This window comes from Trachemys scripta, chromosome 4 (genome assembly GCF_013100865.1).
Source record: "Trachemys scripta elegans isolate TJP31775 chromosome 4, CAS_Tse_1.0, whole genome shotgun sequence".
Lineage (NCBI taxonomy): Eukaryota > Metazoa > Chordata > Testudines > Emydidae > Trachemys > Trachemys scripta.
The window spans coordinates 129,346,350-129,488,074 of NC_048301.1; the positions used below are offsets into that span (position 1 = coordinate 129,346,350).

The window sequence follows — 141,725 nt, forward strand, 5'->3', positions numbered from 1 at the left end:
GGAGTGTGTGTGTGCCTGAGCCAGTGATGGGGCTTGAAGGTGTGTTTGCACGAGCAAGGAGCATGTGAATGGGTGCAGGGGAGGGATGTTTAACAGCCAGGCTGCAGCCCCACCAGGACAGAAAGAGGAGGGCTTTTTAAAAAAGATAATCGATCTTGACCCATGTCCTGTATAGCACTTTTCAGCTGAAGATCTTGGGGGACATTGCAAAGATGGATCGGTTTCTTTACCCCCATTGTACAGATGGGAGACTGAGGCACTGGGCGACTAAGTGACATGCCCAATTAACACCTTTCCTTTGGGGATTTTGCCATGGCATCTTTAAGGTTTTCAATCTCTCCGCCAGGTTTTGGCATTTACAGTCGCTTCAGCCTGGGTGCTGGAGCTCATAGTTGGAGCAGGGCTCTCACCCATTCCAAATCCTGAGGGACAGTCTTGATTCCCATAGGTTTGTCCTGCATCTTGCAAACCAAAAGACTGAGAGTGAATTTATACTGGGCTATGCACGAGACGCCACCGGATCTCATGGTGTCCTTAAAACGTCATGATGCGCTGGGCCGTTACAATGCAAGAGCAGGAGGTGAGGGTACCGACGCCATGGATAGAAGCAGAGAGGGTTTTGCCAGAATCCTAAGACTCACTTGCTAGCAGGGCCCTAAAGATGAAGGTGGCCATGGCCATTGTTGTTGTCATGGTGTGTCAGGCAAGCACGGTGTTTTTTCTGTTTATGGAAGACCGCTAAGCTATGGAGGTTCAACACTTGCTACCACCCACAGTCCTCTTCGTCCAGTCGGTCTCGGAATCGCCCTCAGCTCGAGACCTGGAAGGATCCACACCTAGGGTGAGGTCAATCTCAAGGGTGAGTTCTGTCCTGGGCCTCTCTGCTGAGTGTCAACCAGGGGTGGAGATTAGTGGTGTGTTGGAGAGGTGCCTCACCCCAATTTGGGCTTCGCTCTGCACCTCTCCTGTCATCTCTCCCATAGACACGCTCTCTCCCCTGCCGCCCTACAGGCCACTGCTGCCAAAGGGAGGGAGACTTTAGACTGAGCCTGGTTTGTGAGCTGTGTCCCCAGGCAGTAGACCAGGGAGCCTGGTAAAGCAGGCTGATCCCTAGTGTGTTCTGCATGGGGCTGATGATGTTGCTGGGGGGATTAAATGAAATGCGGGGCTGGCACCAGGAGGGGACAAACCCAAAGGTTATAGTGATGGCTGACAGATGAGCCAGCCTCCTCCCTTCAGATGGGGAGTCCAACTCAGCTTGCTCTGTCCCCACTCATGATTCAACCCTCCACTTCCTGCTTTTCTTTCTTCTTGACGCATTCAAAGGGGTGACGCTCCAGCTCTCTCCCCATGGGCCTGTATGTAGTGTAACATTGGACACGTGCTCAGAATGCATCCAGCTTCCCTTCTAGTGAGGGGGCAACGGCGCGAGGGCCACCCCTGCTCCCTCGGGCTCCAGTCCTTGCCATGGGCTTAGCTTGGCAGCAGCACTTCATATGCTATCTCACCGGGAGTTTCACTTCTGTGGAAGGCCGGGCTGCTGCCTCCTCGCCAGGCTGGAACAGAAAAGGAGACGTGGATGATGCATGCAACAAGTGTCTTTCCTTCATCACAGTCCCAGCATTAAGTCAGACCGGGCTCCCTCTAGCCCCAGAGAGTGCAGGGCGGCTAATGAAAGCCAACAGCATTGGATTACTTGCAAGGTCCTGGGAAAGATCCTTCTCCCGATTCCACCAGAACAGACCACCAGCCCCAAAAGAATCTGCCGCAGGTTTGGGCCCTTTGCCTGTGCCTGAGTGGGAATGTGGGGCCTTTACTTCGGGCGGTGTCGGGCACTACCGAGTGGACATGTTCACTAGCACTGAGGTACTTTAATATCAAGCATCGAGGGCCTGATCCCATTGCTTTCACTTGGCTTAGGATCCAGCCCTAGTTCAAGAAGCTCCCAGTAGCTGGGGTGTTACTAAATATATGGCTCTGGGAGCACAGAACAGTGGCAGGTACTATGCCAAACCATTCTGTATTGCTGCTGTATCAGAAACAAATTGGTGTATCGGGGAAAGCTTAGCCTAGCTAATAAATGCCAGAAAAACGTTTTCCCCCGCAACTGCTATGCAGCTGGCATAAGGAGCCAGTCTATAGGATGTACTGTCCCTATTGCCAATGAATCTCTCTCCCGAGGGCCCCTTTGCTTGCTCTGGGCTCCCCGCCCCATGCCCTTATGTGGGTGTTATTTGCACAGTTTCCTGTCCAGGGAAGTTCAGGAGTCTGACATTCCCGGGTTGGTTTCCGTTCTCCTGCTGTGTTCTCATCAGGAGCTTTTACACAGAGCAAGCCGGGCGTCCCCTCCGTCCAGGTGGATGGACTGAGTAGAACCCCTGCCTGTGCCGACAGCCAGGGCGGGGGCACCCAGCTGGCCTTGGGAATGCTGTGTTACCTCTTTAAGTTTAGCAGATTCAAGCTCAGTCACATATAACAAGTTAGAAAGCTTAGGACCTGATCCGTTTCTCTGCTGCTGCTGGGCTGGATGGGCCGTTCCCTCCCCAGCGTCAGGAAGCAAGCATGCAGCAGTACATCTCTGCGGAGCTTTGATTCCTGTCTAATTTATACTCCCCCCACCCCCACCCCTCACCCTCCTGGTGTGCGCCTCCCCTCCCTTCCCTTCTCCCTCCCATTCCGGAGCAAACAAAATGGCTGCTGCCGGGCCATTTTGTTTGCTGTCTGGAAGGGGGAAGCGAGGATGCTGGGACTTGGCTCTTGTCGGAGACGGCGGCCATGTTCGAGCCTAACGCTTCTGTCTCTACGTGGCACCGGCTGTAACGGAAAAAAAAGGGACCTGTTTGGAAGGAGACCAAAGTCGGAGACAGAGAGTGGGTAGTTTTGGCGTATGCTGAGCATTGAAAATGCCTAGGTTTGCCAAACTGAGCTATTGTGTTATCAATATAGCGCTACTTGGTGCATGCAGAAATGTGTAGCTGCACAGTATAGCCGGATGGAAAGGTTTGTTCGGTATATTCAATAAAGCAACCCTCCTTTCTTGTGTGTTTATAAAATACCAGCGAGTGCTATTGTCTAATTTGTTTTTGGACGGGCAGGCAGTATTACACATGGGCTCGGTATGATTAGAACCGATCAATGCCTTTAACCTGTTTTGTGTCCTCTTGCTGTAGATGAAAATAGGATTTGACCTTTTCTCGGATCCAACAACACATGGATTTAGCTAAAGTGATCTCTCTGGTTTGGTTTGGTTTGTTTTAAATGCCTCCCCTTAAAAATTTTCATCTCAGCATTATAATAGGTGAATTTATTTTAAAAATATGTCTTTCTTGCTTTTTTGAGTGCTAATAGTTTAGTTATTTATCGTGCTACTGGTGCGGTACTATAATAACAAGATATTTCCTGTACCAAGATGTGACCTTTAAGGTGTGATATACGGTGGAGACTCCATGAAAAGTGGTATGCTGTGAAAGTTGAGGGGAACTTGGTGCTGTTCCCATACGTTTCTGTGCAGTATCATGGCAAAGGTACCAGGATGTTAGGGTGACCAGACAGCAAATGTGAAAAATCGGGACGGGACGGGGGGGGGGGGGTAATAGCAGCCTATATAAGAAAAAGACCCAAAAATCAGGACTGTCCCTATAATATCGGGACATCTGGTCACCCTACAGGATGTGCACCCCAAAAAAGTAGGTTTATTTTAAGTATGTCTGCATTTTCCCCCCAAGTAGCATGATTGTGTTTATCAGCTAACAATCACATTGCTCAGCTGGTCCGTGGACGTTCAGAACAACATATCTCAGTCCAGCAGCAATCAGATTTCGCTAAGACAGGCGGTTCATTGGTTTTGGTGATAGTATCACCTTTCTTTGGGGGAGTACGTTACAGCACCAGATACTTTGAAAAAGCAGCCTGGGTCAAGGGCAGCACGAAGAGACTTTTATTTTTTGAAAAGAGATTTGCCTCCATATGTAAATAGTTTTGTCATAAAAGGATGAGGTGGACGGTTGCGACGGAAATGGCGATCACGCAGCTGGTACTGTATCTGCAGGCTTGGGATGTTTGGTTCTGATTTTAAATGAAAATACTTTGGACTGTATACAATTGGCGCTGTGCATTATTTGATACCGTGTGTGAGTAATGTCTGAATTCTAACAATATCTGAATGAAACCCCTATCGAAAAGCTCTATAGAATTTAATAGAAAGCAATCTTCTTTCTGTATAGGGTAACCAGAGGTCCCGATTTTATAGGGACAGTCTCGATTTTGGGGTCTTTTTCTTATATAGGCTCCTATTACCCCTGACCTCCTGTCCTGATTTTTCACATTTGCTGTCTGATCACCCTATTTCTGTAGGATTTTCAAACCAGCCTATGGACTTTAATAGAGAATTCTATCCCTCCTATCAAAATCTATAGAATTGTTAAAATAGAACAATCCATAGGGTCCCAGTCTCTATTAAAATTACTCTATTTTAGAACAAATGTCTCTAGACTTCTATTAAATGTCAACAGAACTTTGCTGGTTTCATTCTAATAAATTCTATAGAACTTTTTTGCAAGGAAGGGCAGAATATATGGTAAAGATACTGATTGGAAGTCTAGCTAATGTGTTATCTTTGTGGTCACTCTTTATATTTAGGGCACATTTGTAAAGGGTTTCTAAAAGGTTAATAAAGGATGAGTAGATGTAATAAGCATGTTACAGATATGAATAGTACATCCATAGAAAATGGTATAGATTCTTATTAACAACCTATTGGCGTCCAGAGCAATCTCTAACATTGATTAGCCGTTTATAGAAACATCTGTTAATCGTGTATTAGCCCTTTATAAATGTAACCTCATTATAACGTGTGACCTGTTTCATTAATAAAACATGGAGGAGAAAAATTAACACAGATGCACCAAGACGGTTATAAGAATGAATTTTAAGAATCTCTGCTTGCATTTCTCTCTTTGCCTGTATACCGCACTTCTGATTAACTCTTGAAAGTGTATTATTTTAAGTCACACCTTAAGTGCGGAGTGTGAAATGAAGTTAGGTTCAGTTGCTTTTCTACACGAAGTTAAACTTCCCTTAAAAATACTTAAGGGAGACCTGTTGCTCTCTTTAGCTAGTTTGGAAATGATATTTTTATCTTCAAGTGGGGACAACTCCAGGTGAATGCTAGACCACGGGCTGCTTTTCTGTAGTCAGGTTTCTCACTCTGCTGGCATGTACAATTGAGCCTGATCTAAATGGTGCCATTCCCAGATGCGCAAAACCAATACCATATTTTCACAGGCAGCATGGCGAATCAAAACACGTAAACAGCTGCCGTGAGTCAAGGAAATGAACTCTGATAGGGACTACAGACAGCAGAAGGGGCTTATACAGACAAATGATGTTACTGCAACAACAAGAACTTCTCGGGCCGTTGAAAAGTTTGGGACTGTCATTTTTTTTCCACCTTAGCAAAACAGTGAGGCGAATGCAATGTTAAGGGGCTGCGTGCTTCCATATAGGTAAGTGTAAGGAAACAAAATGGCTGACGGGCAGCCATTTTGTGTCAATTCAGACAGCTGACTTAATGCAGATTTTTTTTTTTTAAAGCTGGGGCTGGTTCTGTCCCAGTTCAGCTGTTGCTTGAGGAGATTGAAAAGGTTGTAAGAGAAGCAAGGCCCTGATTTCTTGCTGGGAAACTCCACCTGTCCCCAGATCATTTTGGCACCGTCTCGCAAGGCCTGTGACTAAACAAAAGCTGAAAGCAGTGTCTGCTTTTAAAGCAGCTAATTTGTTGTTTTGTGGCTCTCCCTTCCACCCTCCCCCCTTCACTCAGGACTCTTTAATAAACCAGATCAGCACCTCAAACCTTCAGAGCCTTTCCTGATATTTTTAGAGCCTTTGAGGTGATCTCAGTATCTCGCCGTGCTTCCAATGTTTTCAGATCAGACCGTTGACTCATGCTCAAAGTTGCCTCATATGCTGATGTTTAAAAACTCTGAGGCCACCATTATGGGGCTTCTCTTAGGGAGTCTGAAGTGCTGATCATGGTCAGTGCTGTATTGATCCCAAACAAAGGAAGAGCAGCCATTTCCCCCAGAAATTAGTATGCACCAAATTCTTTGATACCCTGAGGAACTTTCTGTTACTATGGGCTTTGGGGGAACCTATTAGTATTTCATCTGCCCAAGCCCTCATCCCCAAATTAATTTAGATTCCCATGTATAGTGCTACAGATTCCTCGCTAGGTAATAGTGTGAGTATTGGAATCTTGGGGTTGTTTCTCTCAGAAACTGTTAGACACGAAGACGGAGAACCAAACTTTTAAAAACTCATGTTGGTTTTCAGTTTGGGCTGATTCTGGTGCATTTGTATGTGCATCTGGAAGGGAAGAAGCTGGTGTCACTTCCTCTGAACTCTCTGTTCAGAGGGTAATGTTTTCAAAACAGTCAGTGGGACCAGATTTTAAAAGCTATTTAGGTGCCTAACTCTCGCTGAAATCAATGGGAGGTAGGCGTCAAAATACCTTTGAGGATCTGGACCTTACTGTCCTGAGATACCCTGGGGGACCATCCAGTTTGTAGCCATTCAGCATTCGGAATCTAGACTTGGTATTTCCTAAAATGTTCAGGCTTAGCTGATAGCGATGAATGGGTCTAAGCTACGGAGATGTTTGCATTGAGGATGCAGAGACGGAAAATGTTTATCAGAGCTCTGATCAGTCCAACTGTTAGCTGGGAGATACGAGGAAACTAGGAAATTTCAACCCAATTTCCCCAGAACAAGTGATTGCTGGAATAGATGTGAGTTGGACAGAAGATTCTGAAGGTATCTGGGCATCTCGGTGCTTGCCCACTTTTCCAGAGTATACTTTCTCTCTTCCTCTGCACCTTCCCCACTATTGCTTTGAATTAACTTAACTACTACAGTAACTTACTAGAGTTGGTTGAAAAATTTTCATCAAACCTTTCGGGGGGAGGGTGAAAAATATCTTTTTGACCAAAGCATTTTTTCCCTCTGATTTGGTTGAAATTTTCTTTCTTTCTTTCTTTTTTTTTTTTTTTGGTAATAAAATGCTGAAAATTTCAGGGAAGAGGGCTTTGGTAAAAATGTTTGGCTTTGGGTTTTATTTTTTTTTAAAAAAGGGAAATTTTATACTGGAAACAGTTTTCAAAAAGTGATTTTTTTCAGGTTTTATTTTTCAATTGAAAAAATGAAATGTTCACAGGAAATTTAAAAAACCCACAACCCTCCACATTATTTTGAAAGTTTTCCACCAAAATAACTGGGATTTTTTAACCAGCACTATAACCTACACTGAGGGTCAGATTTTCAAGGGCTCAGCTGTCATTGGACCACATTACGGACATATTTTCAGAAGAGCCCAGCACCCAATGTGCATCCAACATACTGAGCAATTCTGAAAATCTGGCCACTTTTTTTTAAGTGCCTAAATAAGAGGTGAGGCCCAAATCCTCAGACATATTTAGGCACCTAATTCCTATTGAAATCAATGGGAATTAGGTGCTGAAATACCTTTGAGGATTTGCACCTGATCTCTTTAGAAAAAATGGTCTACATGCTCACCTCATCTGTTGTGCTAAAATGAGTGGTCTTTTGCTTATGCCCCAGATGTTCTTTGCCCTTCCAGAGAATTTTAGTTTGTTTGCAGCTGGCTATTGTTACTACACCCAGATTCGTTAATTTTCTTTAAATCAAATGCACCTCCCAGCCGGTTTGCATCAGTATTTGGGCGGCTGGGGAATAAAAATGGTACTGATTGTATGCTAAGTGGAAGAGAAATACATCAAGCACTTGGGATTGGATGAAAGCCAGCATGTTTTCATCCCTTGTTAAACTTTGCCCTCCTGTGCTGCTGCCCTCTGTTATAACATTGAAGGAACATTGTAGCTCGCATTGGTGCATTCACTAGCTCTGCAAATGAGCTCTACCTAGATGTACCTAGCACCAGGTACATTGGGAAGCTGTATTGTACCTGCTTATATCTAGTCTATTCATCTAACTGGTACGCTCAGTCCCTCAGCAGATGTGTTCTGCCTTGTCTGACCTGCTCCATTTCTGTGGCCCTGCAGGTGTGTTCTAAACTCACCTGGTCCATTCCGAAGTTGCATTCTAACTGGATAGATGGTACCTGGTAGACTTGCTATTGCAGCAGGGACATTCTACCTGCATGGATCTCCCTATATTCAACAGTCGCGCTGATACAGTTTACAGCGGGTCCCTAGGTGCCAATGGTACGTTCAGAAGCACTCAGATAGTTCAAGTGGCTGAAGTTTGCAGGCAACTTAATTGCTGTCTGGGGTTCATTTGGCCTGTGCAAATCAAAGCACATTTAAGGAAGGAGAGGGGGCCCGAGTGAGGGGCGATGGGGGTAGGACTAATGCTTTACTCTCGCTGTTGCCTCAGTCACCACGAAGGCTGACCCTGCTTGTTCTTTTCTCTTTGCAGAACCCACATGGCCCACCTCCTCCTCCCAGAGCTGTCACCGCCAGGATGGGCCATCACGGCCCTATGCTGTCCTTGAGGCTGAGGTAGTAGATTGAATAGTTGTGGAGTCCTACCCTCCCTTTGAGCTAACTATACAATCTACTGTCTTTCCTAAGGAGACAGTCAGGTCATCACACAACCATCTCAGTGCTGCCGGTGGAGTCGCAGCCGAGCTCGAGCGCACCCCTGTGCCAGGTTGGGGCTGTGGCGCTCAGCAGGCCTCTGTACTGCTCTGTGGAGGTGAGGTAGTAGGTTGTATAGTTTGGTGGGAGGGATTTCATCCCATTTCAGGTGATAACTATACAGTCTATTGCCTTCCTTAAAGAGCAGCAAAACGGCTTGAGGAACGGCCCAGCCACAGAGCTCCAGGGGCATCCCCTCTTTCCAATGAGGGCTTCAAACCAGGATGTGAACAACCTCTCAACGTTCTTCTCCTGCGGTGTCCAGAGTCTTGTCATTCTGGGCCTATCACTGATCTCAGGCACGGGAATAGAAAGCCGTCCGCTTCAATTAATGCCCATTCATCCATTTTAAAAGTGTAAGGTACCAGGGCAGCGAAAGCATAGGTTAGGTCATGGGTCGGCAACCTCTGGCATGCGGCTCGCCAGGGTAAGCACCTGGCGGGCCGGGCCAGTTTGTTTACCTGACGCGTCAGCAGGTTTGGCCAATTGCGGCCCCCACTGGCCGCGGTTCACTGTCCCAGGCCAATGGGGGCGATGGGAAGCTATGGCCAGCACATCCCTCGGCCTGCGCCATTTCTCGCAGCCCCCATTGGCCTGGGACGGCGAACCGCAGCCAGAGGGGGCCATGATTGGCTGAACCTGCCGATGCGGCAGGTAAACAAACTGGCCCGGTCCACCAGAGTGCTTACCCTGGCGAGCCGTGTGCCAGAGGTTGCAGACCCCTGGGTTAGGTGGTGCGTTACTATTCGACGGAGTCATCAGATGCCTGTGTTTAGAGCTCACTCTTTTCCAGGAGATGAGACCAAGCTCAGAAGGATTTGGACCCCGACTCCAGTCCACTCTTCCCCAGAATTCTGGGGTATTTGGATACACTGTTCGGCTCTGGGTCTGCTATAGAAAGTTGAGGACTGGACCCAAAGTTAGGGTGTGGATCTGGGCATCTAATTTAAGCCTTTTATACAACAGGGCCCAGCTGTGAATGTTGGGTCTGGATCTGGATCCAGTTCCAAACTTAGCGAGTGGTTTGAGGGCACTGGGGACTGTTCTGGTTTGGCCTGCAGGCCCCAACTTGCAGAGTTCGGAGCTGGATTTGGATCCAAGGCTGTGCCTTGACTGGGGTTTAATTTGCTGTGTCCCATCTCCAGTGAATATAGGATGCATTTTGTCCTGTATTTCAGCACTATTAATGCAAGAGAATCCTATACACTGAGACTGTATGATTTTGTGCCATGAATATAATGCTGTGAAGGGAACTGCCCCTTGTCTGGTATTTGTTTTTTGTAGTTTATTTTTATTGCCTTGAAACAGAGGTGGTAGGAGAAGTAGGACCTTCTACGCATAAAGCAACGTGTTTCAACCTATTCATAATCTTAGCAGCATAGGAATTGCCAGACTGGATGAGACCCAAGGGCCATCCAGTCCAGTATTCCATCTCCAACACCAGCCAACACCAGATGCTTGAGACAAAGGTGTAAGAACGCAGAGTAGTAAACATGGAATAATCTGCTCCCCCTGAAGGTCTCATCCTGGTCTCTAATAGTTAGAAACTGAATTAAGATCTGAAACACAAGGTTTAGTATTCCTTCCAAAAAAATTGTAATTAATTATGATGATTCTCAATATCCATATAATTGTCCAATCCCATTTTGAATCTTGGTAAGTTCTTGGCTTCAGTGACATTAGGCTGGTGTTCAGAGCTAAATGGACTCTAATAACATGTAGTAGAGTTGAGCAAATAACTGATTTTTTTTGTTTGTTGGACAAAACAAAGAAAAATTGTTCTGGGTCATATGAAATGCTACGTTCAACACAGAACTATTTCCCCCGATTTCTGATTTTGTTACGTTTTCGGGTGTTTTTTACCCTTTGGTTTAAAAAAAATTAATCTAGCTAAATTTCAACACGAAACCTTTCCAAATGAAAAGTTGAAACATTGCAGTTAAAAAACAGTCAAAATGAACCACTTTGACTTTTCAGAAAAATGTTTGTCATCGTTTTTTAATCAGCTAAAACTGTTTGCTGAACTGAACCCGAATTCATTGATAGCTTTGGTTGTCTCAAAACTGAATTTCTCAGTGAATAAACTGTTTGAGTGAAACATTTCACCCAGCTCCAGTTCAGGTGGATAGCTAGCTGACATAGGAGATAAATGACAACACAGATAATAAGCTGGGCACCTGCTGTATTTTCAGGTGGTGTCATAAAAGCTGACTAGGAAACAAAGGTTATAATGAGGGAATCAGAATGTAAATAGAAGGAACCATCATATAAAACCCAAGCTAAGAGCTGTGAAGGGAGCTCCAGCTGTTTGGTTTGAATCCCTGCTCCACACACCTAGGATCTTGGTTGGGGAACAGATGCTGTTCAAAGCCACAAGGATATTCACTAGCTCACAAGAAAACTTGCTGTTCATTATTTGTAGTGATGTTTGACATTTGGTTTTGAATTAGTTGGAGAATTTCACTGAAATTTTGAATTCTAATAAAATATGAAAAATAGGGATGCAGATTTTTCCCTCCTCTCTTTCCCTTCTTTTGTGTTTTTCAACTTGCTCCAGTTATTTGGTCTTTATTATTGGTGTGTTTACAAATCAGTCCTCCAATCATAGAGCAGAAACAATACCGTGTGACTTCGGTGACCACTCACTCACTGTGAATAATCCCTGTGAACGGACCCATAGGCTGGGATGGGTTTGTTTCAATCTAGCCACCAAATCCTTATGAATAAAGCTCATTGGTGGAAAACAGGAACAGGACACAATTGGTCACCATGTTTATTTGCAATTGCTCAGCTCTACCAGGAGGTAAATGGCTGGGGAGAGTGAAGCACAAAGGAGTTGAAGCAGCATCTAGGCCATATCCCCACGAGGGGATTTGCTCTGAGTGCAAAAAAGGGCTGTTGGGCAAACTCCTAGGGGCTATTTGCACTGATAGCATTCACCTGTGCTACACTGCACCAGACGATATCACAGCTTACAGCGATTTAACCTGTCTACTCAAGGGGTTTCCCTGAGCGACTAGCCCCTGATGGCTGCAGTCGGGGCCAACTGGAGTCTTGTGTCCAAGGGAAGGGATGAAAAAAGCATGAGCCTCAAGGGGAGCCAAAAATGGGCCTCCATGAATCCAACATTTCCTGGGCTCCTACGTGAGTTGTCCTTGGCTGCCGGAGCTGACCCTATTCTCCATGCTGGGTGCGCTTGGGGATGTGCCCTTCACCTGCCTCGGGCTCCCTGCGGGTGCCACCTGCCAGTCCTTTGGGCCAGCTCGCAGTGGCAGGGCACTACCACCTTGGCCTCTCTGGCGCACAGGGGTCCTGCCTGATGAATGCCCCGAAGGCCACTTCACCAGTGCCCTGCTGCAGGCAGACCCTCTCCGCCTGGTGGTCACCATAGCAAGCGCTGTCTCCCCAGAAACCCACCGTGCCCTGCCTTGGAGCCGCTCGCTCCGTGAAGAGCCTGGAACGTTAGGCAGGGACTTGCCGAGCCCCAGAGCACGGAGGGGGGGGGGGGAGCGGGAGGGAGAGCGGAGCTGCTGGCCGTTAACAAAAGGGGTTGTGTTCGAAGGCTCCAGCTGCCATAGCAACATGGCTGAGGAGAAAGAGGCCGAGCTGCCCCATTCTGCAGCCTGCAGCGCAACTTGGGGAACTGAACGCAGCCGACGAGAAGTGGTTAGTCTCCAGGAGCAGGGGAGCATGAGGCAGCCTGTCCAGCAGGCTCCCCGCTGCCCGCAAGGCTTGGCTGTACTGGGGCGTCGGACTCAGACGGTCGGTACGTTGGCTTCTCCCAGCCTGGCGTGGGACCCTGCTCCTGACGGATTATCTCTGCCTCACCCCAGCTCAGCAGGGTGGGGCCTGAGTGCAGTATTCTTCAGCATCTTCCCTCTGCACCCCTATGCCATTTCCCTGCCTCAGGGATGAAGCTGTGAGCTTCCCCTGCAGTGTCCCTCGTCACCCTCCCGTAACCTCCCTCCTCTGGGAATTGTGACCTGCAAACCTGTCCTTCACACTATCCCACTGCCTTTGGGACTGACCTGGGGCCTTTAAACCACACACACACACACCCTCACACACACGCTACCCCATGGAATTACCTGGGGCTTTACATCCTAGCTGCTTTGTGCCTTGCTCTGCTTGTTCCCCTGGGAATTGACCTGTGATAGGACATCCAAGTAATGTGCATCCCTGTAACTATCTGGCTACCCTTAAGAATCGCTTGTCATTCTGAGTACCTCAACCTAGTCCAGCCCCTTCTTCATTCCCTAGAAATTAATCTGTGCAAGCCAGTGTTTGGGGTGGTTGGTGGCATAAGAGCCGCATGGAGTTGCAGCCTGCTCCCCGTGCAATGATCTTACTTATTAACCTGTCAGAAGCTGGTGCATTGCCTTTGCCAATTGACCATCTTCAAAGTCTCAGCTAGGATTCCAGATAAATTTGGAATTAAAGAAAGAAACAAACAAACAAGCACCACTTTATCTTCAGTATTGCCAAGCATTCAAAAATTGAGCTAGTCCCTTCTCCCTGCGAAAACCATCAGATTACCTTTTAAATCATGAGATTAAAAGTAAGCAAATTTAGGGGAAGGGGGGGGGGTTGTTTTCTAGTTTCTGAGCCTTTGAGGTTCACTTTTCCAAGCTTGTCCAACAGCCAGGAGGGCTATAAACTTGATAGATTAGATTAGATTAGATATATATGAAAGCCCAGATTATCGTGTACTCACATTCCTCCGGGCACTGGTGCTTTAAAGAAAAACCAACACTCACAAGTGTTAGCAACGCTGAATCATGTTAAAAAAAAATTAAGACCCTAGAATTATACAGAGAGGTTCGGGATACACTTGGAAGAGTTAGCAATGCTGTGGCTCTCTGGTCAGTGGATAGCCATGTAATCTGATGCCTTGGTCTAGGTTGTTTTATTTGGTTCTTTTGCTGATTTGCAGGGGTTTTATACCATGTCTTTAGCCTTGGCCTATGCACAAATTAAAGGTTATAGGCCTGAAAGGCTCTTCCTGGTTTACCCCTCTAGTAGCATCTGAGCAACACCCTGGTACTTTTACGGTAAGCAAATTGCAATAGCTAAATCTGCATTTTGAGGGAGGACTCACTGCAGATAGGCCAAGGCTAGATTTTGTATTGAACATGCCTCAGCAGCTGCTTTATGGGCACTTAGCCTGCACTGAGGCCACCTACAAACCAGGTCACTTGGGCACCAGTTTATTTTTAGCTGATACTTAAATACCGCTGATATTTCTGATTAAATAAAGTACTCAAGTCTCTGGAGGTTTGTTCAGCAATTTACTTCAAAGTGGCCCAGTTTTCGCTTGTATCTGAACCACTGCCATCTGCTGGCCACAAGGTAGAACAGCTGGTGCCCATGAGTGACCTGAAAAACCCCCTCAGGCTTCTTCCTGTTATGTAACTGGAGTTTTTGATATAGGCTAGTTTTCTCTTTCTTTAATATCTAGCTCAGTGCAGCATGAAGAGAGCAAAGCAGGGCTCAGAAGGATCAGAAAAAGCAAAAGCCACGGTCTAAATAACAACATTGACTTACCCATATTACGCACATCATCTAGGATATTATACATTTAACAGCTTTAAGCTTCACACCATAAAGCGCAATGAAGCTGTTTGCAAAGCTGCTCTGGTTTAAATTTGGAGTCAAACTGCTGCCGGGGGAGGGTGGAATTTGCATGTAACAGCTTTGTTTATTTTAAACACACACACACCCAAAAAAAAACCACCCTGGAGAAAACTTTGGCTGTAGCACTCCGGAGTTGTGTAATTCTGTCGCTGCTGGACCACTCCCTAGGTCTTAAAGTGCTGCCATAAACAGGTCGTGGGAGCAATACAAAGTCCTCCACTGCGGGAGTCTAGAGCTCCATAGTACCATGCGCAATAATGTAATGAAGGCCCTGATTCTGCAATTCAGGACAAAGGGCTGATCCAAAGTGCTACTGTTTTTTAAAGCCCCATTTTAAAATTAATTTTAACTTCTAAACCAATGAACCGTTTTACTTGTAAATTCTCTGAAAATCCATTCTGTACTCCAAGAGTGAGTACTCTGTGATGCTGAGTAAGGTACAGAGTGTTCTTTGTACGTAGCAAAGCAGCTGCATCCCTGCTTGTGGTGCAAAACTCAGCTCACCTTTAACTATGGACTGGTGAGCAGCACGGCCATAAGACACGACAGATGTACACACAGTTGTGACTATACTGAGAGGAGGATGGGCCAAGGATTAGGTTGCTAGGCTGGGATGTGGGAGACCTGGAGTCAATTCCTTGCTCTACCACAGATGCCCTGGATGACCTTGGGCACGTCACTTAGGTCCTCAAAGGAATTTAAGCACCTAACTCCCAATTGATTTCAATATCTAGGGGAGTGAGGCACCTAAATATCTTTGAGGATCCGGGCCTTTGTCTCTCTGTACCTCAGTTCCCCTCCAGGGACGGGGGATAATAGCACTGCCCTACTTCATAGGGATGGAGCTGTGTGGAGAAATACATTAAAGATTGTGAGGTGCTCAGAAATGGTGGGAACAGAGGCCTTAGAAAGGGATAGACAGAAGGTCAGTTACATCAGTGGGTCTCAACCAGGGGTACGTAGAAGTCTTCTGAGGGGTACATCAACTCGTCTAGATATTTGCCTAGATATTTGTTTACAACAGGCTACATAAAAAGCACTAGCGAAGTCAGTACAAACTAAAATTTCATAGACAATTATTTGTTTATATGGCTCTGTACACTATACACTGAAATGTAAGTACAATATTTATATTCCAATTGATTTATTTATAATTATATGGTAAAAATGAGAAAGTCAGCAATTTTCCAGTAAGAATGTGCTTTGACACTTTTGCATGTTTATGTTTGATTTTGTAAGTAAGCAAGTAGTTTTTAAGTGAGGTGAAACTTGGGGGGTACGCAAGAAAAATCAGACCCCTGAAGGGGTACAGTTGTCCGGAAAGGTTGAGAGCTACTGAGTTACATGGTGTACACACCCCCACCCTCATAATGCTTGGGGATCCTGAAGGAAATGAATAAGGGACTTTGCTTCATTTCTAGCACTACCGCAAAGAAGGGAGGGACCACAGAAGCCATTTCTCTCTCCGCTAAGAAAACAGCCAAGAGAGTCTTTCACATGCAAGTTACCAAGCTTCCAGCCGCAGGACTCCACCCGCCACTCAGTGAAACATGGTACGCTCCAGCATGATGGTTTCAGAACACTGTTTATTGGGAGCAGGACCTCATGGGGTATTGGAAACAGTGTCCCTCGTAGCTAAGGGGCTACGGGATTCACGTCAGTCCCCACCTCATCAGGTAGCAAAACCAAGGGACGCTATGGTTGCTAAAAGGTTCATATCAAGTGGCACCTTCCACTGGATCTTAACTGGACCACCTGAGGCTTGTCGTGTAGTTAATACACCTTTCTTGGAAACGTAAGATACATGGAGCAGACACGCAGAGGGGAAACAAACATGAATGCCACATACAGTGAAAGCTGCTCTATGGTAAGTCATGCTTCCAGTGGATAACCCCTAGCAGAATTTGCTTTGAACTCCACCACGCCACCTGATTTTTGCTGGATCAGGTTCCACTGTGTGTATAAGATACATACAACATAGGCCAAGATCTGTATCTAACTTGAAATACGTCGTACGCTTCAGGTACTCAAGAGAAGCTAGTCTAAAGTCATGACACACAATATAGAGGATGCCAACAGGAGTTTTATAATGAGCCACCGCCTCCTCTCTAGTGCAGAAATATTTTTCCCCGTGCACAAAAAAATAAGAACCATGCCACATGGAGTAACTCTGGAATGGGATGCATGCAATGGACCGAGCAAAACTGATGAGCAGGGTTCAATTCCTGGCTCTCCTGAAGGGGCATGTGCACTGCAGACACATTTGGTGGAGGAAGCGAGGAGTTTAGATAGGGTTGTACCATCCATGTCTCTGCACTGCCTTTCATATAGGATTTGTGGGGAAGGACCTTACAGTCCCACAAAGACAGTAGATCATTCATTGGTTCCGGTTAGGGGGAGGGCCTCCAGACTGGTGGGGATCCAGGATCTTCAGTATTAAGGAGTCCCATCTCTGACTCAGACTGGAGTAGGAATTATGGAACTTCAGGTTAGAGTTAGAGCTCGGGGAGGAAGAGGGACCAAGGAATTTCCCCTCTCTTCGCCCAGCTGCTCCTGCCCCTTTGACAGATGAGCTGGACACTTAAAATTTAGCTACCCCCCTTTTATTGGTAACCAGGGATATGGGGTCTCAGCAGTACTAGCGTAACAGAATGGCCAGTGTGGTTTGCCAGGCACTGCTGAGTATAACTGGATTGGAGTGGACGTAGCCAGTGGCAAGAAGGCCCAGTAGGGGGTCCTTCACCTGATTGATATGCCCCACGCCCAGCAGGGCAGCGGGACAATCAGTACTGGAGGAGAGTTTGAGGATAAGAGCACAGACGGTCGAGGCAGACCCTTCAGAGCAGAAGGCCTGTCAGCAGGGGAGCGGCCACTAGGAAGAGAGAGAACTCCAGAAGGTTGCTGGTGGCTGAACCATTTTGCTGGTCCAAGTCTTTCTTTGTGGGGCCCGTCATCAGCTCTTCCGTCTCTCTGGCACCTGTGTGCAGAAAGGAAGGAAACCTGGAGTCAAAGCTGAAGCCACAGGCAAAGGGACCGTTTCACCCTGCTCCCTCTGTTACATGCTGCCACATGGGCAAGGATAATGCATAGTGCAGGACAGCAGCACAGAGCTCCTCAGAAGGCAAAAGACAGCTTGTGACTCTGCTCGTGAGTTAGTAGGGAACCGGCCAAATCCATGCTCATGCTTCATGAACCAGGCAGCTCAGACAGTCCCTGATAATGTTAGGGGACACAGTGCAGGAGAAGGTGTGGGGAAGGGGGTCGGTGCTGTGTGGGGAAGGAGTTTGAGGGCCAGTTTGCTATTGTTTCCTAAGTGCATTTATGTTTCTTAGGGGTTGCCTATGTCCTTTACGTCCAAGACTCACTCCACAGCTGCCTTACCTGACAGGGAGGACTGGACAGCAAGGCGGTGCCGCGCTGCGGCCTTGGAAGGTGGTAATAAGTGCAGGAGGGAGATCACCTTAGCAGTGGCAGGTGCTGGCTTTAGGGCAGGTGGGGGCTGCTTGGTATCTTCCAAGCTTAGATCGGTTTCTGGAGTTGTAAGGCTGAAGGATGGAGGTGGCTCTGAGGAGAGGGCTGCCTCAGCTCTCACAGAGGCTGCATCGTACTCCTTCAAGTCTCCCTCCATTTCTGGGGAGGCAGTCAGGCTGAGGGTCGACTCCGGGTCTAGAAAGAGCACAGCCTCCGTGGTCACCAATGGGGCACCAGTCTCCTCCGAGTCCACTTGCATTTCTGGAGATGTTTTAAGGTTTAGGTCTGAGGTGGGCTCTAAGGAGGATGTTGGCCCAGTGGCCGTGGTGGGGTTGGGCCTTGCTGTTTGGGTGGGTGACGGGCTTGTGGTGGTGGTGGGTGGTGGCCTTGTGGTCGTGGTGGGGTTCGGCCTTGTTGTGGCGGTGGTGGGTGCTGGCCCTAAAGTAGTGGTGGTGGGTGCGCTTGTGGCAGTGGGTGCAGGCCTCGTGGTGGTGGGTGTCAGCCTTTTTTTCACGGTGGTGGGTGCTGGCCTTATCGTAGTGGTAGTGGTCGGGTTCGTGGTAGTGGTGGCTGTTGCGAGAGCTGGCCTAGTGGTGAGGTTTGGCCTTGTTGTCCTAGAGGATGGAAAGGCCTCTTCTGAGTCTATACTGGGTTCTGATGAGAGACAAAGAGGGCTGTGGGTTACCACCAGCTTCACTCGGAGCCCAACGGAGCCCCAGCCCCCGAGCAGTGCCAATGAAAACCAGCAAAGGAGAGCTGGAGAACGCAGGGACAGGCACTTTCACTGGGCTCTTGGGGAAACCCCCACTTCTCTCTGCCCCTTGGTGAGAATTGAGCTTAGCAGGTAGCCCACCAGATGCAGGGACATCCTTTTTTCTGGGCAGGTCCCAAGATTTAATTTATTTTCAGACCTGATGTGGGAAAATGCCACCCCTCTGGAATGGTATTTCCTGGCAGCAGGGGCCCAGGTGGTTGCTAATGGGATAGGAAGCCTTTCCCATCTGTCACCAGCACGAACATGGACCAGGTTGGAGGACAGTGAGTCTTTCCTGTCTTCTGGTGGCTGAACAGTGGAACGAGCTGGGGAAGCTCCCAGTGGACAGAGCTACCACCACGCATTGGTGTCTGCAGCAGAGATGCCAAGGACTACATGGGCTGCAGAATGTGAAAATGACCTACCCCAGCAGAGGGTAGGGGGGGACCCGTCAGATCAGGATGAGGCCCATTGGCAAGGCAGCATGTGTGAGGTAAGTTTGCTTTGCTGCTGCCTAGGCTATGCCTGCTCGGTAGATAAACACAGTACTCCAGTCCCAGGTCTGCCAATCCAGCTCCTTTTTGACAGTACTAATATATACTTACAAAAAGGTTATTCACCTCCGGGGAAAGTCCTAGAATCCTGATCCTGAGACCTGGGAGAACTTTGCCGGCAGGGCTGAGGAAGTGCTGGGATCTCCACATACAGCCAGATTCTGCCCCCTTACTCCTGGAGTAGCACCTCATTCAGAATCTAACCCCACTGCTTTCAGGGGGATTGTCCCATGGGTGGAACCTGCCCCTCCCCCAGTTCTCTGGCCCATCCATGGAGACACTGGCTCCTCCAGTTTCCTTCACGTACCGCAGATTGAATTCCTACACGTATAGCCCTCGGGGCACTTGGAGCATGGAGGTCCTTCCTTGTACGGCTTGCGACCCCTCACGTTGCCGCTGGAAGCAGAACATGCAGATGAAAAGAGAACAGCCCATGACAACAGAGGGGACGAATCCCCTCCCCATCTCAAAAAGGAGGGAGATTTTTCATTCAAGTCAGATCTTGCTAAGATATAAATCAAGGGTCACTTGACAAGTGGGGGGAGCTTTGACTGTGCTACTAATGGCACCTGGGCTTATGAACACTGTCTAGAGGCCTGAGTGCCTTTCCATTCACTTCAGCAGCGGTTTGGATCAGGCCCTTAATGTTACAGCTGCTCAAAATAGGACCCCTCAGTTTCCTGAACGTTCATCGTTTTATTTTGCCTTCTTCCGTTAAAATTTCCATGCATATTTCCATAGAGGTCACCAGACTGGGAACACTCTGACCAGCTCTGATAGTTAGCCCTTGCGTTTATACAGCCCCATCAACAGAGGACCTCAAAGCCCGCTATACACATCTGTGAAGTACACTGATGTAAATCATCACAAGGAACTCCATGGAGTCAGTAGCATAACACCAGCCTGAGAGCAGAATCAAGCTCATTTTCTCCATATCACAGCTGGGGAAAATGAGGCACAGAGAAATTAACAGCCAAATTCTCCTCCTAGTGACACTGGTGTAAACCCAGGGTGCTTCCATTGACCTATGTGGAGCAAGTCTAGATTTACAGCCCTGTAACTATGTGGCTTTTCATGACACACCCAAGGACACGTGGTCCATGGCAGCACCGCAGATAAAACCAAGGACTCCTCTGTCCCAGACTTGGGCTCGATTTACAAGACCTGCCTCTCTTTGTTGCCACAGGAAAATGACAACAAAAAGCTTTATTGGGATTGGCTTCCACTCGCTACCTGAAAGCAAGGTAAGCAGAGCCTTGGGGAGGACATTCCCTCTCAGCCTGGGGATGAAGGTTACTGTAAGTAGATGTGACAGGGCCAAGATGGAATCAAAGCAGCCCTTGGGAAGCCTGCACTCACGGGGGATCGTAGTTGCAGACCAGCAGGTAGAGGTCAGGTTCCTCGACACCATGCAGGGTTTTACAGAATTGCATCCCACAGCCAACGCGTTCGCTGTTTGCCCAGACCACCTAAAGCAAGGGAGGAAGAGAGAAGGGTTACGTCTGTCAGCACAAGGCAGGAAGAGCACAGCTGGGAGACCATGAGACACCCTGCCTGTGAGAAGAGGTTTAGAAGAATGAGCGTGTATGTCATCTGCAACCAGCATCAGCTCAGTCGTCACCAGGATTTTCTTCCCTGACCTCCAAAGCTAAAGCATGAGCCACTACAGCTTGGGCTAAAGGACCAACTCCCCAAACTAGGAGCTGTAGCAGACTCATGGACTCTGTGCATGAAGGGCACACCATTTCAGAGTTACATCTAAGCAGAGTCAGGCCTGGTTAGTGCTTGGATGAGAGAACACTCACCCCCCCATCAACAATTCTGTCTATCTGGACACAACCCACGTACCCGAATTATGGTGCTGTTCATAATCCAGATCTGAATTTTGGAAGAGGCCCCTGTCTTTATACTAAGACAGATGAAAAGTCCAGATCCAAATACCCTGGAGTAGTGGAGAGTTCAAAACATAGAGCTTGCCCTGGATCCTAGTTCTGAGGCCAGAACCCATCTGCTACAGGGACTTGAAAGCCACACCAGGCTTCCTGAGTGACCAAACGGTGCAGCATTAAAATACACAGATGACTTTAAAGACTTTTTTTTCCCTGAAGGGAAACTGTTCAGCAGGCCTGTAATGATCACAGCAGCTCATGATGCCCACACAGGTGAGCCATCCATGCCAAATAAGAATCAATTCTATCCTGTCCAACTGAGATTCTTATACTGGGCCCATCACCATGGTATCGCAGCCCCTAAACAATATTTCTACGATGGGTCAAGTCCCAAGCACAACTCCCTCCCAGGAATCCAGCCCCTCATGCCCTGTAGCCAGGTACCTGGGTGTAGTGGCCACACATCTGTCCGACGGTGCACTTGGACGTGGTCAGGTTGTAATGCTCATGCTCGTTGTACCACTGCTCCAAGGCCACCTCCACGTCCATCTCGTCGCTAATGGCAAAGAGGTTCTCACCCCGCCGGCCCCGCTCCTTGTTGTGGCCCCAGATGCACTTTGCTGCATAGGCTTTGGCAAAGACTTCCAGGTCGGGGGACCAGCTCTGAAACAAACACAAAGCTGCCACCATCATAAAGCATGAGGCCGGGGTGAGGATTGTCCATCAGGATCAAGTCCCTCATCACATGGATGAAACCCTCTGACATGCTGAGAGACACACAACCTGTCCCCTATCCAGTGGGCCCAGAGGTTAGAACCTAGACTCCTGGGTTCTGTTCCCAAGCACTGGCGAAGTCTATGGCTCTCCCCAAAGTGACATTTCTGATTCTTATCATGTTTGTCGGCAGGTCCATATTACATAGCAGGACAAGATCAGAAATGAGGATATTCAAAGCTGAACCCTGCACCCACCAGCACTGGCTCACTTTCAGCAGCTTTCGTGGTGGGTATGTATTATTACAACGGAAGACCAGAGAATTCTGAAATGTGTTTACCACAGAACGCCGCCACAAGAGATCACATGGGCATCAAAAGCTTTGGTGGTGCCATAAGATTGCCAGTAATAGGCACAGACTGAATATCCAGCCAGACCACCTTGAGGATCTAGCCAGAGATTGATCCAGGTGGCGCTTGATCTGCAAGGAGGCCATGTTACTGGGATTTGCCATGATGATGATGGAGTCCCCCTTAGGGGTGCAATTGCTGGATTGGAGCCTTAAACTGTTTTAGAATGGGGTTTTCAAAGGAACTCAAGAGCATTAGCTGCTCAAATTCCAGTGGAATTCATTGGAGCTCAGTATCTAACCCCTTTAGGTTCCTTTGAATATACCAGCCTCAGGCAAATGTGAATATAAAATGCTGGTTGTCAATGGGCAGTTCTACAGCAGCTTCCGTCCCTGGATCTCAAAGCACCCCTACACCCAGTTAGGAATTATCCCTGTTTTACCAATGGGGAAACTGAGGCAATGAGCAGCATGGTGACTCATTCAATATCACCTGGCAACAAGCTGGGAATGGAACCCAGAAGACCTGAGTCCCTTGTTGGAACCACTGACCACAATGAACAGGACAAACTGTGGGACTGCCTGGAGAGAGGGACCTGCCCAGTTCAACAGCTGTTTAAGACCAGAGTGCAGGAGCCAGCACACACATCTGGTAACCCCATCATTTAAACTCGACCGGAGACTCAGTCTGACAGCTGCCTCCCAAGTGATCCCTCCAGTGCCCGGACTGACAACAACTCCTTGTCCAGCTGAGCTCCCCTGGGCTCCATATCTTACCTAGCGGCGGTTGCTAGGTAAGAGAGGGAGAAGTTTTTGCACAAGAGAAGCATTAAAGGGAACACTATGAAGCAACTGCTTGGACTTTCATTACATTATTTAAAGGAGGCAGCAGCTTCTCTGAAATCCAACCAGCAGAGATAGCAGGGCAGGTGGGAGGAGAGCCCAGATATACAAGCCCACTGAAATATCACAAAAATCAAAAGGGACGGAGCAGCGGGTGAGGAAGGTGGGTTTAGCAGCTGATGAGGGCAGGAGTAGGATGTGATCCAATGGGGAAACCCTCAGTATTTTGCAGGGAAGGTGATTATCTTAGTTGGTGTGAGGATGATTCCTGGTTCACTGATTCCTACATGTCAAAGCCCAAGGGTAGGTGGCAAGGATCAGAGAAGATGCAGTCACTGTTCTATCAAGTTGCTCTCTGCTTACTTATAAGAGGGGCGATGGCCAGGGGAAGGGGGGGGGTCTGATGTGGCTTTGGAAAGAGGGTTGGCTGCAGGTCTTGGTGTGGGGGCTCATTATCCCCTCCCTGTGGCAGAGAGCCGGGTTCCATAAGCAGAGAACTAACCTCTGTGTTATTTGCTTCATTAAAAAAAAAAATAAGGCTTTGGCCTGCGTATGCCCATTGTATAACCATTTCCATGGTAACCAGCTCTGCCGTCCCAAACACAAGCACAGGGTGACTGCAGATGGGCAGTTAGCCACGGGAGTAGGTGAACTCAGAAGCTGAGATCTGGTTCTTCCAAAAGAAAAATGTCCTTGGAAATCCAGATGAGCAATGCAGACACCAGGAGTTTAATCAGAGACTCACGGGATTGTTTTTAAGCTGAACCATTTACAAAAGTTTACCATGCCGGGGAAAAACTGCTGCTGCTGGCCATCAGGTCTTTTCAATTCTATAATAGTAAATGTAGCCTGGGTGTATGCATTTCACATCTATTCATGGTAAATTCAGGACAAATGCAAGACTCAGAGTAAACCACAATCAAGATCAATATGTTTTTCAGGACAGGATCTGAGTCAAGGCGGAAAGTGCAACAAAGCAGTCAAATCTGCCTTCAAGCTTTTATTTCAAACAAATAGGATTGAATGTTCTTATTTGTCATATGCCTAAGTCATCATCCCATTTTTACAATAAGCAGCAGCATACTTCATTAAGCCATTTTCAAAATTGCTTCAATGAGTTAAGAGCCTAAGGGCTTGTCCACACGGTGGGTCTGATTTCTAAAGCGCACTGATGTGTTGAGTATTAATTGGTCTGTATATAGGCTCCGCTGGTGTGTGCTAAAGGTTCCCTCATGCACTTTAGTGTTTCAGACAGCACTATATGGCTGGCTGGCGTATCCGACGATGACATCACAGCATCACATGTTCTCATGTGGCTGTACAGTCCAATCCACGAGGAGCAAGATTGCTAACAGATGTCACATAAGAATATGCAGGGTCCCACTGAGGACTTGGCAGGATGCTTGCCCCCTTTTTTGATCCGTTTTTCATGTATGTCTTCCTCAAAGTGTTTACTACCTTCATTGGTAGTTGCTCTCTATTCAGATCTGGCCTTTGCTTTGTGTTTGAAATTATCAATATTTATGTCAATTAAGGTCAGATTCTACTTAATAATGTCTTTGAAGCATTTTCATTGACCACCCTTCTTGTGCTTTCCAAGTTTCAGCTCACCCTAGAAAACTTTTTTGGGGATTCTATCATTACCCAAAACAGCACTACATTAAAGTGCACCAGCAGGGTCAATTCATGTGCAACACACTAATGTGTTTTAGAAATCACACCCCAGTAGAGCACATTACCTCACTGTGTAGACAAGCCCTAAGCCTCATTTTAAAAAAAATGAATTAAGCACTTAGGAGGCTAAGTCCCTTTGACTTTCAGTGAGATTTAGACTCCTAAGTCCCTTTTGAAAATGGGATCTAGGTGCTTTTTAAAAATTTCACCCCTGAACTAAAATAGTGTCAAATTAACTTGGGTTTTGTCTGCACAAACGAGTTTAGTTAAATCAGAGCAAATTGTGTGTGCTGGCAAGGCCTAAAATAATCAGGTCATGATTAGAGCTGGGGGCAGAAGGGGATGGTTTTCTTGTCCTGAGATATTGAAAATGTTTCCCATCCTGAAAATAGGATGAAAAATCAAAATCTCAACAATTTTCACATACCAAAAATCCTCCCAAAAAAATTGGTTTGGGTCAATCGAACCATTTCGTTTTTATAATTTTGAAACATTTTGTTTCAATTTTGACTTTTTAAAAATTTTCTTTTAACTTGAAATTGACTAAAATTTCAAAATGAAAATTTGAAAAAAATGAAAACTCCTCCTCCCGCCCCCTCCAAATATTTTGGCATCACGAGAGTCATCAAAATTGACCCTATTTTGTGAACAGTTCTGGTTTTGACAAATTGACATTTTTCAGTGCTCATCAAAAAATCCCCGACCGACTGTAGTCATGATAAAGAACTAGCTGCAAATTTGTCTTTAGCCAAAGGGGTAATGCAGTCCAAATATCAACACCTTGCACTTTCTGTAGCACTTTCCCTCTTCAAAACACTTTACAAATATAGTAATTCATCAGATGTGGAGAAACATCTTACTCAAATCAAGGGCTCTAATACAAGAAGCAGCATTCTCTTATGGTTAGAGCAGGGACCGAAAGAATGAGCCTCTATTTGTAGCTTAGACTGACACACTATATGACCTTGGGCATATTGCTTCTTCATGCATCAGATTTTCCCATCTATAAAATGGGGATATTACTGTTTCGCCAGACCTACTCTGCAGGGGTGTTGTGAGAAGGAACATACACGAGCACCTTGGATGAAAGATGGCTAGTATTAAGATACCTATACAGCCAAAATCAATGGTTGAGGTTCAATTTATATTCCATTCTATAGACAAAAGAATCTATCAGTAATCACAAGTGCAACACTAAGAATTGTTCTCCGAGTTCAGCTGGGATTTCATCACTCTGGCTGGTGAATTTAAGTTTTGGTTATTTGTTCATTGCAAATTTGTTTACTACAGCCATGACATTTACTGCACATGGTGTGTAGCTCGGTCATTGCTACATGAGGGAAAAAGAAAATTTTTACACTGGATCTCCAGCTAGAGTCAATCACATTTATGAACTTAAACTTTCAAAGTACATTTCATAACAAAGGCTGCTCTTATTTTAAGAAGAAATGTAGGAGACCCTCAGCTATTCAATAAGATACAGGATTCCTATCATACTGGAGACCTCCAGATATCCCATGTCTTTCTATCATATAGAACAGTGTTTCTCAACCCTTTTTGATACCAGGGACTGGCTTGCTGCCTTAATGAACTATCAGAGGGGTAGCCGTGTTAGTCTGAATCTGTAAAAAGCAACAGAGGGTCCTGTGGCACCTTTGAGACTAACAGAAGAATTGGGAGCATAAGCTTTCGTGGGTAAGAACCTCACTTCTTCAGATGCAAGTTAATGAACTATGTGAGGGAAATCTCAGGGACTGGCACCAGTTCACGGACTGGTCACTGAGAAACACTGATATAGAAGACCCCAGATATCCCACTGCAATCAGACCCTGGGTTTCCCATGGGACACTTACCATTTTCAGCATGTCTGCAGCACGAGGGGAGACCTGGGAGCGGTAGTGGTTGTGCATCGCCACGATCAACCTCTGTTCATCATCTGTAAGGGACCAGCTCAGCTCCACAGCTGTGAGCAATAGGAGAAGGGGAGGAAGCCCAGAGCTCAGCATTGTGGCAGTCGGTCTCTGGCTTTAGCAGCCCACGCCTCTGGCAGATAGATTTAAAGCACTTCCCAAAACAAGGAACACCCAAAGTTTGAGATTAGGGGAGGAAATTTATCTCGTTATTATAATACATTTCAGAGCCACAGGGAACACACCCATGTAATGTCACTGATGAAAAAGGAATGTTGCTTAAGGGGCCAATGAGTGTACAATGCCCACTCCCGGAGAGCTAGCATGTGTGTGAAATCCTGGTATTAATTTTTTCCACAATCGAAGGAGCGCTGTTTTGGGGCCCTGCTACTGCTGTAATTTCAGATTTAAACATTAATATAACCCTTTGTGATGTCCTATAATTACTTATTGCATTGGTTCCCAAACTGGGGTTCGTGAACCCCTGAGGGTTCTTGGGAAAAAATTCCCTAATGGCGGACAGAGCTGTCCATAGGAACCCCAGGCAGCACCGGGCAAGCAGCCCGGAGCCTCTAGACTTCCAAGAGCTAAGCAGATCAAAGCAAGCATATCTATCACACTGAGGAGATTTAAACTTCAAAACTCCTTATAAGAAATGGAAAGGGAGGTGGATTTTTTTTTCTGTTTTTAAAATAAATAAGCAGCTAGTATTGTTTTTAAAATTATTATGAAGAACTAATTTGAGCTTTGTTGTAACATGCGTTGTTTGCCTGGACTGCTCAAGACCTGAATGCTTGTGTAGGAGGAACACTTTGAGTTGGCTTCTTAAATACCTTTATGCTGTTTCATATCTGATACTCCTTGATGAAACATAGGAGCCTTGTCTTATAACAGGCTTATTCAAAGTGATACAAGCTACGAAAGTGAGATCTTGGAAGAGTGTTGCCATTTTCATAATGTAATAAAAATACTGTAATGATAAATAATAATTAATAATACATTGTGTGTAATAAGCATGTCATAAAAACACATTTTATATTTTCAAGATCACTTCTTTTTTATAATTTATACTCAGGTAAAGGAGAAAATCCCTGGAAATATTCATTTTTAGGAGGGGGTTCGTGAGACTTGACATTTTAGTGAAAGGGGTTTACAGGTTATTAAAGTTAGGGAACCACTGACTTATTGTGATCGGTGTCGGTCCACCTACCCGCTAGGGGGCGGTGGGGAGCTACGACGTCACTGGCTGGCCTGGGTCATGCCTCTGCCACTGGGGAATTAGCGGCAGGAAGGACGCAAGCCAGTGTCTGTAGCGCGCCCCTCAGGCAGGGGAGCGCCGGCAAAGGTCAGTAGCACACCCCTCAGGCAGGGGAGCGCCAGCAAAGGTCAGTAGTGCGCCCGTCAGGCAGGGGAGCGCCAGCAAAGGTCCCGGCGTGGGTCGACCAGGTAGGGGAACGCAGGCCCACCCTACACCACTGCGTTCCAGCCCAGGGCCCCGACAGTGGCAGAACGAGGGTCCTGCCACTGGGTCAGCGGGGTCCTCCCGCTACATAGACTGTGCAGCTCTGTCCTGGGCTACTTCCTACCCGATTGCTCGTCCGAATCCCTCTGGTTCCGTCAGTGCGTCGGGGTAGTCCGGTGTTGGCAACTCCAGCTCCCCCTCGGGCTCAGGCTCCTCCAGCTCCTCCCGGTACTCGGCTGCTGGCAGCTCCAGCTCCCCCTCCGGCTCCTCCAGTCCCTCTGGGTACTCAGCAGGGGGCAGTCCTGGCAGCCCCAGCCCTTCCTCCAGATGAGGTTCCCACTGGTCCAGGGCCTCCCATGGCGTGGCAGCAGAGTCTGAAGGGAGCAGCCCGCAGTTTGTATCTGACTCCCTTCCTGGTGCTGCCCTGACTGAGCTAAGGGCCCCAGCCTTTATATTTCCTGTTCCACCCCTCCCCTTCCGGGGGGTGGAGCAAGCTTGGCCTGGCCCCGCCCACTCAGGCTGAGAGAGCGGCCCTTTACCCTCAGGTTCGGAGGGCAGCCACCCTGGCTCCCTACACTTATGTAATTACTCCCTCCCCTTTCCTTCCAGAGGATCCCCAAATGTTTTCCAAACTTTAACACAGACTAGACACAGGGATCATTTCACCTGCCATTAAAATGTAGCCACCTCGGAGGCAGAACATGGCAGCTGTTTAACAAGCAGCGACTCTAGACATGCAGGAATTGTAATTTTAGATCAGATCGGGGTCCCGGCTATCTTGTCCATCATCACGTCTTGGAGCGGCCAGCACCCAAGGCAGGTGCAGTGGGCAGTTATGGAATAACCTTCCCCACAGAAAGTTTCTTCCTGACCCTCATCAGATAAACGTATACCCTTAAGGAGGAGAGCTTATAGCCCTTCCCAAAATTTTTGGGTTGGATAGGAAGTGAGAAAAACCTTATGAAACTGCATAAGGAGGGATATTAAGGGAAAGTAGTAATAGCTCCATGTCTTTCATCACAAATGTCTTTCATTTTGACAGGTTTCCTTGTCACACATCATGGCATTGTGCCAATCAGAACTGTCTTACACTCCATTGCCCCACCCCGTTTTTGGCCCTATGGTTTTGGAAGTCCCTCCTACTCTTTCTGTCCTTTCCAGGACCCCTGGGTATCATTTTTGGAGACGTGCTGTCAGCCATTTTGAAAAGAATGGGGTGTTTTTTGAAACGTATTTAATTTTTCCTTAGTATAAATAAAGAATGTATGTCCTTTCCTCATTTTAAGAGGGAAATTTGCCTCTTTACGCACTGAGTGCTATTCTACATACAGTTGACAAAACAAAACAACAGAGGAATTAAAGGAGAATTGTTAATATATATCCATTTACACACACGTATGTGTGTATGTTACCTCCCCCCCCCCCCTTTTTTCCTACCCTGAACATAGAAATGCCAACCTTGCTCTGGGACATTTAGGGATGTTTATGAAAAAAAAGTAGGAAGGCATTAGGGAAGTTACTTGGACCTCTCTCTCTTCCATCCCCTCCTGTCCCTGTCTATGGCCAAGGGGGGAGGCCTGGATCCACCACCCAAGCCACAGGCTGTGAGTTATGCTCTGACTGCCCCATGTGGCCTCTCCTGGTGCGCTCTAGGTGCTGAAGCTTGTGCTTTGCGCGGGGTATCCAGCAGCACCCCAATCCATTCAGAATTGCCATGGCTTGTCTACTAGTAACAATGATTTTTTTTGGCAGAGTCAGCTGCAGCTGTTGGCAAATTTTAAACTGATCAAGGACAGCTTCTCAACTCCAGGATCCCACCCACAGTTGTTCTTTTTGGAACCAACATTGGTAGCACTGAGATGCTGCAAAACAAGCACCAAGCTCCCACCCCTCTGCTGACAAGCTTGTCTCCCGCAGGCCCCATTAGGTAAGCGTGTGAGGAATGCGGCTTTCTTGTATTCAAATGCTTCAATATAGAAATGTATTGTGCAGCTCCAATAAACCTATGGATCATTAGGAACAAATAATTTTCTTACATAATGTATGAGATATAAAACACACAATAGGGTTTGTGGATCTGATCCGACTTCAGTGAGTTCTGGATCAGGCCGAACGGCTACCGTTTCCAAAAGAAAATAAGGGTGTTAGGTACCCTGATCCCACTGAAAATCAACAGGAGTTGGGCATCTAACTCCTTGGGCTCCTCTGAAAATACAGCCGCTGGGTAACATTTTCAAAAGTGCCTAAGTGACTTAGGAGCCTAAATCCAATTTTCAAAAGCTACTTTGCTTTTACTCATATAGCTATGTTGGCTGATTTTTTGCTGACACCGATATACCAGTAACAGCCCTTGTGTGGATACAGTTATACTAATATCATGTGCCTTATATTGGTATAGCTTACCTGAGTTCTCAAACAGGAATAAGCTACACTAGTATAATCACTTTTCTACCCATAACTACATCTACACTAGGGGTGGGGTTTGCCACTTTAACTATAGTAATACAGGTAAAGCAGCAAAGCTTTAAGCGCAGACAAGACTTTAGGAGACTAAATCACTTTTGCAATTGAGATTTAGGCTCAAATCACTTACAGATTTTTGAAAATTTTACCTGTGTGTAAAGACATATTATCAGACTGTCAGATATTTAATGCCATATGCTGACTGTCGTCAACCTAGCCAGCATATGCAGATCTCTATTATACCCTCCTCCACCACTTCTGCCACCATAGCATAGGCACAGACTCCATGAAAAAAAATGGTGGGTGCTGAGCACCCACCAGCAGCCACGTGGATCAGCACCTCCCACCCTCCGGCAGCCCCGCCGATCAGCGCCTTCCCCTCCCTCCCACCATGATCAGCTGTTCCGCGGCATGCAGGAGGTTCTGGAGGGGAGGGGAGCGGAGGAGTGGGAAGAGGTGGAGCAGAGGCAGACCAGGGGCAGGAAGAGGTGGGGTGGGAAGAGGCAGGGGCTTGGAGGAAGGGGTGGAGAGGGGGCCGGCCCCTGGGCAGAGCAGGGGTCAAGCACCCCCCAGGAACCAAAGGTTGGTGCCTATTCGCTATAGCTCAAGTATAGTCACAAAACCACGGCTCTTGTTCGCAACACTGTTTCTTTAATAAAAAAAAGAAAAATCCACATTGGGGAAAAAGGTGCATCAATGTTTGTATTTAAATGCAAAAAGTAAAAACAATTTTAAAATTCTTCTTACATACAAAGCTGATTTATTTACATTCTTTACAGGCTTTTCCCAAATATTTACAAACTTTGCAATATATTAAATTAAAATCATCCATAAAATTCACTGCATATTTACATTAACAGCCACTTGAATGTCTAGTGTACATAATTCAACAGTCTTTATGCATATATCTATAGAATAATTTGCCCAGCATACCCCTGAGTCTTTGTAATATGTCGCAATTAACCATATTACCCCCCATTTCCCACTACTCAAAGAGAGAACATTAAAAATACATCAATGCTCATTTGCTGGAATCTGCACAGCAAAAGGAAAGGCCAGCACCTCCCATGTTTAACTCAACACGACAGTCCCTCAGTCCTTTAAGATACCTATTTTCAGGCATTCCAGAAGAGAAGAGAAGAGAGAGCTCTTGATAGAAATATACAAAGAGAAGAAAGTTGAATTCTCTGAGAGGTGAAAGGTTTCTGTTCATTGGTAGCAAGGCTGCTGGAATTGCTCATTACTTGTGGTCTGATCCTGGAAAGTGCTGAGTTCCCTTATTTCCCATTGAATTAACAGGGAGCCAAGGGCACCCCAGCACACTGCAGGATCAGGGCCGAGCCTGCAACCCTTCCTCATGACAGCAGTCCCACTGCAGTGAGGCAGGTCCACTTGCGTGAGAAAGGGTAGTAGGTTCGTCTTCCTCATGCCATGTAGCGCGGTTACAATTCAAATCACCAGTAACTTGATTTTCTTCCCTGTTCCTCTAAGGCTGTATCTAACGCTGCAATCAGAGGTGTGACTGCCGCTTGGGTAGCCAAATCCATGCCAGCTTTAACCTGCCTGGCACAGCTAAAAAGAGCAGTGAAGGCCTGGCGGCACGGCTTCAATGTGGGCTGTACAAGGCCGCCTGATACCCTGGGTATGTACTTGCCTTGCTAGCTCGTGTTGAGGTCCATGCTGCCATGTCTTCACCACTATAGTTACTGGTGCTAGCTAGATTAAAGCTAGCGTGGGGACATGTACCCAAGCTGCAATTAGTGTAGACATATGCCAAGACAAAGTGCACCATACAGCACAGCCAGTACCTCCCTCCCCTCCCACCTGGAGAGTGGGCACTTTGCAACAGCTGTTGAGAGGGGCTAGTAAATGCACCAAAAGTCATCTGACTCCAGTAGGATCTTACCCTAGAAAACTCTCCAGGGGTTTTGCAATGGGAGTTGGAGGTTCAGATTTGCAGCACTGCACAATTCTCATTAAAAATCAGTGGGAATTGGGTGTTCAGATCCCCCTAGTTTCCCAGTGTTGAAATTAGCAAAGTAGTCAGATTCCTTTCTCCTGCATTCAGTCACCCTGAGTTCGTAAACCAGAGAGATCGGGATAGACAATGTCTTGGATTATTGGAGACAGGCCTTAAACCAGCCTCTATGAAGTTCTACCTACCCCCTTCCCTGGAGCAGATAGTTTTTCCTTACAGGTGAGTAAGATATGACAGTTTCATTATCTCCGGTTATTGTGGGCAAGGGCAAGTGAGCAAGTTTTGTGCCTTGACTGGTGAATTTTCACAGCAGCTTTGCAAGGCTATGGCATTCAGGGAGGCTCATACACGAAGCATTTAGGCACGCAGTGAATTTCAAAAAAGGGATGAACTGGGCAAATGGGGTTGGGCCCCTGGCAGATGGCAGTAGAGAGCAGGGCAAGGTGTCAAACTAGCCGCACACAGGAACTGTTTAAGACATGTTGTACGCAGAAAGGCCCACAAATGTCCGGCAACGCTGGAGGCCATGGATATCCGTGACATAATATACAGCATCAACGACCTGATCCACTTGCTAAGATGGCTCAATAACGGAGACGATGGCCAGGTCGCTCCACTCTGTTACAAACTCCAGAGCCATAGGAGCCGGCTGACTGTTTGGGGCAACATTTAACCCTTTCTCTACCAAGTCCTCGGTTTTGGGAGATGGCAAGAATAGAATCGCCCTTCCCCCACCTCTCAAGCCTGTCACCGCCTTTGGAAATGCTGCTTCTTTTCTGGGTGGGAGAAGCTGTGCCCCAAAACACAAATGGGGTGGGGGATGGGATGGGACCAGTTCTTGCCGGCAGTCATCAGACTATCTAGCCTGGAAAGTGTTGACTATTAGGTTGGATATTAGGAAAAACTTTTTCACTAGGAGGGTGGTGAAGCACTGGAATGGGTTACCTAGGGAGGTGGTGGAATATCCTTCCTTAGAGGTTTTTAAGGCCTGGCTTGACAAAGCCCTGGCTGGGATGATTTAGTTGGGAATTGGTCCTGCTTTGAACAGGGGGTTGGACTAGACGACCTCCTGAGGTCCCTTCCAATCCTGAGATTCTATGACTAGGAGCTGAATCGTTGACTAGGAGCACGCTGCATCTCAGACTCACCAGCCTCATTCTCCTTTGGGAGCACGCTGCATCTCAGACTCACCAGCCTCATTCTCCTTTGGCCTTATCTACACAAGAGTTCAAACCCCGACAGCCATGCCTGTACTGAATCACAGCAAGGTGCTAACGCTATTTCCCTAGCTGCCAGAGATAGGGATGGACTTGAGCTAGAAACCACCAGGGCTTTGTACTCTAGTGCTGATGTGGCCACATTTGATTCTTCAGTATCTTAACAAGCAGAGTAAAATCAGCCTCCTCCTGTTTTGGTTTAGCAGCTAAATCTGCCTTTAATTCCTTACGGCTCTTGGAAGCAGAGGAGAAAGCACACTGGAAGTGTAAAAACAAATGATGTAAATTCCAAAGGCAGTGAGGTTTGGACATGTGAGCACTGTGTCTCCTAGACACAGTTCTGGAAACTTAGGCAGAGACCAAAAGTGCACTTGGAAAGCAGATCTGCAATCAGGACAGATTCACCATCTTCTCTCCAACTGGCGTAATACTCTGCTAGTTGTGTTTGAGCTGGGGAGAAGCTGTTTTTATGGGAGCACGTGTGCAGAGTAGACATAAACCAGCTTGAGAACCCACTGCTTGTTAGAGAGCCTGACAGCTGATTGTCTTATTGGCTGATTTCTTCTCCTTCCATAAAGCCAGGGATCCGTGTTGGCACTGACGTGGGTCACAAAACAAAGGCATTTCACAAACTGCTGACAATTTTCTCTGCAACTTTTTACAAGCCACATTCAAGGACACTTAGAAGCAGTAGCAGCACTAACTCACTCATGATCTTAACAACACTGAGTCCAATATATTCCCTGTGTGTGTATCTCACTGAATGCTTAATAAAAACGGAGCTAGGCACAGAAAAACCTGGGAGCTGATGAGGTAACCTTGTTGGCCTCCGAATTTAAGTTGCGAAGCTGCCAAAATGTAAATAGCATCGGTCACTAATTTGTGTGTTTAGGGCATGATCCTTGTGTCACTGAAATCAAGGGTAACTTGCACAGGATCCAGCCCTTCCGAGGGATACACGTGTGAGAGAGTGTAGGGGGTGTGTACAATCACTAGTATAAAACCCACCAACAAAAATTAGCAAACAATAATACTGGGAATTGTACTAACCTAATTCCCTGTGATATTTTCCTGCTAATTAAATTAGACCTTTATTGTTCAAAGCCAACTAAAATAACACCCACCCTCTTGTGTTCTACTCCACCTGTTTTGTCTTTTCCCTCTTTAGGGACTGATTCTGCAACCCTCTCCCCCCCCCCCCCGAATAACTCATTAGCATTATGCATGTAGGGAAGTGTTTTCAGGATCGTGCCCTTGGATTATAAATTCTTTTGGGACAGTAACTGTCTTCTATTTTAGCTTTGTAGAGCACCCTGCAAAATGAAGCTCTGATCTGGACTGGAACCTCTAAGCCAGGCCTGCACAACATGCGGCCCGCATGGGCTCACTATGCAGCCCTCGGGGGTTAAGTAGGTGGGCTCACTATGCGGCCCGTGGGGGGGGGGGTGAGTAGGCAAGCGGCGGGTGAGGGAGGGGAGCTGAAGAGGCGAGCGAGCGGGCAGTGGCAGGGGCTGAGGAGGCGAGCGGCGAATCGGTGGCTGACCTGTTCTACTGATCTAGTCTGGCTCCCATCCCCTCTCCCAGGGCCGGCTCCAGGCACCAGCAAAACAAGCAGGTGCTTGGGGCGGCACATTTCTAGGGGTGGCATTCTGGCGCCGGCCATCATAGGCACCGACTCCGGGGCATGGGGAAAGTGCCCTGCCACTCCAGCTTACCTCCGCCTGCTCCCCTGAGCGTGTCGCCGCCGCTTTGCTTCTCCCCACTTCCTCCCAGGCTTTCCGCACACGAAGCAGCTGTTTCGCGCAGCAAGGCTGGGAGGGAGGAGAAGCCGAGTGGCGGGGCGCTCGCGGGAGGCGGCGGAGGTGAGCTGGAGTGAGGAGTGGTTCCTCTACACCCCGTTACTTCCTACACTCCCCCACCCTAGCTCACCTCCGTACGCCGGGGGAGGAAGCGGGGCTGGGGATTTGGGGAAGGGGTTCGGAAGGGGTAGAGGGGGGGCGGGGGCGGGGCCGGGGGGGCAAGGGGGAAAAAAAAAAAGGGGGGGGGGGCCAACATTTTTTTTTTCTTGGGGCGGCAAAAGTCCTAGAGCCGACCCTGCCCTCTCCAAGGGTTGCAGCTGTCTGGAGGTGCCTGCCTTCCACGTCTTCCTCATTCACACCTCATTCATTCAACAGGGCAATTGATTACAAAGTGTGGGGAAGATCTTATTCTACTTCTAGCAAAAAGACATTTTTCTTTTACCTTAATTATACTACCTTAGGGGCCCGCTATAACAAATTACTGAGGTTCAATACTGCTGTTTCGGTGGGGCGGCGCTGGGGAAGGATGATTTGTTTCCGCGGGGCAGGTGGCGCTGGGGGGAGGGTGTGTGTGTTTCGGCAGGGCTGGGGGGGTTGTTTCCGGGGGCGGGAGGTGCTGGAGGGGGGTGTTGTGTTTCGGGGGGCTGGGTGGTGCCGGGGTAGGGGGTTGGCAGCGCTCGAGGGGTTTCGGCCCTCAGCTGTTTTCTTTGGAGTAATATGGCCCTTGCCGCTTTATGAGTTGTGCAGGCCTGCTCTAAGCATTACTGTAACACGATTAATAAATACCAGCAGCAGCTTCACACCCATTTTCCAGCTGTTATTAAAAAACTGCAAGAGGGTGGAATGAAATCTTTCCACTTCGTTATTTTAATTGACCTAAAGATGTTTACAAACTAAAAGATTCTTGTGTCTCATAACATGATTAACTTGCTTCAAAACAAAAGAGGCTCTCACAATACCATATGAACTGTCCTGAACCGCAGCCCGGGGCTATGACTTCAGTCTGACATATCTGTAAGCCATCTTCCACAGCAGGAACAAAGACCCTTAGGATCAGACTTGGGAGGAACGGCTGTAACTGCAGCCGGCACATGATGAAACTGATCCTCTCTAAAGGCACCGGACAAGGGAGCACACAAGCAACAGGAAACATGCAGAGGAATCTCAGAAGGGAATCAGGAAAAAAAAAATCAACATTCATTCTAGAGAGAGATGAAGCTTTGGGGTCTGGAAGGAGTTAACACACAAATAACTCAGGGAAGAAGGAACTTCCAGGTAAACCAGATCCTAAAAGCTGCCCTCATTTAGGTCCTTTCCATACTGGCCAAGGAAAGCAAGCCAGCACATTTCAAACAAGAGCTGCATAGTATATGCAAGCAAGATTTGTGAGTAAGGTGCTGATGCAGTTTGCCTCGCCAGTGTAGGCAGGTGCCAAGATTTCAAAGGAGATCAGTGATTTTGGGTAGCCAACTTGGGACACTTCAAGGGAGCCTGATTTTCACAGGGTGGGTGCTCAGTATTGTCTGAGAATCAGGGGGCTCAAGATCACTAGTCACTTTTGAAAGTCGTAACCAGGGGTTTCCAAGTCAGAGCCAGGTGGAGCCGTGGGGGAGCGGGGTAGTGCAGTTCACTCATCGATCTGAAAGGGGAAGCTTAGGCAGTGCTCTCACCAAAGCTCTCTGCACTCTCAGAACCTGGACAGCCAAATTCACACCAGTATTTTTGTTAGAGGAGGAAAAAAGCATAGGAACTATTTATTGGAACCAGCAACACTCTGAGGCTGCCATAATGCAGAAGAGCAATCACAAGGGGGTGGGGAGGGGAAGGGTTAAATAGATTCATTTGGTATAAGAACGCTGCTGTTTGTGGTGGCCGGCTGTAAGGCCCATTCTTTTCCTGTGGCATGGAGCCCAGCCTGAGTCTGTGAATGGGGGTTGTGGGGCTCATTCTCCTCCTTGTGGGGCATGGAACTGGGTTGTGACGTGGGGGAAGGAACCATGGAACATTTCAATCATGTGTCCCCTTGACAGAGCTGCCCCAATAGGCCAGCCCAACGTTACCTCTCCGGGATGAACGTAAAGGAGGGTTTCAGTCACGATTTCGCCCGCTCTGGGGCTCCCTGTGAAATTCTAACAGTGCAATAGTCACAAAGGACACAAGGAGAAGCTTGTTCTCAGAAATGCAGTTGCCTGGACTCAGGAAAACAAACGTGTGCACCCCCAGGGCTTACCTGAGGGGGGTGATCGGTTCAACTGCCTCTCTCCTTAGGTACGTCTGAGGAGGGGAAGTATTACCTCGGAGGTCAGGGAAACGGTTGCTTGAAACACAAGGCCTCCCACACAGTGGGCAGGATGGGCAAAACTGCTTCCCCGGATGTTTCAGCTGCACCAGCTTCGTCGCTTTTATACGCCCATCTCCTTGTGCCCCTTGCGCATTCTTCTCGCATTGGAGTGGACTCCAGCTCTCCCACAGTTCTTAGCTAGCGGATCCATCGCAAATGACTATGGGCTCTGCTCCTCTGGAGTTAAAGCTCATCTTCCAGTAATCCGCGCTGGCATAGCCTTTGGGAAACACAACAGGAAGCAGCATGAGACAGGCCCATGACTGGTTATTGCACCGGACAAGCTCAGACCCCACTGTGATAAATATGTAGAGAGAAGAGAAGCTGATCAGGGCCTCCATTTTACATCTCTATCACAAGGCAGCACCTCCAGCAGCACCACGTCAGGGCATCAATCAGAACAGACTCAGAGGGAAAGGGGCGAGTAAGTCATCCACACCACTTCCTGCAGCATCCTGGCTATTCCTGAGTGGTTTCCTCTCTAAGCACTCACCTAACCTGACCCTGCTCGTCTTCGGCAACGTGACACGACAAGGCTTTAGAAGGGACTCGATAAATGCAGAGAAAATGATCATGGACAAGGCTATGAAACTCCTCTGCCTGCAGGACCTCAAGGGAAAGGAGACTCAAATGATCCTTGGAAATCAGTGGGAGATGAGGACTTAGACATGAAGTTACACAGAGTATCTCAAGGCATTTTGCTGCTTCTGTTCCAGGTCATAAACTGAGCCCTCAAAGGGGTCTGGGGAGTAGTTTTTTTCTCCCACTACATGAGAAGGCTTGGCACAGTTGGTTGGGTGCAATTATTTGATGCTGGAAGTAGATGCTCATCTCTGTCGGAGGCACTTGGTACAAGACACAACCGGGAGCAGGTGCCTGGCCCTGCTTCGGGAGGGGATCTCCTAGGGCTACTCACTGCAACACTGGAACTCACCAAAATCCCCAGCTTCCAGCTCCACCGACAGAGTCCTGCAGTGTCCTCTGCACTCAGTGTAAGGTGCAATATTCAGGGTTAGCTGGCCGCTTCCAATAGCAAACATGCTGTGCAGTCTGTGGGTCTGTAACAGATAGGAAGGAGGAAAGATATAGAGGAAGGAGCTTCAAAAACTCTCCCTGTCCTTTCGGGGTATGGTTCAACCAGGCCAGTGGCTGATATTAGAGGACTATTTATTACGGGGTCATCAATATGAAATCATACCAAACCCAAGACCCTGAAGGCTGCTGATGCCCCCTATTCAGTTATACAAAGCAGCACAGCCCCACCACTCCTCCGCACTCAAAGAAAAACAAACAAGACGAGGAGGAGGAAAAATCGGCCCAGAGGTGGGAGAACGGGGCAGAGGCCCAGAGTGAGGGGATGCACTCAGGAGCACCCATCACTGATCTGTGCCAACAAAAAAAATGGTTGGGAGCTACTGCATTAAACCAACTTCACAATCCTCCTCCTAAGTAGCTATGGGTGTGTCTACACTGCAATTAGACACTTCCAGCTGCCCGTGCCAGCTGACTCAGGCTTGTGGGGCTTGGGGCTGTTTCACTGTGGTGTAGACATTTGGGTTTGGGCTGCAGCACAAGCTCTGGGACCCTCCCCCCTTTAGGATCCTAGAGCCTGAGCTCCAGGGCGAGCCTGAACGCCTACACTGCAATTGAACCAGCTGGCACAGGCCAGCCGCAGGTTTTTAACTGCAGGGTAGACAGACCCCAAGTCAGATCCTTATTTTACAGATAGGGAAACTGAGGCATAGAGCAGTCAAATGACTGGTCCCCAAAGTCACAGCAAGGCAGGACAGAAGCAGGAACAAAACCCAGCCACCCCAACTAGCATTGCCCATGCTTTAGTCATCAGACAAGAATCTCCGTTTCCCAGTGCGCTTGGGAAAAGCAATTGATTGCATTCGTGGGTGAAATTTATTCTGTGCAGAGCACCAGCATACAGCCCATGCCACATGTGAGCACGTATTGGCACATGTGGTGCAAAGGCCTTACACTGACTCTCTGCACATGGGTGACTTCCCTGTGTCGAAGCCAGTCATGTACCTGCACAAAAGAGGAAAGCATCCCCATGATGGATTTCTCACCTTATTCCCTAACTCTGGGTTGCGAATGAGAAAGCAGCTTTCCAGGGAGATTGCCTTTGGGAATGCCAGCAAAGACAAGGCAGGGAAAAGTTCCTGGAGAATCTGAGTTTTATTCAGGGCTTTGTACCTATAAAACATTTTAAAGAATCACTTTATAATAATACTTAGCACTTATATAGCCTCTGTCCAATGTCCAAGGTCTTCACAAACATTTATTCCCGACACCCGTGAGGTTGGCAGCTACATATTATTATTAGTCCCATTTTATAGATGGGGAAACTGAGGCACAGCCAGGTGACGGCTCTTGCTCCCACAGGGTCATTGTCCGAGTTGGGATTAGAATTTATGATTCCCCAGCTCCTCGGCCTGTGCCCTGGTCACTCCATTCCCTTACACAGTGATGCATCTTTGAACGGGAGACAGGATATGATGAGTCAGGGGAAAAAGGCTTCATTCTTCATCGGAGATGTCTAAGGAATCCCCTTTCCTACCTTCCCTTAGAAAAAGCTGTACTAAATCGTTAATCAAATAAAATCATTATCAAAATGGGGAGATGCCACCTTACATTATTATTAACTATATCTATCTGTGTAGTGGTAGCGCCTAGGAGCCGCAGTCCTGGGCCAGGATCCCATTGCACTAGGTGCTGTACAAACACAGAACAAAAAGACAGTCCATGAGTTCAGACCTACTGAAACCACACATGTAAGGTTTAGGGTATCCAAGTCTATTCACTAGGCCAGCGAGGACAAGATAGTTTGGCAGAGTGGGGGTGTTATTTTTAAATCTCTGCCTGGTGGACTAACATGATTAATCCTTCTGTAGCCTGCAGCCAAATCACTCGTCATAACATCACTCTTGACCGATAAGGAGCACTGTGTTTTCTGCAAAAAGAACCCCACTAAGCATTAACCAAAGCACAGACGCATCACGCCCTTCCCTGAGCTTGCTCACACTCCCTTCCTCTGCCCCCTTCTGAGAAAGGTCCCATGACCTTGGGGGGAGGGATAGCTTAGTGGTTTGAGCATTGGCCTGCTTAAACCCAGGGCTGTGAGTTCAATCCTTGAGGGGGCCATTTAGGGATCTGGGGCAAAAATCTGTCTGGGGGTTGGACTAGATGATCTCCTGAGGTCTCTTCCAACCCTGATATTCTATGATTCTATGAAGTCTGGATAAGCAGAGTGGAAAGGTGTTTGTAAAAATATGGTGTTGCCCCTAGATGGGACCCTATCAAGCTCCCGTACTATGTCAAAGCCTTGGACATGTGTAGCGCTTTAGCACAGCTCACAGACATGGTCAACACAAGCTGAGGCCCCCAACACACTTCAAGACTCCACACAGTTATATCTGGAACGTAGATGGTTTCCTTCGGACTGAGATCAGATTATGCCCAAGAAATTGTACCATGTGACCCAAGTTCAGCCTGATCTTTAATGTGAGGAACAGCACACAAAGTCCCAGCATGCAATGCTCCAACTTGATCAGAGCAGCCTTCCACGTGGCTCAGGATGGAGCATTCCACATTGAGGCGAGCAGTCTCCATGGACTGCATTTCCATTAGGAGCAAAGGTGGGCTAAATTCTGCTTCTAGCTTGTCTTTGCCAATCAGGTGTAACCCTCAGGCTCTTGAGAAGTCATCAATACATTTCTGAACTGGGCAAAGCTTGGGCACCCCTGGAAAAGGGTGGCGTGCAACTTCCATGTGTTTTGTCTCAACTCACCAGGGGAAGGCAAATGGAAACATCCGTCTTGGAAGGCAGCGCCAGAGTTCAGCTGAATTCTCTTCTATTGTGATCTCTGTCAATTCCGGGTACTGGGACTGAAAATGCTTCAGTTCATCATAAGACAGACGCTGCCCTGTCTTAAATAACAGCAAAAGAGAAAGATAAGCAGCGTTAACCTGGCCTATTTTCTCTCCCATTTCCACTTCCTGGCATCACATCAAACAGGGGTGGCCATCTGGGCTTTGCATTTTAACAGGGAGAGCAATTAACCATTGGAACAATTCACCTAGGGATGTGGTGGGATCTCAATCACTTTAAGTCTCCAAGACTGGATGTCTTTCTAAAAGAGCTGCTGTAGCGCAAACAGAAATGATGGGCTTAACGCAGATATCACGGGGAGTGATCCTCTGATCTGTTTTATGCAGGTGGTCAGACGATATGATCACAACCCTCCCTTCTGGCGTTAAAAACATATGCATTACCTTGATTAAGAGGGGCTGAGGCCTCTGGAGGTTTTCTGATAATTGTCCTAGGTCAGTCACTACCTGGAGGCTTTGAATGGCAGCGCAGCAAGAGCAGTTGGCAGGAATCTCAGAACCATTCTGCCTGCAGTCTAGTCCCCACCAGTTATGGCACTCTGGAGGAAAAAGAAACACCAAGCTTTATCTCAGGATGAGTCAAATGGAAAGGTAACGGAGTCCAGATTATAAACTTGTTAGCTCTAAACCCAACCCAAAATATTGTCAGGTTACTGATGGCGTCCAAGGTTTATTAGCTATTAAGAATAATTAATCAGGCAAGCTTTGTTGGAGTAATCAATGTTGCTTTTAATAGACTCTTTTTCCTTTGGTGTTAGAGAAGGCAGTGAATTGATGTTTTTGGAGACAGGGTCATGGGGCTGTGCATGGAAGAGCTTTATGGAAATTTCCATTTGTCTGTAAATTTGTGAGGCATGCAGGCTAGATTATGCCATTACTACAGAAGTTTGGGGAAATCTGATGGGCCTTTATTATTGTGCGACTAAACTGAAACAAATCCATAAAGAAAACGTTTGGATTGCTCTTCTGTTTAAAAGACATCCAGAAGACAAAACTAAGTCGTCAGGTTAAAAAATGTCCTTACTGGTGTTATTACCAGCACCTTAGACTATCAAAATCATTCGCTTTTCACAACCTCAGCTGCCTCTTTGCTTTTTACCTGGCACTCAGCTTGGGCAGGCTCCACTTGTGTCCCTAGGCTAGTTTCAAGTACATCTCTACCCCGATATAACGCTGTCCTCGGGAGCCAAAAAATCTTACCGCGTTATAGGTGAAACCACGTTATATCGAACTTGCTTTGATATGCTGGAGCGCGCAGCCCCGCCCACCCAGAGCACTGCTTTACCACATTATATCCAAATTCGTGTTATATCGGATCACGTTATATTGGGGTAGGGGTGTATACAGTAGCAGAGTGCTGCTAGGACTTGGTTGCAGAGCTTGCAAGGGAATGGTTTGGATTTAAACAAGATAGAAACTCTGCTGAAATATATTTTTTTAAATCGTCAACATTTTTATTTCTATCTGGTTATGTAATTATTTTAAAAAGATCAGTTTGGGTGCTGAACTCTTAGCCGATCCCTACCAGAAAGGAGTCTGAGTTATGGGGATGATCCAAGTTACTTCAGATGGATAAATGGGCACAGAAGAGGTAATGATTAATGCCCCATTGACCTCAATGTTCAGGGGTCCACATATGTAAATTGTAGGATCAGGGTCTCAGCTGGTAAAAGCTACGGTCCTGATTATACAATCTGATCTGTACAGGGAGACCCTTATTTATACCTTCATGGAGTCCCAGTGAAGTCAACAGCGCTCCACATGGGTGCAGGGGACGGCCCACACACTTCAGATTGCAGGAGCAGGCAGGGCTGAGTTAAAGCAAAACAGAGGCCTACACACAGCTCACATGGTACCCCCATAGACCTGCTCCCAGCCTGCGGCCCTGCCCCCTCCTTAGGGTGCTAGCACATTTCAGACAGAAGCCAAATGGAGCATGTCTCTTGGAGCTACTGTTTCATGTCACCTGCAGACTCAGGCAGACATTAGTGACACTCAGATCACATTTTCAAGTTTTTCTTTGCATCCAAGAGGGCTGGAAACATTTGTAACGAACGCTAAGATTCTCATCTCATGTAACGCCAAGAGCTGGGATCCCAGGTATGGGCCTATAGTGCCTATGCTTTAATCCAGACATGCCATAAGGACCTTTAAGCTGTGATTTTCCAAGTCACCTGGAGGGTTTGGATGGCCAGGAACTGGGTGCCCAAATCCTTCAGATGGCTTTGAAGCTCATAGCCTAAGTGTTTCTACTGAACATGCAGCACCCAAACAATTGGAGACGTTTTTAATACTAAAATCAATAAAAATAATAAGCTCCCAAATGTGAATGAACATTGGAGTTATTACATGTAACAGGTTATATCTGGTGGGCATCATACGATGGGAAATCATTAGATTTCCTCTACTTTAGCTCCTCTCTTTGCCAACAGTCAAGGAGGTTTAAGGTTCATTGAGGGATAACAATATGGGAGGATTATTTGGAACTATTATTTTTTTTTATTCATGCAGGTCCCAGGCTTCAATTCTTTATTATGTGTGAATCTGTAAGGCTTGAACAGTGCATTTCACATATTACTGCTGATATATGGACTAAGAAGGATCAGGATAGAATCCCTGTTTCTCACCGGAAAACACACAGTTTTTGTTAAAAAGATATGAAAGTATAACATTTTTATTCCCAGCAAAAGGTCAATTCCACCCCTCCACATGCATGATGTTTTAACAGACAGAAGAAGCAGCCACTTCAATGTGCTGTTCCCATCCTCCCGGCTTACAAAAGAAAAAAGGAAAATCTTTGTTTTGTCAGCAGTAGGGAGTGTGAATTTAAAAACCCATCTGGTCGCTAATGGGAAACAAAGACCTGAACGATCTCATTGGAGTAACTGCGGTCACCATTAGCATGGACAGAGAATAATAAAACATATCTTGGGACTAGACAATGGCAATTCACAATAAAGCAAGGAACATTAAAATAATCTGTTTATCGTGAAAGCCTCTAAACACTGTCCTAGGGTGTTGTAGCCAATTGGTCTGCTGAAATTCTATACGAGACTGAGAGCGCAGTAGCCTGCATGATTGTATGTTAATCAGCTCTCCAGTCCAGAGCCCAATTTCTCTTTTGAATTAGCACGGGATATTTGCATTCTCAATTGCCTGATTGAAGAGGTTATTTATTTTTGCCATGAATAAGCCATCTAGAGAGCATTCGAGATGTATTCCCAGTGCTGCTGGCAGGGCTGGGTTGGTTTGTTTTTAATTAATCTTTTAGATTTATTGTTGAGGGTGTTAGTCTGCGTATCAGAATGTGTGTGACCTGCATGAGAAGTGTGACCGGAGAGGAGGGCCAGGCCTTGCTAAGAAAGGAGAGAGTGATGAAAGGTTCGGAGACTGCATGTAGATGGGAGGACAAGGCGCCTGTAAGAGCACACAAGGGATTGGAGCAGGCACTTCACAAAGTATTTGTTCTCCATTTCGATTAGACGCCTACATTCCTTTCAGATTATCACTCTGTCCAGCCACCCTGGGGAATCATTGGGGTTTTAAGTGAAGCACACTGGGTGTGTGATCTGTTTGTAGATTTAACAGGAGAAGGCACCTTCATACAAACAGGACAGACTGTTACTGTCGAGCTATGATTATATCAAGCTCCATTGCAATGTAAAGCTGCATGCGTGCGTAATTATTCCCAGGATGAGTGGGAGTGGCTGTTGTATTGATATGTCCTACCACACATGTACATTACGGAGACAACGGTCCAGCTGCAACTACCCTTCCCTTCTCTGCTATATTTTCATACAGTCCTCTCGCTTTTCGCAGGAAGGCAACTGCTGTGCGGCGACCACAGCCTATCATTCTGACCAATATTGCCTCATTCTCACATCACGCTCCCCTACCTGCATGTCATATCCATCACTCATCTCGTCTTAAACTTAGGTCTCCAGGGCACCGACCGTCTTTTTGTTCTGTAGTTGTACAGCACCTAGCGCAATGGGGCTCTTATATGCTACTGCTAATGCAAATACACAGATGCAATAAACTTCTTTTTGAATGTTACTGTGATTAATGCAAGAGGGATTTTGGGTCAACATTTCCATGACAGAACAAGTCGTTCAAATTATAATCGGTTTAAAATGACCGCCCCACCCTCTTTTACATTTCCACAAAATGTCTCAGTATTTGGCCCTCTCCTCACCGAGGAATGCAACAGTCTTTAAACCTGCAGATGCACATGAATGCCAAAGCCAATAAGGGCTTGTATGCAGCACAGCTGGATTGGAAACTAAAAGGTTCTTAACAAGCTTGGGCACTGCTCCTGCAATTGGATCTGCCCAGGTCCACCCTTGTGCCTGTGTAGAACCCCAATGAAGTCAATGCGGCCCACTCACATGGAAAGAGCGAGGCCCCAGTCACCAACTCATTCTCCTTAGTCAAGGCGCCGTGTTGTGGTTTAACATCAGTCAACAGCAGCAGGCTGAGAGACAAGATCGGAAATCTAGTTCAGGGACCCTGTAAAGTTCTGTAGCACCATGATGCAGAGAGCTAGGGGCAGCCCTTGACTTTGCTTTCCATGAGTGGCCCACAAAGCACCCAAGACTCAGAAAAGCTCCTTTAGGCAAACTAGTGGCAGTTTACTAGGTGGACCGAAGATGAGTTCTCCGCATCGGAAAACCTGCTCCAAAGGCAATGGGAAGACGCCCAGTGACTTCAATGGGCTTTAGATCAGGTCCCAGCTTTTTTGCAGTCACTGTTCCAGATGCTGCCTTTAGAGAAAGGGACAGCCACCATCATTCATGCTGAATGGAAAAGAGCTCCCTGCACCAAGCAGACACGGCAGCGAGACAATCAAGCAAAGAAACCTCCCAACCTGGTTTCAGACACATTTTTTCCTGGGTTTCCTGCCTCCTCTCTCTGAACAAGTCCTAGGAAGTCTTAACCAGTAACAGCACTAAACCCACCTGATCCTGGTTCCACTGGAGTCTTTTCATTGATTTCAATGTGCTTTGGATCAGGCCCTTAAAGAGTGCTGGTCTATATGCTGGATCTGTGTGCTCAATTTTTGTTTTTTTCTTCTAAGTCTATTGTGCTGGTCAGTTTCCAATAACCACCACCCAATGCTGCAGCCTCCTCACAGGATGGGAGCTGCATTGTCAGAAAGTACCAGAGCAGTGGAAATCTGGGTGGGTCGACAAATAAGCCTCAGAGATCTGGGTTCCAATCAGCTGTGGAATAAGTGTGACTAATTTTAACCCAAGACTATTCAAAGGCGAATTCAGGCTTGAGGAGGACCCCTACAAGCATGGCAAAATGACTCATCTATCCTGTTGCTTTGAGAGCCAGTGGATGATTTATCTATTCAGATTTTAGGTGCCCTAGATGTGATTGAAATGGACATCTGCTGATCCTTCCATAACAACATCTGCATACTGCTACACAGCTGCTTAAACCACAGGCCTTTCAAAATGGCTTTAATGAGACCCCTGCACAACGGGAAATATTTTGAACAGTCCAACAAATTTCTCTGGGGGTCTCCAATTTCTGATGATTGCTTGAGACCGAAGAACTCCTTACTCACATTTGCATACCTTTTTCACAAGTTCTTTTATGGATGTCAATGGGAGAGATCACAAGAAAAAGGGGCTATTTTCCCAGACTTTAAGGCCAGAAGAGCCATTATGGTCATCTACTGTGTCTTCCTGCAGAGGATTTTGAATTCCTGCACTGAGCCCAATAACTTGTCACTGAGCTAGAACAGACCCTTTGGGAAGACATCTGATCTTGATTTAAAGACTGCAAGGGATGAAGACTCCAACTGCATCCCTAATTATTCCAATGGTCAATTGCCCTCACTGTTACAAATGCACTCCATGTTTCCAGTTGCTTCAACTTTCAGCCACGGGAGCTTGTGATGTCATTTTCTGCTAGTTTAACGAGCCCTTCTGGAAGTAGGGCTTTGCAGAACGGAGCCCTTAACCTAAAAGTGAGGTCTCTGTTCTAAATGAACCACTATTGCCATGACAGCAAAAGAATATGCGGCCAAGTCACAGAAACCTGTCTTCATGCTTATGACCAGAATCCTTTATCTGGACAAACTACGGAGTTAAACAACAGCTTCATTAAATCTGTGGAAGGATGCAGGCCTCATCTTGGTGTTGCTAGGTACCCTGTTTCTGGGCCAAGATTGAGCATGGCTAAACAAAGGCTCTCAGTTCCTCTAGTCAGCCCTGACAGCACTGAAATGCCTTTGGCCTCCATTCCAGTCATCGTTGTCTCATCTCCCATCTGTGCTTGCCTCTGAGACATGACCACTCAACGGCCACTTTAGCACCACTGCCGACTTTTAACCTCTACGCCCCCTCGAGTGGTTCACTCGTCCATTTGTATGGTGTATATTTTTGTTCTGCTGTTTCTACTGCAGTTTCTACATCCCATACCCAATGATTCAGCTTGCAAAGTGCTTTGGGATCCATCGAGATGACAAGCACTACATAACTAAGATCCTCTAATACGACTCTCTGAAAAGTCTGCCATCTAAGAATCTCAAAGCACTTTACAGATATTAATTAATTAATGCAATTTAGTCTCTGAGGAAGGAAGCAATGATCATCCCTATTTTACAGCTGTGGAAACTAAGAGCACGGAGATGAAGCGATTTGCTCAAAGTCACACAGCAAGACAGTGGCCAAGCCAGGGCCAGAAATCACATCTTTGCTACAAGGACCATCCTTCCTCCATAAATAAAATGATTTTTAAACTAGGCTAAAAATTAACACAGTTATTTATAATATAAAGTCCGAATGAGACCATGTTGGTGCGGCAGACATCAGATGAGTTCAGAAAGGCCTATTTTCACAGGAGTGTTTATTATTACAATGGAGCACTAGCTGCACTACAGTTAAGATTGAGAAGTCATTTCTGTTTAAACAAGGGGGGGCGGGAGGGAAAGGAAGGAAGGAAGGAGAGATGGATAGCTCAGTGGTTTGAGCATTGGCCTGCTAAACCCAGGGTTGTGCGTTCAATCCTTGAGGGGGCCATTTAGGGATTTGGGGCAAATCTATCTGGCGATTGGTCCTGCTTTGAGCAGGGGGTTGGACGAGATGACCTCCTGAGGTCCCTTCCAACCCTGATATTCTATGAAAGGCTCTTCTTAGTGCTCTAAAATCCAGATGCTTCGTGGGGATGGGGAGTATGGGTAGTGATCCAAATTTGAGGTCACTTGACCAAAGGATTCCAAAGATACAGCCCCCCGCTCCCAAATAAACAGCTTCTGAAAAAGTATATTCTGCCAATGTTTTTTGGCCCAGACCTAGGGATCAAGCCTTGGATCTGATCCTGACACAAGGGTCTCACTCGCTTCAGGGCTACCCCCAGAGCACATGGTACCCACTAGCCCTTGGTGGGGGAACAAAATTCAGAATGTTATTAGAAAGAATTTGGTTCTCCAGTTGGGCTCTGGAGTAAGGGTCAAGCGCCAAACAGATCACTGAGCATGTGCAGACAGCGAGGCTAACAGGATTTGTAGGTGGAAAACTTTCATTGCAGCTGGATAGCTTGAGGGGCTGAGCAGTAAGCCTTTGATCCCCAAGAACTTACCCAGCCAACGTCAGGTCAAGTCTCATCTCAGTCAGAAATCTGGGAAGGGTGGGAAAGTCTGGCTGTGTCGGGGGAGGGTTCATTTTGGGGGAATGTAATCAAAGTACTTTTGTAAAAAAAAAGAAATGAGACGCGTAAGGCTTGCTGGCAGGGGCGGGAGGAAGGATTCTGGGAAGCGGGAATTCTAGGGATGGACAGTAGGGGAGGTTGGAGGGACACCGGGAAGGGGACAAGAGGGTGAGTGTCAGAGGAACTAAGGGAGAATGGGGGCAGAGATGCCTGTCAGCCCCACATTTTCCCCTTCTGTGTGCACGCCAGGACCTGGGGTCCCCTACTCCTCTAGGGGAGTCTGAGCCCCTTTCACTGCACCACTCATGTGAGCAGGGGTATGGGAGGGGCTTGCCTTTCAAGGGCTGTCTGAGCCGTGCTCCCATTCCCTGGGCATATGCCAGGATCTGGGGGGGGAAAGGGGGATATCTAAGGGAACCTGACCCTCTCCTCACGTGAGCCAGGTTTTATTTTATATTGCACTAGCACCTACGGGACCCAGACCCCATTCTGCCAGGCACTGCACAAACACAGTACAAAGAGATGGCCCCTGCCTAGCGCTCACAATCCTCATCCCTATCTCTGGGTAATTTGGATATCGCTCATCTCCCTTCAAAGCTGGTGGGAAGCATCTAGCAAGGGAAACCTGCTAACAAAATAGCCTATGGTTTGTTCTGGGTCAAACGGATCAATGTCAAGCATTTCACCAACGGGCAAGTGGCTGGTCAAAGAACATCTTTCACTCATAGCTAGAGGGATTGAATAATCATTCTGATCAAACTAAAATGGGGAAATAAAATCTCCAACTTCATTTGAATGGTCGGATTCACAATTCATGTAAACAAGTGATCAGAATAAGCAGGGCAATTCTGCAGCAACTAACCTGTTCATTGAAAGATAAAAGTTCTGGTTGGCTGAAAGACCCTTTAAGAAATCCACTCCACCCTGCACCTCCAGCTATGAGCAGATGCCCTGTAAGACAGCATACACAACGCCGACTCCCAGCACAACTCGGGCAGGAAAATTACACCACCACTTTGCAATTCTATAGCTGCTTCCATCCAAGGATCACAACACACACATGAAGCTTCACAATAGCCCTGAGAGGCAGGTATCATTCACAGATGTAGCACATCAGTGATTCCCCCAGAAACCTCTGCTAACAAACATACAAGGGCAGGGGGAGCGGGGCGGAGGAGGGAGCCAGGGAATGGGAGAGATACTGGAGTCTTCCAAATGCAAAAACATAGCAAGTTTTCTGCATTCCACAATCCCGAAATAATAGTTTACCGTCAGCAATTTCAAATAAACAATCCCACTGCTTGAATGAGGGCCAAAGTAAAGCTGAAAAATATGAAGACTCTACACCACCCTTCACTGCAAAGCCAGCCTGACTTTTCCTTTTCCTTTTTTATAAACATGAGCCAACACATGTGTCTGCTATTATGTCTCAAGAGCTTGCAGCAGCAACAAGATTCAGAGGGAGCCCTGCGGCATAGCGAAGTTGGTGCAAAAGCTGAGTGCCCCATTAGGCAGAAGTGCTTTTTGCTGGGAAGCGAACGAAAATCATCATCTGCCTCTCACCAAGGTTTGTGGTTGATGGTAGAAAGGAAGGCTGGTTCAGTGGTCAGTGCGCTGGCATGGGAGACCCAGGTTCGGTTCCTGCTCCACCAGAAAAATTCATGCCCCTGAGAGACACAGTTAAGCTGACCTAAGTCTCGGTGTAAATGCTGCTAAGTCATTTTGTCATGTGGCACCGTCAACCTAGTTACTGCCTCTTGAAGGGGATGGATTTATGGAAAATCTCCGTTCGGCACTGTATCAAGAGTCTACGCTAAAGTGCTACAATGCAGCTGTAGCCCTTATAGTATTGATATACCCTCAACGCCTCAGTCCTCTGTCTGTAAAATGGGATAATGATAGCACTGCCCTATCTCACAGGGGGCTGTGAGGACAAGTATGTTGAAGATTGTGAGGTGCTCAGATGTTACAGTAATCAAGGCCATATAAATCCCATAGACACAGACATCTGTGGGAGGCTGGCCCAGCAAAGGCTGCTCTGGAAAGGGTTAAGCTCACAGGGAAGCTGGAACATGGTTGGGAGCCAAATAAGCCTCAAGCAAAACTGGAGGTGGCCAGCCAAAAGACAAACATTGCTGTTGTACTTTCTCCCAACTGTTCAGGGCCAGCTAACCACTCCCTCTGTGATCTGTCCCACACTTAGCACTCAACTGCACCCGAGAGAAGCTCTGCAACATGATAACCACACTTCAGTTACATTTTGTTGCTTAAACATGACAACCCTGGCAAGGCTGATTTTTGATCAGTTTCATGCACAATGTATTTTAACAAATTTTTAGACTCCTCCGATCTAGGTGGCCTGGTAGTCTGAGCACAGGACTGGGAGCCAGGAACTCCCAAACTTTAATCTCACCTCCAACACCTACTCCCCTCTGTGGTCTGGGGAGAGTCACATGGGCTAACGTTTCCACGAGCAGCCTCCGATCTTATATGCTGCAGTTCTTGTGTGCCCAGCATGAGACGTCTTGGGCCTGATTTTTGGAAGTGCTGAGCACCTGCAGATCCCATTGATTTCAATCAGGGTAGAGGATGCTCAGTCAGGATCAGGCCCTAGATAAGCGTAGCTCCTCCTGCCAACATGGGCATTTCATTCAATTTCATGGCAGAAACACCAAGGAAGATTATTTTACCACAGACGCAATGATACAGGACCTGTTTGTTTCATCTCAGGGGTGGCTGCCTTCACACCAAATAAAATGCAGTTGCAAAACATGTTGAGGGGAGCATTTAGTGGACCTGATAGCAGGTAATATTAGCATAAACACCATTCAGAAAAGGATATAATCCTTGAGGTTTTCATTAACAATTTGGGGGGCAGAAAGATTTGAGAATAAAGTTCCAATCCACTGAAAATTTAAATACACACACACACACACACACACACAAAACAACCTTTGTTGTGTCCAAGTGATTCACGGACAACTTGAGGACTCCTATGGGAAATGGAGAGGGTGGAACATATTCACTATTCTTTTCATTTTCGTATGCGACCAAAATGTGAAGCAGAAAATAAGCGTCCAAAGAGAGAGTCGTTGTGGTGAGCTGGGCAGCTCAGGAGATCGTAAACAGGCAATGGAACCTTCTCCCTCAAGCTCGCTGGCTCAAATCCAGCCTGAGTCGTGACTGAAAGCTATTAACATCCCCGGGTGGACTTCTTGGGGCAGAGACTATCTTTGCGTTCTATGTTTGGACAGTACCTAGCACAACGAGGTCCTAGCCCATGACTCGGACTCCTGGGACCACAGTAATACAACAACAATCTGAAGGTTGTTTGGGGACCTGTGTGAAATGAGTTTGGCGAACTGGGTCTCAGGCCATTTCTCAGGAATCCACATCACAAAGAACAGCACTAGTGGGTCACTGACAGTGGATTATCCACTTGCCCCTAGAGTGGCTCCTTCCAAGGCAGGTGTGTGGCAGGCAAGCAGGCTGTGTGAAGGAGGCTTGAGCTGACGCAGCCCAGGCTGCACCTGTTCTGTTGAGAAGGGTTCAGCTATCCACAGCTGTCAATCTGGCATCTAAATTCACATTGAAATGAGAATAAAAATATCCAAGGTATGCAGCTACTTTGATGTGGCAGGCAGGGGCGGGGAGTGGGGGTGGGGAAGGAACCTTATGAGAACCAGCTGGTCAGTCTGTCAAGCTATTTATATCCCATCCATTACCATGTATCAGCTCCACATGGCCATGGGAAAAGCACCTATCTATTTTGACTAGGTGCTTGTATGGCCCCCCCATTGCCATAGTATGAGGGGCTCACAATCCTTATCATACATCCTCACAACACTCCCTGGCGCCTGGCAGCCCCTTGCCTCTATACAGACGCTGCCCATGATAGCGCCAGTTAGGTTGGTGGGTTTTGCATGGCCAATGTTTGTCTACCAAGAACTAGACCGAGGCTGTCAGGCCTATTTCATATAAGGTACGTCTACATTGAACATGGGTCTGAGAGACCCGGGCTTGTGAACTCTGTGTTTCCAAGCCCATGCTCGAGCGTCCACACTACATTGTAAACCTGGGTTAACAATTGCTGGACCCGGGGCTCCCAGCTGTGCTCATACATCTATACTGCACAACGCAGACCTTCTGACTCTGGTCTACAACTTGAGCTGTGTGCACACTGCACAATGTCAGGACTTGGATCTGAGTCACAGTGGGACTTGGACTCTGACTCATCCCCCTAGCAGGGTCCTAGTACTTGCTGGCCCAAGACAGACTGATGTGTGTGAGCATGGAAGGGGGTCTTGAGCTCAAACGTGAATCAGAAGCCGAGCTCAGTGTGTAGTGCAGACATACCCATAGTGGCCTCAGAACCCCTGACAGGGTCCTTTCAATCAATATCAGCCTCAGCTGGATTTGAACTGGTGACCAAGATGTGAAAGACTCTGGGTGTCACAATCAGTCCCCCTACCAAATGATCTCTGATCCCTTGGTTAGTATTTTTCTCCGCTCCTTTTTCCTTCCCCTTTAGCTGCTTTATCACTTTTTGCCTCCTGGCACAGTTTCTCCTTTTGGGCCATTCTTAGCAAAGGCCTAATCTTGCCTTTAGGACCATCACAAACTACAGTCATAGAAATGAGTGGGATGACAAACTCAGCATTATGACCCTCCTGTAGTAAGCAATAAGAAAGGCTGGATCACTAAGGGAATGTTGAAAGTTTAACCCAAAACGGGCCTCAGAGCTAAACGAATCATAAAAACCAAAGAGGGAAAAACCCAGGTGGTCATCTATTCCACCCTAGTATTACTACAGGAGCAGTGCATGTTGGATGGGGCCTATAGATCCACTATGCAAGGCACAGTACATACCCATAGTAAGAAACCCTAAACCCACAAAGAACTAAATAGATAAAACAGGCAACAGGTGGTAGATTAAAATCCCCATTTTACAGATGGGGAAACTGAGACCCAGAGAGATAAGTGACTTGCCCAAGGTCACACTGGAAATCTGCAGCATAGCCAGGCTTGAGCCCAGACCTCCCAAGTCTCTGTCAAGGGCCTTAACTGTGCCACCTTCCTTCCTCCTTTGCCAGTGCAAGATCCTTGCGATATATTTTCTAGCATGTGTCTCAGGCTAGCATGTTGCCCAGTTTTAAATGTCCAAAGGGACGGTGCTTCTGCCTTGCTTGGAGACTATTCCAGTCTCTCGATCTCACTGCATTTCCTGACATTTGGCCTGTTTCCTTTCTCCGATCTCATTGCTCCACACCCCTGGACTACCCTAAATGACTCCTCTCCCTCAGTGGTGACATCCCTCCAACACACGTGTACTGCTATTTTCTCTCCCCACTGCCCTTTTAGTTAAGTCAAGCACAGCACATGAAGAGAGATTTAAAAGAGGCTCCACTGAACTCATGAAGCTATAGAAAGAAAATCCGAACTCATCCCAGACACTTGGCCCCTCCGCAGAGGTCACTAGCAGAATATTTTAGGCCCCTAAACTGGTTTCCTCTTGGTCAAACCATAGCTATTAACGTTTTTTAATTATCAGGGTGCCCAGTATTCCATTTGCCGAGACAAGCAGCAGCCTTCATTCCCTTATATTATCTATCCTGTGTGGGAATTGTAGCAACAGTGACTAGCCAAGCTGTGAACTACACTTCCTACAGAAGCACTGGGCAGGAAAATGGAGCTAGGTGTGTTTATAGGTTCCAGGGAACATCAAGTCAGCCGGATTTTCCCATCAAATTGCCAGGCTGGAAGGGGTCGGAGAAGGTCTGCGGCACTGATCAACTAAGGGGTGGTCTCCCAGCAGTGGGGATGTGGACACCAGCAACTGCCTGAATTCCCTCTTTATCTCCCAAGCTCTCTCTTGTTTTAGCTTCTCTGCACTATTTTTTATACGGCCCCAATCACACTGCAGCACTGTGAAACCGCCAATCACCAGCACTGCTCATGTACATGCCACCTCAGCAATCAACATCGGCCGCCCTGGACACACAGCTCCCTCTTCCAAGAGACAGCTCCAATGAGAGATGACATTCCTATTCCTGAAGTGGGCAGAGACACTAAACCTACCTCGAAGAGCTCAAGTCTGGGTGCTATGATTACCACATAGGTGGCACACAAAAATAACCCCTCAAAATGAAACAGTCCCACAGCACTTGATCTGCAAAGCCTGGGGGGTTATCTTTGACTCCTTGGCCTTTAGTCAAACCACACTGCTTCACCATCTAGAATAGACTTAAAATCCATGCAAAGTTATGGTACTTAAACATTTTTAACAACTTCTCCCAACTTCCCAGAGTCCCTGGCTTTTCCTATTCCCTTAGGATGCCTTTCCATCTCCTACCATTCACCCCAACATAAAAAGGCTGATCCAGCTCCCACTGAACTCAATAGGAAGATGCTCATTGACTTCAACAGAAGCTGAATTGGGACTTCGCCTCTTTCCTAGATATTCCCCAGTGTCAGGAAACCTTACTGTCCTTTCCCCACTCAAGACAACCACGTACATACAAATTGCAGCATCTGAAAGTGTTTAAGAAGTATTTTGGCATTTTATTAACTAGATCAAGTTAAAAAATATTGAAAGCCTAGAACTATCTGCCGTGTTTCTCTTTCCAGCAGAGAAGTTGAGACACATTTTACTGGCATGAAGGACATTTTTGCAAGTACACGTAGGGAGAGTTAGATAAGCAGACTACCAATGCCAGCGTGGAATCAGAGGCCTCTCCTCTGTTCTTTTGCCCATGAAATCCCAATTTGCAAGCTAGGAAATGAACGAGGGATACCATGACCCACTCACTTGGGATTCAATCAATAGCCCGTCTAGTGTTTATGTCAACGGAACAGAGAGAGACACTCAGAGAAAAGGCAGAATGGAGCTGGCATTTCAGAGGGTCCTTTTTAGCGGATACAGGAAGTTCAAAGCCAGATAATGGAACTCTAACACAATGAACCGCTGCCGCTAAATATAAACCAACTCAGGGCAAGAACTTGAGCCTTTGCTTTACAATGGGCTGCAAGACGATCACTATCACGCCACCTTCTCAGTTAGAATAACTGAAAACTTTATTGCCATTACTGGAGTCTGGAGGAGGGATTTATCAAAATTACCACAGGACCCTATGCTACTGCCCACCCATGATCCTGCTGGGTTGGTGGAAATTGACTTAGAATGGAAACGAGAACTTAGCACTAACTTTTCCATTCCTATTATGTCTATCCAGGCATTTACACTGTATTCATCACTGTCACACTGACAAACCTACTCAGGGATTCAATGCTCTAGCTATCCCATGCATGGAACTGCCATTGACTTCTCTGGGAGTTCTAGGTGTACAAAAGCTGCAGTTATTAAGCCCAGAGTCTTCTCCCAGCACACTAATGGGCAAAGCTTGCCTTTCCCTAAACCAATCAGAACTGCAGGGGTCTTTGATTTACAAAGCTACCTCCCACTTACTTAACTGAGAACGAAGAGGCAGCATTTACAGGGAAATCGATCTATCACTGCAATATCTGAGTACCTTACTGAGCCACTTCAAGCAAGGACATTGTTTTTATATGCTGGTAGAAGGAAAGTGAACTTCTCCACCAGGGCCTTTGGTACTAGAAGAAGAGAAGGATTTGATATAAAAAGTTAATAGAGAAGCTACACCTCAGCCCAGATCTACACACTGGAAACTGCTTGTGGGAATCTTATTCAGGCTAACTTCATGCTCTGGCTACTGATAAAACAGATTACGTGTAAATACGGTGCTAGAAACAAGACTGGTGCAATCACAGTAAAGTGTTATTAGTTTGGTGGAAAGTGAAACATTTAGCAGGCGTGTGCAATTACTATTTAACTCTGAGTCAATTGTCTTTCCAACATCACTACATCTGTTAAGCAACAGCAAAGAAATTATTTCCTTACTCTCCAGCATGTACTTCTTGGCAATAGGCAAAGACAGCAGCCGGATGTGACCGACGAGGAAGCCCCAGGCATGGGCTCTGGAGAGCGTGGTTTCAGGTGGCGAAGGGCTATACGGCTGCATCACGAAGTACGCAGTTAGCAAGATTAAGCCCAGGGTAAGCAGGCCCTGTGAGAGAAGACAGGCAAGTGATTAATTACACTGAAAGAAGGAGACGTCTTCAGAATGGAAACTTTCTCCATCCAGGTATGAAGAAGGGTTCTAGTGTCTGAGCTGTGCGTGTTTTAACTTCCGCTGAGACACCTCATTTAAACAGCAATGCTAGTCACATGAAGGTATAGACTTCTCATTCAGTTCCGTTCACTGGAGCTGTACAAGAATGAAGATAATTGGTATTTAAACAAACATCTGCAGACATGAGGGGTTGTTTTTAACACTTAAATACTAACATTCTCCATCAGAAAGGCCAGGGATCTCCATGAACAGTTCTAGACTCCTAGTCTCTAATCAGATATTTTGCACTTCCATAGCATCTTTTATGCAAGGATTTCAAAGCACTTTGCAAGCATTAACCAAGCCTCAAAACACTCTGGTGAAGTTATTTCAGTGGTACAATCAGCCAAAATAAGCCCCAAAGAAATCACAGTGAGTTGATAGAACTAGGAATACAAACCAGAAGACCCCCTCCCCTCCCCTTCCCTCCCTCCTGTCTCACTATGTAGCATTTGTTTATTCTTGGGAATGACAAAACTGGACTTCTTTTGATGACAAAAAATCTTTAGAGTCCGTTGTAGAAGAGGACAATAAAATTATATCCAGTAGTATTTTTAATGGGAAATTTCTCATCATTGTAGCAAATATCTGACCACTCCCTACTGAAAACTGTCTCCTTACCCACCACCCCTACCCAATAAATACCCTACTTTGAACTATGTAGCACTTTCCCGCCAAGAATCTCAAAGCACTTTCCCAACATTAAACCTCTTGAGGGGTGCATCTCCATTTTAAGATGAGAAAACAGATGCAGACAGGTGCAAGGTCAATGGGGAGTCTGTGTCAGAGCCAGGAGTACAAACCAGATCTCTTGAGTCCCTACCCTGAGCTTTAACCACAAGTCCCATCCTTCCTCTAGTCTATATCAATCACACTAGGAAACTAAAGTTTCCACTAAAAGTGCTGATGTTATGAGTTTTCATTAGCTCAGAGGCAGAGCCGCATTCTTTAAGAGGGGGATGCCTAGCCACTCATCTTTCAACACACTGGGGGCAGTTCCAAGGCTCAGTCAACATATCTTCTTCAAGCAATCTCACTGGAGAATGGGTGCAGGGATATGATCGTGGCTAGTTATAGCAAAGTCAGAGAGACGCCTCAAGAAAATCATAGAATCACAGAAATGTAGGGCTGGAAGAGACCTCACAAGGTCATCTAGTCCAGCCCCCTGCACTGAGGCAGGACCAAATAACCTCAAGCACCGCGACACCTGTTCTTTAAAACCACCAAAGAAGGGGATTCCACAACCTCCCTTGGAAGCCTATTTTACTCTTGGGGGAATTCTGCAGCACTGCTGGCTGCCAAGATGGGCCGCTGGATTCTCCGGAGTCCAGCTCGCAGTAAGCGGAGCGCCCAGCCTGGCTGGGCTGGTGGCTGCTCGCTCTGCTTGATCCTCATTCTCCCAGGGATGGGAGAGGGCCCCGAAGACCCAGCTCTGGCAAAGAGTGAGGAAGGGCTGGGCTGCACCACACCATGTCCCCTGGCAGAACAGTAAAGAAGCTGGGGGTAGTAAAGGCTCTGGGAGTGCTGGTGTCTGGGCCGTGGGGTGCCCACTGCTGGTCTCTGGGAGAAGAGGATGCTGGTCTCTGGGCAGGGGGGTGCCCTGTGGCTGGAATCTGTGGGGGAAAGGGGTGATAGTGTCAAGGCAGAGGGTGCCCCGTGACTGGGCATTTTGGGGAGGGGGGTGCTAGTGTCTGTGTGCCCCACACAGTCCTCTCCAGCGCCGCCCCCCACCCTCTAACCACCCAACTGGAACTGGGTTGTTGTAAGGGATCTTTAACTCTCTACTCCTGGGGGAATCTTTCTTGCTGTTGTCTGTATTGTTGACATACTTGTTGACAGGTATTTTGAAATAAATTACCAAAATAATTGAAACTGGAGTGATTATATTGTGTTGTTTTAACAAATAAAATATGCAGAATTTTGCAGAATTTTAATTTTTTTGGTGCAGAATTCCCCCAGGAGTACTATTTGTGCTTAACTATTCTTATAGTTAGAAAGTATTTCCTAATATCTAACCTAAATCTCCCTTTCATCCCTACTGATGAAGCCCATTACTTCTTGTCCTATTGTCTGCAGATATGGAGAACAATTGATCACTGTCCTCTTAATAACAGCCCTTAACATATTTGAGGACTGTTATCAGGTCCGCTCCTTCACTCTTCTTTTCTCAAGAGTAAACATGCCCAGGTGTTTTATTTTTGTTTTGTTTTTTTTAACCCTTTCCTCATAAGTCAGGTTTTCTAAACTTTTTAGCCCGTTGGTTGCTCTTCTCTAGACTCTCTCCAATTGCCCACATCTTTTTTAAAGTGTGGAACCCAGAATTAGACAGGGTACTCCAGCTGAGGCCTCAGTAGTGTCAAGTAGAACAGGACAACTACCTCCTTCCTTCCTTCCTTTCTTTCTCATTGGGATAGTTTGCTGTTGTGCCTTTATTATTTAATCATGGGGAAATACAAGCCTCAGTTGCCATTATGTAGAGGAAGAATGTCAAACCCTCAAAAGGCATGTATGTATAAGCGTCAACATCTCCCATCCCTGCAGCTCAGAAAGATGGCTTACCTTATAGAGAGCCATCAAGAGAGGGTACCGGGGGGGTCCCCTTTGGGGCTCATTCTTTTCCAAGAGCTGCTTGACAAACTTCTCAATGGCTTTTTCTGACATTCCACATTGGTGTCCAGTCTGCCTCACCAGGTCAATGGTCTCCGATAGCTTGTCATAAATGCTGGGTTCGCTGGCAGAAAGCTCCATGGCCACCAGTGAAAAATCCCTGTGAGGGGATTGAACACAGTCAAGCAACAAGAAACCTTCAGAAGTTCCCCATCACCACCACTACCCCCAAGGCCACCCTCCACAGAAAGGTGCACATTCTCAAGGTTCAATGAGAAAGGAAGGCAGCACAGCTACAAAGCTGGTTGTCGCGAAAAAAAGAAATAGTTCATTCAAACATCAAGGGAGTTCGTCTGAAAGCAGTTAGCTGCAGCCTTAACCTCCTTTGCTTCATCTGCATCTCCTAGGGATTATAAGAAAGAAGAAACTATAGCCTTATAGGTCATGGGATTTAATAAGGATACTAGGCAAACAATGGAGATAAAAGGCCCGATCCTCAGCTGGTGTAAACAGGTGTAGCTTCACTGAAATCCACAGAGCTACATCCTTTTACCTAAACTGAAGATCTGGCCCATAAAGTGTACTGCTCATTGAAGGTCACTGTCAACACTATGGAAGACAATAAGCACGTGCATTGGCAAAGCTTTCTTCTGTTATAGCTTTAGTGAGTCACTTATTTTAACCAGGCACATCTTTTGTTCATTGAATCCCTTGTCCCTCTGTCCTCTTTCTTGTTAAAAATAAGTCATGTGGGTGCGTGGAGGGTCATGATTTTAAATTCTTGCAATTTAATTCCAAGGCCAGCCCGTTGTTGGGTATTGGCAATACGACATCTGCTAGCTGCAAGTAAGAGTTCCCAGTAGTAAGCTCTTCCTTTATGTTTCCTTGAAACTGATTCGCATATAGCATCTCTATACAACCAAGTACTACAGTGAGAAACTCATCGCAAATACAAGAAAAAGACAAAATGGCTTCTGAGGGCAAAAACAACGAGGAGTCTGGTGGCACCTTAAAGACTAACAGATTTATTTGGGCATAAGCTTTCGTGGGTAAAAAACCCACTTCGTCAGATGCATGGATCAGCACTCCACTGTACTGTGCACTGTACAATGGGGATGGGCTGTAGAAAGACATAAGGAAATAAGCCTTTTCGGATTGTAACAGTTCCATCACTAGAGAGTCGCATAAAAACTTGTGAATATCCTGCACTGGAGGGGAGGGGACTGGATATAGGGCCTTCCCCTAGCTCTTAATTTTGAGCTTGGAAAATTCTATTATCCACTAGACTAGGGCGACCAAAAATCTATTTGGAGAGAGAAAGTTTAATCACATGCAGGAAAGCACCCTCCGTGCTGGGCTGTATGTGAAAATCCTAGGTGTGCAGACTGTTTCAGGCTCACCCCAGGCGGAGAACAGAAACAGGGCTCCTGCCTCACTTTTGTTCTCAACACCAACCAACAGCAGGAGCGGATAGCTTGTCCACGATGTCATGAAATTCCTCCTCTGGCTCCGCTCAGTCTGATACACCCCCTACAGCATTATTATGAGACCAGTGTACATGGCTAATTACACATGTATTCGCTGACCAATCGCTCAACTCATCCGGTATTTTAAAAACCACAGATCAATTCGGCAGCTTGTCCTTGAGGGCACAAAGGGCAGTACGACACACAGTGAAGCAAATACCATTTTAAATAGCAACTCATTTTTGCTAATCCTCCCCCCACAAGAAAAAAAGATTCAAGAAATCACATTTCCTTGTTAGGCAACCAAATTTGAAATCTGGTTGTCCTTAAAGTAGTCATCTGAAAATGTTTCTTAGCCTGCCAACTTTAGCAATTAACTAGAACCAAGTGATGACATTTCTACCCTCCATTCCTGCACTATCAGAAACACTAACAAGCAATCTTTAAAAAAACAAAAAAATGATGGAATGGGATATATGCTACACCACACTGCCAGTTTGCTCTGCTTCTTGTCATATGCCATTCTCCATTCCTCATGCTTATTTATGACCTAATCAGGCAAATGTATACCACAAGATGTAATTAGTTCTTATTTTTATGAGTAGCACCATTGAGTAGTAAGCATTCTGGGTGGGATTCCCATAGGTATTTAGGTGCCTAACTCCCATTGATTTCATGGGACTTAGGAGCCTAAGCACCTTTGTGAATCCCACCCTACATCCAGGAGCTAGCATGGGGAAGATTAGATTGTAGAGTGCAAGCTCTCTAGGAAAGGTACCTTTTCTACTTGTGTGCTAGCTGCTTTACAAACAGCTGGCTCCATAAAAATGTTATTATTTTACTGACTCTTTCATTTATATAATACACTGATTCACAAACTAAGCAAGAGCCAGAGCATCTGCAGAAAATTAAACTGTCTTTGCTCAACTTTTATGATTGTTCTAGTTGCCTTGGCACTGAAGCCGCAAGTGATGTACTAAATGGATTGAAAGGTCATTGGGCTTCTCTGTAGCTCCTGTATAGCTCTTTGTATCATTTGCTGAAATGCCAGAGCTCAATCCTGCGAGCCCTCCACATAAAGAGTTCCAGTGAATTCAATTAGAGCTGTGCACAAAGAGCTTGCAAAATCGAGCGCTTGTTTTGTAACTGCTGACAGCAATTCCATGCAGCAGCTCCCAACAGATATCCTTACAGTAAGTGTCACATCATGCAATTTTTCTCCTTTCCCTAGTAGCAGAAGCTCATCAGTGTCAAAAATGCTGATATGTCATAAGACTAGCCCCCTCTATAGGAGTATCCACTATTAGGGAGCATAATTGAAGATGACACCTACAAATCATCTACTACCACTGAAAACCTTTCACATTTCCTTAACAAAAGTTAACAGTAATCTGTGTTCTCTGCTAGAAAATAAAATCCTTTTCTAACATTGTTTTAAAATAAATGATGCCTTAAAAAACATCCATCCATTATTTACTTTCCGATCAATACAACATGATTTATGAAATAAGAATGACAGACTAACTCTTCTACTTAGTTGCTATATACATGTAGGAAATAAATCATCTATATCTTATACGGCTAAGCCTACTAGAGAAATAAAAGTCTTTACGTTTTGTTTTGGCTTTTTTTAATTTAGAAAGCCATCAGGTTTACTGTTATTAATTATTACTATTATTTAGTACTTATTTATGGTAGTGAACCAGTGACAATCAGGGACCCATTGTGGTAGGTGATGTACAAACACAGCAGCAGGGAAGGTTCCTGAACTAAAGAATTTATAGTTTAAAGCTCCAATCCTGCATTTATGTATGAGATTAAAGTGATTTACATGCAGGTATTTTCAGGATTAGAGGTCTGCTCAAGCCTAAATTTAAAGCTGGACCAGGATCCAAACCCAAGTGAAGGACAACTGACCTAAACCCAACCTGAGAGTGTTGAGAGGTTTATAGACCCAAACCTGACATTTCACCCTGAGCCTGTGCTGCCTCATCCTTGGGGCTTGGCCTGGTGGGGGCTTCCCACTCCCTATGCCTGGTGCCCGCAATCCATCTCTGCCCACCTCCTGCAGCAGGAGAGGGTGTGTGACTTGTCACTACACAGGAGCCCCAGCATACACAGCATATTGATGTGGCAGCCAGCAGGAGTGAGGCACACAGTAGAACAACCCGCCGAGCCCACAGGCAGGAAGAGGTGATCAGAGATGACCAGACCTGGGCCAGCCACCTGTAGTCAGGTTTCGTCAGGTTCGGGTTGGGTTGCAAGGCTCTATTCAGGATCATGCCCTTAGGTTCCAATCCTGCAAACATTTAAACATCTGCTCAAATTCATGCATGTGAGCAGTCCCATTGACTTCAATGCTGAAAGTTAAGCATGTGCATAAGTGTTTGCCACTTAAACCCAGATTCTGCAATCTATTTTTAAGAGATGTTATTGGATTAAAAATAATTTTTAAAAGACAAGTATCAGGGGGTAGCCGTGTTAGTCTGTATCCACAAAAACAACGAGGAGTCCGGTGGCACCTTAGAGACTAACAGATTTATTTGGGCATAAGTTTTTGTGGGTAAGAAGTGGGTTTTTTACCCACAAAAGCTTATGCCCAAATAAATCTGTTAGTCTCTAAGGTGCCACCGGACTCCTCGTTGTTTGTTTTAAAAGACAAGTTTCCTCACCTACATTATTAATAAGACCCAAGGATGTTAAATCTTAACAAATTTTAAAAATCAAATTTACATTTCACCATTTATGCTGTTGGTTTCCCATCTGTGCCTCACTCTGCATGAGCAATAATGGAAAAAAAGCTAGACCCCATCCTGCACCTGAGTCCGCACAGAGCCCCGTTTAAGACCATGGGGCTTTGCATTGGGGCAGGGCTCCAATTGCAGCATCAGAGCCCTTGTCAGCATTTGGCTCTCATGCAATAGCATGCTGGATTGCAAAACACGACAGCAATAAGTTGAAAGCACCCCCCCCCCCAAAGAACCTTAAATATTGCCTTGAAATTTTGTTCCTTAATTAGATTACTTCTGCTGACACCAGGTTTGCTTGAAATTTTGTATTTTGGTACAATACTGAAATTTTGGACCTTCCTTGCCTGAGGGTACCCCTTTTAAGGGATCACTTCCCACCACCCCAGAGCTGCAGCGCGAACACTTCCAAGTTGGTTTGTTATTGAACTAAGGCCAAGGCCTTTTCTCTGCTCCACGCTTCTCATTTTTCCACAGTTGGAGCGCAGCAGGGGTAAAAAGGGAACTATGACATCCAGCAGCTGGTGCAAGGGCACGTGGGCTCCCTAACTGGGATTTGCAGCAAATGGGCAGGGTGCCCTGCGAATCCGTCTGTACCTCCACCTGCCAGGTGCACCTGGGCCATCAGGCTCACCCCTCTGCCCTGCCCCCAGCACCTTCACTGCCCCTGACCCAGGCTCCCCCTTCACTATCCCCATTGCCCTCCCCTGCACTCTCCTTCCCTCCAGTAACCCCACCCCTCTGAAGCCCCCCTTCCTTCCTGCCTCTCTCCATGTCCGGTTACCCCCCTTCCGCATCCCCCTGCCCATTATCTTCCCCTCCGCCCCACCACCACTCCTGCCCCAGGACCTTCCCCAGTACCGTCCCCTCTGCCCAGTACCCCTCCCCTCCTGCCCCATTACCTTCCCCTCTGCCCCACCACGCCTCCTGCCCCAGGACCTTCCCCAGTACCCCTCCCCTCCTGCCCAGTACCCCTCCCCTCCTGCCCCATTACCTTCCCCTCTGCCCCCCGCCTTCCTGCCCCCCATTACCCCTCTGCCTCCTGGCCCCTCCCGGGCCGCTCCCTTTCTGCCCCCCATTACCCCGTGACCCCTCCCCTCCTGTGCCCCTCACCCCATCCACGCTCAGGCCCGGCTGCTCCTGCCTCCGCCCGGCGCTTCCTGCTTCCTGCTGCCGAGGCCGCAGATTGGCCGGGACTCGGGCGCGAGGAGCTGCGCAGCGCCGCCAAGGCTGCCCCGGGCCTGCCCGCCGCGACCGCGCCCCCTGGCCTCTGCCCCGCCCCACCGCGTCTTCTGCCCCACTGCCGCGCCCCCTGCTCCGCGCCGCGCCCTCTGCCCGCCCCACCGAGCCCTCTGGCCTCTGCCCCGCCCCACCGCGTCTTCTGCCCCACTGCCGCGCCCCCCCCGCCTCTGCTCCGCGCCCTCTGACCGCCCCACCGAGCCCTCTGGCCCACTGCGCCCACCCCCCTACCGCGCAACCCCACCATATCCCTTGCCCCACTGTGCTCTCTCACCCCACTGCCCCAGACCCACCACACCTTCTGCCCCTATGTGCTGCCCCACTGTCCCACCTTTACTGCGCCCCATCCCACGGTGCCCCTCTGCCCCACCCCACCGCCACCACATCTTACCCACCCCATGTCCTCCCCACCCCCTGCCCTGCCACCCCCAGCGACCCACCCTCTGCCAGTCTGCCCAGCCACTCGCCGTGCTGCCCACCCCCTCGCCAATTGCCCTGTCACCCACACATCTCCTACCTGACTCCTCTGCATGGGTGCTGGAACTACAGGGGCGAGGGAGTTGCCGCACCCCCTGGCTTGAAGTGGTTTCCATGATATATAGGGTTAGCAGTTTGGTTCAATGGCTCTTAGCACCCCCCACCACAGAAATTGTTCCAGACCCCCTGCTGCTCTGCCCCCCACAGCTCCCCCCACCCAGGTTCTGCCCAGCTGCCTCAACCACCCACAGCACTCCCTACTTTGCTCTAAGTACCCTTGCCGTGCATATATTTTTACCTTCCCCAGTCACTGTACAGCCTCACCCACTTTCCTCCTATGCCTTTGCTTTGTCCATGGACCATCTCCCTCTATAGCTTCTGTCTTTTGCTGCTTAAAGCTATTACCTAGTTGGCTACATACAGTTAACAAGAGTGTCTGTGGCCTCTGGCCTGTGTCAGTACATTACGCTGAGTGAAACTGTGCAGTCACTTGCTTCGTTGTCAACTTTTGCAAAACTCTGCTGGGAGTGCCATTTAAAAGTAAGCCCCCTCCTCATTTTTATTTTCAGTAGTGCCCAAAATGTACTAGGCACTGTACAAATTATACAGGACCAGTCACTGTTGTGATGTGCTTACAGTAGATAGTAAACATCGTCCTAAATTGTTAACAATGTTTGTGGAAAACCTTCATAACATGCAGTCTACCCATTTCACAGCTGATAATATTTCAAGAGTTTAACAATGAACAAATCTAATATGTTGACATCATTCAAACACATGTGAAAGCCAAGCAGGGCAGTGTCCATTAATACCATGTGGGAGCATCTGACTAGTACAGACTCCGAGTTTCTGTATAGAGACTGGTCTCCATGACTTCTGGTGGCAATGAGAAAGTATTTCCTTTTATCAGTTTTTAATTTTTCACCTTTTAAACTGTAGTTTATGGAGCAAGCAAAGGACTCTCTGCATCCAATGGATAGGATACTGGACTGGCATTCAGAAAAGCTTGATTCTAATTCTCAGCTGCACTGCTGGCCTGCTGGGTGTCCTCGGGTAAGTCATTTCACGGCTCTGTGCCTCAGTTTCCCCATCTGTGAAGTGGGAGTAATGATACTGACCTCCTTTGTAAAGCACTGTGAGATTTGCAGATGAAAAGTGCTAGTTATTTTGTTTCATTTGGTGTATATATTGTATATGCCAATAAGAGTAAATAATACCTTAAACAATGAAAACAGAAAGAAGAACAGGAGTACTTGTGGCACCTTAGAGACTAACAAATTTATTAGAGCATAAGCTTTCGTGGACTACAGCCCACTTCTTCGGATGCATATGAAAACAGAGAGAATTTGAGAAGTGGCTTTTTGAGACCAAATAGTTTGTGTATTTGAACTTTTGTACAATGATCTGTTAAAATGTGTCATGATCTAAGTGCTTGTTCAGTCCAATTGTGCTCCGCTTTTAAGGAGCAGCCCACAAAGTGGTATGGCTGCAGGCACTCAGCTGGTTTATTGTTGTTTACTAAGATTTTCTGCAGTGCTCTGAAATGGAATTTAATTTTGAAAATTTCTCTGTTACTGGTGAAGTGCTTATAGTAATTCTGAAAGGTTTAAAGAGACACAGCTTAAAAAATCATATGGTGCAAGCAAATAAAATGTCTTTTCCTATGATATTACTATGACTATGGGTCCTGATCCTCCAAACACACATATGCATCACTTTATTTGAGTAGTCCTTTTGATTTCAGTGACTTGTGTGTATGTGTTTACATGATCCAGGCCTTATTTAAAAGTGAAAGAATTGTTAAAATGCAAAATACTTGTCATTACTTATGCTCTTTGTTAACTTTCTTGCATTTCTCTCAGCTTGGAGAATGACAAATCAATTTGACTTTTATTTATATTGTATTCAGTTTTGCTTTCCAGTTTAATGCTGTAATGTTTAGTTTGCCAACACATCAGGGGGAGTGATTTGGTTTAAAAGTATCTTTTTATCAGAATTAATGCCATTGGAATCATTGGAAATAAAATAGTCCCATTTCTCTTCGTATGATGTTTTATAAAAGTTTGGCTTTACAGATGTACATTTTGAGCCAAATTCAGGTTATCAGCATCTTTTATACAGCTCAAATATTATGCAGTTGGAATGCATTGTTGCATTTACTACCATCTAATGGAAGATCTGAGGAAAAGCAACCTTAACTAATTTAATCTCCTTTTGTAGGCAAATAAAGCAGTTTGCTGACCAATTGAAGCAGGGAAAGCGCCATCTTCCGGACATAATCCAGACAAGATTTAGGGTAAGACAACCCTCTTGTGGGCAGCTTTTGTCTACATGCAGCTGCACAGCTGCATGAAGTGAACAGATGGTCTGTTTTGGTGGATGGACACTGAGATTTTGTTACTTTCACTGTTGATTGGAATTTCAAATGTATTGGGGTTTATTCTGTTCAAGGCAGTATACAGGGACTTTTAAAATAGAAATAGTACAGATTGGCCCAAATTAAACCTGGATCTGAAGACCCCAGAGCGTCCAGAGCTGGAACTGAACTCTGCTGTTAGAGTCCCTCTTTAGTGAATATGTTCCAAAGGCTGATCCTAGTACTAGATACAATAATATAATTTTATAGTGAAGTGTGATAAGAGAGGATAGCCTACAAGAGGAATTATGTAAATTGGATTAAGAAAATATAGTCCTTTTATTATTAGGGCTAAGGGACAGTTGTCTTCTAGCTGGCATTAACAGTAAAGGCAACAGAATGCCTCTGAAAGGAAAGGAGTTAGGGCATTAGCCTGGGATTTGAGGTACCTGAACTCATTTCCCTCCTCTGCCACAGGCTTCCTGTGTGACCTTGGCAGGGCCGGCTGTAGCTTTTTTGCCGCCCCAGGCAAAAAAAAAAAAAAAAAAGGCGGCAGTCGCAGGGAGTGTGTGGAGGGCGGCAAGGCAGCTTGCAGGGGGGTGAGGGTGGCACCCGCCCGCTCCCTCCACCTGTGGGCAGCCAGGCGCTGCAGCCCGCTTGCAGCCGGGTGAGAGGGGCTCCCCCCTCTGGCCTTGGGGTGTCTCTCCCTTCCGGGCAAGGGGGCCGACACAGGCAGCCCTGGCTGGGGTCTGCGACCTCCGCGTGGGGCCAGCATTGCAGCGGGGCTCAGCACAGTGCAAATGGCGCCGGGATCAGTGAGGCCCGCCCCTCCGCTGCCCGCCGGGCCACCGCAGAATCTTCCCTCCCTCTGGTGCCTGCCGGGCCGCTGCAGAACCGTCCCTGCCACCGCTGCCCACCGGGCCACCGCAGAACCCTGCCTCCGCTGCCCGCTGGGCCGCCGCAGAACCCTTCCTCTTTCCGGTGCCCGCCAGGCCGCAGCAGAACCCTCCCTCCTTCCAGTGCCCAGGGGCTGCAGGAGGTGCTGGCTCAGCCGCTCCTTTAAAGGCGGCTCGGCTGTGCCGGGCTCAGAGCGGCGCGGGAGGTGGAGGCCGATGGAGGCAGCGGGGAGTGGCACATCCCGGGGACCCCGGCAGCACGATGAGCAGCGGGGATCACTAGTTCCTGCCCACCCGGACCGGGGTCCGTGCCCCTGCAGGCTGGGCTGGCCGCCCCAAGATTGGCCGCTATGCCGACCCTTACAATGTGTCGCCCCAGGCATGTGCTTTCTCGTCTGGTGCCTGAAGCCGGCCCTGGACCTTGGGCAAGTCCCTTGGGCTCAGATCCTCAAAGTTGTATAGGCTTTTAGCTCCCATTGAAATCAACAGGAATTAGGCACCAAAATACCTTTGAGGGTCTGGGCTTTAGTCTCTCTGTGCCTCAGTTGCACAGCTGTACAATGGGGCTAATAGCAGTGCCCTGCCTCACAGGAGAGATTGCGAGGTTAATCCATTAAAGAGTGTGAATTGCCCAGATACAGCACAAATGCAGGTAGAGTTTAGTGCCACCTAATCAGGAATAAGAATATACCACTTTGGTCAGAGATGAGACAAGCTATGTAAATAAAAAGTTGTTAGAATTGAATGGCAGGCAGAGGGCTCAAAGGCAGCCTTTGAAGGAATTTGTTATGTGACAGGAAGTGAAACAAACTGGCAATTCCATTCAGTGTGAAATTAAACTGGTGCATACACTGGAATAGGGAGCAGGGGCGGTTCTATGTGTTTTGCCGCCCCAAGCACAGCAGTCAGGCAGCTTTCGGCGGCGCGCCTGCGGGCAGTCCGCTGGTCACGCCGATTCGGTGGCGTTTCTGCTGGACGTCTGCCGGTCCCGCGACTTCAGCATACCCGCCGCCGAATTGCCACTGAATCCGCGGGACCAACGGACCTCCCGCAGGCATGCCGCCGAAGGCAGCCTGACTGCCGCCCAGGGCCGCACAGAGGGGGGGCAAGTGGGGCAATTTGCCCCAGGCTCCACAGGGGCCTCCACGAGAGTTTTTCGGGGGCCCTGGAGTGGGGTCCTTCACTTGCTCCGGGGGCCCTGGAAAACTCTTGCGGGGCCTGGGCCCCCGGAGCTTCTTCCGCTCCGGGTCTTCGGCGGCAGTTCGGCGGCGAGGGTCCTTCCGCTCTGGGACCCACTGCCGAAGTGCCCTGAAGACCTGCGGCGGGGGGTCCTTCCGCCCCGGGACCCACCGCCAAAGTGCTGGGTCTTCGGCGGCAATTCGGCAGCGGGAGCCCCCTGCCACCGAAGACCCCAGGCCCCCTGAATCCTCTGGGTGGCCCTGCTGCCGCCCTCACAGGGACCGGCAGGCTGCCCTCCGCGATGCACTTGCTGCTCTGGTGCCTGGAGCCGCCCCGTAGGGAGGAGCTGTAACTTCTGATTAGAAGAGAGATTGCTAAAGTCTCCATAATGTTGAGAAAACAGATTATTCAGCCAGTGACTTTGCAGCTAAGATGCTAATGCAGGAGGTTCGCCCCTTTGCTGTAATAAGTGTCAGGAGGCAGGTAAACCTGACATACACATAATGTTTTGGTGATTCAGGGGAGATGGAGTTCTGAAATGTTACAGTGCTAACAGAGACAGATAGCCGGTCAGTGAGACACTGAAACACCTGAGCTCTGACATTGTAAGATGTGATTCTTTGTCTTAATTACAAGATCCTGCCATACCTGGCTAACCTTGTTACCCAAACTAGCACTGGTTACGATCTGATACCATTTGTTAATGTGTGACCAGTGGCTCTCTCCATTTGCTAATCAGCTTTGCTTTATTTGAGATCTTTTTGGTCTTGGTCTATTCTTGGAATATTCACAGTTGTCCTGTCATGTAACTTTTGGTCATTTTCCGCAACTGTAACCAACAAATGGACAATTCCATTCAGTTAGGTCCCTAAACACCCTCTGCCTTTCTGTGAAAGGGTCCCAGCTCCCTTCACTAAATTTCAGTAGCTTTGAGCAGAACTGACATCACCGATTTGTGTGATAGCATTATGAATAACACACACAAATCAAAAGAGAAGCAGAACCAGAAATAAGTTAAAATACGCTTTTATTTATAGTGTTGAAAAATTACTCATCATGTTTCTACGTTTGTACAGGGCCTGGCACAATGGGGCCCCCGACCTGGCTGAGGCCTCTGGGATATAAATGTTAAATAACACTGATGATGATAATAATCAGCTACAAACTCATCCAAGCTATTGTGTCCAAGTCTGATACACTGAGATTTAAAAAAATATATATTTAAATAAGTCCCATGGAAGTGCTAGAGGTTACACAAATCCCCCAACGATATTTAATGCTGCTCTACAATAACACTTAGCTCTTATAAACTTAGACCCAGATCTGCAAAGTTATTTAGGCACGTGACTCTGAGCTAGGATCTGGGCCTTAATTGTTTGCATCCTTATCTCTCAAAAGCACAGTTATCTACACTGCTTTGCAGCACAGTCATTTGTATAAATGAAGCAGCTGAAGTAATGACAGGTAAATAGTAATACTAATATTTCTGGTGCTTGTGTCACTTCCAGGTTAATAAGCACAAAATGCACTTTAAAAAAAATGCAGTTGCATTTGTAAAAAGCTTGCAAAACCTTGCTTTCCCCCTACCCAGAATTGTTCTAATGCAGTGGTTCTCAAACGTTTTTTTCGCGGACCACTTGAAAATTGCTGAGGATCTCAGCAGACCACTTAATGATCTTTCCAAATGTTGTTTGTACCATTAGCTAACTATTGTAAAGCGCTTTGGATAAAAGCATTATATTAAAAAAAACTTAATAATAATTAACATTTTTTGTTCTACAAATAAAAGCACACAACTCATATTTTAATATCATTAGTCTTGCCTTTCGAATGCGATGGATGTGCCCTCTTTCCCCTGCCACTACAGTCCCCGAGCTGGGGCTGGGAAGGAGCGGGGGTCTCCCCTGCTGCAGCAGCCACCAAGCTGGGCTGGGAAGGAGAGAGGGTCTCTCCCTCTCTCCCCCGCTGCGGCAGCCCCCAAGCTGGGGTTGGGAAGGAGAGGGGGTCTCTCCCTGGCAGCCACAACCCTGGAGCTGGGGAAAATTGCCTCTTTCTCTGGCTTCTGCAGCCCTGCACGTCCCAAATTCCCCCCACCCCCTCTTCTCACCCCACTGCCCCCTCCCACCTACCCCCTATTCCTCCCAAGGCCACCACCTCACCTTACGTGTCCGTCTTCTCCAGGGTCCAGGCACCTAATTAGTGGAGCCATGCTTGCAAGGCTCCATTTATTAGGTGGCTGGCCCTTCAATCTCTTGTGTATGGCCCCCCAGGCATGTACCTTAGAGGAAACTATCCGCGGACCACCTGAATGGAGCTCGCGGACCACAGTTTGAGAACCTCTGTTCTAATGCAACAATCCATTGCGCTGGAGGCTGTTCCATTGCTCAAAGTACCCTCCATTGAAAATGATAGACTCACAAATGTTCCGCTGATCAAACTATCCAATTGACTCATCGCTCCGAAGTGATTTTATTATCCTGTACCTTCTACCCATCTTTCTATGTGTTGTTTTTTTTAATCACAGTTTTAGCAGCCATTTTTGTAGGGATCCTCTATTGACCGCTGGTGTAGTACAATATGAGATGTAGGCGAGGGCAAAGCTAGATATTATAAATGTGAAGACACTTCAAACTGATGACCTACTTTATAAAGTGCAATCGGAAAAATGACTGTAAAAATGAGATTGAGGCATATTGTGTATTCTCTCTCAATTGAATCTGGATCAGATTTTCTGAGTTTACACATGCTGAGTGAAATTCACCACTGTGCAAAGGTGCCTGCACCACTTAAACCCAATTGTGAGATCTCCTGCGATACATTCATAGGCCTTGCGCAGGCCCTCTGCATAAGAGTGAATTCCACCCTCAAAGAGGATTTTTCTGTCTGCTGGCTGCAAAACTCATTCTGAGATCTGAAAATCCAGCTGGGCTCTTTCTGCTTCTTGCATCAGTAGCAGCAATGGAGGAGCACAGTTTTGATCTCTTAATGAAAGAAATAATGTTTGCCCACTAATGTGTTAGGCCCTAACATACTGTGGGGGTAGGCAATCAGAGAAATAGATTAGCTATGAATGAGACAGATTACAACTCACTCCCTGATAACTGCATTTGTTCTGCAACGCTTAAGGGGAATCAGTAAAGTCAGACATGAGGAGCAGAGATGAAGGTTAAAAGAGGGCCATTTTTATGCTTTCGGGCTGTATTTTTTGATCAAAGCACAGAGTTTCTCGATCATCTGCAGCAACCTCTTTTCTTCTTTGGTGATGCTGGTACCTCCACCACCTCAGTTTTTAATCTGTCTTCGTGAGCTTTCAGTGATCTGGCATGATAAACATGAAATGAATTAGCCAGTTAATTGCCCTGCTGTTTGGAATCTACATCATCATCTGTCGTGGAAAGCTCTAGTAAAGGGTAGGGCTGGGGTGTTCAAGGGGTCTGAAAAGAGTTGCGTGCCCGACTCTCACAGCAATTCAATGGAATTTGGGCACCTATTCCTTGAGGCTCCATTGAAAATTCCAACTTCAATCAAGCCACAGTCAAAACAAACCTGCTCACGTCAATCAACCCATAGGGTAGTTAAGCAACATCCTGAGGATTGGAGCCCAGATTGCGAGCTGTCTCCAGGCAAAGCAGTAAACCTATCAACAGCAGGTAGAATGATGCCTGGCTTTTTGCTTCCAGCTAGCCACCTACTGTCTGCACAATGCCCCAGGAGAAGGAAGAATAGCTAAGGTCCTTGGTGCCCTCAGGTCTTGTTATTCTGTGATGGGGAGAAGGGGATTGGGTTGGCAGCATCTAGAAGTCACATTGGACATTTTTAGTGGGGAGCATAAGTGGATCTGAGCCTGGTATGCCCTATTCCGTTCTTCCTTCCAACAATCTGTTCTAGGCACAAAAACATATTACTGATGGTTTTGTTAACCTGCTTTTACAGGGCTGAATGTTTGATGTGCATCCTGACATTCCAATGAAGAATCCATTTAGGGCCCATTTTTGTGGGCCAGGACAGTGGAATGAACTCCCCCATGAACTAAAGACCATCACAGACGTCACTACCTTCCACACCAAGTGCAAGATGCACTTCTCTGAGCTTGTCTTCTCCAATATAAACGCAGACCAACATATGTACTTAAGGAAAAAACAACCCCCCCTGCCAAAACAAGCCATGCCACTGCACATGCTTCTCTGCTCGGGGAGAGGATGAGAGAACAAACAAGTGACTGATGTTAGTCACGTTGCTTAATACATGACTGGAAAGTACTCTGATACTATGCAGTGTAAAAACCTGTCTCAGCTAGAACAGACTCTTATCTTTGCGCCTGTGGCCGGATCCTCAGCTGTGGTAAACTGGTGTAGCTCCAGTTTTGACAGGCCCTGGGTGGGCACATAGGAGCTGCGTACGTTATCTATGGAGCATGGGGATATACAACTTTCAGCTGCAGGGGTCACTTCAGCATGCAAAGCTGAAGAAGAGCAGTGGAAATCAGGACCCAACCCATTAATTCAGGACAGTCAACAATCCCACGGCACACTGCTCACCTGGCTAAGTCAATCATAGATTCAGAGACTTTGTGGCCTGACGCAGCACTGCATTCATAAAACAAGAGCTCACACTCCTGGAAGACACAAGAAGGCACACACAAATGCACTTCCCTTCCAGAACTGTTTGGTAGGTTCAAGCCATAGATTGCATAGATTTAAAAGAGGTCGAGCGCAAGTGCTATGATTTTTCCCAGATAATCATCAAACAACCAAAGACGGGGGAGTCGGTGCATTTGGAGCAATGATATCATGGTTTGTATAGGATGTAAAAAAAGAATCACGAGGGACTAATTACACGAGGAAAGGTGGTGATCTGTTGGAAATGCATGGCTCAGAGGGTCTCCTTGCTACTGCGGTGTGGAATTCATATGTGAATAAAATTGTACATTGTAATTATTAAGTTTTAGGAATGTTGAGAATGAAATCCAGCTTCCCCAGCAGCTTCAGTGCTAATCTTTAACGGCAAGGGAAAGCCTGGCATACTATAGACATACACAGAGGCAGCATTGCCTAGTGGATTGAACACAGAGTTGTCAGCTGGAATGTTCTCTTTCTGGCTCTGTCAGTGACTTGCTGTGTGCCTTGGGTAAGTCACTTCATCTCTCTGTCCCGGGTTCTGTAAAATGGGGAAAACGATACTTGTCCATCTCACGGACCGTTACAAGAATCAATGCTTGGACACATAAAGCATCTTTCAAAAGGGATAATTCAGTAATTGCTTTATGCTTTTATTATTTACATAGTGCTGGAGAGGTGCCTGGCATGTTACGGTGCAGATAGGCCCAGATCCTCAAAGACATGTAGGAGCCTAACTCCCACTGAAATCAAGGGAATTACGCACCTAAATACCTTTGAGGATCTGGGCCAGATTCCCTGCCTCAAAAACCTTACAGCCTGAGGCCCTGATCATGTAAGCTGTTCTGCTGGGGTTCAGTGGAGGAGGGCCAGGGAATAGCGATCTTGCCAGATCGCGGTCTGAGTTAAAACAAGGCCAGCAGGAGGAGACAAAAACACAAGGAGCAAGATATGGTTCTGTGGTCATTTCCTGGCAATTAATGACCAGACAATGAGTTAAGGACTTTCTGCTTTGCCTCAGGTCCTCAATTCCCACACTAATCATTAATGGAAGGAAATGCCTATCCTGTCAGTCACCGTGGCTTAATTATAGCCTTGTTTTTGCTTTATTCTTTTAACTCCCCGACCCCCAACTAAGGATGGTGAAAGAATTTAAATGGATGGTAAACACCAATAGATCTGTTCACATACCTTAGCCAAGCGTCCACCCTCTTCAGTAGATACCTGTCTTTCTGTGGCACAGTCTGTTTTGTTACCAAGTAGAAGGATGACAACTCCATCTCCTGCTCCTTCCTGTGAAACAGGACAGGTGGGGTGAAATCTTGGCCCCAGTGAAGTCAGTGGAAGTTTTGCCATTGACCATAATGGGATCTACAGTTTCTTCAAATCATAGCCCTACACAGCTTCTGAACACATCAGGGCAAAGCCTAGAGTAACCCCACTGACCTGCATGGATTTGGTCCATGGGGCTTGGGTTTACATGATAGAGCATCTCTTCCAGAAAGGCATCTGGTCTTGATTTGAAGCCATGAAGAGATGGAGAATCCGCCTCTTCTCTTGGAAGTTTGTTGAAATAGTTTCAACCGACCCCAGAGTAGGTTGAAAAATTAATTTAAACATTTAATGAAAAAACTGACTTTGTTTCCATTCCTCAGGGTTCAAAGCTGATCCATTTTCTTTAAAAAAAAAATTTGTTTTTTTTTGCAATTTTTAAAATAAAAAACATTACAGAAATCATTTTCAAAATCCTTCATTTCCCCCAAATCAAAACAAAAAAGAGTTGATAGCCCTTTTGACAATGTTTTCATAAACAACATCAGGAAAATATTGTGCAAAATATGGAAAAAATGAACCTTTATTGCAAAATAAATGAATGATAGAATAGAGGCTATTAATTAACATAAGAATGGCCATACTGAGTCAGACCAAAGCTCCATCTAGCCCAGTATCCTGTCTTAAACAGTAGCCAATGCCAGTGGCCAATTGACCAAAAAAAAAAAAAAAATCTGAAAAATTTCCACCTGCTTCAGTTATAGCCAGCTCATGGATGAGATGCAAAATCAAGGCTGTGACCTTTCATGGTTATTAAAGAACCCGTGAGACTTTTCCCTAAACAAGAATAAGGGTATTAGTGGTATAGTTCTACAGGGAATTCTTAAAGCACCCATCTTGGCAGCCACAGCATTGTCTCCATAAGAGATAAGGCCAACTTAGCCCTCATAATCATGTAGTTGCCTGCAGCAGATTTCAGTGGGAACTGTGAGTGTGTGGTCAAGGGCAAAATTTGGCCCATATTGATGGAATAGTTTTGCTTAGTGGCTAGAGCGCTGGACTGAGACTCAAGAGACCTGGGTTCTATTCCAGACTCTGGCCTGCTGGGTAACCTTTTCCCTCGCTGTGCCTCAGTTTCCTCATCTGTAAAATGGGGATAATAATACTGACTTCCTTTGTAAAGCACTTTGTGATCTGTGGATGAAAAGTGCTATACAAGAGCTAGTATTATTATGACACCAAAGAAAGACCCTGCCACTCTTCAGTTACTTGCTACTGCAAATCCCAAACCTCATGTGGCCAGATGCAGACTAATGCAAATCAGTGTAGCTCCATTGACATAATGGAGTTACATCAATTAAAACCATCTGAGGATCTGGTCGGATACAGCTGCATACGTTGAAATTCACAAATGTTTCTTCCATCCGCATTCCTAGCTTAGCATAAGACATGGGTCGAGTTCATTCCTTATGTCATTTCAGTATGTTTGATGGGGATTACATCATGGGTGAATCTGTCTAGATAATGATACTGAGGGCTGATAAAATTTCATGGCATTTTTCATCAAGTACATGAATTGTTTATGTCTTTTTCAAAAAACGAATAGTCCCAGTACCAATGCCCTTGTTCCTCTCTTGACTATTTTCTTGTACCAATATATTCATCCTAAACATGATTCATAAAATATAGGTGGCCCAATTCTGCTCTGATTTCTGCCCCCAATCAGTCTGGCTGAGTATAGCTGGGTTTGATGAGGTCTAGGTCAGGGCAGAATTTGGCCCTGTCTTCTAAAATGACTATGTGTTTCTTTTTGAGAATATAGCATTTAAAGATCTCAGAGCCTCTTGCACTAATTAGTTTAGCCTCACAACCCTCCCTCTCCCATTGAACAGCTGGGAAACTGAGGCACGGAGCGGTGCAGTGGCTCACTGAAAGTCAAACAGCAAGTCCGAGACCAAGCTGGGAATAGAATCTAGGGGTCCTCGTTTCCAGTCCCCCATTCAACAGCTAAGGGTATGTCTACACTGCAAAAAAAGGTGTGTTGTTGACTCAGGTTAACTAAACCACATTAGCTAACTCAGATTAAAATAGCAATGAAAACATGACAACTCGGCTTTAATTTGGGTTAGCAGCATGAATTCAAGCCCAGAGTTCAAAGTTGAGTTGCCATGGCTTCACTGCCAGTCTAACCCAAGTTAAGAATACTCCTTTTTTGCAGTAGAAACGTACTTTAAAGCTCACCGCCTCTCCTAGTTGAACAGACAGACATGTTTCCTGGTTATGCCTGGTAGATATATTTAAATAGTTCCTTAGGCTATGGCATTATGTCTCTGGGTATGTCTATACAGCAACTGGGAGATGTAATCCCCAGCGTGAATAGACATGTATGCACTAGCTCTGCTCAAACCAGGGCCTAAAAACAGTGTGGTCATGGCGGCTCGGGCTGTGTACCCAAGGAGTCAGGCAGGATTGATTGTACTCTGGCGGCTAGTCTGAGCCCCTACCCATTCTGCAGTGGCCATGCTGGAATTTTTAGGTACTAGCTCGAGCTGTGCTGGGAATTACACCTCCTGCCTGCTGTGTAGACACATATATGAGACAGAGCAAGCCAGTGCAATAATGAGCATCCAATGACCCTGCCATTGGACTCCCTCTGACACCAGCTGTATCATCCAGGGTAGCCATCCCAGAAGAACCTGTCTTGAACTTAGTGCATTTAAAACCAGGAAGGAGGGGAGAGTTATCACCCAGCCAAATTCAGATTCCAATCACACTGGGGTTAATCTGGAGCAGTGGTTCCCAAACTGGGGTTCGGGAACCCCTGGGGGTTCATGAAATGTTACAGGGGGTTCTGGAGAAAAAATTCCCTAATGGCGGACAGAGCTGTCCCCAGGGACCCCGGGCAGCACAGGGCCAGCAGCCTGGAGCCCCTGGACTTCCAAAAGAGAAGCAGATCAAAGCAAGCATATCTATCACACTGAGGAGATTTAAACGTCAAGACTCATTATACGAAATGGAAAGGGAGGTGGATATTTTTTGCTGTTTTTAAAATTAAATAGGCAGCTAGTATTTTTAAAATTATTATGAAGAACAAGTTTAAGCTTTGTTGTAACATGCGTTATTTGCCTGGACTGCTCAAGACCTGAATGCTTGTGTAGGAGGAATTCTTTGAGTTGGCTTCTTAAATACCTTTATGCTGTTTCACATCTGATACTCCTTGATGAAACATGGGAGTCTTGTCTTATAACAGGCTTATTCAAAGTGATACAAGCTACGAAAGTGAGATCTTGGAGGAGTTTTCATAATGTAATAAAAATATTGTAATGATAAATAATAATTAATAATAAATAGTGGGTAATAAGCATGTCATATTTTTTTTTATTTCCAAGATCACGGCTTTTTATAATTTATACTCAGGTAAAGGAGAAAATCCCTGGAAATATTCATTTTTAGGAGGGGATTCGCGAGACGTGACATTTTAGTGAAAGGGGTTCACAGGTTGTTACAGTTTGGGAACCACTGATCTGGAGTAACTCAGTTGAAGAGAACAGCATCACAGAGTTTACACTGCAGAATATGGTCCATAACACCCACCCTTATGAAAGGAAGGAAAAGCCAGAGTGAAGAAACATGTAGACTCTTTGGGCCAGTTTCTCTGATGATGTAAATTGGTGTCACTTCAATGAAGCTATCCTGATTTAAACCAGCTAAGGATCTGGCCCTGTGCCCATCATGATTCCATTACAGCATTCACATGGGTCGGATGGTTTTGTAGCTAAAGCAGAGATATGAGTTCTAGCCCCAGTGCTCCACTGACTCACTGTGCAGCATCGGGCATATTACCTGACCTCTCTGTGCCTCAGTTTCTCACCTGTAAAATGGGGATAATACTACTCACCTACCTTCAGAGGAGAAATGAGTCTCAGTTCATTAATGTTTGTGAAGTTAGTGAATACTAATGGGAAGGGGGTAGGTTTAGCGGATAAAATAAAAAAAGAACAAGTTAAAAATCACTTAGAAAAGTTAGATGCCTGCAAGTCACCCGGGCCTGATGAAATGCATCCTAGAATACTCAAGGAGCTAATAGAGGAGGTATCTGAGCCTCTAGCTATTATCTTTGGAAAGTCATGGGAGACGGGAGAGATTCCAGAAGACTGGAAAAGGGCAAATATAGTGCCCATCTATAAAAAGGGAAATAAAAACAACCCAGGTAACTACAGACCAGTTAGTTTAACTTCTGTGCCAGGGAAGATAATGGAGCAAGTAATTAAGGAAATCATCTGCCAACACTTGGAAGGTGGTAAGGTGATAGGGAATAGCCAGCATGGATTTGTGAAGAACAAATCATGTCAAACCAATCTGATAGCTTTCTTTGATAGGATAACGAGCCTTGTGGATAAGGGTGAAGCGGTGGATGTGGTATACCTAGACTTTAGTAAGGCATTTGATACGGTCTCGCATGATATTCTTATCGATAAACTAGGCAAATACAAATTAGATGGGGCTACTATAAGGTGGGTGCATAACTGGCTGGATAACCGTACTCAGAGAGTTGTTATTAACGGTTCCCAATCCTGTTGGAAAGGCGTAACGAGTGGGGTACCGCAGGGGTCTGTTTTGGGACCGGCTCTGTTCAATATCTTCATCAACGACTTAGATATTGGCATAGAAAGTACGCTTATTAAGTTTGCGGATGATACCAAACTGGGAGGGATTGCAACTACTTTGGAGGACAGGGTCATAATTCAAAATGATCTGGACAAATTGGAGAAATGGTCTGAGTTAAACAGGATGAAGTTTAACAAAGACAAATGCAAAGTGCTCCACTTAGGAAGGAAAAATCAATTTCACAAATACAGAATGGGAAAAGACTGTCTAGGAAGGAGTATGGCAGAAAGGGATCTAGGGGTTATAGTGGACCACAAGCTAAATATGAGTCAACAGTGTGATGCTGTTGCAAAAAAAGCAAACATGATTCTGGGATGCATTAACAGGTGTGTTGTGAGCAAGACACGAGAAGTCATTCTTCCGCTCTACTCTGCTCTGGTTAGGCCTCAGCTGGAGTATTGTGTCCAATTCTGGGCGCCGCATTTTAAAAAAGATGTGGAGAAATTGGAAAGGGTCCAAAGAAGAGCAACAAGAATGATTAAAGGTCTTGAGAACATGGCCTATGAAGGAAGGCTGAAAGAACTGGGTTTGTTTAGTTTGGAAAAGAGAAGACTGAGAGGGGACATGATAGCAGTTTTCAGGTATCTAAAAGGGTGTCATAAGGAGGAGGGAGAGAACTTGTTCACCTTAGCCTCTAAGGATAGAACCAGAAACAATGGGTTTAAACTGCAGCAAGGGAGGTCTAGGTTGGACATTAGGAAAAAGTTCCTAACTGTCAGGGTGGTTAAACACTGGAACAAATTGCCTAGGGAGGTTGTGGAATCTCCGTCTCTGGAGATATTTAAGAGTAGGTTAGATAAATGTCTATTAGAGATGGTCTAGGCAATATTTGGTCCTGCCATGCGGGCAGGGGACTGGACTCGATGACCTCTCGAGATCCCTTCCAGTCCTATAATCTATGAATCTATGAAATCTATAAGTACTTGGAACTCCTCAGATAGAAAGAACTAATAAAGCATAAAGAATTATAGGGTGGAAGCCTGGTCCCATTGAAGTCACTGGGAGTCTTGGCATTACCTTCAATGGAGCCAGGATTTCACCCATTATACATACCTGGATACAATTCAGCCAGTACCGCACGTCTGCGAAGGAGTATTCTGAAGTAATATCATACATCAACACCACTCCGTCAGCTTTTCGGAAAAACTGCTTGGTGACACTATGGTACCTGTCAGAAAGCACTTTTGCTTTTTACACTTAGGTACATACTCTTTTTGCACCATTTTTAACAGCAATCCAGAGGTTTAAAAAACCCACAAGTACATACAAAGTGTGTTTCAAGTAGGGGTTGTGCAAAACCATGGTAACAAAACTGAAAATGCAAATGTGCAAAAATATGCAAATATTCCCTCCTGCAAAGGTGTGAAGCGAAGACACCATTTTGCGAAGTTTGATAGATAAGTGAAACTGGGGGAGAATATGGGCGGGGGGTTGCAAAGCTTCAGCAGAAATAAATTTCAAAATTTATTACAGTTTCGCAGAGCCTTAACTGTGTGTGCATGTGTTTATAGATAGATAACAGGTAATTATAGTTGTGTGTATGTGTATATGCATACACACAGAGTAAATACACACACATTATATTGTGTGTATATACCATATACATATAAACACACAAAATACAGACAAATATGTGTGTCTATGTACATACATAAACAGAGTAAATACACACATTACATAATATGTGTATATGTTTACAAATACATATATCCACAAAGGAGGGATAGCTCAGTGGTTTGAGCATTGACCTACTAAACCCAGGGTTGTGAGCTCAGTCCTTGAGGGGACCATTAGGGGCAAAAATCTGGCTGGGGATTGGCCCTGCTTTGAGCAGCAGGTTGGACTAGATGATCGCCTGAGGTCCCTTCCAACCCTGATATACTAAGTAGATATACATGCACACGCATATGTAGTAAACACACACACACGTATTTGTGAATGTAGGGTCAAATCCTGGCCTCTCTGAAATCAGCAGGCGTTTGCCTTGAGTTGAGTGGTACCAAGGTTTGGCCTTCAGCACTTATGAGAGGGGCCATACTGACAGCCCTGGGGACTAAAGGTCTCCCTAAATTCAGTCCTGCCCCACTGAGCTTGGATGTTTATTCTTCACCTCGACTTTATCCTTTCGAATGTCTTGTGTGAGCATATATTTATGTGGATTTCCTTGTCCAAAGACACATATTTCCCTGTATGCATTCTTTTTTGTATGTACAGCACTGTGCCTTACCTTTCTTGGCCAGCCGTGTCCCATAGGCGTAGAGCAAAGCACTTGTTGTCCACAAAAAGGTTTTTGACCCGATAATCCATTCCTAGGGCATACAGCACATTTGTAATGCAGTAGAATTCAGCCATGAGAGATGGACATGGGGCAGGAGTGATAGGATGATATTCTATGGCCAGCCTAGATGATCACAATAGTCTCTTCTTAGATTAAATTGCCAGAATAGTGGCTGGGTTTTAAAAAGGTCTGGTTAGTTTTATGATGACTAATAAGAGTAAGAGTTGGGCATGTTCTGCTAACCGGTGCATGGACCAGGGAGAATTTCTGCTCCATTGCCCCCCTGTACAATGGGTCGGGTGCTTTATTTAATGTTTATCGCCGATCCTGCAGTCCGGTACGCACAGCCAGCCCCTTGCTGCTGCAGAATCCCAGTGAGGTCAATGGGAACCCACGCACAGATCAGAGTGCAGGATTGGGGCCTGAGAATGGTAATGTGCCCAAGCTCAAGGTATATCTGTACAAATCCATCTTAAATATGTGGAGGTGTGTCTCTCACCTTCCTCTCATGCATCAACGATTGGCCACTCCTGGAGGCTCTGACTTAATCCATCATTGGTTTGATTTGGCAGGACAAGTCCTATGCAGGGGAGGCTCTATGATTTTTGCCACCCCAAGCACGGCAGTCAGGCGGCCTTCGGCAGCATGCCTGCGGGCGGTCCGCGGGTCATGCGGATTCGTCGTCGTCTCTGTGGGTGATCTGCCGGTCCCGCGCCTTGGGCATGCCCGCTGCTGAAGCCGCGGGACCGGCGGACCTCCCGCAGGGATGCTGCTGAAGACTGCCTGACTACCGCCCTCACAGTGACCGGCACATCGCCCCCCGCTGCTTGCTGCCCCAGGCATGCGCTTGCTGCGCTGGTGCCTGGCGCCGCCCCGGTTCTGTGTCCCTACAGGACTATATTTATGCTTAATGGAAGCTGTGGGATTCTTACCTACAGTAGCAGTTAGGCTTGGGTTGAAGGAATTCTCATGTAACCGGTACAGAAACGATGTTTTGCCAACGTTTGAGTCCCCCACAAACAACACGTTATAAAGATGGTCTGGATCAGGGCAGGTCTCCGTGGTGGCTTTAGCAGCTCTGCCTGGCTGCTCTGGTGTCACATTAGCTTGGTACCCTTGGCCTCCCAGTTTGGGGATTGCATCCTCGTTCGCTTTCACACTGCTCGTTTGCTTCTCCTCTTGTTGAAAAATACCCATGTCTCCTCTTGTTTCTTCTGCCCGTGTCGCTTCTGGTTTCCCAGTGCTTTGGGGCTGCATCTTGGCCTGGAGTGTATCCCCCAGCTGGCTGGCTCTGAGAAGGGCTTCTCCTTGTTCATTTTCTACACCTTCTTTGTACAGGGCTCCCACATGAGGGAAATAAGTTGGTGGTGTCTCCTGTTTTGGTGGTTCTCTCTGCTCAAATGTCTTCTCCTCCGGCGCTTTCATTTCTGGAGGCTTTTCCTTCAGCAGTGCCTGCTCAGAAACAGCAGGTGGCCACTCATCTGCAAGGACCACATCTCTCTTCATTGATGCCCACTTCTGAATTTCATCTGCCTGCTCTGTAATGCCAGGCTGCAATACACCTGGCAGGAGAACACCTCCCTCTGGCGGGTTCTGCTTGTGAATGGTGGTTTGCACTGCCAGCTCTGAAACAGCAGGGGGCTGCATCTCTGCATAAACAACCTCTTTCTTCATGAGTTTTTGAGCCTGATCCTGCATTGCTGGCTCAGAAGCCCGAGCCTGCTTCACCTCCTGTGCATGAAGTTCTGCTTGAGTTGGTCCCTGTTTAAGAGCCTCTCTTTGGGATGTAGCCTGATTGGTGGGAAGGACTGAAAGTGCCTCAGGCAGGGCCTTCAGTTCATTGTCATTTCTTGAGAGCACCTGATGCTCTGAATCTCTGACCTGCTTGATTCTTTGCTCAGAATCCCCACCTTGTCTGGCTGGCTGTAAAGAAGCATCCTCAAGCAGTAGGTCATCTGTCCCTGGTACTTGTGGTTCAGACACCTTGTTCAGAGCTGCTATTGCATCATTCAGTTCACTGAGCAAAGAGCTTTGGCCTGAAAATTCCTGCTGGAAGTACGCCTCTCCCTTTTTCATAAATTCTGTGAAGGGGTCTTCTTCTGTGGAGATCACTCTTGTCCTCTGTCCCGAATCAGCTTCAGGAGAAAATGAAATACTATATGGCACCCTGCAAAATAATATACAATGGCATATGCTATGTACAGGAGAAAGAAAATAAGACCATAATGAGACACGCAAACACACTACATTGCACTGAGCTCTATGGACTATACCAGTGCTGTGAAATACATCAGAGAGTAGGGATGCCATGCTTGTATGTAACCCTTCTGCTGGGTGGAACCAGCAGCAGCCAGGGCCGGGTTCAATATCTGGGGGTTCCTTTCCATCAAAGAACCAGTTCGAGCCCCCACCCAGTAACCTGGAAAATTTACCCATCGCCCCTGGGCGCCTGAGAAGCAATACTTCCCCACTTGCAAGCATGGAGTCTGAATGTAGAAAAGAAACTTTTAATAAAAGGAGGGAAGTAACTCAGTGTTAATTTGCGAAAACACTGCAAACAGGGTTCATAAACATAAACCATAAGTAAAGACCTCCCTCAAGTAGGTTGGGCAGTGTCCTTTTCCCTCAGGTTCTTAAGTCCAGCAACCCAAAAGTCCCCTTCACATGCCCGACCCTTCTATGCACCCCTGGTTGCTGCCCCTGGTCAGTGCAGTCCCAAAGTTCAGAGGTGCATCTGCAGAGTCCACCCTGCGTGGGGGGTAAAGCGGGGCGGGGGAGGGAGAGGCATCTTACTCGCTCCTCATGTATGTTAATGCAGCAATAAAAACAATTGCACCTGGCTTGAGGGATTATTGTTTAGTTCCTTGCGCACTGGGTGAGATTAAAAGAAAAGTAAATGGCTCAAACCACTGATAAAGAGGCCTATCAGTAAAACATGATGAAGGTTTGATGCAAAGGTAAAACAGCAGAAGGGGATGATCACGGGCATCCAATTAAAATAACTGAGCTTTGTAAAGGATAAAGGTTGGCAGAGAGTTTGCTAGTTAGGTAAGGAGGTGCAGTTAACAATGCCCTGTGCTGGGGGGTTAGTGAGGATAGAACCTCTTCAGCACCACCTCTCTCGCCTCTACCACTTGGACTAAAGAGTAACCCCATTGTCCAGTGGCAGCAGTAGGCTATTACCCTCTCTGTGGACTAGCTACTGGAAGGGGGCTTTGTCCACTTAGTCAGCATCTTACATGAGTTAATGCAGAAACTACCAAAAAAAACCCCCCCAAAAACTAATGGACAAATCACCCTTCTGTCTCTTGGGATACAATGCACAAAATGCCCCTCCATATTTGCTCCAAATACAAGGAACATCAGGGCAAAATGCCCCTCCAGTGCTGCTCAGTGTATGAGATACACTGGGCAAAATGTTCCCTTACATCATGTGCTAGGTACAACGCAGTGTCCCACTGGGGTTTCAGTAGAACCTCAGCACGTGGGAGGAACACGATAGCCGCCATGGAGCAGGGCTGAGGTATCACCAGGGGGGTAATCATCACTCCTTTGATCCTGCCTTATCTAAACAACTCGCCTCCATTTGTGCCACTTACGGCTGACGGGAGCTGTCTGGTATATCATCGCTCTGCTGGGATCCAAGTCTAATATACGTTTCAGAGCAGAATATTTTATCCTTGTTCAAAGTTTCCTTAAACAAACCGGGGAAAAGGGAGAGAAAAAACATAATCGGTGAGAGAACTTAAAAGGAAAAATCGCTTTTCTCTTGTGCTGGCTACAGCCCTTTCTCTGCAGCATAAACTCTCTTATCCCCTCCCTCTGGTAGGCAGATCGTGATGAATGGACCTTCTAAAAATACTTTTACATAACACTTTTCACCCATCGATCTCCAAGTGCTTTACAGGGGCCAGTATCATCATCCACATTTCACTGATGGAGAAACTGAGGGGAAGCAACTTGCAGCCCATCAGGGGTAGAGCTGAGAATTGAACCCAACTCTTTCCTCTCCTTGTTCAGGATCCTATCCAGTCGGCCACACCGACTCCCTTTATGGGTCTGTCTAAACTGCATCTGGGAGAGAGCCTTGTGCAAGCAGGGATGGGGCTAGCATGCTAAAAATAGCTGTGTAGACATTGCTTTGACCTTGCAACTCAGGCCCTAGAGCCTGCGATGAGGGGGTGGGCTTGAGAGCCGGAACTGCAACGTCAGAGCAATGTACATCTCCTACATGGCCTCACCCATCCCTCGCACTGCCTAGTTTCAGAAATGCAGAAAGATTAAAATGAGATAAGGTTCCACCATGAGCACGGCCGTGCCCCAGAAGGCTTTGCTGGAGCAGTGTCTTCTGGTGGTACTGGGGCCACTGCAGCTGGTCAGCTCCTTGCATGGTGGGAGGGCAGGGTTAGTACCGGTGTGAGAGGAGGCAGCCATGTTAAGGTGGAAGGCAAAGGCAGTGCTACACGGGGGGAAGGGAGGAGCTAACTGATCCACCCCCCTAACCTGTAGCATGAAAACAGGATCAGTTTACCCCTGCACAGATGAGATACCTGGGAAGATGGAGGGATCTCACAGGTCGCCTCAGCCAATGGTTTGTCCCTGCAAATAGAAAGAGGTGGTGGCAAGAATTACAAAGTATCGCTCCTACGCCTGAGCCTTTTAACGCCCCTGCTGTTTTTGCACTATGAGCCCTCTGCCACAGGGCGCTGCTGTCCGCATTGGCAGCAGTTCTTATCCTGTGACGGGACAGCTGGTGTGTGCGGAGCTGGTGAGATCGGAGACAGGAGGCTCACAGCGCATGGCTGAGAAGACGGTGCAGAAAGGAAGAGGGATGTATTTGAAGAGTGGCTGTTGTTATGTAGAATGTATGATATGAATTCAAGTTGAGGAGAGGGGACAGCCCTAGAGGATAAAATGCTCTCTCCACGGGGCAGGTACAGCCTGGGCAGCAGGTAGGCAAGCGTCTTCCCCACACACTGGGTCTTGCCTCAGATGTGATCTGAAAGTCTATTCAGCCCTTAGCCTCTCTGCTGACACTGTCCCAAAGGCAGTTAATTAGTTTTGTGATGATGACGATGGTAACACCTAGCTCTCATATAGCACTTTTCACCCATAGATCTCAAAGAGTTTTAGAGAGGAGGTCATTATCATTATCCCCCTTTTACAGATGGGGAAACTGAGGCATGGGAGGTGAAGTGACTTGCCCAAGGCCACTTAGCAAACCAGTGGCAGAGCCAGAAATAGAACCCAGGTCTCCTGAGTCCCAGTCCAGGGCTTTATCCACTAGGAAACACTGCTTCCCTTGATGCTGTAGAGACCTGCCCCTAGGATATGTACTGAGATCCACAAACTTCTTTTCTTGTGAGCCCCCAAGCACTGTTCAGGTGGAAATTACTCTTATACGAGAGAGAAGGGGATTCAAGTTACTCCAGCACTGGGAGAACCTTCTGAGGAGACGATGGACCTCAGCTTAGCCACAGGATATGTAAGCTACTTTTCCCTTGGCATGTGTCCCATAGGGAACAATACCACCAATGAACGGAGGAGTACTTGCCTCCCTTCCTCATCGTGTGGCTGAGATATCCTGCCCCTCATAGCACCCAGATGCCCTTGGGTCTCCTGGAGCTGAATGTGGATTTGCTGCAGCTGGTTCTCCAGGTCCTGGTTGTTTTTTTTCAGCCTCTGGTTCTCGCTGGTGGCAGCGTGCTGCTTGGTGCTGAGGCTGTGGAACTGGGTCTCGAGCTTGGAGGAGAAAAGAGGTGGCAGATTCAGGCACCCATAAAGGAGCCAGCAGGAGGGTGTTAGATTTGCCAGCTGCATACGGAAAGCTGTTAATAATGAACTGAGCAATCCCTGGGGATAGCTGGGACACTCAAGTAGCAAGCAAAGGGTTAATATGTGGTATTTTGGTACTCATACGCTTCTGTCAGAGATCAGCTCCAATAAAAGGGGCCTGAGGAACAAGACTTGATTGGCTGAGCTAACAGGCCAGGGATCTGGTTGTGACACTTTTAGCCTGGGCCAATGGAGGCGGGCATAGGAGATGCTTTCTGTGGAGTGACTCAATAGGAGCCGCTCTTTCCTCTTAGTACAGAAGCAGTGCTCAGCATGGTGCCAAGAGGAGCTGTGCTGCTGGAGGGGCATCCCTGCAGTCCTTGCCCTCTCTACTCTGTCTGCCACCCAAAACTGCGGTGATGTGGACATTCGCCCCTCTAGGAACTCAACTGAGTCCTCCACAGACCACAGAACATCTCACCTCACTTTGAACCACCAGCAAGCGCTGCACTTCCCCATCCACAACGTCTAGTGCTCTCTGCACCTCCGTGGTGTGCAGGTGACTTCTTGCTTTACTCTGGAATCACAGAGGAGATGTTAATGCCAATCTCTTTAAATGACCCAGCCACTCAAGGACAATTCCCTGATGCTACCCGGAGTAACAAATCCTTTCCACACTAGGAACTCACTACACCGAGCACCCATGGGAGGGCCTCCTTTTATAAATGGGCTGCCCTGCATTTTGAATTCAGATACAGTCTCGGGTCAGAGAGTGGGAGGAAACAGGTATGTTTGCAGTGAAAGGCAGCAGGGTAAAAACCAAAGGACAGATGGAGAAGAAAAGGCGAATGTGGGGTTACATCAAACCCATCAGAGTGGAGTGGTTGGTGAGTCTCTGCAGAGTCATTTAACTGGGCCCCTATTCTGAAACTGTCCAGAACTGGCAGGTATATTCTTGGGGAAGTTTCCTGCTAAACAAGTTGGAGGGGGTTGCAGTGGGGGACATGGAACAACTCGCCTGCCCTGCCAAGGCCTGGCAGGGGATGACTGCCCAGGAGGGAACCATGTAGTCCTGAGCCCAGTTACTCATGGTGGTGGATGGATTTGATCCTGCTGAGCCTCTGGTTTGAGGTTTGACGTGTTTTTGAGCCCCAGCTCATCCTTGCGAATGGTCAGGAAACATGGGTGTGGCTATGACCATCCCCTGCACCTGGTTGGCTCCTGTTTTTGTTCTTCCCTTTCTCAGGGAAGGTCTGACTGTCCCCGATCCTCTGGTCAAACACCATGGAAAAGGCCAAATCCCAAAGCTGGCCACATCCCAGCAGCGAATCCCCAGCTCCTCTGCAAAGTTCTTCCCAGTCCACCTGCCAAACGTGAGGCCAGAGAGGCAGTGACAGCACTGCTCTGCTAATGGATCTGAGCCCCAGACGGGGAACACTCCAGCCCGACCCCATAGTTTGGGTTGAAAGGCCTCCCCTCAGCAGGACCCCCGAAGAGGGAATACCACCATGTTAGGAGGGAACTATACCTCCCCCCGTCCATTGCCACGCACGGGAGCTGGTCGTGACCAGGCCTGTCCGGGTTGTGAACCCACCTCATGCTGCAGGCGCTGCTTCTCCCGGTTTATTTGCTGCTCCATTTCCTCGTACAGCTGCTGCACCTCCCGGTTGTGATCAGTGACCCGTCTGGCACAAGGGAATGAGCGGGCAGCTTTAATATGGGTCTGTTTACACCAGGTCTAGTATTTGAATGGGAATGTAGCGCTGGTGAAAGGGGACCGATCATTAGCCCTGGAGACCTCTCTTTCCCTACAGAACCAGCGCAACCTGGGCAGCAGCTAGGCAAGCTCCTCCTCCTCCACGCTGCCCTTGTCTCAACCCCAACCTGGCAGGGCCACTCTCAGAAGTAAGAGGAGCGTTCAGTCTCCATTCAAGGGCCCGATCTGATACACATCTAACTCCATCGATTCCAGTGGGGGTGGATCGGGCCCTGAATCCTTTGTCTCACTACTGCAGTGAGAGGACCCGCTGCAGAGGTGGTTTTGAAATGTGGAAATCTGTCCACTAAGGCCATTTCACATAGGCCAACAAATAGGCCTTGGCAACATCTGATCTGGGCTAGGCTGGAAGTGGTAACATGGAGGCCAAAGGCACCATAGCTGATTGTTAACCCCTGGAGCCATCCATTCTCCCAGAGCTGCGAATGCTGAATGCAGCTCCTCCTTCCTTTGGTTTCTCTTTCTCGCAGCCCCATTCTCCGCTCATCTCCCCTTCTGTAAGGCTGTGTCTGTGGAAGCGGATCCCCCCACGCCAGCCCCACCGTGCCACTCACTTGTTCAAGGTCAGCTCCAGCGTCACCTTTTCACTCCGAGCTTCCTTGATCCGGTGCGTCATCGTGGCCAAGAACTCCTCCAAGTTCCCCAACAGGTGAGGCTCGTCTTGACGGAGCTTCACCCACAGCCTCCAAATCTCTGACTGGCTGAGGAAAGAGAGAAAGAGACGTTGATCTCCCCTCGTTTGGAGGTCAGGCTAGACGATAGAATGGTCCATTCAGGCTTGAAGCACTAGGATGTTTCATGCTTTATAGCATTCAGATCCCATTGGGTCTTGCAAGCTAAGCAAAGTCGGAGCCTGATTTGATCTGTTGGTGATAGCTGGGAGAATCTTTGCCTTGGGGTCTAGTTGCTGGTTAGATGTGGGGAAAGATCCCCTGACAATACCTGTAATCCCATCAGAGAGAGCTACAGAAGGGCACAGCTGCCATGCAGATACTCGGGCTCCTACCCATAGCGCAGTTAGACTCAGACTGAGGCTTGGGAGCCACAAATGGATCTTTAATGTCTCCCCTGTGGCTCTTCGCAGCACATGATATTAAAACCCTGTGTGACTGAATTATTAACCAATCTAAGTAATTAACCAGCCGGGATGCTCTTATTGTGTTGTTAAGCAGTTGTAGAATACTTGGTCAGTCATTCTGCTGCGAGAATAACATATAGCTATATAAAAAAAGTAAATGAAACAATGAATTCACACGACTGTGGCTCTTTTGGGTCATACTGATCGCTAATTTGTCCCTTGAACCACTGTATCACTGCCATAGTGGTAGGTGGACAGATGGGTTGTAAAGACTGGAAAAGGTCTGTTAAAGGACTTTGCTGAAGGCTAGAGGAAAGGGTTTTAAAAGAATTTAGGGGTTGTGGATGGGGAACATGGGCAAGGGTGAGAATTTGGACTCATCAAAAATGGGATTTCTTTTCCACCAAAGTTTCCAACATAAAATGTTTGTTTGCTCATTCAAAATTTTTCCTGCCGTTTTCCAGCTTTTTGGATGAAATTGTTCATGCTGTTGAAAAGTTGGGTGATTGCCAGCAATACAAAAATGTTTGTGTTGCTCAAAAAGGCAATTTTCATTGGACAAAATGTCTCAGTGAAAAGTTTGTCCACAGCCGTAGTGACAGTCCATCGGCAGCATGGACCTGGAATGGAATTGGGGCATAGGCGCCGACTTCCACTGTTCCCGGTGGGTGCTCGACCCCACCCCCATCCCTGGCCCCGCCCCCGCACTGCCCTCGCCCCGCCCCCATTCCACCGCTTCCCCCAAATCCCTGCCCCATCTCTTCTCCACCTCCTCCCCTGAGCGCACCATGTCCCCGCTCCTCCCCCCTACCTCCTGGAAAGTCCTAAGCGCTGCCAAACAGCTGTTTGGCGGCGGGAAGCGCTGGGAGCTAGGCAGAGGAGCGGGGATACAGTGCACTCAGGGGGAGGAGGAGGTGAGGTGAAGTGAGACGGAGGGTGAGGGGAGCTTGGCTGCTGGTGGGTGCAGAGGACCCACTAATTTTTCCCCGTGGGTGCTCCAGCCCCGGAGCACCCATGGAGTCGGTGCCTATGAATTGGGGTACTTTGCAGAACCTGCTAGGGGTGGGGATACATGCCCTTCCCCAAGGATTCAGTCACAACACATGTAGTACACAGGCCAAATGTGTCTCTGTCCCCCTCTGGTGCCAAGCCATGTAAGAGATTTGAGTCTGCTACTGCTTCTGAGCTAATGGAATTGGTCCTTCAGCACAAGCACTAGGAGCTCATGAAGCTGGAGATCCCAAGTTCAACACCTGATGATGACCCTCCCATAGAGACAAGTGGTAAGATTGTGTTTATGCTCAAGGCCTGATTCTCAATTCCTCTGTTCCTATCTTTGGAGCAGGGATGGAGAGGGCAGGCAAAGGTGGCCTTAAGCCATTCCTGAACTCCCTAGATTCACACACATGGTAGCCTGTATGGGGAATTGAGCTTGGCCAGTGTGTTACACGTGGATTCCACCCTTCTCACAAGCTTTAACCATAATGTCATGTAGCCCCATCCCAGCCCTGAATCCCCTGCTAGGTGCTAAATGAAGGTGTGGCTGGTGCACTTTTACTCTTCAAAGATATTTTCTGCTCCCAGTTGGTCCATGAATGCTCTGAAGCATTTTCTTTCCTCACTGTCTGCTTCCTCCAGGGAGTAGTCTGTGCGGGACATGTACACCCTCCTGGAAGCTGTCTTCCTCCTCCTGTGCTGCCTTGTCGCGGTCTGCAAGCTCAGGAACTGCTCTGCCAATAGACGACCAAAACCACATCAATGGCCAGATGCGATACAACAGTGAAGCACCAAGGCCAACGTCTTCCCACGTGGGTGCTCAAAGCTAGACACCTATATCTACCTTTAGATGCCTACGTAAGGTGGTTTTCAGGGGCTCTGGGCACATGCAGTTCCTTTTGGTTTCTGCATGCGCAGCACCTCTGAAAATCAGCGCTCCTGATTCAGAAGCCCAGGGTGTCATTTCAGAAAGCTGGTGGAGAAGCATACTGTCAGACTAGGACATCAGCCTCGCCTTCCCCATGTAAAAGAAGGGAGCAGCCGAGTGAACATTCACCAGCCTCCCGACACAGTCATGCTTGGGTTGGATTGATGGATGGATTTAGAATGGAAGAAAATGGTGCATTATGGGAAGACATTCTGAACAGGGGCCTAGGGCAGCAGACGGACAACGCAAGGGGGTTTGGGCCGGTGAGCCATGCCAGGCATTCGAGACACATGGGCAATGCGAGGCAGTCCAGGCACCTGGAGCAGAAGGAGGACTATGTTGTGTACCTGGGGCAGCCTGTGGGCATGTCAGGCACATGGCGTGGATAATGGGCTAAGTGAGGGAAAAAGCCTGTTGCTCTTATGAAAGAGACAGCTAGCCAGTCTGAAGTGTTTGGCAAATATTCTCTGAGCACTAATAAAATCATTGCAGCAAAGCGTTGCCCTGCTGTGGTAAGTGAACTTTAAATCTTCACTAGCCTTTTAAGGCTTTGAAGAGCAGAACCGAGGGCTGCGTCTTTGCACGTGTTCTGAAATCACTGCCATAGTCCATCCATGCCCCTTAAACTAGGGGTACATCTACACTACAGCGGGGAGTCGATTTAAGATACGCAAATTCAGCTACGTGAATAGCGTAGCTGAATTCGACGTATTGCAGCCGACTTACCCCGTTGTGAGGACGGCGGCAAAATCGACTTCTGCAGCTTTTTGTCGGCGGCGCTTACTACCACCTCCGCTGGTGGAGTTAGAGCGCCGATTTGGGGATCGATTGTCGCGTCCCGATGGGACGCGATAAATTGATCCCCGAGAGGTCGATTTCTACCCGCCGATTCAGGCGGGTAGTATAGACCAGACCTGGGAGTAGCACCAAGCCTTCTACCATGATCACTGTTGTTTGTACCGCTGTAGTATTAACTCTTTGATGAGTTCCCATCAGTGAAAGGCAGTAAAGTGGCACCTACTGAGCCCTGTGGTGAATTCCTCCGTAGTTAAATATCCATTCTTGTCGGTATCGAGACCATCAAAGACCAGCTCCAGCTCCGCTGCACTGCATGGGAAATCCTCCTTCTTCAGTTTCTAAGACCAGTGCAAACGTCTGATTAGATAGAGATGTGCTTGACCTCGTGAAGGAGCTCAGGTGTAGGGACCTGTTTGCCCATTGTGAAGGCACTGTGCTTAAAGCAACAAGGTGTGATCGCGGCTTTAGAAATCTGGTTTGTTGTATTGCTTGGGCCTGATTCCACTTCCTCACCTGTTCTACATCATTAATTTCAAGAGAGGTAGCTTGATCCAGTGCAGAGGGCACTGGCCCGGGTCTCAGGAGGCCTGACTTCAATTCCTGGCTCCACCACTAATATGCTGAGTCATTTCACCTCACTGTGCCTCTGTTCTCCCCCTTCTCTATTGAGACTGGAAGCTCCTTGGGCTTCCAGTCTAAATAGACACTGTAAGTGTGAAGTATCGAGACCAAAGCTGAACAATAACCAGTGGTTACATTTGCCCTTCCCTAGCACTGCCCATCCAAGGGCCTCCCGTATTAATTAGCTCTCCTAGTGACCTGTTTTAGACCTGTTTTACAGTGGGGGAAATTGAGGCATGAAGTGATGTGACTTGCCAAAACCGTGAGTCCGGGGCAACCCCCTGGTCTAACCACAAGCCAACATGGCCTCCCTTGCTCAATGTTTTTTGGCTCAGCCTTTACTTGGGTGATTTGCTGAACATGGCCTGACACTGAGAGGTGTTAGTTGTCCTCAACTTGTACTGAGGGGAGCAGAATACCTTAGAGAACCAGACATTATATGATTAATAGTTTCATATAGCTATATCTGCAACACAATAATAATGATTAATAATTACATAGCACGTGTCAACCTTAGATTTCAAAGTGCTTTATGAAGGCAGGAAAATTGCATTCTCCCCATTTTACAGATGGAGAAACTGAGGCACAGAGCAACGTGACTTTCCCACCACAGCTCAATAGCAGACCCAGAAACAGGACTGAGTCCCATTCCCACATGCTGTCCATCAGGGCAGACCTGCTCTCAGTTATACCTCCTTGCATAAACCTGCAATTTACCTGCATGTCGGCACGTGTGATGAAACCTTTCTGGTCCTTGTCGCATTCCTGGAAGAATTCCTGAACCTTTTCCATTATTTCGGGTGGGAACGGCTCCTCCTCCGGGATCGGGGATGTCTTTGCACCACCAAACACGTCTCGCAGCTGCTTTCGTCGGCTTGAGCCCAGCTTCCTGGGCCTCCTCTGCTCCTCCATGGCTCTTTCAATGTGTGGCTCAACCCTTTGAAGAGTGAAATCAGAGGGCACCGTGCTCCCCTTCATCTTCTCGAGATCTCTTAGCAACAGGCTTTTAATTAGATTAGCTCAGAGGGTCATAGAACTCTTACACTGAGAGGGGGGACAAGCCTGTTTTGCTATTGATGGGAAGAAAAGGGGAATGGACTACGTCTGAATTAGAATAGCCTAATGGGGACTGAATGGCTGAGGGTTGGCAGTGGGACAGTCTCTGATTGCCCAGTGCAGACCTGGTCCTGATCAGTATGGAGTAGAACATGTCGCCGTGTGATTGTGGTCCCTGTGTGAAAGGCTAGGTCTCAACCCAGTGGCTTCTTCACTGCAGCTGGCAAACCTAGACCTAAGGGACTTGCTCAGTCACACAGGACATTCAAGGCAGAGCTGGGAATTAGACACAGATCTCCTGACTCCCAGGCTCAATGATTTACTCCCAAGACCATCCTACCACTCTGCCGACACAGACAGAGGACTGCAAGTTCGTCTACACAGCAGGAAAGAACCCTCGGCAGCGAGTTTCAGAGCCCAGGTCAAGTGACTTGGACTTGCGGAGCGTGCGCTGCAGGGCAAAATATAGCAGTGTAGATGTTCCCACTGGGGCTGGAGCCTGGGCTCTGAAACCCAGTGAAGGGAAAAGTCTCAGAGCCCGGGTTCAAGCCCAAGCCAGAATAACTACACTGCTGTTTTTAGACCGGTAGCGCAAGCCCAAGTCAGCTGACCTGGGCTCTGAAACTTGCTGCTGTGGCGTGGCTTTTTTTTTTTCAGTGTAGATGTATCGAGGGTCCCTGATTTGGTCCCATTGCCCAAGGCCCTGCTTCAGCCTCTCTCTTCGAACACTGTGAATCTTAGGGCTTGTCTACACTTACCGGAGGATTGACGCACGGCGTTCAATGAAGACCCACTACATCGACCACAGATTGCTCTCCCATCAACTCCTGTACTCCACTGGATTGAGAAGAGTAAGGGGAGTCGATGGGAGAGCATCTCCCATCGGCATTGCATAGTGTGGCTCCCGCAGTAAGTAGATCTAAGCTACGTCGACTTGAGTTACACTATTCATGTAACTCAAATTGCATAGCTTAAATCGACTTTTCCCTGTAGTGTAGACAAGGCCTTAGTGGTGTACAAATGAACAGCTTAGGACTGGCTAGCTTTGCTGAGGTTTGTGAACAGTTATGTGAGTTTGGTCTGAATTCTGAGTGAAACTGGCTCTCCTGAGGGCTTCAAAATGAAACGAATGTAACATTGCCTCTCATGGGAGTTCAAAACCCCCGAGTCAGGCCACCAAAAATCAGGAAATTGGCTTAAAAAATAATGAGATTTTAGATATATAAATTTGATAATCTTGGGAGAGGTTTAAAGCGCACTCAGGTCATGTTTCCAAGTTTGTCACGACTGCTGTCAGGGCTAAAAACTTACTTTAAAAAAATGATAGCTGAGAGTCCTACAAAAAGTGGAAACTCGGTGAAATTACAAAGGATGAATATAAACAAATAACACAAGTATGTAGGGACAAAATTAGAAAGGCCAAGGCACAAAATGAGATCAAAGTAGCTAAGGACATAAAAGGAAACAAAAAAACATTCTACAAATACATTAGAAGCAAGAGGAAGACCAAGGACAGAGTAGGCCCATTACTCAATGAGGGGGGAAGACAATAACAGAAAATGTGGAAATGACAGAGGTGCTTAATTACTTCTTTGTTTTGATTTTCACCAAGAAGGCTAGTGGTGATTGGATGTCTAACATAGTGAATGCCAGTGAAAATGAGGTTGGATCAGAGTCTAAAATAGGGAAAGAACAACTCAAAAATTACTTAGACAAGTTAGATGTCTTCAAATCACCAGGGCCTGATGAAATGCATCCTAGAATACTCAAGGAGCTGACTGAGGAGATATCTGAGCCATTAGTAATTATCTTTCAAAAGTCATGGAAGATGGGAGAGATTCCAGAAGACGAAAAGGGCAAATATACTGTCCATCTATAAAAAGGGAAATGAGGACAACCTGGGGAATTACAGACCAGTATGCTTAACTTCTGTACCCGGAAAGATAACGGAGCAAATAATTAAGCAATCAATTTGCAAACACCTAGAAGATAATAAGGTGATAAATAACAGTCAGCATGGATTTGTCAAGAACAAATCATGTCAAACCAACCTGATAGCTTTCTTTGACAGGGTAACAAGCCTTGTGGATGGGGTCTATTTCGACTTTAGTAAGGCTTTTGATACTGTCTTACATGATCTTCTCATAAACAAACTAGAGAAATACAACCTAGATGGAGCTATTATAAAGTAGGTGCATAACTGGTTGGAAAATCATTCCCAAAGAGTAGTTATCAGTGGTTCACAGTCATGCTGGAAGGGCATAATGAGTGGGGTCCCACAGGGATCAGGTCCGGTTCTGTTCAATATCTTCATCAATGATTTAGATAATAGCATAGAGAGTACATGTATAAAGTTTGCGACGATACCAAGCTGGGAGAGGTTCCAAGTGCTTTGGAGGTTAGGATTAAAATTCAAAATGATCTGGACAAACTGGAGAAGTGGTCTGAACTAAATAGGATGAAATTCTATATGGACAAATGCAAAGTACTCCACTTAGGAAGGAACAATCAGTTGCACATATACAAAATGGGAAATGACTGCCTAGGAAGGGGTACTGCGGAAAGGGATCTGGGGTCATAGTGGATCACAAGCTAAATATGAGTCAATGGTATAACGCTGTTGCTAAAAAAGCAAACATCATTCTGGGATGTATTAGCAGGAGTATTGTAAGCAAAACACAAGAAGTAATTCTTCCACTCTACTCCACGCTGATTAGCCCTCAGCTGGAGTATTGTCCAGTTCTGGGCGCCACATTTCAGGAAAGATGTGGACAAATTGGAGAAAGTCCAGAGAAGAGTAACAAAAATGATTAAAGGTCTAGAAAACATGACCTATTGAAGATTGAAAAAATTGGGTTTGTTTAGTCTGGAGAAGAGAAGACTGAGAGGAGACATGATAACAGTTTTCAAGTACATAAAAGGTTGTTACAAGAAGGAGGGAGAAAAATTATTCTTCTTAACCTCTGAGGATAGGACAAGAAGCAATGGGCTTAAATTGCAGCAAGGGCGGTTTAAGTGGGCCATGAGGAAAAACATCCTAACTGTCACAGTGGTTAAGTACTGGAATAAATTGCCTAGGGAAGTTGTGGAATCGCCATCATTGGGGATTTTTAGGAGCAGGTTGGACAAACACCTGTCAGGGATGGTCTAGATAATACGTAGTCCTGCCTTGAGTGCAGAGTCTGGACTAGATGACCTCTCGAGGCCCCTTCCATTTCTATGATTCTCACATAATAATCACAGAGTCCTGGAGCTGGGCAGTTAGAAAAACACCAAATATCACAAGACTTGTGATAGATTCACGAGAGTAGGCAACGCTGGGAGAGTCCACATGGAATTTTGGTGGCTTCAGCTCCCCAACTGAGTCAAAAGTCAAAAGCTGGCAGTTTGGGCGGAGTTTTATCTTGAGTTTGTTAGGTTGATTTGAAACTGAAAGTTAAAGCAAAACCAAGAGGCTGATCTCATGGTGTCGTTATTAACTATGCTCACTGTTACCACCCCCGAATATGTGCTAGATAAGGCAGGAAAGTTACAATGGAAGGTTCCTGCCTAAAGAGCTGTCAGGTTAGCTTTAGACTGACTTAACGAGAGGGGATAGCAAAGATAAGAGTTACAGCGTCATGTGGATTTTGAGGGCCTGATTCTCAATTGGTCCATTCCCAGCCTTGGGGAAGGGATGACAAGGATGGGGCAAAGGTGGCTTCAAATCCTGTTTGTGCTCCTTGTAAGCTTTGGCCACGCAGGGGCCTTCCAAGTTTTCAGAATGGAGAAAGGTAAATAATGGTGTCCCCCAGGGGTCTATCCTGGGCCTATTTAACATAGTCATAAACAATCTGGAAAAAGGGATAAAAATTTGCAGATGATACAAAACTACTCAAGATAATTAAGTCCCAGGCAAACTGCGAAGAGCTACAAAAGGATCTCACAAAACTGGGTGACTGGGCGACAAAATGGCAAATGAAATTTAATGTTGATAAATGCAAAGTAACACACATTGGAAAACATAATCCTGTATACAATGATGGGGTCTAAATTAGCTTTTACCACTCAAGAAAGAGATCTTGGAGTCATTGTGGTTAGTTCTCTGAAATCATCCACTCAATGTGCAGCGGCAGTCAAAAAAGCGAACAGAATGTTGGGAATCATCAAGAAAGGGATAGATAATAAGACAGAAAATATCATATTGCCTCTATATAAATCCATGGTACGCTCACACCTTGAATACTGTGTGCAGATGTGGTCGCCCCATCTCAAAAAAGATATATTGGAATTGGACAAGGTTCAGAAAAGGGCAACAAAAATGATTAGGGGTATGGAACGGCTTCTGTATGAGGAGAGATTAATAAGACTGGGACTTTTCAGCTTGGAAAAGAGGCGACTAATGGGGGGATATGATAGAGGTCTATAAAATCATGAGTGGTATAGAGAAAGTAAATAAGATTAAGCCTCTGCCCAGTTTGATTGTGCTGTTAATCTTTGCTCATTTTGTGCATATCCTTCTTCTTTAATCCCTCCTATGGGCTTCACGGTTCTGAGCCATCCCGAAACAGAAGCCACTGCTCTGAAATATAGGAGAAGTTCTATAGGAGATGTGGCTTCCCCCTAAATTCTGAGGGAGCATCTTTTTGGGCCCCCATCCTGCAAAGACTTACATGCTGAACTTTGAGTGTGTGCATTATACTGATCCTCACAATGTTCATGTATGGTAGGGAAGTGCTGTCCTCTAGCTGTAAAACAGGGATAAAGATACTGACCTCCATTGTAAAGTGCTTGGAGATCTGCTGATGAAAAGCTCTAGATAAGAGCTCGATATAATAATTATCCCCACTTTACAGATGGGGAACTGATGGTGCGTCCACACTGCAGAAAAATACCCCACAGCAGCGAGTCTCAGAGCCTGTGTCAGGCTTGTGCTACGGGCTAAAAAAATAGCAGCATAGACATTCCCGCTCAGACTGGAGCCTGGGCTCTGAAACCTGGTAAGAGAGGTGGGTCTCAAAGCCCGGGCTCCGGGTTGAGTGGGAATGTCTGGTCTGCTATTTTTAGCCTCATCGCACAAGCTCAACTCAGTTGAACTGAGCTCTAAGACTCGCTGGCGCAGGGTTTTTCTTGCAGCGTAGGTGTACCCTGAGGCACACAGTGACTATGTTAGGCACCTAAATACCTCTGACAATCTCAGCATAAGTGACTTGCCCAAGGTCGCATAGGATGTGTATGGCAGGGAAGGGAATTGAGCTCCTGAATGCAAGTCAGCACCCTACCCCCCAGGCCGCCCTTCCTCTCATTATACATTGCCTGAGGCTGTCCCCAGAGGCTGCTCTTCTCTGTTCATTCTAAACAAATGATATTTGCATGGGAACTAAAGGAGTTAACTGTTTCACACTAAGAGGGGGAAGTTAGGCGGGACTGGGGAGTGATAGTAAGATAGTATGTTAACTTCAGCATGTTGTATGTTTTGTAATGGTTAGACAGAGATGCTGATAAGCATCCAGACTTCTTAGGAAACGAGTTACCAGGCCAGAAGACTGTCAGTACAAACTAAAATAAAGATCGCCCAAACAGGCACTTTTAGTTCAATTTTTACAGGCTTCCCTCTAAAAATATATCAACATAAAAGGGTTCCGATCTGCAAACCGACAGTGCTATTTAAGGACTGGCCCAGTTCACAGAGTTTGGCTCCTAACATGCTGTATGGGCTTTATGGGCAACTTATCTTCACACCACCACAGTGAGGTAGATGGGAAAGGTTAGTGTTATCCCTGCTTTATAGATGGAGAAACTGAGGCACAGACTGGGGAAGAGTTTGCATTTAAAAATGCCTAAGGGGTTTAGATGCCTGGGTGAAGGAGAGTGAATTAAGTGCCTAGTTCCCTTAGAAGCTTTTGAAAATCCCACCTAAATTGAGTGGGCCCAAGGTCACACATCAGGTGAGTGACAAAGCCAGGATTAGAACTAGAGACCCTCCCAAACTCTTGTTTGTTTCTCCAGAGCATGCTGCCTCCTCGGTCTGGTCTTACTGAGCTGTCCTGCACTGATACTGATCCAAGGGAGAGAGGGGTGACAAGCAGAAAGGCAGGCTACCCTGACAGCAAAGAGCACTCGTGAGGCATCCTATTCAGCTAAAGAGCAGAGTGGGTTTGGGATCTCTCTGGTTGTTACTTGGGTTTTTCAAGTAGCAAGACGCGCACTAACTCAGCCGCAGCAGTTACACGACTGATTGCATTTGAGACGCTTGCATGAGCCCGTTAATATCAAGATCAAAACATTTCCACTAGGGGCCTGATTTTTGGAAATGTTTGGCACCCCTGAAAAATCCAGCCCTGATTAAATCAAACTGGGAGCCAAGTTAGATAAACTTTTTTTTTTAAGCAACATGGGAACTATTTCTTTGTGCAGAAGAGTAGATCAGTTCAGGGTTTTGCAGCAGATTTGGGGCTAAATCCGCCTCAGGAATAAAAAAGCAACCGAGGTGTAAACTGCACTTACCTTCCAGCAGTGCCTCCGGGAGAGGCTTTCAGACGTTGCAAAGTGTGGGACACCTTCTCTGAAGTGAGTTGGTTCCTTTATTTCTTGCGGTAAGTTGGCACAGTAAGTGCAGAGGAGGGGTGCTGCTTCTGCTGTTATGTTTCATCAACCTGACTCGGGCATGATCTGACATTTTCTTTCTCTTGCTCAACTCACTTTTCCGCTGTGGGGTTAAATATAACAGTTAGAGTTCCCTGCGTTTCCTGTTCACGAAACATTGCTTTGTGACCTTAACATAAGAAGACAATATTTAAAGGGACACCGTTGATATAAAACATAGAGATAGGTTCCAGATTTTCCAAAGTTCTCAGCTCCTACGGGGAACATTTGAGAATCCCCCACTTATAACAAAGGCAGCTGCTGCTGAACTTCTAAAAAAATCTGGCCCGTAGGTTGTAAGTGCTTTGGGGCAGGGATGTGCCTTTTTAATATGCCTGTAAAGCACCAAGCACACTTTTGGGTGCTATGTCAATCATTCTAATTTAAATGGCCTTTGCCTGTATTTTCAAACCCCCACAAAGTCCAGATGTTTTTGGCTCTGGGGTTTCAGTTCAGTCCCGTTCTACACACTCTGGCTGGGAATTTCAAGGGAACACAAGGGAGGTAGGCACCCTTTGAGTCTGGAGCGGCTAACTGCCTTAGGTTCTTTTGAAATTCCTTACCTGCCATTATTAACCTGAATTTAAAAAATCTAATTTATTTTTCACCTTTTGGGCTGTTCTTTGGGACAGTGGAATTCGACTGGTCAGTGTCTCTTTTGCTTCAGTTTCCCCGATCTGGTGCAGAAAAGTTTCATGACTTAGATCAGTGGTTCTCACACAGGGTACGCATACCCCTGAGGGTGCGCAGAGGTTTTCCAGGAGGTATATCAACTCATCTAGATATTTGCCTAGTTTTACAACAGGCTACAAGTGCTAGTGAAGTCAGTACAAACTAAGATTTCATACAATGACTTGTTCAAATTGCTCAATATACTATATGCTGAAATGTAAGTACAATATTTATATTCCAGTTGGTTTATTTTATAATTATATGGTAAAAATGAGAAAGTCAGCAATTTTTCAGTACTAGTGGCTTTGACACTTTTGTATTTTTATGTCTGATTTTATAAGCAAGTTGTTAAGTGAGGTGAAACTTGGGGTATGCAAGACAAATTAGCCTCCTGAAAGGGGTACAGTAGTCTGGAAAGGCTGAGAGCCACTGACTTAGATGATGTGCATAAAGTACGTTGGAGATGAAAAGATAAGTGCTAAATATTATTTTATTCAGGGACCAGAACTGAAGTGAAATGTCCAGTGCATGTTATGACTCTTAGATCAGAGATATTCATACTGAGCTCTCCAAAGCTGAGCTAACTGGAACATGAGCTTTGCACTGTCCTGCCTATGGGTGCTTTATGGGGGGGCTGAGCATAAATGTTCCTAGGACCTTTGCACATAACTGGAAACATCCAACAGATCCTATCTTCCTCGCCACTTAGGAGATCAAAGCCAAGCTCATGCACTTACCCGTGAAGTGGTTTAATGTTAGAGATAGGGCAGGTACTGTGTTCTCCACCTCCCAGGGCCTGCCTCCAGCTGTAGAACCTACTTGGCAAGCAGCTTTGTTTGCTTGTGCATTGTTCTTAATGATAAGTTGCAGGTAGTTCAAAATCTGGACAGCTGTTGCAGCTATGGGGCGCTTTGGGCCATTTGGGGAGAGGTCACGGGGTGTGGGGGGTGCAGGACCAGTGCAAGGTAGTTTTGCTCCCTAGGCGAAACTTCCACCTTGCGCCCCCCCCCTCCTGCCCTGCGGCAGCTCCCCACCCCCCCTCCGCCCTGAGGCCCCCCCCCCCGGCACCCCCCCCCCCCTGCCCCGAGGCGCCCCCCCCCGCGGCCCCCCCCCCCCCCCCCCCGGGGAGCTGTGCGGCAGCTCACCACCCCAGCTCACCTCTTCTCCGCCTCCTCCCCGAGCACGCCGCCCCCGTTCTAATTCTCCTCCCCTCCCAGGCTTGCGGTGCCAAACAGCTGATTGGCACTGCAAGCCTGGGAGGCGGGAGAAGTGGAGTGGCAACCGTGCGCTCGGGGAGGGGGTGTAGGAACGCTGTAAAAAAAAATTGGGGGCACCGCTTTTTGGCACCACCAAATCTTGGTGCCCTAGGCAACTGCCTAGTTTGCCTAAATGGTAGCACTGGCCCTGGGGGGGGTGGAATGTTAGTGTGATGGCACCACACAACGGGAGGATTGTGACATGTAGTCTTGTTCTTTGCTGTCTGATTTGCAGTGTTGTAAGTGCTAGAGAGTGCAGCTGCTTCCTTCAGCAGGATTTACAGAAGGCTGCAGGATTTGTGAGAGAATCCTATCGATTAAGTTGGGTAGGCAGCGTGGCACTTGTGGTTATCAGAAAATGGGACACCTATATGAGAGGAGGTGAATTGTGACAACAGTAACATAATGCTTGCTGTGGCCCTTCTGCAACAGATGAGTGGTTGCCAAGCGTAATAGTGCCTCAAGAGCATGACGAAGATCCTGCTTAAATCTGTCTCCTGCTCCACCTCGCTGAAAGCGGTCTAACCTCCTCTGTGGTTGGGGAAGAGCAGCTGAGGAAATGGGTCTGGCTCATTTTGAGAGGGGTTCAGATCTCAGGGGATATTTATCTACTGATCTGTTTATGTGCTCAGTATCTTTTCCTGCTGACAACCTGCAGGGAAGCAGTGACAGTCACTGGAAGGGTTGGATAGATTGACGTAGGAGGAAAGATTAAAAAGGCTAAATCTGTAGAGCTTGGCTGAGGAACAGCTAAGGGATAGTATGACAATGCTCTGCAAATATTTGAAGGGTGTTAACACATTAGGAAAGGGAAGAATGATTTAGCCTGGCGTACAGGGGTGTGAATTAAGAAAGGCAAAGCTCCTGGCTAATAAAGTGCCTTAAGGTGTAGAATTCATTCCCCCAAGGAAGTGGTAAAGCCCCATTGTTCTGTAGCAGCAGGGAACGGAGCTGAGTGGGTGACAGAAATGATCTATGGGCCCGGATCGTCTGCTGGTGTAAGTCCACACAGCTCCAGTGCCGTGAATGAGTCAGGCTGATTTATAGCAACCAAGTTCGTGGCCCATGCTCTTCATTGGCGCTCTGATGGAAAGAAGTGGCGTTGTAGAGTAGGATACCAGGGCTTGGTAGATTAGTTCTAAAGGAAGGGGAAGAGTTTTTTTCAGACTCAGTCATGCTAAGGAACACTGAATAAGGTCTGTAAATTGTTTGTGATTGAAGGAGTCCAGTCTCAGAGCCTTCAGTGACCTCAGCCTGACTGCAGCACATGGATTTGCTCGGCAGCTAAGACCATGCTGCAAAGTATATCTCATACTTATGTGGCCCCACACTACCTCAGCCCATGTCTACACCACAAAATTAAGTTGACCCAACTTACGTTGGTAAACAGCCACCATAGTAATGACATCATTTGTATGTGTCTTCACATTGCTATGTGTGTTGGCAGTGCACATCCTCCCCTGGAGCACTTGTATTTATTGTACTGTCTTGTGTGGGGGATTGTGGGATGGCTCCTGAAATCCAGTAACAGTAAACACAGTAACATTACATCAACATAACTGCACTGGCCTTGACTCTACACCTCTCATGGAGCTGGAGTTATCAGTGTAGGGGAGCAGTTACATAAGCAGGAGTGACATTTAAGTGTAGACACTGTGACATTCTGTACCTTGGGGGAGCACCCTGTAACCCCCATATTCCAAATGTATATAGGATTGTGATCTTGCATATAAAGCATGCCTTGTAAGGTATCAGGGGAAAGGTTATAATCTGCTGAAAGTCATTTCTCTATCCATATGTATATCATTAATGCATATGAAGTTATGAGACTATTGTATGGTTGTCACTAAAACATACTGCAAGTTGGGGATTCAGGCAGATATTAGCTCCCCAGAGGCAACAGCAAGGAAAGTAACCAACCCCTGGGCAGACTGTCAAACAACCCATCAACAGCCATTGTCCAGCGAGGGAGCTACAATTCAGTGACTCACCTGCATGATGCTACACCAGAGGAATTGCTCAATCTTGCCTGGAGACTCAGCAATGCCCATCAGACATACCTGGACTTGTGTTCTACAAGCACATGGACTGAGGAGATAAAACTGAACACAGGGGGCCCAGGCTTGGCCTTTCTCCTTCACCCATCTACGCTGCAAGCAGGGCCGGCTTTAGGCCAATTCGCCCGATTCCCCCCAATCGGGCCCCATGCCTAAGAGGGCCCCACACCGGCGCCTTTTTAAGTTTTACTCAGCCGGCGGTGGTCCGGGTCTTCGGCAGCGGGTCCTTCACTCGCTCTGGGTCTTTGGTGGCGGGTCCTTGAGTGCCACCGAAGACCCGGAGCGAGTGAAGGACCTGCTGCTGAAATGCCGCTGAAGACCCGGACCGCCACCAGGTGAGTATGAATCGGGCCCCACCCTTGCGAAAGCCGGCTCTGGCTGCAAGCAACAAGGACACTCTGAAGACTCCAACTGAGGGGACTGGTCCAGCTTTCAAGGGTGAAATCTGTGTACTATGAACTGCAATATCCAGTGTGGTGAGAAAACTGCTTAATCTAGATGTTGCCCAGTCTAACAGGGTTGGGCGTTTAGACGGCGTGCTTACATTTTATTTTATTTTGGTAACTAACTCTGACTTTTTGCCTATCACTTAAAATCAATCTTTTTTAGTCAATAAATTTGTTTTACTGGTTATCTTTGAGTTTGCCTGAAGTGAATGGTAAGTATGCTCAAATTTTACAAAGGCTGGTGTATGTCCGCTTTCCACTGATGAAGTGGTGAACTAATTAATAAATTTGCTCTGCTCATCTTTAAGTACAAGATGGTATATTCCTGAGATACCATGCAGGGGGGATTTGGCTGGTGCCTTTCCCTCTGTGATTCATGAGTGACTCTGGGAGCATTCATGCAATCTAGCTGGGTGTTGGGTCTCCACATGTAGTTGTGCTGAGTGATCACAGTGCCTGATGGGGTTTGTTGCTTGTCACTAGCAAGGCATTGAGAGAGACAGCCCAGGGTGGAGAGAGTTCAGGGGGCACAGTGGTCCCACAGTCCCAGGCTGCATCCCAGGGATCCCATCACAGATGCTTCCATAGTTAGGTCGACGTAAGTCGCCTTGCGTTGACCTAACCCTGTAGTGCAGACCAGGCCTTAGTATCTGAGTGGTTTAATGTGTTTATCCTCAATGCCCGTCAGGCAGAGCAGCGCTATTATCCCCATTGTTCAGATGGGGGCCTGGGGCCCACAGAGACCAAGTGACCTGCCCAAGTCACACCTACATAGCAAAGCCAGGAACTGAACCCAGATCTCCTGAGTCCAGGCTCGCACCTGAACCATCCTTCATGCAGATAGTGACACGGGGTGCATTAATAGCATACTTGGTTCTGAAGTTACTCTCGCTCTTCAGAATGGGCAAAGAGAAGACAGGTGACAAGCCAGCCTCATTTATACACAAAGTGTTTATTCATAATAAAGTTACATTTTTAAACTAGATTTTTTTCCAATAAATGCAGCAGCATCTTCTTTACAGATACAAGTATTAGTGCTGAAAGTTTGCCGGCGTTACCCTGAACGCAAAGTGCAGCAAGGAATGGGGGTGTGAAGGGATCTGTTTTGTCCCGGTTTAGAAGTCCAACTCCATGAGCAGAGGGGATGAACCCATCACAGAGAAAAGTGCCTGAGAATTTCTGATGTTTCTTGAGACCATCTCGACCCGTGAGACTGCAGCCTTTGTGGACAGACAATGCGGCCATGAAAACCAGCAGCAGGGGCCATGAGGACTTGGCCTCTAACACAAGAGGACCACACGCAGCGAGTCTAACTGCAGAGCTAGAACTGCTGAAGCCGAACAAACCACCACATAATGAGGGAGAGCAGCAGCTAACCCTCCTGCTGGAGGGGGAAGTGGGAAGGGAATTAGCCCTGCTGTACAGAGTGGTGCCACAACTCTGCTGTAGAAATCACAAAGTCTACCAATTGCTGTGTAGATGGATCCCCCGCAAAGCATGCCCTGGAATAGCCTAGTGGCAGGAGCTAGTGGTGTATTATGACAAGAGCAGAGGGAACTAAAGGTGAGTCTTATAAGACAAATTCTGCCTTTAGGCTAGTGCTGAAATCAGCCAATGCAGCATTTGGGCCTGGGCACAACCAGGTGGCATCAGTAGTCTGTTGCCACTCAAGGGTGCATAAAGCAGCTTTACAAGTAGTGAATTGGACTGGCTGGTATTAGCAGAGGAGATGTCTAACCCTGTCAGAATCCCGCATCCCCAACTCCTACTACCAGCCTCACTATAATGCAGAAGAACCACCCAAGAGATGGAGCTACAAATTATTCCTTTCCTCAAGTCAGCAAGCAGAGGGCAAAGTTTAAACACCGAGCAGAACTTGATCTGAGCTAGCCAGGGAGAAAGCTGGCTGTGTCATCCGGTTACCCAGCTAAGCATCCACTCCTTGCTCATTCAGGTAGGCCCTGCAGTCAGGGATGCTTGTTTTATGGGCAATACACATCTCCTTTCCCACCTCCACCCTAAGCATTCCTTTTCAGGAAGCAGAGCCCCAGCTGGAGACAGATACCCTTCTATCAATGCAGGCCCACTGCACTTACAGCTTACTCCTGCCCAGGCAGACGGAGAGTGTTGATGCTGCCCAGGAGCAGAGTGAGGCTTTAGAAGACCATGTACATAAGAATCCCATGGCCATGAGGATCAGTTGCCATGGGACGGAGCCTCGGCTGGGGAGGCTATGCTCTTTTACGCTTGACTTCAGTGGAAGTACAACACTCTTTACAGCAGCTTAGGGTCTAGGCCCATCTCTCCTCCACCCATCCCTTCTACTCTGTGGTCCTGAGGCCAACGGTGTAGCTGGTCAGGGGGGCTGAGACTTAGCACTCTCATTCCTACCCCTCCTTGTTGAGTGTCACACTGGCCTACGCTGAAGGCTCAATTTTCAGCATTTATCATTCCCTCTTCTCCAAGGCCTACGAAAGGAGGTAATCAAATATTCCACATCTATTTTAAATAAAGCCTTTACAATACACATTGCACACAAGCGGGTCCTTAGACACCTAGCCCTATTCATAAATACGACACTAAACTCTACATCACTTCATAATAGACAGATCCAGTAGGTAGCTTATACAGTACAATGCAGAGGGAGGCTTGTAACTAAGTCTTCCTGCTGCTAAGTCCAGACAGACTTTATTCAGCCCCTAAGGCAACCCTTCCACAGACTTCAATAGAAACGGTCTTCCTAGAGGGCTGCAGAGGGCCAGTAGGGTTAGTAGTTGAAGACACATCCTGATGACCGTGCCCCAGCCAAGAGGCACATAGAAGCAGAACAACTTGTGCTGTAGCATCACGGATTTGGTTTGCAAGGGACAATCCTCCGCTTTGAACTGTAGAAATCTGGAGGGAGAAAGAAAAGGAGACTACTGAGCTTGCTCTCAAGTGAGAGCGTGAATGAGCCCTTCCAATAAACTGGCTGGGGGAGCTTTATGAGCAATAAGCATCTGTTTTGGCAAGAGCAATCCAGAGTCATGCTTCAGATTGCCTGTCTGACAGTGAGAAAAGGCCCATCTGTGGAGGGTTTTATCAAGTTCCCTTTGACTATCTGGTTGAATGGCAGTGGGACGCTGGTTTCACTTTTATTATCTGCTCCAGTCTTGTGATTTATTGACCTGAAATCTGGGAAATCGGATTTGGATTCCTACCTCTGCCAGCCACCCCGTGTGATGTCATTTGAGATTCCTTTCCCCAGCTGTAGCAAGCAGAGAATCCTGGCCTTCCCTCCACTGTAAGCTCTCCAGGGTAGAGACTGCCTCTTACGACACTAGCTGCTTTCTTTACACCTACTACGGTGAGATCCTCAACTCAGCTGGAGCCTCCAGGCAATGCTGCAGTGTGAACAGGTGAACTGACAATAAGCGCCAACGCCTGCAGTGATAGGTGCCCTGTGCCACCCCAGAGATATGACTGGACTGGTCAAGCTGCCACTGACATTCTGTCTCTTGCTCTGGTAGCTATTAGGGGTACTTGTGAACTAGGGGCAGGACAAGCATTCGTACTTACCTTTTATGCTGGTCTGCTTTCGTTTCAGGTGCCGTGGGGAGCTGGCCTTGCGGGACTCTGAGCCCGTCTGTACTGTTTCACTTGAGAGGGCCATGTTAAGATCCTTTGTAGAAATCTTAAGTGCTGGAGAGCTCTGGTTCTTCTCCCCACCATTACCTTTGGAGTGGCTCGGGTCCTGAGAAGGCAGGCAAGCAGGAGACACGTCAGGATAGAGGACTCTCTCCCACTTGAACTTGCCCTCCAGCGGTGTTTCCGTCTCAAAGTCAAAATTCCACCTGCACTGAGCTTCTTCCAGATGTCTCCTCATCAAATCCTGCAAGTCATTCTGGAGCTGCTCATGATCTACCGGGCCAAAGAGGTTTCGGCAGAGCTTCCTGTTGCAGGGGGCCTGCCGCATGTTACTCTGTGACAGAGGCATGTTTCCAGCTAGAAGGAAAATGAGCAACATATGGTTACTGAGCTGCAGTGCAAGTGATCAGTAGTTAGGCTACTAAGTGAATTAGTAAATGATCACAGAAGTCCATGGGGTTCAGGCATCTCCTGGGACCACCCCTGGCATGCAGTACTGAGCAATCATTGGCTACATGCATGCCAATGTAATCCATGCAAGGAGCATGCACTTGTCTCCCTCTTGTGGCTGGTTTACATGAGGGTTGAATCTGCTACGGCTTCCCAGCTATAGAACTTAATCCTTGAGCTCAAGTGGTAAGAGCTGATCCATCTAGTGCTCAAAGTCCTAGGTTCAAATCCTGCAGTCAGCCCCGTGGTCCAATAAGAGATATTACCTCACTGACCTTCTATCTCTAATACCCTGGTACTGACACTGCTACAACAATACTGGATCTCAATTTGGAGGATATTTAAAATCAGAACTGGATCTGAATTCAAGTTTGCATGCGACAGATTCATGTGAGAGCAGCTGGCAAAGCCAACAGGAAATATTAGGTGAATTTCTTAAATCCAAGTACCAGAACATAGCAGCAAGGAACTATGCTTTGAACAAGCTGCATAGAACAAATTCCAAGCGTGTCCATTTTGGTAATCCCTTATTGGTAAAACTGTTGGGTAGCCACTGATAAAGACCCTGCTTTGTAGATGGAGGCAAAGAGGAGCCACACTTGGTCTGTAAACAGGAGATGCACCTAAGTGGTAAAGAAAGTTGCCAATTGCCAACAAAAACCCCAGAAGGGTTCTAACCTTCTGCCCTCCCCCTGATGTGGGCATGCAAGGTTATAAAGGAATCTCTTTGCAGCTTGTAATTATGTAAGGAGGCTTGTTTAAAAGGGCAGGGTGATATTTTAAAAGTATTCATCTAAGTTTGAGATCATGAATTGATTCCCATAGAGCCTGATGGTCAGATATGCAGAGCACCTGCAGCTTCTACTGACTGCAGTGGCAACAGAGGGTGCTCAGCACAAAATATCCAGCCCACAACGGACAGAGGGCAGTCACAATAGGCCCATGAGCAGAAAGCTAGAGCCAAATAAGTTATTAGCAGTTGAACTGGGCAAAATTTTAGCCAAAGCTTTGTGCCAGGAAAAAAAAATAATAATGCAGATTTGCATCAACCAAAACAATTCAGGAATTTGACAATTTTGCTAAATATTTTGAAAAAAGGATTATGAAAATCTAAACATTGAGTTTGAGGTTTACTTTACTGTTATAAACCAACAAAAATGCAACAATGTTGTGGGTTGAACAAAGTGTTTCATTCAACCCAAAATGAATTTGATTCCAGTAATGCAAAAAAGGTTAGTTTCACCACTTTAATTAGCAGTGAACTGTTTGCTCAATTCTGCCCGCACACAATCCTTTGGCAGCAACAATTTAGCCTTTATGCTATTAGTCTGGGAGACATTTAGGCACCACGGCAGCTGAAGGCCACATTTGGCTTGTATATCTTGAACCTTAACCTTTAATGGCCTCAGTGCCTATAATATTCTATTGATCCAGCTTGTCCTGTTCTTGCCTTTTCACCCAGAGAGGAAGAGGCTGAGAGATTAAAAATAGAACTCAACCTTCATATCGCCTGACAGTTCACACCCTTGTAAACAGTTCAATGGAATGACATCATCGTGAGTCAGTCAAGTTCCAGCATGTCCAAACAAGCCCTGGCAGGTAACAAGTTTCAACTTGCTGCTGCATATGAAAGCAAACACCCACACCCATTAGAATGCCCACTCCTGAGAGATCCGGAGCATTCTCAACACCTACCACTGACTTAAACCGGAGTCGAAGGCCTGGTCTACAGTAGAAAGTGAGGTCGGTTTAACTGCATCAGTCAGGGATGTGAAAAATCCACACCCCTGAGCAGCATAGTTAAACAGACCTAAGACCCCATATAGACAGTGTTAGGTCGACAGGAGAATTCTTTGGTCAACCTAGCTACGGCCTCTCAGGAAGAGCCTCTCCCATCAGCATAGGTAGTGTCTACACTGAAGTGCTACAGCAGACAAACCTGCAACTACTCAGTACCTCACAGGATCCGTGTGCCACAAAACTGCACAACCTCGCATTAAGACCAATGCTTCATCCTTCGCTCCTGATTATGTATGTTGGAAGCCACTGAGTGTCGATGACACATGGCTAGTCTTTACTTTCAATTTCCTGAATAGTCAGTTTGATGACCTGAAGAACCATTGAAGTCATTTTCATTTCCTTTCATACAATGAAGCTTTCTTGTAAGTCACATTAAATTCTGCTACAGAACCCTGCAGACTTGAACAAGCAGCTGATACAGAGCAATGTTTGTGGTCACCAGTAGGTGCCAGGGCAGTGCTGACCCAACAGTGCAGCTCTTGGCAAGTGCTTCAGGTAAGCAAAAGGCAACTTGTCACTGGCTCTGCTCATCCTGAACCCTCTAAGAAACAGGGATCATTGCTTCCCTAAGCCAGTTTCTTACAGGTGGCAGGATCTCAATAAGAAATTAAGTTGGGTGCAGTGATCAAGTCAATTGCACTCAGAGTGCAGGGAGCCTGCTGGGTGACCTGGGCAAGTCACCTGCTCTGCCTTACAAGTCCCAAAGTGACTTGAGAGACTGGCCTAGCACAAGGAATATAGGGGGAGGTTTAATTACAGTAAGGTTTTGGGGATCCTTTGAAGAGCACATTATGTTCAAGTTAAACATCCAGGTCTTCAGCCACATCAGGATTTTTGTTTCAAGAGAGACAGCAGAGAGGAGATCCTGGAAGCAAGTGAACTTGACAGCAGGATTTTTGGGCTCAATGCAGCCCCTTCCTTCCCATACACCCAAGTTGGGGGAAAGAAATTCTAGGGGCAAAAAGAGCAGCAGCAAGGGGACAAGTTTTAAAGTCCATCTGTCTGCAGCCCATTTATTGCCAATCTCTGGAACAATCTGGGGCTTGGTCTCATTAATATTGCAGTTTCTAGGCGAAGCATGTCTGGAGAGGGAGGAAGTGGAACTATTTTGGGTCATTTGCAGGCTTCACTTTCCTTACTTGTGAGCTCCATGGCTCTATTGCTCCTGTCAACCATCTTAACCTAGATTACAATAAATTAAAGTAGCTTTACCTGAATAGCCACGTTAAACAATAACTGGGATGCCAGAGACAGATTTTTACACCAGACATGCAAATGTTCAGTTTATTAACAGTGTACCACTTTGCCCACCAGGGGGTGTTTGTCACCCAGGAATAAACATCTTCCCACCTTTCACTACAGTAACCTCTTGGGGTTTCCATTTCTTGTAGAGTGAGGGATTATTTGCAATCAGAGTGAAACCTAGCGAGCAGGCCCAGTCAGACTGCCAGAATGACACATCCTGGGACAGGCAGAGTGACATGTCTAGGGAAGGCTGGGATTACATCATCTTGGACCAGCCAAGCGGCCGATGAGTACCAGCAGGTGATGAATAATATTGTGAAATATCCCTTTAGACACAGGCACTCAATCCACAAACAGCATTTACACCTATTACAACTATTCAAAACGAACTCAAGCAGTTGCAAACTGGATGGCAGATCAGCGATAGGACTGAGCAGAGGAGAACTTGGCCATCACTACAGCTATGTGGGCCACTTCCGCTGATGTCCCGTCGGGCTCTGCAGTTTGCAGCAGCCAGTGGCCAGCAGAGACTCTCGCAGCTCTTATCAGCCTGATCCTTCTGTTCCTAGGAAGTGCCCGGGGACACGGAGTTCCAGCGAAGCGCGACAGTCCCCGATCAGGGCGGTGCTAACACAGCCACCCAGCCGGGCTGGGAACGGCTTTGCCCAGTGCGCTCCCTGCCCGGTGCGTTGTTACATGGCTCTTCCCTGAAGCTTTGGTCTAAACACGTCCAGGAAGTCCCAGCCCGACGTGCGCTTGGAAGTGACTCGCGAGCCCGCGCAATAGGGCAGGTCTCTTACATCACAGCGAGCGTGTGACTATTACTAACCGCTGGCCGCCCAGACATGCCCAGGCAGCGCCCCGCTCCATTGGCCAGCCCGGGCTGCCGACTCCGCAGCGCCCCCCGCTGTCGGGCCTGGCGAACGCTCAGTCCCCGGGCCGGGCGTTCCTACCAGCTGGCGTCATGTATATGAGTGTCACACGCCATGGCACCGCGTCCAATCGCCCGCCCGCTCCTGACACCCCCGGCAGCCAGCCCTGCCTCCGGGCCCGCGGCTTCCACAGCCCCCTCTGGCCGCGATGCGCCCCGCGCCCCGAAAGCGAAACGGCTCCCCATCGGCCCCCCCGGCGGGCTCCAGGATGGGCGGGGGGGGCGGTTCTGGGCGCTGGGGAGATCGGTTGTCTCTGCCGCCGTCATCAGTGGCCGAGGGTCTAATCCAACATGCGCCACACTCACCCCTTCCCCGAGGCTTCGCCTCGCTGCGCTTCGGAAGGAGACGTGTAAACCCAAATGACAGCTCGCGTGTGTGCACTCCCAGATCGGCCGGGCTAGTGGCCAGGGGTCCCCAGCAAGGGGCGCCCCCAGTTCTAGCCCTATAGGGTCATTGGGAATCCCAGCCCTTCCAGTACAGAGACTATCTCGGTTCCCAGCCCAACGGCGCGTTAAGGGCATTGCTCCGTGGATCTTCGCATCCTCCGTGAGCGACTAGCGGAGAGACCAGCCCACCGATCAGTGCGGGCTCGGGAGGGGGCCCCGTGAAGGGAGTGGGAGACTCCCCAGCAAGCGAAACCGATAGAGGCAGAGCAGCTTGGGATGGAGGAGTAAGAAAACCCCACCAGCAGCCGGGAGGGAGAGACTAGTAGCCCGGGAGCCTCTGCCCACTGGGGAAGCGGGGTCTCTGCTCAGACTCGCTTCCCGGGAAGCCCCCCGTGACCCCGGTCGGTGCGGGGCAGCAGCAGGCGGCTCCCGGTCGGGCTCTCTCTGGATGGCTGGGCTTAGCCTAGGGCACTCCAGAGTGGGGCCCCTCCGACTCCCCTTTAGCTAAGGGTCAGAGCCCGCGCAGGTGTCGAGAAGCGGGGCGGGACCCCCGGTACCTGGGGGCCACGGAGCAGTGAAGTCGCATCCTCTCTCATCGGCCCAGAATTGGGCTCCCCATCGAAGGGGGGCGGCACTGATCGTGCGCGAATCCACCCTCCAGATGGGGGCGAGGAGACTCGGGAACAGATACCCGGCGGGGGAAGGTGATGCAGGGACCCACCCCAAAGGGCATGGGGACAAAGACATCCCCGATACCCCGGCCGCAGCCCCTCTCACCTCGCGACCAGCCACCGCCTCCCAGCACAGCTCGGCTCGCTCTCTGCCTGCTGCTACGTCTCGCCAAACCTCTGGCAGCAGCTCTGAGCTCTGCGCCCGGCTGCCAGCCTGATATAGCCGGGCGGAACGCTCCGCCCCCGGCCCTCCCTACCTGCCCCGCACAGCTGAGCTCACCCCCCGTGCAGCCCGGGACTCCCACGGCGCTGCCCCAGGCCGGGCTCTGCTGCCCAGCTCGTTAGCCCTGGGCTGGAGGGAGCCTGGCGGCCACTCGCGTTGGCGATGCGGCGACCCACTCCGCTGGGGGCGGAATTAACCCCCGCGGCCCGGCCTGGCCCTGCCCGCCCCGAGCTCTGCGTCCATGGGCGCGGGAGAAGCACCTGGACCTCTCGGGTCAGGTGCCAGCAGGCGGCGGAACAGCCGCTGCCCTAGAAGGGAAGGTCCCGATCCCATTGCCAGCTCCCTAGGCCAGCCAGGGTATCCATACCACAGGCTGTTCCAATCCACAGGATTACAGGTGAGCTGCCCGACAAGCCCCGGCTCCGCTAATGTCACCCCTTTGGCAAATCTGGCCATAGGGTTTGTTAACCCTGTCCCTGATGGCTGGTTACCCCTCATTTGTGATTTCAGATCTACCGTCTTTATAGTTCACTGGTAAGAATTTCCGGCCAGACTTTGCTCTTAGCAACAGTAGTGCTGCCCACCTCCCAGTTAATACCAATAAGGACTTCCTTGGGGCTTCACTGGTTTGACTGGGGGGGGGGGGGGAAACTGATTCCTGTAATAGGATTTCCATACAAGAGCAGACCATCGGTCCATTTAGTTCAATCCCCTACTTTTAGCAGTGGCTACCATATCTGCTGCTTCAGAGCAAAACCAGAAAGCAACTACCTCTCCATGGCCCAGATCCTCAAGGGTATGTAGGCACCTAACTCCCATTACAATACATGGAAATTAGGCTCTTAAATACCTTTGGAAGATCTGGGGCCATGCTCCTAACGAGTTGCCTAATGTTGCATATTGGGGAGAAAGGAAGATGGCAGGAGAAAGATTCCTTCCTGATCTCTGCAGTGATCAGTTTATATCCTGAAGCATGAGATTTGGCTTCCCCTAATCTCAGGGCTTGTCCACGCTGGGGTCATTAGCCACGGTGTAGCTACATCACTGCAAACCTCTCATGTAAATGCAGGGTAAACTCACTGGTGCAACTTAGTTTATATACCCGTGCACTGTCCGCATTGGTGGTTTGCAGGTTTGCAGCTGCAACTGAGGCCAGCAGCATTTAATATCTATCTTGTGGTCTCTTTTGAATCAGAAATGTAGGTACGTGCTAAAGCATCCATCTAATCTTCTGTTTTCAGGGTGCTCGGCCCCTGCCGTGCCAGCTGAAATCGGGGAGCTGTTGTGTGTTCCTCACTTCTGAAAATCAGGCCTTCAGTGTGCAGCTAGTTGATGGCTTTAACCCCTGCCACAATGCAAAGTTCCTAGATTTGCAGATTTCAGGCTGGCCTGTTCTAATAGAGAATATGTTTGGGCATGTTCTGCTGGAGGCTGCCTCATGACACAGGGCAGATCTCTCTCCTACAAGTCCCGTTACATAGGATGCAAACACATCCAGGGAGCATGAAATCAGCTGAAAGATGTTATCATCTATGGCACAGAGATAGGCCCTGAACAGCTGTGATCGGGAGGTGAACTTTCCAAAGTTCAGGGGCTATTTAAACAAAGGGTTTTAGATTGATTCTAGCTTTACTGTAGCAGTGACTAAAGCTTACCCATGGCAGTTGAGTGAACAAACCCGGCTTTCTGGCATGCTCTTATTAAGGTGACCAGATGTCCTGATTTTATAGGGACAGTCCCGATTTTAGGGTCTTTTTCTTATATAGGCTCCTATTACCCCCCAACCCCCGTCCTGATTTTTCACATTTGCTGTCTGGTCACCCTAGCTCTTATTAACCTGTCCAACTCTGATTTTTCAATTCATGTATTTTAATTAATTTTGAAAGCAATGGCTACAAATGTACCTTGCGTTTTGCCAGCCACACAATTCAGAGAGGCTTTTCAGCCAGAATGGCCTTTACTTTAGATGGAGAACAGCAGCCACCAAGAGAAAGAACAACACTAAAGTCTCCACCATAACTTAGAGAACACAGCGTGTCTCCTCTGACTATATTGAGCTGTGAAAACAAAATGGCTGCCAACCCTGCATGCGAGAAGTGGATTTAGAAACTGCAAGGTCTGTTACACAGAGAGCAAAAGCATAACCATTCCATAGCTAAGACTCAAGTGACACAGTTTATCATCTGTATGCTATTTGCAATTATTAACACTTAGCACAGTGTGGCTGGTTGGCTCCTTTAAGAAGGTGCAGAGGGGGTCCAGTGCACCTGTGATTGATTACCTGCTGCTCAACTGGGCTTAAGGGAAGACACCTGGGCCTTATAAAGGGGGAGGCTGCAATAGAGAGTTAGAAGGTTATAAAAGGGTTGAGACACCAGGAGAAACAAGATTCTAGCCAGGTAGGGCAGGAAGTGGCCTGCTAAAAGCAGAAAACTGAGTTAGGCTGTGGACTTTATTTTGGACATTGAGTTCTGTTTATATTAATAACACCAACTCTATGGAGGGGTGTTTGCACAGAGAGAAGCCTCTGTGTGAAGGCTGAGGAGACCTAAAAGAAGGGAAACTGAGGTAAGGTACTGCAGAGTTACTGCTGTCCATAAAGGGGTGCTTGGAAGGTGGCTGATGCTGCTATATCACTGTAGATAAAGAACAGCTACCAAAAAGTGTTTAAATATCTCTTTAAAAAAGGTACAAAAATAAAGAGAATGGAATAATCATACCTGGTGAAATTTTAAGTGGGTATCTCAGTGTAGCAGATGAAAGACAAGACTTCTGTACAAAATGCACAGTTAATCTGTGGAACTCATTGCCACAAAAATTGCACTGAGGCCCAAAATGCAGGATTCAAACAAGTATGAGACTTCCTGCTTAAGGGCATACATAAACCCGTCAGTTACTAATGTAGCTAGGAAGAGGCTTTCCCTCTGGGTAAGCTATTCCATAATTGTCTGCTACGGAGTTTATACCTGGTTCTGAAGAATGTGATGTTGGCTGTTATCAGAGACAGGATTCTGGATGGACCAAATGACAGCTACTTCATTAGAAGGTATTGGAGCAATGATTCCCCTTCATCTGTGCGAGCGTCTCTACTCTCTATGACACAGCTACATTGTGGTTAATGACCTCACAAATCATATTCTGGGAGCCACTCGTTCTGATGCTGCAGCTGCGGAATTTACCCCTGGCCTGGGGCCCCAAGGAAAACGGTTTCCTTGTTGTGCCCAGCTCTCGCTCTGCCAAACAAAGCAGGGAGATTGTGCTGGTTGGGGGGAGGCAGGGGCTTGCATTCTGTGGGATGCTAATTCTCTCCTTGGTACCCCTGGATGCTACATGCTAGTACTGGATACTTCAGGGTGCAGAAGATTCAGCAGCAGTGGTATATGCATTGGGAACATTGAGAATCAGAAACTCTTAGGGAATTGACGATTACATTGTCTTCGTTTTCCTATTGATGTAATGAAAATCTAGCCAGGCCTCATTGTCAGAGGTGTGGAGCACCCTTAGCTCCTGCTGACCCCAGTGGACGGTGGAGTTGCCTAGCACCTCTGCAGATCAGCTCATAAGGAGAGAAGACCTGCTGTCTGGCTAACCACAGAACAAGCTGCAAGGATCCCCTGCCATAGGTCCCAAAGCCTTCTTGCCATCATAGAAGAATAACCCAGGAAGACCTTTTCTTTAAAAGGCCCAGTAACTGTTAGCACACAGGAGAGGCAAAGAGAAGAATGTGCTGATTTTGACAATGCTTTTCAGATCTTGGCTGCCTACATAGGGCTCGGGGTCAGATTTTTCAACGGAACTCGGACCCAGATCCTCAAAGGTATTTTAGGCCCCCGTTGAAATCAATGGGAATTTGTTGCCTAAATACCTTTTTAGGCTCTGGGCCTCAGCCCCCACAACTGAAGGCAGATTTTCCAAAGTGCCCAGGAACAAAGTGCTCCCCAAACTTGAGTTCAATGCTGCGTTTAACCATGGGCTCAAGTGTCTTCTTCTTTCTGCCCTAACTGGCTCATCGAATTACTGTGTGCTGCTAAACAACTGCTGCGCTCCCCATCAGAGGTGGCCGAGAAGTGAAGAGGTTCATAGCTGTGGTTATTAGTTGCTGCTTGTAAAAACTTTTTGGCGTCTTCTAGGATCTTACTGTCCCCTCTCTCCCAGCTTTCTCTGTGGATGCTGTCTATAGAGAGAGATGAATTTTAAGACCAGAAAAGTTTATGATCATCTAGTCTGATCTCCTGCATGACACAGGCCAGAAATTGCCCCCCAGTGATTACTGCACTAATCTTTTAATAGCTTCATAGTTCAAGGCCAGAAGGGACCATTAGATTATCTCATCTGACTTCCTGTATATCACAGGCCCCATTAAATTTCACCTACATTCCCCTGTTGATCCCACTACCATATCTGACCTAAGCATACCTTCCCGTTTTGGTTTGAAGACTCCGAGAGATGGAGAATCCACCACTTCCCTTGTAATTAAAGGGGTCCTAGCCATACCCCCACATCCATGGAATTTGAATGACTCTCAGAAGCGACAGAGACAGCTCTGAGCTGCTTATCCTGTGAGCTCTCTCTGAGGTCCTCCATATCTTTACAGCCCCCTTTCCCACTGTCACTGGTGGTTATTTTGCTGAGTTACATTCAGACTGTCTACTCAGAGGGGTAGGGATGTAGCTGTCTGCGCGTAGCCAGCTCTTGTGATTTTTATCATGAGCGTCTTACTAACTGGTGCCCCCGGAGTCCAATGGTTGTATGAGAATCTTTTTTTTCATTTTAAAAAAGAAAGTTTCTAGCCTTTCTGTCTTGGGAGAAGCATTTGAAAATATGACCCCTGAAAGCTCAGAAGGCCAAAAACCTCCAAACCTGTAAATGTATTGTTTAATATCTCATGATTTTTAAACTTAACTCGTGATTCTGGGGGGACTGAGCCATGATTTTTGGATGCTTGGTGTTGGCACCACTGTTTATATAAAGAACAATCATATTAATTCTTTGACCGATGTTTTTCTTTACGCTCTGTGTTCATTACTCTAACGAGTATTTAGCCTCAAGCTGATCAGGTTATGGAAGTCGCTCCAGACTTATAGGCAAATACAGAAGCCTGGGACTTGATCACTGAAGGCAGTGTCCATGAGTCACCTACTGCTCATCAGTGAAACAGTGTTGGACTCACAGCAGAGTCTAGCTGTAAAACATGCCTGAACTTATTTCCTCTAAAGCCCAGTTTCATTCCCTTCCAGAAACATGTGTGACAGCTCCCAAACATTTCACTGGGCAGCGTGGACAGGAGTCCAAGGGATGCTGGACTTCCATTTGAAATTGACTTGGATCCAGATCTGAAACATAAGGCAGAGGGGCTTTAAAGGGGAGAGGGGTTTAGGGCTGTAAAATTCACATGAAGGTTCCAGACACCCTGAGATTCAGTTGGTTTGGGGCAGGGCTTTTGGTTCAGCCCCTCTCTAGTAGAGAGAGAAGCCAGGTCTATGCTAGAATTGCTTTGCAGATCTAGCTATACCATTATAATATACTGGCAAAATGAGTCCACTGTGGATGCAGCTATACCAGCAAAACGAGTGCTTTTGCCAGCCTAGCTTATTCCAGCCGCCCTGAGGGAAACCTGATAGGTATAACTGCATCTGCATTGGGAGCTTTGGCTGGCACAGCACAATCACTAATCCCACCCCTGACGGACCTAGCTATGCTGGCAGAAGTCTGTATTTGAGAGCTGGCCATGCAGGCTGGAGTCTCTACTGCTTTGCATGTTGTGGAGTCATTTACCTCTGTGCAAAGTGGGGGTAACACTCTCCCAGACCAGAATTGAAGGCTAGATCCTCAGCTGGTGTAAATCAGTGTAACTCAATTTAAGCCAATGGACCAACACCAGCGTAAGCAGAGAGAGAATCTGGTCCCTAGTATTTTAGGGGTGATGATATTGGATGGAAAGCAGAGAGAAGAATCCCATCCTGTGTCTTAGGTCCCCTCTGAACTGTAGCAATGACTATTTTTAAGCTTGCATGTACATACATGTCTGTACATTTAAGGACTTTAAGGCTGATTTTTGCCTGAATACAAGATGTCATTAATATGTAACAATTGGATAACTTGGAGTGTCCCCAGGCTAAATCCTGCCTGCATTGAATATGAAAACTAACTGATCCTCAAATCCTCGTCCGCTTTTCTCAATGGGAGTTTTTCTTGAGTGAGGACTGCAGGATCGGGTCTTCATCTTCAAAGCAGAGTGCAGAAAAGGAACTTTTTTTTTTTTTTTTGGCATTCGACTAGTTAAGGACTTGATCCTGTAGAAAGCTCTGTTTCCATACTCAGCAGCTTACAGGATTCATACCTCTCTCTAGTAACAGCAGGAGGCTGGCTGGGTTTTTTTCCTGAAACAGACTGTACGTGGCAGAATATAGTTATGGTCCAGTTTGCCTATCCCCCTGCATCTTTTCATCCCTCATGCCTGTACAAAATAGGTGTCAAATGCTACCAGATCAGATGGGCACTGTTAGACATCTGCTTTGCACAGGTATAAATGGCCGCACAAGGGGCCAATCCATGAATATTCAGGCTCTTAAAATCTATTCAGCAAGATTAAAAATCTCCAACATTTTCCATTCTCCTGGCTAATGAGCTTTTTTTTAACGTAGGAAATGTGAACACTCTTAATGAAACTCTCATGCTCCAGCAAAAGTCTTAAATGAATCCAGTGTTCAGCTGAATGGCATTTATAACTGAGCGAAGAATGTTTTCCCATCAGCTCTTTGAAGTACCCTATTAAGTGATTTTATACTAATAGGATTTTCCCAGGAAAGAAAGACACGAATGACAAAACGCTGAATGCTTGATTAACTCTGCCCCTAAAAGAACTTGGATCGTGGTAATTGACTCTTTCCCTGCCATATTCAGCCATTGTTTGCTCCATTTATGAAGGCATGTTGATGAGACACCAAACCCAGTAGAGTGTAAACAGAATCCTGCCAAGCACAGATGGTTGTGTGAGGCATTCTCTAAAGCAAGGCCTTTGGGTTACTGGAAATATTGCTGGATCCAGAGAGTCCGGAGTATGAATTGTTCATTTCATTTGCCGCCTAACTCATTTCCACCCGAGATCAGTTTTGAGGCTCATTCATAGTCATTAACGTAATTGCTTCAGGAACTGTCCAGGGGGAGCTACGGAGACTCTTTTTCTGGTAGAAAAGAATCTCATTGTTATGAGGTCCTGAAATCAGGCTGCAGGAAGTACCTGTAGGGTTTTAATCTTTTATTTTGATTTTACTAATTCATACCGTTTGCCACAGTCAGAGAGAAAACCATGCCTATGCAAAATGCACTGCACCTGCCTGAGGCACCTGCTGTGGGAGTGGCAGCTGGGATCAGATGTCTGAGCCTCGGAACAGTTGCAAAATGTCTTCAATCTCTCTGCCTCCAGATCACTGCCAAAGCTTTATGGGCCTGCTACAGGGTGACTGGCCCCTTCAAGAGGGAGTGGGATCCAGTGCACCTGTGACTGATTACTCGCTGCTTAAGGGAGAAGGCAACTAGGCCTTATAAAGAGGGAGACTCCAGCAGGGGGAAGAGAGCCACTGACCTCTCAACCTAGAGACGAAGCGGGAGAAGACTGGGAGGTTGTGGGAAAGACTGAGCTAGAGCAGGACTGCAGGGCAGTAAAAGATGATTCCTGCAAGGTAGGGTGGGGAAGGATGAAATTTGGACTTTATTTTGATTGGAACAGTTTATGATGATAAACCCGTGTACCGTGTGGAGTTTTTAAGGAACCCAAGAAGGGAAATGAAAGTAGGGCGATGAAGAGACAACCCAGGCTCGGAGGAGGCACTCATGTGCCCAGTTACAGGGCTCAGTCTGGCCTGGTGCTAAGCACCCTCAGCTCCCACCTGAATCAAGAGGAATTGAAAGTGCTCAGCACCTCATAGGATTGAGCCCCAAAACGCAGATCTGGGGCCTGGCTCTTACCCCAGGGTTGATCCATCGGTTTAGATGGATTTACCTTGGATTTACTCCAGTGCAACTGACAGGAGGCAGCCTTTGGAGCTCAGCGGGTAAAAAGATTCTGCTGTTCAAAAACTGAACTGAAATGAAAATTTCTGATTAAAAATCTTTGTCTAAAATGAAAATTGTTTTTGTCAAAACCCTATTTATTTATTTTTTTTATTTTTATTTTTTTTGGGCAGGAAAAGTTTTCAGTCAAAAAAATGCCAATCTGCTCTACTCATCCACTTTCCTGTCTCCTAACCACAGGAGGGGGTGTGTGAGGTACTTTCATTTCCATGGCCCTTTCAGTTCTGGGCCTCTAGGCTGGGACCATGTCTAAAGGTTTTTGTTTGTGGCTTTGTTGATCTGACCGTTAAGAATGAGTTTAGACCCACTAAGTTGATTTCACGCAGCACCACCATTAGAGGGCGAGAACATTTTGGTCACTGGTCCGGATTTACAAAGCTCTTTAGAAAACTAGTTAGGTGCCTCAAATTGAAGGCCAATGGGAGTTAAGCTCCTGATCTTTCTAGGCCCCTTTGTAAATCCTACTAGACACTTTTCTGCATCTTTAGGCAACTAGATAGCTTTGTAAATCTGGCCCGAACTCACCTGGACTGAATTTGAACTGACCACCCAGATACTGATATGCCTTTTTTAACTTAATGTGATCTCCTCATCCATAAAATAGTGTATATTAAAAAATAAAGCCCTCCTGCTCCATACCTCTGTGGGGTAAGGGATGGCATGTGCTTGAAACTTCTGGGCCCAAGGCTGCCACCCTTACTTGCCACAAGTAGCACCTGACTAGGCCAATAGTCCCATTGATCTCAATGGACGAGACTAGGTCTTGGGAGTACATGCCCATAAAGGGAAATGAGGCCAGGGAGAGGAGGCAGTGTTGGGGTTCTAAACCTTGCCACTCCCAACCGTGGGCATGCTGGACCAAGTGTGTCTGTCTATTCCCTCTGGCACAAGTGGGCAGAGAAATGGCAGAGCCCTGGTTCTGTCACAGAATCATAGAGCATCAGGGTTGGAAGGGACCTCAGGAGGTCATCTAGTCCAACTCACTGCTCAAAGCAGGACTAATCCCCAGACAGATTTTTGCCCCAATCCCTAAGTGGCCCCCCAAAGGATTGAGCTCCCAACCTTGGGTTTAGCAGACCAATGCTCAAACCACTGAGCTATCCCTCCCCCCTGTCTCCAACATAGCAGCTAGCACAGCTGAGCTGGTGTAGGGAATGTTATAATTCACTGCCAGGATAGGTCAGTAGATTAGTATCTTCCTAGATCAGGGAGGAGGGAATTGTACATCCTGGGGCCACTCTTGGTTGGTGCATCTTAGGCCCTGTCCCTCACTCAGGCTGCATACCCAACACTGCAGTCTAGCCTAATAGTGCTGCTGGAGGTGTATGGTACTAGGGTGGCAAAATGTGGCCTTCCTTGTTTATACACTAGAAGGATGTTTCTATGGTAAGCTGTTGACTCAAGCTTGCTCATGATCTTTGTGGCTTAAAAATAATCACTGATGCCCTGTCCTCCGCCCATGTTAACAAAAGCCCGAGCCTCTCCAGTGCAAGCCACTCCAGTACTGTTTGCAAAGCCTGACTCCTTCACATTATAGACGTCCCTGCAAAACCAAGACGTGGCCAATGCCTGAATAAATAAATGCCCATAATGGTGGGTGGGAATTTCATTGTCCTCTGCTGCCTTCACCCAGTAAGAAAGGGCCTGATCCTACCAGGAACTGAGTGCCTCTTGTGAGTCAACAGGAGATAGAGGCACTGCATGAAGACAGTAGAAAGCAATCAAAGTCCATATGCTAAACCTTACAGGGATAAAATTAAGCTGGATGGGAGGGGCCCCCTGCCTCTTTTAAGGACTGTGCAGGGTCTGTACAAGGGGCCCTGAAGGGGGTGCACAGGCATCTGTGTGTAGCCATAAGTGCCCAGACGGCCCCACTGGGGGCAAGTTAGTGGTAGGCCTAGGGAGGGGATCTGTGTTTACTTGATCCATTGGTCTTGGTATGACTGGCATCGGGGGTTGCTCATAGCCGGAAAAGGCACCTGCAGAAGAGGGCTAGACTGTGACTGGCCCTGGGCTGGGGGATCAATTTCACCTTCCCTTCCACACTCCACCCACAGAAAGCTTGAATATTTGGTCTTTGAGAACGGTGAAGCTTTCACCTGCCAATAGACAAAGTAGCCCCTGTACTTTAGTGTGCATGAGCGCAAACCTCCAACAACATTGTGCCAGACCCTAAGTGGATGCAAATTGACATAGACCCACTGACTTCACTGGGACTCTGCCAGTTTTAAGGCACTATACAAATATTAATCAGCTAATTCATTGACTCTCGTAATGCTCCTTCAAGGCAGTCAAGTCTTTTCTCCCATTTTCCAGATGTAGAAAATGAGGCTGAGAGGGTAAGGCTAAAAGTGTACAAGAGTAGGGTTGCCAACTCTCCAGGATTGGCCCGGAGTCTCCTGGTGACTATTGAAAGCAACCTGGGAGATAATGTCATTTTCTTAAAATATCCTATGTTGGGGTGGGGGTGGGGGGCAGGGAGAATCTCCCAGAATAGCTTCAGTCAGAGTTGGCAACCCTATACAAGAGTGGCCATAGATTTGGGCTGGCTGAGTTTTTGGGTATGACAATCAACATCAGAGGTCACTTCTGAAAATTTCTCAGCATGGGACATGCCCATGACTGCAGGGGGCATAGATATTAGCACTCAGGAGTGCCTGGCTCCTAGTTCTGCACTGAGGCCACTAGTTCATGCCTCTGTCTGTCATATAGGGTAACTATCTGCTTGTTTGTACAAATCTTTACCCACATTAAAAGACATACAGGAAACTGACTCTGAGACCAGAGAGAGCCTAGTTTTACATATTGAGATAAATTAGGATATCGGTTACAGCTGTGCAATTCTCATTGGCCCATAGTTTGTCATATGCACACTAACTCTGAGTCCAATCCTGCATCAGAAAATCAACAGGAATTTTGTCATTGACTTCAAAGGAAGCAGGCCCTTGCCCTAGCTATATAAATGAGGGGCTCTCACAGGGTTTGTTATGGGAAGACTTGTCTCAAGGGGCTTGATTCTGCTTTCTTACGACAATGTAAATCAGGAGTATTCCCATTAAAGTCTACAGTCATGCCATTGTAAAAGACATGAGATCAGAACCAGGCCCTTGACTTTTTGTAAGTGTAAAGCACCCAGGGACTGATCCAAAGTGCAGTGAGACCTTTTTTTGGATCAGGCCCCAAACAGGTTTATAATAATCTCACGGAAAGAGCTGATCCATTTAATCTGCCTTAAAATTTGATTTCACTGGAAAGGAAAATGCTACCTTGTATCCACCGGATCCACATTTCTTCCTAGATCACAACCTCCTGGCAGCATTGTTAATGTAACACCAAATAGCGTCTGGATTAGTCAGAAATTAGATGGTATTTTTAACCACCGTTAGGGTCTGAGAAAATCTGAGCAAATGCTAAATCCAAATACTGCACCCCTGCATGGCACTGGCAATATTTCAGTTCCCATAAAGGTGCTCAGGCTAAGAATGATACTGCTTCATTGTGGGTACAGTGCAGCCAGTATGCTCAAGGTAGTTTTCCTATTGTTCCTGTGCTAAGCAGCATGTACATCCTGAGAACTGCATGTGAAAGCAATGTTTTTAATTACAGCTGGCAATCATGATTTCCATCTAGCTGAAAAGTGACACCCACGGGTGACATGCCTCCCCACCCTGATACTGGTGCCACGCCCTGATACTGCCGCTGCTGACGAAATGTCTCCAAGTGCTCTCCAGGCATTTCTCTCTGACTACAAAATGAACAGGAATGTATTGTGTTGAGCACACGCTTTTTGGATGGCATTGACAGTCAGCACAGTGCCCCATGTCATTTATAAATACACTGCAAATGACCAGGGCCAAACTGTTCTTATTTACACATGTGCAATTTAATAGTCTCTACTGGGGTAGCTTGGGTCTAAATAAGAGCAGAATTTCAGAGTCCTGATTCTGATCCAATTTACAGTGTTGCAAATGAGGAGTAACGCCACTGAATTCTAGAGTTACAAGAGTATACATTTGCCACTTATGGTTGGGTTTTATGTATGGCATCCATCCTGGAATCAGATATAAAATCATCTTGTGCAAAAAATGGTGGCAGCTAAAACTTGCCTGATAGCCTGATCCAAAGCCCACCTACGTTGATAGAAAGACTCCCATTAATTTCAATAGGCTTTGGGTCAGATCCTTATAGTCAACTCCTAAATAATATAAATGATAAAGTAGCATATGAATAACATAGGTACATTCTGTTCCAGTGTCTCTTTAGTTTGTATTTGCCTGGATCTGGCACAAGATCAGATTGATTCTAAAAGGCATACTTGTTTGGATGGCATTAATAAGCACTGCGTCAATATCCTAGCATGGCAAGAGGGGGCTCTGTGCTGCCCCCGAAGTGCAGTCTTTCAGATGGGACAGCAAACTGAAGCAGTGGCTACTTGTGTCTGTTAAAGGTATCAATGCGCTTTTGACAAGGATTGAGATGTTAATCCTGGTGTCCTGACTAAACTCCAAGTTAAATGATTGCTTTGTTAAATTTCTTCTGTAGTTTAGAGGGGAGAAAATTTTCTTCAGTTTCTTGGCTTAGGTTATTTTTCAGTGTTGCGGTGCCACGTTAAACAGGTGGTATGTTTCACCTCAGAGCTAGCTGCATTTATGGGGGAAGTCAATCCCTGTATCTAATTTAGCATGAGCACACTGAAAATCTTTAGGGCAGGTCCAGCCCTGCTCTGATGTCTGTGTAGGGACGGTAGGGTCAGGCTGATGTTAGTAGGATTTTTTTTGCCTTTTCTTTGTTTTCATGAAGTGTCGAAGCTCCACCTCACCACCCTTTTGGAGGATGTCAAAACAGATTTGAGTTGGCATTGGCTGATGGAGTTTGTGCTGCGATCGTTCACTGGGACACTAAAACGAGAGCATATTTTATGATGGTGTTTCATGCAGTCCTCACTCTCCAGAAAAACCATGTAACAGAAAGCTCATTAGGCAGAACTTGGCACACATATTCCAGTATTGGCGCTGCAGTCCAGGATAATTAAAGAGGGAGAGCGTGGTAGATGAACAACATCTTTATTTGGCCTTTAAAATATGTCTGCTTTTGAGCTGCTTTGGGTACCACTTAGGCCAGCAGCTGAGGGCATGGAGTTTGGAATGGGATCCTATACTACAGAGAAACAGGGGAGGGCCAGAATTTTCAGAAAAGTTCAGTGCTCATAAATGGGGTTAGATTTTCCAAAATACTCCACTTCACTCCCATTTAGACACCAAAATATTTTTTTTTCTAAAGCCACATTTTCATTTGAAGTGTCCTGAGATTGAAGTGTCACACTGGGAGCTGTGGGGTACCAAACTTTTTGGAAAATCTGTTGCCAACTGTGAATGTTGATACCTTGAAAATCCAAATCCATGGGGGTTTCAGGAAATATGTTCAATTGTGCTGAGCCATCTAAACTCTGAATTGCTCATGAGGGGGGAGGGGCTAAACGTACAAGCCTTAATTTGGGGGTTTGCATAGGGTTACCAGATAGCAACTGTGGAAAAAATGGGGCGGGAGTGGGGGGTAATAGGCACCTATATAAGAAAAAGTCCCCAAAAAATGGGACATCTGGTCACCCTAGGTTTGCAGGTGGACTCTTTTAGGAGCTTGGATGGTTGTAACAGTATTTTGTTATCTATCCTGTGCTCTTTTAATGGTAATTCTTTGGCTGTTAGCATTAAACACAGGGCAGTGGAATCTGTTTTGACTTGATGCATTACCTATTTTCCAAGTTCCTAAATCATCTTATCTCACATAGGTGCAGTAGCTGTACTCCTGCAAACCATGTTTGAGTGTATATTTTTTTCCTGCAATAGTCACTTCCTTTATTTCCATTGCAGCTAGGGCTGTCATCTTATCAACTGTTATAAACTAAGCAGTGCTGTAGGAAGTCAGTACTTGGAGAGGAGACATCACAATGGTCCATTTCCCCTGAGTCATTATGATATGAGTAAAAGGAAATCAAAATAGGAGGCGGAGTGGTCACCAGTTCTCATCACAGTTTTCAATGTCACCTGGTGAGGAGGATTTGTATCATTTATGGTGACGGGACAGAAGGGGGAATGATAAGAAATTTATTTTAAAGGATTACGGGTCCCTGAAAAGGCCCATAGCAAGGAAAACAAGCAGGAGGTGCACTGAGTGCTTTCCACTGCCATTTCTCTCAGGATGGAGGAGGACCAGGGTGCATGGCTTTAAACATAGAAATGGGGAGAGCCAGGAAATTTTAAGAAAAAAGGCTAGTGCTGACAAGGCCAGAGACGAAGACAGTGGACTGCAATTTCTAGAGCGGGGAGGAGGGGAAGAGATTTTTTTCCCCCCATCTTTTCCAGGAGAGCGTAGAGATCAAGGTCATTATTAGGAATTTCATGATTTCTGGATTGAAAGGGGCATGATTTAATGGCAAGACAGCTTCAGAGCAATAGACAAGCACACTTGGACATTTGTGCTGCCTCAGTGGACGCAGCAGGCTAACTCAGAAAGAAGGCATTTATCCCTTTCATTAGCTATGTCTCCTGCATTTCCAGTATGCTTTCAGGATGGAAAGCAGTAGGTCAACAAGAATAGGAATGAAAATAATTCCTATATTCAAGCGGCAGAATTAGGAAAGGGAGGTTATTTACCTGTTACTGGAGTCCTTCGCAATGAGCTGCTGCATATCCAGTTGTGGGATCAAGGCACCTGTGCCATGAGCTTCCAGAACCTTCTGGAAAGTAGTGTCTGTTGGGGCCCCTCGCCCCTTCCTGCCCCTCCTGGAGGGTTCAGAGGGTATGAAAGGGGGAGTTGGCCCCAGCCTTCCATCAGTTCCTTCCATTAATTACACTGAGGGTAACTGACCATTGAACAGCTTTCCAAGGGATGGGGTAGATTCTCTATGAATCTATGAAGTGTAGGTGGTGGATGTCTCAACCCTGAGGTGATTCCAATCAGTTAGGTTTACTGGGAACTTCTGAAATGCTGGGCCAGCCGCTCCATTGGAGTCATGTACTCCACTGGATCCAAGGGAGGCTTGGTACAGCTAAGGATGGGAACCCTTAGGTATTTCTATTACCCATGCTGAGGGGTGGCAGCTACCAATGGCACTACTGAATCCTAAACACTTTGTCCTCCAGAGTGAAACCACTCCAGAACCAGACTTGAAAAGTCTCCTTCCTGGGTTAGAACTAGGAGCTGGGAGGTCGGTAGCTCAGATCCCAATAATCTGTATAATATTCCAGGAATATCACTCTGTGTCACTCTGAAGCCTAAAATGTTTGCCAGGGAGAAGTGATGGCAGAAGCTACCAGCATGGCTGAGAGCTCTTTTTGTTCAGAATATCACCAGGTTCAGTCATTGCTGGGTTTCCTGGGTGCAGTTTTTTTAAGTTCTCGGCCATTTTGACTTTGATTTACATCTGTGCTATGTAAGCCACGTATCCATGCCAGGCCTAGAGACCACTGTGATAGCCAGTCACCACCCTTACCCTACAGCTAATTTGCATGCACCAATTTCAGTGGTTGTATGAGGGAGGTTGCCTAGATGGTGGTTTACCCACCCCAACTGTCATACCCATGCACCCAACTGCCACCCACACAGATCATTGCAAATCTCCCAGCACAATACCCCCAGACACAAATCAACACAAACAGCAAAACAACATGAACAGCACACGTAACCCCAAAACCACATAGCCCCTCACTGCACTCCCCCCTCCTTTGCCATCCACACAATTCTCCCGGCACAATACAGCCTCCACTCAAATCAATACAACCAGCAAACAGCCTCCCGACTGGGATTTGTAGTCTGTTACCATCCTTTTGTTAAGTTCTCAGCCATTTTTTGGCCTTATTACACACGATTTTACAAATTACACCCATGAGACAGCACAGGTTTCCAGCGACTAGTGTCCTAACAAAATTTCCTCCTCTGAGAGATCAGACACACAGATCTGTCAGTGTATCTATTATGTCAGTTCCAAGGAATATCAGAGTAGGTCTCTTGGTACCTCATATACTGCTCTAAATCTAACTTGAGCCTATGGCACTCTGTATCCTCTCTGCAGAACCTTGGCAATGTGCTGTTTAATTCCCTGAAGAAGAAAAAGCATTCCAGATCTCTCTCGATCTCTCTGCCTTTGCATTCCTTGGCTACAAAGAAATGCTGAAGCCAATAAGCAGTCCTTTCTGGACAATCGGACCCAACACTGGAATCTGTTTTTCGAGTCTACAGAGATTGCATAGTATGGAAATCTTGGGATCTGTGAGATCTATCAATTCTGAGAAGTGAGGATTGGATCGGATCGGAGTACAGTATCTTCATGTCCTAGGGATTGGCCAGGAGCTCCACCAAACCTTAATGGCTATGTTGTCTAGCAGAAATTCGGCCACCCCAAATCAGGTTTCTGAGCAGACACCTGTCTGAGGATGTGACTGGCTAAAAAGGTATTCTGGCTAAGGTTGGCTAAATTTCTGCTGCACAACTGAGCTGTTAGGAATGGGCCAGGAGCCCGAGAGAAAGTCAATAGATCCTACCCAGAGCCAAGGGAACGGACAGTTCCAGAACTGACTAAATTTGCTTTTAAGACTTCTGATAGTAAGAGTCTAAGGATGGCTCCCTCTTCTCGCCTTCAAAGCAGAAGGATGATAGATGCAGCATCAGCAAGGGGAAAAACCAGACAAGCAGGACATTGAGTGTGTGCATCGGAAAATGGCCAAATGAAGCAAATGTTAAAACTCTCCTCTCTAAAGAGAAATGCTGGATTAGATCAAAAGTTTGTAATGCATTTCCCCTGTCCAGTGTTTTGAGGACTTAAGCATTTAAATACCTTTGAGGATCTGGGCCTTCCATGCTGGATCGGTTTGCTCTGACCACTATGTTGGGCACAGAATCAGTAAGGCAAGCAGTTCTGCAACGATCGTGTTGGAATTGCAGTACAAGACCCCCAATGATGTGAGTAGATGTGGGGCCTTAGTGGTACAGAACCACTAGTCAATTGACTCTCAGTACTCAAAGGTGTCATTCTCATACTGGCTAGATCCCAAGTAACTGGACCTTTTCTTGCCAATTGTGCTTGGCAGTCATAAGAACAGCCATACTGGGTCCATCTAGCCCAGTATCCTGTCTTCCGACAGTGGCCAATGCCAGGTGCCCCAGAGGGAATGAACAGAACAGGCAATCATCAAGTGATCCATCCCCGGTTGCGCATTCCCAGCTTCTGGCAAACAGAGGCTAGGGACACTTAAAAGCATGGTTTGGCATCTTTACCTATCCCGGCTAATAGTCATTGATGGACCTATCCTCCAAGAACTTATCTAGTTCTTTTTTGAACCCTCTTATAGTCTTGGCCTTCACAACATCCCCTGGCAAAGAGTTCCACAGGTTGGCTGTGCACTGTGTGAAGAAACACTTCCTTTTGTTTGTTTTAAACCTTCTGCCTATTAATTTCATTTGGTCCTTCATGTTTGGCTGTCAAATCTGAATCCAGACTCATGCCCTGGATCCATGTTATCAGATCCAGATGCAGGCTTGGTTTCTGGCTCTGGATCCATAGCTGTTCACTACAGGCTTGTACTCAGCTGTCAAATCTGGATCCTTTTCCTTTTTTTAGAAAAATACAGCTCAGGATCTGTGCATTGTTGTGGATCCAGGTCTGGCTTTTGCAGCTCCAGGACCAGTGGGTGGCTGTTAAATGGAGATCTGAATTTTTCAGCCCCAGATCCAGGCTTGGTTGCCAAATCAGGATCCTGGTTTTACAGCCCTGGCTCCATGCTTTGCTGAAGGACCAGACCCTTTGGAAACTGGATCTGACAGCCAATCAGTTTAGGGACATAACTAGGTCTCCTAGGTTTCAGAGTAGCAGACGTGTTAGTCTGTATCCGCAAAAAGAACAGGAGTACTTGTGGCACCTTAGAGACTAACAAATTTATTAGAGCATAAGCTTTCGTGGACTACAGCCCACTTCTTCGGACGCATCCGAAGAAGTGGGCTGTAGTCCACGAAAGCTTATGCTCTAATCAATTTGTTAGTCTCTAAGGTGCCACAAGTACTCCTGTTCTTTTTGCGGATACAGACTAACACGGCTTCTACTCTGAAACTTGAAAGNGCTTGGATTGCACACACTGTCCTCAATGTTTTCCTTTCCCCCCCCATCTGCTTTTTTCCAGCTGTGGGTGCAAATTTTGTTCACATTCAAGTGTTTGGTCAGGTTTTTTAAAGAAAAAGAGCTTGCCAGCTGGCATGGGCTTTGTTTGGGGGTGCCTCACAAACCTCTGCTGATGGAAGGCTGGTCTGCTAAGTCTGGCCATCCCTAAGTTCCACATCTACCTAATGATCTGGTCTCCAGGTCTCAGATTGACCTAGGAGACCTAAAAAGAACAGGAGTACTTGTGGCACCTTAGAGACTAACAAATTTATTAGAGCATAAGCTTTCGTGGACTACAGCCCACTTCTTCGGATGCGTCCGAAGAAGTGGGCTGTAGTCCACGAAAGCTTATGCTCTAATAAATTTGTTAGTCTCTAAGGTGCCACAAGTACTCCTGTTCTTTTTAGGTCTCCTAGGTCAATCTGAGACCTGGAGACCAGATCATTAGGTAGATGTGGAACTTAGGGATGGCCAGACTTAGCAGACCAGCCTTCCATCAGCAGAGGTTTGTGAGGCACCCCCAAACAAAGCCCATGCCAGCTGGCAAGCTCTTTTTCTTTAAAAAACCTGACCAAACACTTGAATGTGAACAAAATTTGCACCCACAGCTGGAAAAAAGCAGATGGGGGGGGAAAGGAAAACATTGAGGACAGTGTGTGCAATCCAAGCTTGCTGCACCTTTGGCAGTGGGACTGAAGAGTGGTTGGAACACCTCATTTTATATCCTGGGAACTCCCCAGGATTGGAAGGGGAAGGAGTGGCCTCAACAGACTATACTTTCTATAAGGCCTGGTCCCCACTAAGCCCCCACTTTGGACTAAGGTATGCAAATTCAGCTACGTTAATAACATAGCTGAATTCGAAGTACCTTAGTCCAAACTTGCCGCGGGTCCAGACGCGGCAGGAAGGCTCCCCCGTCGATGCCGCGTACTCCTCTCGGCGAGCTGGAGTACCAGCGTCGACAGTGAGCACTTCCGGGATCGATTTATTGCATCTTAACCAGACACGATAAATCAATCCCAGAACATCGATTTCCTGCCACCGGACCCTCTGGTAAGTGAAGATGTACCCCGAATCACAGTGCAGGTGCTTTGATTCCACAAGCATGGACAGGTAAAGGCTACTTGAAGAAGTGCTGAATTTAACAGTTTTAATTAAAGGAATCAAATTCCCTTTAACACATTCTTCATGTTTTAGTGGGTTTTTGCTTTACAGCCAGCTTAGCCAATGAACACCAAAGTTCATTATAAAACCAAGTCACATGTTCCTATATATACTTAACTAGTTGCTGAAAGCCTGTGTTAGCACAAAGGTGTAACTTGTAAAATTGTGGTGTTTTTAAAGCTGAAACTTAAATTGGATAACAGCATGTGAAGCCCAGTGAGGATTGAACTCAGTGATTACAAAAAGAGCCCTCAACCATTGTTTAGTAGTTTATTGCTTCATGGTGATTATGTTCTATGCTTCAGAGTGGTGTTTGGGGCTTACTGTGTTCTGGTTGTTTTGATTTGCATGTGGGTTATCTTGTGCTAAAACTTGTGTAGATTGGAGTAGATGGCAAGCTTCAGCTATGCCTGTGTGGGGTAGCAGATGCTGGGTGGATATTTTTTTTTTCCCTCCCCCACACACACTTGCAGCTGCTTCCATAGCTTCATGCTCTTGGGATCTTACTACAGAGGTTCCAAAGGGAGCACCTGGAGTCTTTCTAAATAGGGTGCTAGCAAATTGCAAAAGCAAATCCACCACTTAGCATCTCACACTGGTTATGGAATGGATGAGTTTGGTGTGGAAAACATGCATTGTTAGAAGAAAGCATTAAAAATAAGGCACTGTCAAGGATTGCCTCCTGGCCAGATTTATAGCTGTGCTTTACAGTGATTCTAGCACCTTCCCCTGAAGCTTGATCTGAGAGATACCGGAATAAATAGCACCATTGGTCTGACGTAGTAGGACATTCCCTACCTAAATAAGGGTCAATTTGTTTGTAGACACATTTTTCAGACAATATGAGAGAGGCAGGTTGAGTCAGAAAAATTCCCATCTACACTGTGGTGTGGGAACCACACAACCACCCTTTCTGTACCACTTTGCAAAGTAAAGAATGCATTGTTTTAGTCAAACTGTAGTTTTAACTACCCCCTCAAAGCTTAACCTCTAGAACCACCCACCTGTAGCTGGAAAGCTCACTCCCAGGAAGCTGTGAAGAATGTAAACATCCCAGTGGCAGCCCCTGTACAAATTGCTGAGAGCAGAGGGGGAGGAAACAAATAGCTCTGATTTGGTACATTTTATCAAGGCCAGTGGTTCCATTCTAGATAGTTGCCTTGTTTTACAAGAGGCTACATAAAAAGCACTAAAAGGCAGTACAAACTAAAATTTAATACAGACCAAAGCAAGCAATGTCAGTATTAGTGCTGTGACAGTTTTGTAAGCACATAGTTTAAGTGAAGTAAAACTTGGTACATAAGAAATTAGACTCTTGAAAGGGGTACAGTAGTGTGGAAAAGGTAGAGAACCACAGAGCCAGGTCATTTCCACACTGGTGTCTGGGTGCTTTTCTAGTAGTATAAAACATCTGCCCAAGCACAGAGACCAAATGAGTAGTAAGGAGTGTTTAACACAAAAGGATACACCAAGAATCAAAGTCAATAATAGTAACAATGTCCTACAATACATAGTAGGGTAACCTCCCAGATAACTAAATCCAGACCCACTAGCTGCCCAGTGTTGCAACATGGTCATCAGCTAAGGCTGCCTAATTTGAGAAACCCCTAAATCAAACTCCAACTGAAGTCCACAAGACCTGTATGTTCTCTGCTCTTCTGGAAGAGACCAAGGTATCATGCTGGACATGCAAAAACTAATACCCAAGCTCACTGACTTCTTGAAAATTTGGTCACTTTAGAATGTTACCTAAAATGTCAAGATTAGAGAGCAAGTTCATGCACAGATGCAGCTTATTACAATGCAGCAATTCATTTCCTATTATTAAAAATACCTTTAAAGATTAGTCCATCATATCCAGAAAAGCATGTAGTTAGATAGTAACCACTAAAATTCTACAAAGGTAGATGACTTCTATCCCATTTGTGTACACTGTTTAGGATTTTTAAAAGGGAGTGTAAGATTTTGCTCTAGTAAGACTGCAGCAATCTTAAAGTGAAAATACTTGCCTACTGACTGGTTTGCCTACTTTTTTTGAGCATGCTATCAGTTTAAGCAGAATGATTAAGAAAGTGACCATTTTTGCTAAATTACCAGGGACTAATTTTTTACTTCATGTTAGTCAGGAATAAGCCCCACTACATCAGATGGGTGAGACATGGATGCCAACCTCCAAGAACTGAAGCTGCTACTGAGTGATTTATTGTATACAGTGTATAACTCACTCCATTTTATTAACACCTAACAGCTGTATTTTCCTTGTGAATAAAAGTCAGTAGAATGGCACTAGTATAACAATTCCTTGCATTAAAACTTCAAGATTAAAGAAAATGATGCAGCACCCTCCTCTCTTTTTAGAGACATTTCAGGAAATTAAACCACAAGATTGTTCGAAGTATGGTGGATTTAATCTAAATGCACAAAAATCAAAGAATGATGTACCATTTTCCCCCCAGACATAGAAAGAAAAGGAGCATTATGCAGTTTGGTGCTCTAATTACACTTGAATCATGCCATGAATTATTTTTACACCCTGGGTGAAACCTCCATGCAAGACTTCAGTTTACAGACAAGCAATTTTAAGTCTCATGGACATACATGATAAAGCTAGGTTGACAAATTCTGAATCTCTAGTTATTAAACAGGTTGCCAACTCAATTATGGGAAGTCAACACCCTAGATATACTGAACTGTTTTTTGAACAAGTGTTTCATTACTGAGAAGCACAACACTAAGCACTGAATTTAAGAGTAATCCTGACAGACTGCCCAGCCATCATGGGATCATAGATCCAGCCTCGTTAAGTCATGGAGCACAGTTAGCTATTTCTAAGCAGCAAGTGGCTTCTCAAGGACTTGCATTTTACAACTGAAATGTAGTACTGCTAACTAGCAAATTATTCCAAATATTAAAATTTAAATGGCTGCGATTTGACTCCCTTTACCTTGAAACAGTATTAGATTAGAATTAAGATGTGCCTAAACCATCCTGATTTAAATGTTCTGCATAGAAATGTGTTAGATACTCAAAAGTTAAATGCTTACAACAAATTTGTAACCAAAACTTTAATCCCAAGGATTTCACAAAACATTTTACAAGTGACATGAAAATTCTTGCACAGTAATGTTTTTCACTTCTACAATGTACCCATATGCACTCAAGCCATCCACTCCAGTTGTGTAATTTGGTCTGCTCAGAAATTCTGTAACATATGGTTAGCCAAACAGCTTGCATTTTAGGCTATCAAGTATTTTAAAAAAATGCTCTAATTACATTAAGTACAAAAGTTACCTAGGCCCAAGGGATAAAAAATCTACATTTTACATAATGTAGCTCTTCAGAGTTCCAATATGGGATATCAACAGAACTTCCCAAAAAGCTCTGTACAAAACTATCTGCAATTCAGTCATTCTTTCTACTTGCTACTGGGTTTGCAATTTCTGCCTTCTTTCCAAAAACTGTACTAGGAATCACCATCTTGTTCTGGATAAACTAATAGCCGGATGTCATAACAGATGTTTATCACAATGAATATTCACTGCAACCTTCCTTTCAAAAGTTATCTACATTTGATACCCAGAAAAGATTCCAGGACAGAATAGAAATATATTTTTCTGTCTATGCAAGACAAGTTGAACACCACTCAAGGCAAATGAAAGTTAAGCATACGGGTACATTGTAAAACAAAAAGTTTTATTACAAATCATATGATCTGTTCAGAACCATATACAGATTCACATCTTTACATTTGTCACCTGTTACAAGATACAAGAAACAAAGCAAGTTCAACAGCTAAAACATTTTAAAAATGCACCAAGCTTTATGAAGTCTCCAACAAAACACAATGTTCTGTACATACTCCTCCCTCCTGTGCTCAGATCTAATGACTTCCTGTACACAGCTCCTCCTGAAGTCCTATTTTCTCTCATTTGACCTGGAACGACTAAATAAGAGAATGAAAGTTAGTTTTATTAGAGCTGGACTGGAAGTAACTTCCCCAAGTAAAATAATAAAATTAGTTCCAACTCTAAATTAGATACTTGAAACTTTTGGAAAGTGCTTTAAAAACTGTATTGAGTGGATGAAGTTATCAAAACTGATCTTAGGTTACAAGTTCATTGAGAGAAGAACTTACCTAAAGCACTAAAGAAAAATGTTCACTGTAGCAGAGCTTTCAGTTACTGCATCGATGATATGGCATAATAAGATTAAATTATCAAAATTAAATAGAAAGTGAAATCTGAAGATGCAACATATTCTTACCTACGAGACCTGGAAAAGGAACGGGAAGGCTTGTGATTTCTCTCCCGTGAAAGTGATCTCTCTCTCCTTCTGTCTCTAGAGAGGGACCTATGAGATTACAATGAAAGATGAATATCCACGAGTGAGAAGTTTAACTGGATTATATTACAAGAGAATGTTTGAATATGCATGACAGACCATTACTGTGCAAAGAAACGTGTAAAGATAGGTTCAAGTGTATTCAAGTGTCTTACAACTGAAGCGAACAAGAAAATTGCAGGCCTTTCCATCTTTGCAATGTACTATTTGAGCACCACATTAGTTTTTTATATCAAATTGCCTTTTTCAGATATCACTGCCTTATGTTTTAGCATGGCTAGTTCAGCACTGCATTAAGGGTACAATTCTATTACACCTCATTAAGAAGTATTCTCTGTAAAGTTTGGAACTATTTAATCAGGAAACTTATCCATTAGTAAGGCAGTTGTGACAGTAGCCTCCTTCCTCATGTAGTTAAAGAGGAATAATCAGCTTGAATTCGGATACTGCTTAAAACTCCTATTGCATACTTACATTTAGTCAAATTTTAAAAATTAAATGCATAATACTATAGTACTAGAGCCCACTGGTTTCCATCTGATAGTTTCCTGTGCTCAACCAACTGCTGTATCATGTAGCTACATGCTATTAAAGCACCTTTACATTCCAAGAAACTAATGCATTTTAGCGATGGCTGCAACTTTTCCTATGAGTGCTCCGAAGTGAAAAATAGAACTTTAGAGACAGTCCACTTCATGAGTATGACAGCCTTGGGGTACCATCAATTTCCCCAACAGTTTGAGAGAGTGTCTCAACACAGCATCAGAGCGAAGCAGTGTAACAACAAGGAAACACGGCGTATTACTGCCATGCATGCAGTAATGCTAGAAACCTAGCAATGATGGAGCAAACCTGAAGTAATGGAAATGCTTTCCCTCCCCCATCAACCCTGGAACCTATTAAAAACAGTCTTTAGGAAGTGTTCTGTGGAACATTTACCAAATCATCTTAAAACTGTTTTGTATCAGCAGAACTACTTTAAATATGACACTTGAGTGAATACAAGCAAGGACTTCACTAAGATGATTCCTTAGAAAGCACTCTGGATAAAACAGTAGAGCCCAGGTTTAACCAACTGCTGCTTACCTGCTGCGGCTACGAGAAAAGCTTCTCCTTCGTGGTGATCTAGAACCAGAAATAGAAAAATGAGCCTTTTTATCAATTTCTTTAGCATTAATGGGATGAGGTATTTCCCAACTTGTCAAACTCACTGTTGGGCCCAGTGAACGTGCCAAGAAACAACTGGCACCCATCGTCCAGTAAAAACGTATGGAAAGATTAACACAGTAAAATGAAGTTCAGT

General features: G+C 46.7%; 6 protein-coding genes and 2 long non-coding RNA genes across 13 annotated transcripts in view; 2 read left to right on the top strand and 6 right to left on the bottom strand.

Moving 5' to 3' along the window:
• LOC117876543 overlaps nt 1-681 on the bottom strand; it is a 15,076-nt gene extending 14,395 nt beyond the window's left edge. The window contains exon 1 of the mRNA XM_034768802.1: nt 642-681. Coding sequence (XP_034624693.1) covers nt 642-681 — 40 coding nt within the window. The remainder of the gene's footprint in view (nt 1-641) is intronic.
• A 7,905-nt stretch (nt 682-8,586) lies between these two features.
• On the top strand, nt 8,587-11,175 carry LOC117875915. Its single transcript, XR_004645388.1, has 2 exons — nt 8,587-9,056; nt 9,384-11,175. It is a non-coding gene; the product is annotated as an uncharacterized LOC117875915 (long non-coding RNA).
• Nucleotides 11,176-15,874: 4,699 nt separating this feature from the next.
• Nucleotides 15,875-26,667, bottom strand: PI16 (peptidase inhibitor 16). The gene is made up of 6 exons (XM_034767511.1): nt 26,408-26,667; nt 21,419-21,637; nt 20,445-20,554; nt 19,393-19,481; nt 17,688-18,431; nt 15,875-17,283 (listed from the first exon to the last, which is right to left on the bottom strand). The coding sequence occupies exons 1-6, from the start codon at nt 26,558-26,560 to the stop codon at nt 17,144-17,146; spliced, it is 1,455 nt and encodes a 484-aa protein (XP_034623402.1). The 5' UTR covers nt 26,561-26,667; the 3' UTR covers nt 15,875-17,143.
• A 9,352-nt stretch (nt 26,668-36,019) lies between these two features.
• C4H6orf89 (chromosome 4 C6orf89 homolog) lies at nt 36,020-65,564 on the bottom strand. Of its 3 annotated transcripts, none has more exons than XM_034767514.1 (9): nt 65,409-65,537; nt 63,762-63,847; nt 60,035-60,242; nt 57,205-57,370; nt 42,009-42,163; nt 41,524-41,663; nt 39,803-39,929; nt 38,659-38,782; nt 36,020-37,944 (listed from the first exon to the last, which is right to left on the bottom strand). In XM_034767514.1, the coding sequence occupies exons 3-9, from the start codon at nt 60,221-60,223 to the stop codon at nt 37,859-37,861; spliced, it is 987 nt and encodes a 328-aa protein (XP_034623405.1). In that variant the 5' UTR covers nt 60,224-60,242; nt 63,762-63,847; nt 65,409-65,537; the 3' UTR covers nt 36,020-37,858. The 3 variants fall into 3 exon arrangements, with proteins under 3 accessions (XP_034623405.1, XP_034623403.1, XP_034623404.1); XM_034767512.1 differs by having other exon boundaries at nt 63,611-63,847; XM_034767513.1 differs by lacking the exon at nt 63,762-63,847 and having other exon boundaries at nt 65,409-65,564.
• A 215-nt stretch (nt 65,565-65,779) lies between these two features.
• Nucleotides 65,780-76,255, top strand: LOC117875920. The gene is made up of 4 exons (XR_004645389.1): nt 65,780-66,551; nt 66,951-67,064; nt 68,232-68,307; nt 74,376-76,255. It is a non-coding gene; the product is annotated as an uncharacterized LOC117875920 (long non-coding RNA).
• On the bottom strand, nt 72,578-102,989 carry RAB44 (RAB44, member RAS oncogene family). 2 transcript variants are annotated; one of them, XM_034767515.1, is made up of 16 exons: nt 102,792-102,989; nt 95,967-96,186; nt 94,852-94,966; nt 93,465-93,636; nt 91,383-91,529; nt 90,646-90,736; nt 89,533-89,628; nt 88,831-89,018; nt 87,827-87,875; nt 86,876-86,970; nt 84,209-85,443; nt 83,226-83,307; nt 82,052-82,166; nt 76,250-76,351; nt 74,981-75,057; nt 72,578-73,760 (listed from the first exon to the last, which is right to left on the bottom strand). In XM_034767515.1, the coding sequence occupies exons 2-16, from the start codon at nt 96,159-96,161 to the stop codon at nt 73,673-73,675; spliced, it is 2,847 nt and encodes a 948-aa protein (XP_034623406.1). In that variant the 5' UTR covers nt 96,162-96,186; nt 102,792-102,989; the 3' UTR covers nt 72,578-73,672. The 2 variants fall into 2 exon arrangements, with proteins under 2 accessions (XP_034623406.1, XP_034623407.1); XM_034767516.1 differs by lacking the exons at nt 94,852-94,966; nt 95,967-96,186; nt 102,792-102,989 and having other exon boundaries at nt 91,383-91,525; nt 93,465-93,593.
• A 5,303-nt stretch (nt 102,990-108,292) lies between these two features.
• Nucleotides 108,293-116,708, bottom strand: CDKN1A (cyclin dependent kinase inhibitor 1A). 3 transcript variants are annotated; one of them, XM_034767519.1, is made up of 3 exons: nt 116,578-116,708; nt 110,919-111,344; nt 108,293-110,255 (listed from the first exon to the last, which is right to left on the bottom strand). In XM_034767519.1, exons 2-3 carry the CDS (start codon nt 111,334-111,336, stop codon nt 110,206-110,208), a joined length of 468 nt encoding a protein of 155 aa, XP_034623410.1. In that variant the 5' UTR covers nt 111,337-111,344; nt 116,578-116,708; the 3' UTR covers nt 108,293-110,205. The 3 variants fall into 3 exon arrangements, with proteins under 3 accessions (XP_034623410.1, XP_034623409.1, XP_034623408.1); XM_034767518.1 differs by lacking the exon at nt 116,578-116,708 and adding an exon at nt 114,873-115,183; XM_034767517.1 differs by lacking the exon at nt 116,578-116,708 and having other exon boundaries at nt 110,919-114,866.
• Nucleotides 116,709-138,470: 21,762 nt separating this feature from the next.
• SRSF3 (serine and arginine rich splicing factor 3) overlaps nt 138,471-141,725 on the bottom strand; it is an 8,577-nt gene continuing 5,322 nt past the window's right edge. The window contains exons 4-6 of the mRNA XM_034767521.1: nt 141,509-141,547; nt 140,345-140,431; nt 138,471-140,024 (exon numbers count right to left, since the gene is read on the bottom strand). Coding sequence (XP_034623412.1) covers nt 139,997-140,024; nt 140,345-140,431; nt 141,509-141,547 — 154 coding nt within the window. The 3' untranslated portion in view covers nt 138,471-139,996. The remainder of the gene's footprint in view (nt 140,025-140,344; nt 140,432-141,508; nt 141,548-141,725) is intronic.

Bases quoted from the DNA above. Each gene is read 5' to 3' on its own strand.
- C4H6orf89 (XM_034767512.1), bottom strand. From the start codon at position 63,672: ATGCTGTGTATGCTGGGGCTCCTGTGTAGTGACAAGTCACACACCCTC. The intron at 57,371-60,034 runs GTAAGCCATCTT...CTTCTCTCACAG, and splicing joins TCTTGATGGCTCTCTATAAG to GGCCTGCTTACCCTGGGCTT. The intron at 38,783-39,802 runs GTGAGAAATCCA...TATCTGTTACAG, and splicing joins ACCCAGAGTTAGGGAATAAG to ACCCACAGACTGCACAGCAT.
- RAB44 (XM_034767515.1), bottom strand. From the start codon at position 96,161: ATGGAGGAGCAGAGGAGGCCCAGGAAGCTGGGCTCAAGCCGACGAAAG. The intron at 93,637-94,851 runs GTAGGTGCCACT...GTCTATTGGCAG, and splicing joins GGAATTCACCACAGGGCTCA to AGCAGTTCCTGAGCTTGCAG. The intron at 89,019-89,532 runs GTGAGATGTTCT...TTCTCCTCCAAG, and splicing joins TGCTGGTGGTTCAAAGTGAG to CTCGAGACCCAGTTCCACAG.
- CDKN1A (XM_034767517.1), bottom strand. From the start codon at position 111,366: ATGTTGCTCATTTTCCTTCTAGCTGGAAACATGCCTCTGTCACAGAGT. The intron at 110,256-110,918 runs GTAAGTACGAAT...TTCTCCCTCCAG, and splicing joins AAAGCAGACCAGCATAAAAG to ATTTCTACAGTTCAAAGCGG.
- PI16 (XM_034767511.1), bottom strand. From the start codon at position 26,560: ATGCTGAGCTCTGGGCTTCCTCCCCTTCTCCTATTGCTCACAGCTGTG. The intron at 20,555-21,418 runs GTACCTGGCTAC...CCCTTGCTTTAG, and splicing joins TGTGTGGCCACTACACCCAG to GTGGTCTGGGCAAACAGCGA. The intron at 18,432-19,392 runs GTACGTGAAGGA...GTCTCTCATCAG, and splicing joins GTGTAGGAATTCAATCTGCG to AACCCAGTATAGACTCAGAA.